Genomic DNA, 144,179 nt, shown 5'->3' on the forward strand with positions numbered 1-144,179 from the left:
AAGTAATGATCATATTTCTTACGTATTTCGAACGACCGAAGAACAGTAACGCGGCAAATACCATGGGCCCAATTTTCGCTGGCACGCAGGACGGAGTTTCGTCTCCTTCTCTCTGATATCCCGAGACCTTTGAAACATCATTGAGATAACCGTCTTGAAAATTCTTCGATGACGCAACTTCCGCAAGATTCTTTCGGCGATTCTTCGATCCGTACAAGCTCGTGGTTCGAACCAGTTACAAATTGGTCGAGTCACGCGTCTAGATAGACGGAAAATTCCATGCCTAAACGCTTGCATTCCAGTAAAAGTAGGATCCTGAGTCAATTGAACGTATTTTTGAGCGTACAAAACTCTCTCGTTCCTCTAATCCTACTTGTCAATTTTCGTGCCGGGTATTATTTTTCTTTCGACGGTTGTACGTTATACATCTAGTGTTATAATTCGTACAACACTCGGATCCAGCCCAGTTACCGGGCGAACAAAAGGAGGGGGGCTCGGTGCTTTTGTTTCGTCTCGAAGCTCACTTTTTAGCTCCGCTGCGGGACGCGCTGACAGGGGTGGTGGGGGGCATAAGTAACGCCCGCTTTGGGGGGGTGGGGCCCAGCCTCTGTAGGCGTCGCCAGAGCGGCCCGAACACGAGCGGAAACTTCCGAACGGTGGAAAGTGGGGAAGCTTACGAGCCGTGTTTTCTTTCGCCTTAGTTCCGCGCCGGATGCCACGATAGCCGCATCGACGAGTCGTGCGCGCGCGCGTTTCAAACTATATATATACGATATATCTCGATTCCGCTACGACCTGCGATATTATTCCACGTTAAAACGGCGGATTGAATCATATATATTATTTTATTCGATATCCCGCACGGGGAATACAGAGGGATTCAGTTTATAATATTGAAAATATATAAAAAAAAAAAAGGAAACGTCGCAACGAAATGTAAAAGGATGATCGCAAAAATTCTCATGTTACGTAAAGGTTGAGATTTAAAAATAATTGATAACAATTGAAGAAATATTTCGAACAAAAAAAAAAAAAAAAAAACACGGACTAGTAAATAAAATTATCACAGATCGTACATGTACATCGTCGATCAATCGCAGTGCGACGTTTTGATTATTAAAATGTAACGATCATCACGTTACCCACCCACATGTACGGCGTAAAAGATCATTACAAATCGCGGCCAAAGTGGTGGAACAATTTTACTGCCACGCGGTGCAACGCGTTGGACGTATAAAACAAGTTTAGGTGTGTGAAGTAAAAAAAAAGAAAGAAAAAAAAAAAAACAAAAACAAACCGTGCATAAAAAAAATCGTTTGCCGATAGATGACGCCTGCGATATAACGTACCCACGCATACGTACCATACGGGACTGTACAACAATAACAACAATAACAACAACAACAACAACAACAACAACAACAACAACAATAATAATAATAATAACAATAACTTATCGGACCAGGTACAACAACGATAATTAATGCGCGAATACGTGCCCACGTCACGATAAACGTACATCATATAAAAATGTGGTCGTGCATCGTCGGCGGGGAGAAAAGTGTGTGTAATAATAATATGTTGTGCAGGTGTGAAGTGTTTTGGTGCTAACGACAGTGATAACATTTGTACAAACTTGTTATCTCCCCCCCGACCCACCCACCCCCCCCGCCCCCTTAGACCGCCAATCTGTCTCTACTCCCCCTCCCCCATCGGCCGCCGAACTCTCTCCTCCCCCCTCCCCCCCCCCCCTGCCCCCCTAGCCGCGTTATCGCTGGATTGCTTCCTTCTTATTTCGAGATAAGGTAAGGAAGGGGTCGGATCAACCACTCATCCACTGTATTGTGCATCGCTCCGTATAGCCGTTTTATCTTCTTTTATACACGCACACACGCTCGCATATATTGGTTACAATATCGTTTATTATCGGGACGTATATGCCAATTTGTTTGTATATGAATACGTACGTGTGCAGCGTTATCTTTTTATTCACCCGATCAGATATATTATACATAATATAATAATGTTATATTGTTATATGGTTATCGAGATTTACGTACGAGGGCGGCAGCGTCGCGATTAATCGTATGTGTAGGTTTTAATTGTTTTAAACGTTACATAACGAGACTCGTTGTTCGGGGTGTAGTTTTACAGTGTATTAACTATTTCTAGGTCTGTATGAAATTCATTCGATATTCGTTCGGTTTAATCCTCACTTCGGCGTAGATTATTTCGCTACAGTCCAAGAGGTGAAATAATTGATTGCGATTTATATCGGATCAATTATTACACGCGGTGTAGGATTATATGTCGAAAAATTAAATAATCGATTCGCGCTTAGATCGTACGGTGTATAACAGACGATCGGGTGATAAAAAACTGTGCATACATGATAATATTGAGTTGTACCGCAGTCGGTTTGCACAGATCCGCGTGAAAGATCTTTTGGAATTATTACATCCGTTGTAAAATATTTATACATACGTATAATGCGTACATCGAGGGATGATGTAATTTCAACTTTGCAAGGGTACATTTTTAAAGCTCGTAGATTTTATAACGAACTGCGTTACAGAGAATCGAATCTTACAATTAGTCTCTTCGCATTGTATGAGAGAGAAAGAGAGAGAGAGGAATCGGCAGGTATATATTAAGCAACCTAGGCTTCGTAAGTTTACATGCCGACGGAACGTCGCTGCAGCGTGCAAATTGACCGGCCAAACTGGATAAGGTACCTTTCATACCCACACCCGTATACCTTGATATCGTAATTATACACCACTTATGTATACTTTGCGGAAAATCGTCTGTAAGGATATAGTTGATACTACGGGAATGTGCGATACGTTATGTATATACGTATAGAGGGAGAGAGATCGCGGTGGGTAATAATTGCAATTATTGAAAGTGCCTCCGAAGCGATTTACGAAATCAGTTTCAATTACCTGTTTCGCGATTATAATAATATATGTGTACAAACTAATTTTCCTGCAACGAGTTCCGTTACGCGCAGTGTCACGGCGCACCTGATATATCGGATGAAAAAGTATGAATTCGATCGAAGGAAGGATCTTCTTATTGCAATTTAAAATCTATCCGCCAATCGTGTCGTGTTCGGTATCGAATAGCGGAGATCGGGCGTTTGAAGATATGTATAAAAAAACAGGAATACAGATTATTGAATACAAGGCGATTCTTATCGCCGGTCGCGAAATGGAGCAAATAGAATCTACAACGTTACACGTTATTGCAATTAACAAACTTACGTACGTGTGTATATTACAGGCATAAAATTCACCGAACGACTTAATCGTGTAGGTATGGGAATGATACAAGAATGGTAGAAAAGAATACACGATACACAATATCGGTATTACGATGTAATAATTAAAGTCAGGTTCTCCCACCTCGACACGCATATTGCATTGGATTTCACGACACTGTATAACGTGTATAAAGTATAAATATACATGATGGAGTAAACAGCGATCCGTGAAACGTCTCGATCGAACAGGTGAAATAATTAGTTGCGATTTCGCGGATGCTGTAATACCTGATGTGTTACAAAATGATGAAAGAGACTGAACGCGATACGATAGATAAATAATTACCTATTCCGCATGTGCTTAAATATGTACAATATCTCATCAAACGAGCTGACGAAGTGCAGCGGTTATAAATATGCATCTGCGACACATATAATTGTAATAATCGAACGAAACTACGTTACAATCGTGTAACGAGATCTATAAGTTGGATAAGGTGATTTTTTTTTTTCACACGGAATCGTCGTAGAATCTCGAGACGGAATGTTGAATCATTAACAACCGGTTTTCACGCACATAGTAAAGATTTATATAATAATATATTTCAATATCGGTATAATCTGTCTTCACACTCTTATTGTCGTTACAAATTTTTATCTATAATACAATGAAAATACATTTTGTTGAATTATTCACAGTCATTAACTTCTTATTATTAGAATCGCAGTGTTCGTGTTATTGAAAAACTTTAATTTTTTTCTTTTTTTTTTTGTTCACTTCTTTCTAGTTTTCTTTTTATTTTTCTTCGTTTCACGGTGTTTGTCGTTTATTATACAGTTGGAACGAGTTTATTTCATTATATATATATATATATATATATATATATATGTATATGTAATTCCAAGTACTTCTTATCCTGTTCATACACGTCGTTTATGCTACTTGTATTATTTATCATTAGCTCGTTAAACGGCGATGTGTGACTACCGGGAATTAGATATATATATATATAACACATATGTATATTTAAAATCCGGAATCGCATATCTACAAGATTCCGCACAGCCGTAAATACGATGTGTGCATAAACTATTAATATCTGTATAAATTATTGTACTTGGCAATGATCAATCGATGATTTAGAGTTTTCCTGGACAGTTTTATACCCACGGGATATTACGTGCACACCGACACACACGCCTATGCATATATTCGTATAAATAGGCATTAACTAGTATAGTGCAGCTATAAATTATCAAGATCCAACATCGTTGCGTCAAGAGTTGCGTTAAATATCGCGTAGCAATGCCATCGCTCTTCGATGTTCTTGTTTTTTTTTTTTTTTTTTTTATAAATTCTTTTTTCATACCTCTCCTGCACATTTTATTATTCAATCTCGTTTCTCCCCCCCCCCCCCTTCCCTCACCGATATATCCCATACTACGCGTATTTACGGGGTTATTAATAGTCGAATGCGTGTGGTCGGCAACATTTCAAAATTTGTAATGTTCACGGTGATCGCCGGTTTTTTTTTTTTTTTTAAATTTTTTTCTCCTCTTTTCTTTCGTCAATTTTTTTTCTCACACATATTTTATCTATACTCAAGCTCCCGGATTCGCGATACGCGTACAGTAAGCTATTCTTTACACTCGGATTAAATTCTTTTATCAAATAACTGCAGTGTTATTGTACCAGCTGCAGATACGATAATGTAAAATATCAAATCAGCAATTTATCATGTATTTTACCGTTGAATTAACTTTTTTTTTTTATAACGTATCGACATACAACGATAAGCAAATGAAAAGTTTTTGTATATTTCTCATTCGTACAATTAATGATCTTGTTACATTTAAATCTGGTATTATGATCTTTTATCAAAATTGCGGTTCTTCTGTATATATGTGTATAAATTTTCGTTACTTTAATGTATTTATTATTATTGTTATTATTGACGATTGATAAAGAATCTTGCGTTGTATATCATACGTCGAATCTTAATTAATTTAATCACAATACATATAATAACTTTCACAGATATTTGTGCATTAATTAATTTCCATAGCTATTATGTATACGTCCGGTGATCGATCCTTTTTTTCTCCGTCTACCGGCGATTTTAGGTTATTCAACTTGCGCCTACATTCCGGGCCGAGTTTACGTTATGCAAGCTTTCGTCGCATGTCTATAATAAATTACATATCAGGTTATTACGTTACAATCATTGCCGTGACGCGGAATAAAAATGAGGAGGAGAGATTTGGTGTACATATCGGACTGTTCCCAGACGAAACAAGAAAAACTAAAAAAAAAAAAAAAACAAATATCATTTTGTCGAATTTTCAAGCTGCTCGTCAAATACGTTATCAGAGAAGGACACGAAATAATTGCTGTTTGAGATCGCTCGACTAAAAAAATGCCTATTTTTCAGAACGGTTCGCCTCGTTTTCGGACATTAAAATTTATCGCTTCGATGTATTGCTAAATGAATAAATACGTATGTGTATACGTTTGCAAGTGCAGCAATTAAGCAATAGGCGGTAATGAGTATTCAGACTGTCGGCGTCTTTACCAATGTAATTACGGTGTACGCCTAAACTAAAATCGCCGTCGGAACGAGGCGCCAAAGTTGTCTGGCCGCTCTTTCACGTGGGTATGGGTATAATTTAATGTGCCTACAACGTTTCGTCGTCCAATGCGCGATTTCACGGTGTCGCCTGCCGGAGAGGCGCCTCACGCCTGTAGCGACAATCGTACTTGGAAGTTATAAACTCGCCCGTGTAGCAGCTCTAAAGAACAATATCGGTAATACCTATTATCCTTGCTTATTTATACCTGACCGCTTAGTTAGTTACCTTGATTCTTCGTTTCGAGCGCCGCTCGTGATAGCCTCGAGGAAATTACCGACGGCCCTTCGGGGTGTCTGACAAGTTTGGATCCTGGCGCCTAACGGCGAATTCCGGCTACGATGTGTGGATGTATGGCAATGCCGAAAAGTTGATTGATCGTGCGTAAAGTTTACGGAAAAAGAATTGTCGAAGACGAGGGCGATGCAACTTTTTGCCAATCCCAAGTGCTTTTGTACCACTCGACTATTTTATCAGAGACTCTGGATAGTGAAAATTGTTAACGTTGAAAACGAAACGCATTATCATCGTTGAAGTGAAATTTTATAAACTAATTTCGATAGGGAGTCGGATTTTTAATATACGTAATTCAACGTTTTTTTTTTTTTTTTGTTTTCGGGGTTGTTAGTTTGATTTAATACTAATTATTTCGTATCTAATGTAAATTATTATCGTTGGAAGGAAATTGACTGAAAGAAATTGTGAAAATTGAAGATAAACGTGTTTTACATGAATTATAAATTTTTGGTGTAGCTGATTACGAATCTGATATCGGATTTAAAAAATTCAAAATGACGGGTTCAACACGACCGAGGAAAATTTCAAATTCTATCGAATCCGGAGAAAAAACTCTCTTTCGGAATCTGAAATCAGATTTTGAAAATTCGCTACCGCGAATCCAATCAGCGATACCGAAAATCCCCGCGCAGAGTTTTTTTTTACAGTATTCGATCAAATTTGAAATCTTGGTCCGCTATCTTTAATTTTTGAAATCTGCTTTCAGATTCGTAATCAGCTATCCCAAAAATCATAGAATACTACCTTGTTATAAAAGTTGACTCGGCACAATAATTGGTCAATGAGCTCAAGATTATAAACTGTCACTATTTATTTTATCGCGTTGTTGTCCAGTGTTTCAAAATTATGTGTATATATATATATATGTACACCTGTCAATTTTTGCGGTTTAACTGATACTGTTACGTTACAAAAAATGACAAAGCCTGTAATGTACGCGAGTAATTTGAAAATCGGGTCTAAATCGCAAACTGCAAAACATTCTCACTTGTAATATTACACGACGATCGTGTCCGCGATTTCCGATCGGCTACGAAATGAATCGACCGATTATAATTGAAGATAATCACGATCAGTGTGAACAAGTGTCTAAAAGAAATTAAAAGTTCATATAAATACCTGTAACGAAACCTTAGGGAAAAAATCATTGTTGCACAAATTAGGAATGTAACTTTCAACGAATTACGGTTGCAAGTTTCCCAGAATTTCAGAAAATATCTTGTTCACTGAGAGAAAATATTTAGTTCCGGTTACCGCTCACTCCTCAACTATTTTCATTCTTCTACCAGAATCGAGAAATATGGTTCAAAGTACAAAAGTTCTTACACTCTTCTGCCTTTTCCCCCTTTAAATATAACACAGTATACAAAAATCAGAATACGTATCTAATTGCGAAACGTGTTTCGAGCTGTCTATTTTCTTCCCGTAAAGTAACAAGACATCCAAAGTTTCGAAGATTTAGAAAAACGAAGCGAGCGTTTCGACTTTGATAAAAAAAAAAAGAAAAATCGCAGCACATCGTGCTTCATCATCGTCATTCTTCTTCTCTTCCTTCGACAACTGACGCGTATAATCGAACACCTTGGCGATGCGAAAGACGAACACGCGTGTGATGGGTAACCACACACACACACACGTAAATATACAGACGTATAAACGCTCCGCGGTTTGGGTAATCGATATCTTGAGATATGAGGTACTTGAAGGTAATTTTCCATCGCGATTGGGGATACTTACACATCGACGCATTGATCATTTTTACACGGTACAATAAACGGTTTATAGACGGGTTAATTTTTCCAAAACAGATCTCACGGAATTGTGTTGTAATTTTTTGGAAACGTATCAAAGTATGAAAATCACGCGTACACGATTCGTCAGTTTAATCTGTACACTTATTAATAATAATTAGTATATGTAACTGGTGGGCAATGACGTATGCGATAAATCGGGCCGTATAAGTGCCCGCGCGATATATTTACTCGGTCCGGCGGAGTTAATTTTTATCGCTAGGCGTAAGAATATTTTTTTATTTTTATTTTTTTTATTTTTTTTCTTCTTATTCACCCGTGCAGCGGGAGATTATAATACCCACATCGAATCTTGTATCGATAAGATAATGATTTATAAAACGAAATACGTGATCAAATCTATATCGTGGATACATGTAATATATATATATATATATATGCGTGTGTGTGCGTGCGTATGTATATAAAATATACACACACACGCACACACGCACATGTATATCGAAGGTTTGATGGAGGTGGAGTCGTAGGTTCGAAACTTAGATAAGAGGGTGCGTATAACGTCGAGCAGATCGGCTTCTACGTCAGGCCATTATTGATAAGGAGAAAAAGCCAAATGCTCGTTTCAAATCACTGATTTAATTTAGTTTTAATTCTCTTCCGGTATAAACTCGTCGGGTTATATACAGTTATTATACATAATCTAACATCGCGTGCCGATTATTTCACGTGAGTATTGTATATACGACACAACGCTATAATATATTACACATATGCGTGTACATACATACATACATATATACATACATAAATATATACATACATATATATATATATATGTATTTTCTCACATATGTTGTTACATACATCATCGTGTAATGTGCGTGATTTTGTACATGCACGTTCTGTCGATTCATCGATCCATCGATCCATCGATCCATCGATCATCCTCCTTCCCGTCGGAAGTTGAAAAGATTCGTGAAAATCTCAAAGTCGATTATATTCCTCTACGCGATATTTAGGTCGGCGGACATTGTGAAAATATATCATTATATTCAACTCGATGCAAATTTTTTTTTATACCACTTATACCAATTATTGATACATATATATATATGTATGTATATACGATTGTTATTTATGCGCTGTTTATATGGTAAAGTTGAAATTGCGGAAATCGCTTCGATTTTTCTGGTGACCCGATTTTTCATTTTATAAACACATACTTTCTCCTCTTTCCGTTTGAAATTTGGATATTTTTTATTCGAGTTTCTTTTCCTTTCTTTTTCTTTTTCTTTTTTGTTTCCAATACAGCCAACTTTGGAAAAGTTTTAACCGCTAGTCAGTGATAAGTGTGCGTGTGCGTGTGTGTGTGTATAAAATATGTAATAAAAGTGCAACATGACGCAGTTACGTTGTAATAGAATTAATGTAATATTTTACAAGCGTAAAATCCGTTCCGACAATTACCAACGTTTTTGATTTTACAATTCGTGTTATATCCGAGAGACGCAAAATTTTATCCGTCAAACACGACGAGACACTAGACTTTTTCCGTGACTTTTTTGATGTACAAAAAATTGACGAGAGAAAAAAAAAAAAAAAAAAGAAAGAAAAGTTTCGATCCTTTTTTTTTTTTTTTTGTTTTATTTTTTTATTTTTGCTCCGTTCCGTTTGCATTTACACGAAACAACGTGGTGTTTACGAATATCGGCTAATTGTAATCGAAAGCAGTGCTGCGGATAGATTCGTATCTTCCATGTCGGCGTAATTAGGCAAACCTAGGCACAGGTATATTACATATCTATTTTGATCGTTAGCGGTCTAGACCTAAGATTGTCATTCTGATTTCGCTAATTAGTTTTCTACCTAGGTACAAACCTAATACACCTTTTGCGGACTCGAGCCGTCGCCTCTGGTTCGCGATAATATCGTGGAAATAATAAATTTTGTCCCGCATCTTCCTAAACTTCGATATTTTGTAGTCGGTTGGAATACATCGGTTAAATATCCGCTTGAAAACGAACGGGGTTTTGCCAATTTTTTTTTTTTTTTCTAATTTTATTTTTCAATTCAAATTTACGCATTGGGGAAAGAATTGCAACAAAAAAAAAAAAGAAATAAAAAAAAAAGAAAATTCCGAGCAAAGACAGGGAGCGTATACGATTTGTTGGTAATTTTGCGAACAATAAAATTTGAGAGGCAAGTAAAACAAAAAAAAAAAAAAAAAAAAAGAAAAAAGAAAAAAACAAAGGCAATATTTTTTGCTTATCAAATTAATTAACTGCTGCTGGTTGTGTTTCGTGTTTCATAATCTTATCGCCGCTGAGCTGGTATATACACCGTTTCGTATATCTTATCTTTTATTGTTTTCAAGTATTTTATTTGCCCTAAACCGTGGCCCCGACGAGAGAGAGAGAGAGAGAGAGAGAGAGAGAGAGTCAAAACGAATTTTTGCAAGTCTCGATTACTCGGTGAACAATATTTAGTTAATTCTAGGCGGAAGATTAGTCGTCGCGTTTTATAGCAGCAAAACTGTGCTCCTATTTTATTTATTTTTTTTTTAAACTACACGTGTACACGTAATACAAATTTTCAGTGTTATAATAACGTGGTGAAATTTGACATTGTTAATTTTTTATTTTATTTTTTTCTTTTCAAATCATCCTTTTTTTGTGTTTTTCTATTTTTCTATTCATGGTATGTATACATGTGTAAGTATATACACATAAATATACTAAATCGAAGAAGATTTATAAGAATGAAATGAAAAGAATTAATTTCTATGTACAACTTATTTCAACGAAAAGAATAAATATCTAATATCGGATGATAGATTTAGAAAAAAAATTGCAGCTTATCGTGTATTTGACAGATATTCTATCAATTTTAGATATTATAGTTTACACGTTTTTCAAATCAAATATTCAAGCTACATGAAAATCGTTTAATTTTTATCTATCTCGTATAAGTATTATTAAATGCATATATATATATATTATATCTGGGCATGCATCTACGTTCAATATCGATTTAAGATTCGAAGCTTTGTCTTACTTATACTCTTTATCATCGTTACCGCGATGACCTTGCAAGCTGTATTATATATGCGTCCAAGTACGAAATTATATCGTCGATAAAGATATAATTTCAATCAGCCTTGTTGCTCCACCCGATTTCCACTCTTTTAAAACACTCTGATTTACCGTGAAAATATTTACTCGATTACAGGTATAATCACATAAATTCCGCAATTTCAGCTTATATTTATACAGAAATAAAAAAAAAACACGCACGAGTTTTTCTCTAACATAAGGTTAGCTTTTTTGGTGACGATAATAAAAATTAGCTGGAATCAAAAATGTTTCTATAATCGCAAGGCAGATGTAACATAGTTTTATAAATTTGAGGAAAATGAGTACACACGAACAGAAAAAAATTAAGCTTAGCCGAGTGAACAGAGAGAAAAACGAAACAAAATTGAAGAAAAAACAGAAAAAAAAACTACTTTCAATAAATAAACAAACAAGAGAAAATGTATCTATAAATCGATGTATGTAAGGATTAGTTTTCTCATTCTAAATATCGATTATAATATGCGTGCGTGTTTTTTTTTTCTTTTTTTTCCACCTACATTACATATACAGTGCAGGTGATGATGATGATTTAGATCTTGGGGGAGCAGAGTGATACGGACAATCATCGATCACTATAGAAGCTTATTTTCTCAGAGGAACCGATACTGGATCGGTAAATCTCGGTGCGGGCTAATATAGCTCTAGGTTGGCTTTGGTGCATGGCATGTGGGTTTATATCACGTGCATACACAGGTATGCACCCTGGGTTTCTTTCTTTCTTTCGTTTTTCTTTGTTTTCTTGTTTTTTTATTTTTGCTTTTTTTTTTTTTTATTTTTATTTACTCGGTAGCTACACAATCAATTAGGCCTCCAGCTTTCCCGTCGATACGATTGTGTGTTGGTTTTTACATCGTGAAACGTCGGACGGTTCTCGATAAAGAAGTCTCGCCTCCCTGTAACATTTCCGATTAATGGAACCGCATCCGTAATACGGTTATTCGATACATATATTATATACATATGTACGTATATACTTCGTTTGTAATCTAGCATTGGTAAATATTACAAGTAGAGAGAGAGAGAGAGAGAGAGAGAGAGAGAGAGAGAGATAGATAGATACGTATTAATAATATCAACCCTACGTGAATTATAGCGATAATAATCGTTATTCGTATTATTATACGAAGCGATGAATTTTATCGCCCGTATTTGTTTTGTTTTTTTTTTTTTTGTTTTTTAACAAACGCCTTTTCCATTTCATTGTTCACTGCACAGCTTGCGGACAATTTTCGAAAAAGACGCGAGACGTCGACCCTCGATTTTATTTTATTTTATTCATTCTTTCATCTATTCTCGCTTTATTTACTCATTTACAAATTGTCATTTTTTCCTTGTTGTTGTTGTTGTTATTATTGTTATTAAATCACAGTTTATACGCTATACATGTATGCATAAACTATCTATGAACAAAAAATTCGTCGAAAGAAACCAAATAACGCTGTATGCACATTTTTGTTTCAGATATAAAAAAAGTAAGGAAACTCGGGAGAGAAAATACGGATCGGATTAGATTCGCGTTTAACAAATACAGTCGGGTTCTATTTTTCGTTTCCTTTGTTTTCTTCCCCACACTCTGTCAGTGTGATATCCATATAATATCTTTCGTCTCGGTATACGGTAGAAAAAAAAAAAAAAAAAAGAAAAAAAAAATATTCTCTTCCCCGCATCTCCGTACTCCAGCCAAAGAATACAGAAAAAAAGTAAATAAAAAAATAAAATAAAAAAAAAAAAGAAAAAAAACAACAACAATCTTTCTCTCGTCTTCTATCACACTTCTGTATACGGACAAACGCACATATATATATATATATATATATAAATATATAAATATATACATACACACGTATATCTCTCTCTAATTTCACTTCAACTCGATCGGCGCAGTCGCGATCCAATATTCGCCGAGCTACTTGGAATACCGTCGTCCTGAGCAGCTCCAGTTCTCGATTCACCCCGAAAGTCGAGGGAGAAAAGCTACGAAAATTCTGGACATAATGGACATGAGCAGCGAGTCGAGCTCTACCCGATGGTACGAGCCGCCCAGGGGATCCCTCGAACCTCCGACCGGTTCCGGGTCGTTGGCTGCGGGTGGGGCCGGCGTCGCGACGCCCGACTACAGGGGATACTACCCCCATGCTGCACCGACGCCTCACCACTCGGCCGCCGCGCACGCCGCCGCCGCCCACTACGCCCACAGTGAGTACCCCGAGCAGAGTTGGCCATTTTTATTTATTTGTTTTTTCAAACATTTTTCACTGAGAGAAATTTTTTGTTCATACTAGAACAGTTTTTTTTCAACGATACCTGTTTTACGCAATTTCTATACTTAATGTAACAAACGAAATTTTTCTCGGTGTATATTTATGTGTTTTTTTTTTTTTTTTTTTTCTATAAATTTTAGCGTGAGCAAAAATTTTTAATTTCTTACTCTGCAACCTCATTTTGTAAATTGACAACTCTTTTGTACAACGGTAAACGTGTAGTGGATTCTTAACCGTTTTTAACAGTCTAGATCACGACGTTTCGAGGTCTAGATCGTCTTCCGACAGACTACTGTATGATCAATTTTTTGACAGGCGATATTCTTTGGAGAACGAATGAACGGATTTCGATTATTATTTTGGTCGCAATTGACGGATTTTTTTTTTTTTTTATTCAAACTTTGTCTCCAGAGTGATCGACGGAACGCGATGATTTTGGTCTGAATCGACGCAGTTTTTCTAAGCTTGGAAGCAAATCAATTTTGGATTTTATCTGTCAAGCGGTTTTTGACTTTTATTCGAATAAGACAATAGTGAAAAATCAAGAAATTTCTGTATTTGCTCATGTTTTTTTACGAGCTAGAAACACATCTTAGTTCTTAGGCTGAGTATATCAAAGTCACCAAAATTGACCCACAGTTATACATATATATATACGAATAACAAATGTGCACGGTTAGAAAAAAAATGTCCCGGCAAGTCCACTAAAATTTTTTGTGTTGGTTTAACCATTTTTCAATGTATTACTATGTGAAAAACAAAAAACAAAACGTACACTACAAATTAGATGTTGATATGAAAATTTACATGTCAAAATGAAAAAAAATGTGTTTCATATTCACTAACAGAAATGTAATAAATAACACAAACATAAAGCGGACCTGCTGGAACATATTATATATATATATATATTAAAATTTTTCCAACTGCGTTTTTTCTAAAAAGTGTAAGCCTAACGAACATTAAGGTGTATACCAACATGACATGTATATATATAGAGAAAAAAAATTGTATCGCGAACTATGCACGTCTTAATATCTGTAATATAACATCAGGCGTAAAGAGCAAACTGTAATAAGAAGGATGTAAGAGTTGATCGAAAGATATCATAACGAGAAGAATAAGAATGTATCAAGAATCACAAGAGAAGGAAGCTACGTGGAAAGAGAGAGAGATAGCGAGAGAGAGAGAGAGAGAAGGGGGGGGGGGGCGAAGGAATAAAAAAGGGCTTGAAGAGATAAAACAAGTCAACGGACGGTCAAAAAGCTGCGGTATATAAGGAGAACGAAACTTGATCCGGCCGGGCAGATCTTGGGGTCCCAGGAACGCGATATCCCTGATTCGTGCCGACGTGCGTGGATCATACTGCGGCCCTCTGTTGGCCCGAGATGCGTATTGGGGGGGGAAATAACATTCCTCTAATCGCACCACCACATCATTTCTTCCCCTGACTTACACTCGCGTTGGTTCGGTATAAATATTACAAACCGATATGTATATTTGGGTAAGCGTATAACTTGTAAGATAGATCCGGACTCGTGTAATCTACCGGCGAAAAAATTGTGTTACGGTTCCTCGTTCCAACAGCCGTGCGACTGCGTGACGATATTTTTAACTTGAGATTCGAAATTCATTATCGAAAACGCGGTGTGGACTTGACGAATTCATTTTCAAATCTGATAATGTTTTATACATGCGAAACTGTGGAGAATAGAGAATTTCATTCATGTTGTTTCCGACCTTCCTTCCTTCGGTTGGATCAGAAACAGTGTGGCAGTGATTCTAGAATCTTTAATGTTATACAGACTTTTCTCACTTGCATGAGTTTTATGACGAGGAGGATGTTCGAAGCTTTGGTGTAATACTTACAGATTCTATGGGAATATATGTATATGGACGTAGCTTTTTATACCCACTGTAGTCGCTTAGAGGTCGTTAATTCTTGAGGAACGTGTGACGCAGGATGGATTCTACAAGTTGTGGACCTGCCTGGATAACTTTTATCATAATGACCCTGTCGATACGTACTCAACATGCGGTTCATGATCGGCTACATTATATGCACGTAAAATATACACGCATTTAGGTATGAGGTATATTTGTAACTACTTATGTACTTGACCACATGATCGGTGACTTTCGACAAATACCGTAATAACCGTCTGTGGATCGATGATTAGAAATCTCTGTTAGACTCTCCGTCGTCCCGAGCATTATCGATATAGATTACTCTATGATAAAGACAACCTATTATACCTTTACCGATAGTTAGAAACTTGACGTGTATATACATACAAGGTACGAGCATACACACAGCGATAGAACTAAAAGTTAGAACTGAAAGTTAAACTTTAATGAATTTTCTTACTCGAGATATTATTACCGTCGTCATACTTTTGGAATTTTAAATTCTCCACCCTCGAATCAAACTCACTGATGATAATCTATCCCGCTGTTTCTAACGTAATATTATACCACTTTTATCAAACTAACTTTATCTGGTTTCGTAGTAGACATGTAATATAACGTAACATACAAAGTGTTTCTACAGCAATTCATTTTCGGAACTAACCAACCCAAGTGTCTACCAATGCGCGTGGATCCATTAATCCAACGAAACATCCATTCCAAGGATCACGACACAGACCCACGATAACAATGCCGCTTGCAGAAAAGCTTTGGGCTCTCCGTTGGTCTTCGATCTTGCCATGAGTTTGGCTTTCGCCTCGACCGAGGTGTCCGAAGAAGAAGCTGGTAGCTCTTTCAACGACCGGAACCCGGTTAGATCGGTTCTAGTCAAGCCAATGCCTATGGGTGGCATCCACGAGCCGATGGCAACACCTACCGAGATCCACCAGCTTGGGATACGTAGGCATCACGAGGAGGTTAGGTAGGAGCGAAGCGAACTGTATTACGTACCTTCCAGCCTACCTACCTACCTACCTACCTGGCTGCCGCGTGTCGCGTCTCTCGTCTCTCGGATCTCTCACGCACACAGGTATCAAACACCCGGAGGGATCCAGAAGAGACGCCATCTTGCGCGGAAACGCGGGCCAACGGAAGGCGGAGCCAAGTAAATGTTGCGACTGCTGCCGTCCCGGCATGCCTCGCTCTGCTGAACCCGTCCTGAGGCTCTACCTATCTGTCGCACGTCTTCTATGCCTCGGATCCGCGCTTCGCCTCGAACGATTTTCGTATCACGGGTTTCCAGGGATTGTCCGAGGTTCCTAACCGAGGCAACTTTTACAACTTCTTTCTCTGACTCTTATCCCTGGAATAGAAAAATGACCAGATTTTTAAGCCGCGATTGCGATGTTCGATGAAAATGTTCGGAGAAAATTCGTGGAAACGCTCTAAAAGAGTAGGAAAATAAAGATTCCCCTGGGCTTGAAGGTGAAATCGTGATTCTACATTTTATAACGTGCTGTCGAAGTTTGTTGATCGGGATTTGTCCGGGCTTCCACAACAAGGTTTCCTCCCCACCGGTTTCTGACTAGGGCCTGATCGGGTGTTGGTCGGATTTCCCCAAACACTCGTTACAAGACCATTGGAGCGTTCGGAATGCAGGGTTTCCTAATACAACTATTACGGTATTTCAAGAAGGTGGGGAAATTGTCAGCTCTCGTTGCACGCTAATTCGTTTTTTTTTTTTCTTTTCTTTTTCCATCGTGCCAGAAGTTGCCGCGTATACCAGACACGGGTTCAAGGCAGTTCACTCGGTCGAGACGAAGTGTATATAAAGTAAATGTAAACGTTGTCTATATAGGGCTATCTGAACACCTCGAACTGGTCGACGGACAGGCGCCAAACTGGGTAAATCATCGCGGAAGGAAAGGAGAGAAAAAGAAGGAAAAGAAACGAAAGCTGCAACTCGTAAATTGCCTTTTTTATTGTCGTCATAAATTACAGGTTAGACATTGTAATTCAACAGGATTCTTTATCGGGTGTCGTACGATAGTTGATTCCAATCTATTCATTCCTCTTCGCTGTATACTTTGAATTACACTTTAATTCTCTTCGCGGAAAAACGACGCTTACACACTCTTACTTATTTATTTATTCATTTACTCTTCTCTCTGCGTGAAGTTGATGCGTGCGTCGGGCATCACGCATAGATTCGCCATTCGGTTTAATTCAATTCAGACAACGTCAAAATTCGGTATTAAAATCGATTTCACACAGCTATTGTCGCGTTGCGTATATATCGCCACAAAAATCTCTCGCACGTGCTGCAATGATTGATGCAACGGATAAGAGACACAGGTATTAGTTGGAAGCGAATTTCTACACGAGAGAAGTATTTTATATATACCTACACGCGTATCGTCTATTATTCAGGATGAAACGAGCCACACAGTCTATTCAGTACGAGGTGCGAGAGCAATTATTTAAAGTAGCTCCTGGTCCTTTGATCTCTGCACTCCTGGTCAATACGCTTTCCGTGCGATCGCAAAGTGCGAGTAACCGATTATCGAAGACCCGTTGCAACGTTGATGCAGCAACAGTAACCGAAACACGGTCGAACGCGCATTTCTATTCACACAAACCGTGCAAAACCATCTGCTATAGAAGGGGGTGGGGAAGGATTGCCGGTACCTCTAGAAATCGCCATGTTATAGCTTTATTATACGATCTCGTTAAACTGAAAGGAAAAATCCCATGCATTCCCGGTGATCAGTAGCACCGCGATACAATTTGTAAATTCGATTTGTAAGATTTGTCAAAATAGTTGCGAAATTGATGGTAATCTCGTAAAGAAGCCTCAACGCCGCCATTTTGCCGCGTGATTTTCATGCGTTTCCAGGTACGATCCGTCGGTAAAGATAAGCCACGTGGCAAAAATATAGTACAGATAACGATAGCCGGGAGTTGGCCTATACATATGTATGTAACAACATATGTCTGCAAACAAAAACGTTGGGAATATTTTACTTATACATATATACTGTGTATACATGCTAGAAAAGAGGTGAAAAAGTAAAACATCAGTTTGTGCAAGTCGTTGGAATCAAATATAAGTAATTTCGAATACCGTTCGTTGAACGATGTATAAAAAAGTATAACGATTATCAGACTTTTTTCTGCGAAACGCGTACGGTGTATATTGTAACTTGATGTACAATGTAACCCATAGATTAACTCCGTTTACCATTTGAGCGAAACAAAACGACGAAAAAGTTTTGAAAATAATGGTCTGAAATGGCGGGTGAGGGGGGAACAACCGCTGCAGAGGCGTGTAAAACTGGACTGGTTTTCAAAAGAAATATTATTCACATTAAACGGTGCGGTGACCGGAGATAACGGATATGATGAATCGGGGTTGGTGCCTTATTTAGCAAATCCATGCGAAATTTCATGGTGGAATACGGCGCGAATGCGCATAATATGCGTATAACGCCCAAACTGTCCTCTCCGTAGGACACGTGTGTGTATTATAGAAGGGTGCGGTTTGAGCCTAAATTAATGTCCGTAATTCAGCGCCGTTGGTAAAACAGTCTTGTTATCAGCGTATGTCCTGAAGGTGGCCGCGTGCTGTACCAGCACAGACTGCTGTCGAGGAAGGAGGCAAGAAACGCAGTCGATATATCGATACGATGCTCAGCCAACTTCACCGCGTCCCAGCTAATACGAGCCGTGTGGATAACCTAATAATAATATGTTGCATTAACTACAAGCTAACGATTATTATATTCCATAGGTTGGGTTAATCCGACACAGCGATCTGCGCAGCGTCTGAAACTCGCTTGTATGCAGAGTGTCCGAAGATATATTTTAGCCGAGCTTGGTGCGAATCTGCAGGGTCAATATTTGTCTCGGCATGAAAGTTAAGAGCTTTTGGAAACTCCGCGGGGTGTTCCATGTACGCGGGGAGCACTGAAATTAAATCGCCAACGTTCGCATTGAAATTTAATGCGATTTTAACGACGCCATTGAAGGTGATCCTCTACTCCGCATCGAGTTCGCAATCAAACTAAGATTAACGGAAAAACTGTTCCACCCTTCCAAACGATCCCGGTTTCTGGTTCACTTCTATCTCCTTCTTTCTCTTTAGCAACGTGCTTCTCGTTCGAACCCAGTTTTCACCTACCGCTATTTAAAACTATTGCACCAGTTGTTTTGAGCTGACGAAATGATTTTGTCTCTTTGAAACCTTTGGTGTCTGTACGGTGTTTTCTTTCTTTTTTTTTTTTTGCAGAGATTGGAACGAAGATTAGAAATGACGATTTTCTCATCACATCGTTAAAATCCTGCAGGATGTTAGTGTGGGATCCCAATACGCCAGCATTGAATTGAAACGTAATAAGCCTCTGTGCAATTACTCTGTGTAGTTTACATATTTTTACGATTATCGGTACAACACATGCAGATCCGAGTCGAAATTTAACGCCTTCGTTAAGCTCTACGTAGGGTTTAAAGATGGTAAAGTAGGTTCTGTTTCAATGCAATATCAAACCCTAGTTTGACGCTAAAAATGTCCGAAATTTTCCGATTAACCAAGCTTATGCTGAAAGTAGGGTCTGTTTAGAACCTCCGTTAAACCTTGAGAGGTAAGGTTAAACCTGCTTGCCCGAAACCCTCCTTTAACGCTCGAAATCCTAACCCGATGATAAAGGTCCATGGATTCTGAGTGATTACCATTGAAATACAAAAAATACGATTAAAACGTACGAAATCAAATTAAAATCCCAACAAATAGGAATTGGCTTACACTGTATGAGTTCAATCGCATTTCCTCTATATTCAACCACTTGAAAGGGTTTTCGTATTCGTAATAACGTCGAATAAATACAGTTGAAATGCGATACTTCATTTTCGGGTGATATTGAAAAATAGGGTCTGGTATTTTAATTTTTAGGAGTTGAAGGTTCAACTTAGAATTTCTAGGGTCAGTTTCCTTCAAAGTAGGCTTATATAAACCTTGGTGGGGTGAAATGTAGGCGCTAAATTTCGACTCGGTTAGTCAAAGACGTCGAGACACGGTTTCCGTTGCGTCGCAGCTACGTGAAACTTTGACGAGGCATATATTCCACGATGATAATAATACGGAAAAAGTAAGGAATGACGAGGGGAAAAATAGACGATACCGTTATTAGTTCACCGTATACCTGCAGCAATACGTATACGCCGATAATAATCAGCTGCAGGTTATATTATCGTCGTCACTGCACGGTGTTGTAGCTAACTTTTCGGAGAGCCTTGGGCCCGGCTCTTGACTCGCGGTAGTTACGGTAACAGACCATTAGAGCTGGACGTAGGTACCAGCGTATATATTATTACATATTCCACGGGATGTGGGGACAGTTATGGCGTAGGTTATACAGTACGATGATTTGTGGCAGTGTATTATAGTTGTGATGGTACGCGACTGGCGACGTATTTGATTCTCGAAGAAGAAGAAGAAGAGGAAGAGACGGAAGACCAAAGTCTGCAGGAAGTCACTTCGAATTCTTCTCACGTACTTTTTAACTGCCTATAAGTACGCTGTTATCGATGAAATTCTCGGCAGAAAACTCGTAATCTGAATCTCGACTCGCCGAGCATCGTTGCACGATTAAATGACAACTTAAATAAAGATCGCTATCCATCGTATTCCCGTCGGTTTATTGCGGAAGATGTACTCGGATGTACACTCGATGAGTTATACACTCCAACTTCCAACTCTGATGTAGGTACCGACGTCCGGCACGCTTTCTCATGGGTACCTGCTCACGTGCTCTTTGAACCTGAAAAAGATCCCCCCGAAATTTCCCGTCATGGGGTTCTGAAATGTCCAGGATTTGGTAGGGAGTTGGAGTGGCGTCCTATGTCAACGCGTCCCTATTAATTCCCGATCGGGGCCAAGACGGCTATTAAACGGACTTCCGAAAAAATAGATTTTCAGACTTGGGTGAACTAAAGCGATAAAAGCAACGGTCGTTCGGCGCACAAGTGAGACCAAAGTCTCTCATTAGGTGCGTGAAATAGCTCGTGCGTGCAGAGTTCAACTAACCGAATGTAGCCTACGATGTATATCGCACTGTGGCGTTAAGAAGGTGGAAAATTGTTGTAAAGTTTCAATCCGTAACAAAAATATGGACTCGGAAAAAATGTAAATTGATGTCCTAATTCTTGAAACGTATTTTCGTATCTGAAAAGACCGAAAATCGAATTGAGGTTAGATGGAAGCATCGGTGGTTAGACGTAATACATGAATGTTGTTCCACATTACAGTGTTTGACGTTTCGTCAAAGTTTGATTACCTTCCTTAAAATTTCGGAATTGTAATTCCACCCCATCGAATTCATGTCCACATGGTGACATCCTCGCTGATGATCGTGTATTCCAGGTATAATAGATTTTTCTTGATTGCAGGCAGAATGTCGAGCGGCGGAGTGACGAACGGAGGTGGTAGCCAAGTGTGCAGACCGCACTTCCACAGTTCGGTACTTCACCCTTGGTTGTCGGGTTCGAGTGCGGACAGTAAACCATGGGGTTTTCCATCTACGACGGCGTCGACCGGAGCGACGTCGGGTTCGGGCGAAGACAAGCCCCAGAGTCCGTTGGGCTCGTCGCTACCGCCGACGTCGAGCAGCCTGACGAGTCACGGCGGAGCGGCTTCCGGTCACCACCTCTTCTCGTTCCCGCCAACGCCGCCGAAGGACGCGACGCCGGACAGCATAACGACGAGTACGACCTCGAGCTCCAACAACAACAACAACAACAACACCAGCAACAACAACAACAACAACAACTCGAGCTCCCTCGGACTCGGGGGCGGAAGCAGCGAGTACCAGGCGGCTGTTGCCCACGCCGCCGTTATGGGGGCGTTCATACACCACCAGGACGCCCTCGGCTCGACTTCCGGAAGTTCCTGCGACGTGAAGCCATCGGTGATGCTGGGTCACCACCACGGCGCCTCATCGCCACCCCATCAGCACAACGGATCGGGGAACTCCGGGCAGGTCCAGAAGCAGCGGGAAGGTAATAACCAATCTGCATCCGGGTCTGTCAATCAGGCTAACCAGCAGCAGACTGGTGCGGCCGGTGGTGTCAACCACCAGCAGCAGCAGCAACAGCAGCAGCAGCAACAGGATTACCAAAACCAGGGCGCTACCTCACCCCGGGACTCCTATTCCACATCCCATCATCCATCCGCACCGTCCCAGTACGATCCATCCGCTGCTTACAACATGTATCAACACCTTCAGTACTCCGGTCATCACTCCCACAATCCCCACAACGGGCCGACTATATTCTCGGGGAGTCATCATCCCACTACCGGCGTACCCGGAATTAGTCCCGATGCTAAACTTCTCGGTTCGCACGGGAACACGCCTAATTCACCCGGGTCGCAACAGCAACAGCAGCAAAAGCCAAGGAACAAATCCAGAACGTCCGCCGGTAAGCGGGACTCTATCAGAGATTTTTTATTTTTTACTTCTTCGTTGTTTATTATTATTATTATTATTTTTGTTATTGTTATTATTACCATCATCATGGGCTTTCATTCTTTTCTTCTTTCTTTCGTTTATTCCTTTTCATTTTCTATACGTAATACTCGTTTCTTCTTCCTTTTCGGGATTTACTTATACTGCCATATTGGTTTTTCTCTATTTCGTTTCTGGATATAATCGTGTTTGTCAGTTTTTGGTTTTATTTCTCTCTTCCTACCACTGTAGGACAAACATTTTTCACCTTCTCATAATAGTTTTGGGTATCGGTTTTATTATTTTCCTGTGTTGTATCGATTCTTTTTACTTCACTTTCATTGTTTTCCATTTTCATAAGCTTTCGGTGGCGGTCGATTTTTAACGCTTGCTGTCAATGGGTTTTTTTTTTTTTTTATCACAATTTATTCCGTATATTCTCAATTTTGAGTCCCATTACGATGTATTACATACATTTTGAAAAATAGTCAGAAAAACGATATTTTTTAGCTCACCCACAAGCGTACCGTCAATTTTATTATTATACTGTTATCATTACGATTATATTATTATTATTATTTATTTATTTATTTCAAGAGAAACATTATTTCATTCTCCGTTTATTCTCTTGCGTTACATTTCTTATTATCTTTGTTATTACATACATATTAATATATATATATATATATATACATACATATATATATATATGTATATGTATATATATATATTTATATGGAGGGCACACGACTTTGTATTTTGGCTCACTGGTTTTTTGAGTGGCACCCACGAACGCGCACGACACGATGAAGCACTTTTTTTGATGTGGTGTTGCTACAGTTTTTTCACAACGCAAATTTCAAACCGTATATTTATATACGTATTTGTATGTGTTTTTGTTTCACTTTTTTCGTTCTTCTAGTGGAAACGCAAAATTTTCTTCATCGTTAGAAATCGAATTTTTTCCGCGGCCGCGTTTATACACGAATAATACAGAATTTTACGCGACATAATAATTATAAAATTTTCTTACAAAGAATCTGCGAACCGTTAATTATAATCAAAAAATGAGATTTGAGGTATACAATTAGTAGAATCTTGATTTTTCTTCGTTTCGTATTAACTTTCTTTGAGTTACTCGGATTTCCGGAAGTATTAAAAGAGGGAAAAAAAAAAAAAAAAAAAAAAAAATAGTAATTGAAAAAAATGTGAAACGCGCGTGTATTGTGCGGTGTAGTAAAATGGGATACTAAGGAAGAGAAGAATAATAAGAAGATTACAAGACGAAGAAAAAATAACGCGTTAAAAATGCCGGATACCGCACAATTGCGGTAATCGTTCTATAGGTATATGTATACCTACACGTATACATCTCATACATATATATAAAAAAAAAATATATATATATATATTTTATACCTATGTATGAGATGTATACGTATATATATATATATAATATATATTGTAACTAGGCTGGCATTATACCTGACGCGGTAAAAATCGTATATTTCTAGGAACAATGGGATTGACTTCACGCCATGTAGAAGACCGCTAATTAAGTGACTTACAACACAAGTATATTGTAACTGCTTGAAGACCGCGCCACGTATCTAAGAAAGATCGAGGTAGTGCTGAAAAAGAAGGAAAACGAGAGATTAAAAAAAGTCAAAAAATGGGAACACAAAAAAAAATAAATAAATAAAATGAGAAAGAAATTTAACAATGCCGACGATTGTCACACTTCGAATATATATATATATATATATATATATATATATATATATATATATATATATATATATATATATATATATATATATATATATATATATATATATATATATATATACCTACCGTTTGAAAATCTACTTCTCAGAGGAAAGGATGTAGAATTGAAGATTTAGATCTTTAGCAAGATCGATTTCGAGGTATTCAGCGTTTGGCGATACATCGTAGGGGGTTAAAAATTGAATTTATAAATGAAAACGCGTAATCTCGGTATTAATTGTTTCTAATCGAGTATCGATTGTATAAAGGACAGGATGTGCACATAATCCAGACACTGAGACGCGTATAGTGGAAAATTGATATTAATTTTAAGGGGTTTACAGCATTCGGTGTTCCTCGTGAGTGAAGAATTCATGCAAAGATCGGGAAGTTACGCCAATTTCGGTTCACTCGCCGGTCGTCAGTGCGGGGAAAAAACGGCGTGGCAAATATTTTGCAATTTTATTATACTCATCTCGAGGAGAGAATTATTACATACATATTACGGCGAGGAACCCGTGCAGAAGTGTGTAAATTACACACGGCAGGAGCGGCGAGCAGCTCAGGGCGTTTTGAGAATTCCATAACGTCGTTCACGCGTACCTGTTACTTCTTCCTCTTCTTCTTCTTCTTCTTCTTCTTGTTCTTCTTCTTCTTCTTCTTCTTCTTCTTCTTCCTCTTCTTCTTCTTCCTCTTATTATTCATATTTTTTTTCTCTTCCTCTGTGGGAATTATTTTGACGCATTCGAGTTGTTAATGACTGGTAGGATAACTGTTATTTTTCACGCGTTACTATTTTAACGCCCTGCAGCTAGGTTGTACGATATATCAATGCGGCTCTTGTAGGGGTTCCTCCAACTGTCCGCCCATCTCATAAACGAAGAAGGTATACTCAATTATTCGAATCAACGATCGATAGTATGCTTTATACCCCTCCGTTGTACAACAGCCTCGCCTCCGTAATACCTCGCTCCGAAATACATAACTCGGTCAAAATTATAAGAACGATATTACGGCGCGGGTTAAAAACAATTAAAAAAAAAAAAAAGAAACCGTATAATATATGTAGGTATATACCTACAACGCGGAGTATAATATTAATCAAGATATCGATAGGAGGAGCTTTCAGACCCATTTTTCTTGCGCGTATGTTCGTTCGATATATTTCAAGCTACACTCGAAAATAGCTAGAATCGAATTGTTTAGCAGATAAATTTGATTGGATAGGGAATTGAGCCAAACTTGTGAAAAAAACGAAACGTGTTTATTTTTTATTTTTTCAATACACATGGATAGATTCGTGAAAAGATGATAATCTTGTCATCTTTAAAAAACCTTCCCGAGTTCCTTTCCGTTCCAGACCTTGACAATTTTTATACATATATATATATATACACACACACACACACACTTTACCTCATGTATAGTTTGAACGAGTCCGTTGATTCGCCCACAGGGTTATGACGGTATTTTGTCACGTAACCCTGCGACTACTAGCGCCTGTATAAATAAACATCACACCCATGTACTCCGAAATTTGAATCGCGGTGTTTGAGTACCTGCGCTAATCGTCAAATGATCCACCTACGCACCTCACCTGTCCCGCCATTTGTCTACGCCTAAGATGCCGCTTTGCTCTGGTGATCGCTTTTGGTATGTCTGTCTGCATGCTACTGGGACTGCTTTTTAACAATATTATAAAACAAGTAAGCTAGAGTGAAGAAAAAAAAAAAATAAAACAAGGGAGGTAGTCAGAGAGAGAGGGGAGAAAAAACACAGAATAACAATAAAATAACTGAGGCTTATACTGTAGAACACTTTGTCGTTTGATCGCAAATATTATAATATACGTATGTATAACAATTATACACCGATAAGTCAGAACACCGCTCTTGTAAAAAACAGTGAAGTTTGTTGGAAAATGTGCAAAAAAAAAAAAAAAAAGAATTCTGTTTTGTACAAAGCGTTTATATTCACTGCTCTCAGCACTTTCGTATAATCATCGTTGAGGACACTTGATTGGGCCTCTCTTGAAAGTTTGCGGGCAGCGAATGCTGGCGGGTGATATATAAAAAAAAAAAAAAGAAAAAACAAACGTAATAAATAAATAAAACAAAAGAAAGACCCCCATGACGATTAACCAGATCTTTTCTTTTCCCCGGCGTCGTTTCGACCAGAGGGTCGCGAGTGCGTCAACTGCGGGGCGACCTCAACTCCTCTTTGGCGACGGGACGGGACGGGACACTACCTGTGCAATGCCTGCGGTCTCTACTACAAGATGAACGGACAAAACCGGCCACTCATCAAGCCGAAACGCCGCCTGGTAAGTACCTAAGCCTAGATCCTTAGTCGGTAAGACTTTCTTGTCGGAAATTTGAGGGAAAAGTTAGCAAAAGGTTCGGTAAAAGCTTCAAGGATCGATAGTCACGCGCCAAGATCAGAGCTTTGGGAAACTTGGGTAAATTGAAACACTGGCTTTCGGTTGTACGAGAACTTTCCGAACCGCAGATATTATTAAGCCGTGCAGGATAACGTTCGGCACGTATACTTACTTGCGGGGATTCGAATGGAATTCGCTAACTGTGCACAAGGAACCCGATTCGCTCGATAGGTGCTGCGCCAAAGCGGGTAGAATTGCACCACGCGATGTTCGACCCTCCTTCTTATCCTCCCCCACTTCCTTCCTTTAAAACACAATCGGGAAAGTCGATATCACAGTTTTGGTAGCTGTTGAAAGGTGGTTACCAGAATTCAACTGGTACCGCAAACGCGCCCGACTTCACGTTTGCATTGACGGTGTGATCCACGAACTGTATCCCCTTCTGTGAAATGAGTTCCTTCTTCGTTGTAATTTCACGACTACTTCTACTGTACTGGTAAAGTCTGAAAAGCGATTAATAAACGCGACCGAAGAAGAGACGAATGGGACATGACATGCATTTCGCGTAACAGGGGTAAAGAACCGATTCGCGACCGGTTTATGCAACCATCAGTCAAGCTTGTATATCGACAATGTGTACCTTGTTGGTTTTTTTTTTATTCTTCTTCCATCAATTCTCGCTCGTACATCTGTAAACTTGAATTTAAAGTTATTCAGAATCACTCGGGTCACGAGTGTCTCATAAGAAAACATTGGCAATTCATCACTGTGCAAAAATTCCTTGGTACATGTACTCGTGATAGTGGCGTAAAGCGAGTTCGTTGCACCTTCGAGTGTCTGAATGGATAAGAGATGCTTTGACCGATCTTCAACGACATTATCACGTCTTCGCAAGAACGGTTCTTTTTTTTTTTTTTTTTTGATTCCACGAAGCTATGTAAGCTGGGAATGGAAACTCGCTCAATCGATTACCTCGATGGGAATATCAATCTATCGAGTCGTCGGTTTTCAAGGGCTGAAACTCACACTTTGCCAGCTGACTGGAGAACGGGGAACGAATATGTAGCACAAATATTTCGACGTGGTGGTGACGAACTGACCCGCCCACCCGTCACTCATCCGCTCACACGCGGTTCGACTAATACGCGAAGATTGACCATCGGCCCATCCATTTTAGACGAGCACTGCGGAGGATCGATGAAATATGTATATCGATTTAAAATAGCGGGTGCTGCAACTTCCGTCAACGCAGCCTATAATTTCGACCACCCTCATTTCGGGGATGCCATTGTCCGAGTTAATTTTCTCTTTTCCGGTCTTTTTCTCTCTCTCTCTCCCGCAACATCGGTTCGCGTGTATAATATCTTCTTCTCTTCCTTCTCGATGCCAGGCTGGATTGGTTTATCAAAAATTTACCACCTTGAGCAGTGATTTTCACCCCCTTTCAAAGCCTTCGTACAAACATTCCAAATCTCGTCATAACTGTAATCCATGCACGCGTCACTGCAACAGCAATGATTGATGCGCATCCTCGTTCAAATGCTCTTCCGTGTAATCGTGACGCGAAAATCGATCTAGACCCACAGTATGTAATCAGGGGAAAAGTCTAGCTTACTAGATTGGCTTTCGTACTCGTATGTAGGCACGATGTTCATCCATTTGGAAAGCGTTCCATGCGCTGGATGAAATGGATATTCTCTCTGTCTCCGAAAGAACACTGAACAGAAGATGAGGAATCTTTGGCAGTTCGTGATTTGTAACACAGTGGTTTGATCATTTTCAATCCATGCTCCGATGTCGCTGACACCCTGCACGTAATGACGGATCCGATAATATTCCGCAGACCCGGAAATTCTCTATGATGTGAAACCCTCGAGGAAGCAATTTAAGCACAAGCCACGAGCTGCATCGAGGAATCGTGCACGCGCCGAGTGGTCGGTGAACTGTAGTAGGAGAAAGGGTCTCGGTATAAATCGATAGTGAAATGAGCTTAAAATCGTTGTATGTACCAGTGTTTGAATGGCCCTTGAAACGAGACGTTGCGTGTATGAGTTTAAGCAAGCTACGTAGGTAGATGTACGTAGACGCGATGTCCGGATGCATGTGCAGTCCGAAAGCTGCACCGCACGAGTTCCTGCAGCGGTGCCTCTGTCGATGTAATAATACCGCGACTGGCAACAGAGATGACAAACAATAGCTGCACACAACGTGGAAAAGGAGAGTTATGGAGAAACGGCGACATGAGAAATAGGGAGGGACCGACGTCCATGTGCCTTTCGCACAATATGTATCATTTTTATACCAACCATGGGAGCCGGGACGGCGGGTCACAGATGTGTCGCCCCGAAAAATAGAGCCTGATAGCGATCTGGAAAACAAAGCGGACACCAGGTATACATACCCTCCAATACGTGCCTTGAAGCTCCCCAACCATACCCTCCACCTTCGCATGTAGGTACCTACCTATCCTCGATTCGTATGCCCGTGTGCAGTGTGATGATGGGGTAGATAGCAAGGGTTGAAACCCCGCGCCGTACCCGGCCATTGCCGCCATTTTTGATGCCGGTCAAGATACCGAATGAACAGCTGGGAAATTTTCACTTTTTTTACACCCGTTTGCACTGAGCTCCCGCCGGTTCCTCTTACACGCACGAATATTCTTTTCTCTCCTTTATTCCATCCCGCATTAATACTGCAGTACTATACGTCGATGCAGAGAGTTTTTGAGAACTATGATCAACTCTCATCACCTTCAACCAGCTTCTCAAAATGGCGCCCACTCTTTCTTCTCCAGCACTCAGCTCTCACCACTTTTACCTACTGTGTGTTACCGAACTTGCTCTTGTTGTAAAAAGATTGATGTGTACTAATTTGTAAATTAATTTAATTTCTAATCCGTTATCTGTTTTCTAACGTCGAAAAATAAACCTGACGTGTACTTTGATCGGTTTCAAACGTTTATGTGGCTCCTTGAGATTTGCGGAAAATTGAAATCACCTTGAATTAACGAACTTCATTTGCCAAGGAATCACAGGTGCGAACGCGAGTGCATGCGAGTCGCGGGTGTTGCATATGAAACGGGTAAAACACCCAGGCATACCTCCCTGTATAAGTGAAAATGTTTTGAGGTGAGAAGAGAGGGCATAAATAGTGGTTTTAACATTTGTAACACGGATCGACAGAGCGTGCTTGAAATATTTAAATCCGAAAGCACGTACGTTCGACTGGGTGCATGGAGAGAGAGAGAGACAGAGAGAGAGAGACGCGTATCGAGCATGTAAAGAACCACCGAGATGTCAGGTAGGCGCAGAGAAGAGAAAGAGAGAGGGCATGGAGTGAAGAAGATGATAAAGAAAAGGAGGAGGAGGAGAGAGTCAAAGATCGGCTCGGAGACCGCGCCCCAGAGATGACACGGCGTCTTGTCATTTTTAAACGGCAGATGCTGGACGGCGCGAGTATATTTCGCGACAACTCCTAAGATGTTTATCTTGGCTCAGGTAGCCGGGAGGGTTCTCAAGGTTATCTACCTTGCATCTCGGTATATATACGGAAAATTGATAGTTACTGCCTGGTTCAGGCTGCATTGTTTGCGACGCGACGGGACCGACGCGCCTTCCTTCCACTTCCACTTCCACTTCAGAGGTGTTAAAGGCTTTGTGGAATAAGATGACGGCCGCTCCCGATCCGGAATAAATCTCGCCTCTCGCCCCCGGCCTAAGCCGGTCAGGGTGTTCGGTACTGTTCCACCTCCTCGAGGTATAACTCTTCCGAATACACCGGCATCGACGACGAAGCTGCCACGCGGAATCTAATCGAACCTGTTCGTTCCGAGGCTCGATGTCACGAGTCAAGGCCGTGTGCGTGATCGTCGATGATCGTCGCGGATCAAGTTGAACCGAGAGAACGAGTGTCTTGGTCGACTTCCAGTACGACTCCACTGCACAGCGTCCTCGAGGCTGATAGTTAATTACGAACACCGATTGAAGTTTGATCGAAGTAAAAGGGACCCATTGTCTGGTTGTTCTTACACGATGCTGCTCAGACGTGGTTTGATAACATACCTGATACAACGATCCTTCGGCAACTTTGGCGACTGATATAATAACGCCACGAGCTTGGACGACCACGTAATGTGTGTAATGTACTAGTCAGCTCAAACTCAACCAACTGCTCGTGCTTGCGAAGGAGTAAATAACGCCGCCTGAATAATGTACCAGATGCAAATACAGATCGTATAATCATTCACGGTCGTCTCTCTCCGTCTTTTTGATTTCTTCAAAATTCAACTCACGAGCACCGGATTTACATCCTTTGACACTTATATGCGGATCACCGTACATAACAGATCGACCTATCTTTATACTATCTTATAATCCTTGTACCGTGGGTACTCGGACTTGGACGATAACTCCTTGGTAGGTAAATTTATGCGCGTTAGAAATTTATTCGCCCACCTTTCAGCTTACATCACGCGAAGAGCTGGTGTGGATATCACGCGTTTTGACGAATACCGGCCATTCAGTCGTTCCGAAGTTGACACATCCTCCAGTTTCGATATCGCCAAGTACTCTGCACTGAAATCTGCTGCTTCAGCTTTGTTTTTCGTCAGTCGATAATCACGGCCGTTTGAAAAGAACACAGTGTTCTACAGCTTGGATTCGAGTCGCAGATGGTGCAGGTTGCTGGATGCGTGCATCGGAGCCGAGAATTCCGGAGCCCTCGAAGATACGCAGCCCCAGCGTACTGCATAGAATGTTTAATGATACAAAGTGATTAGCTTGTCAGCTACCAGAATCCTTACCTGGGGGCGAATTATTTCTCATATTTATGCGTTCCATTCGAGTTCGCTGGTGCAGTTGAAAAGCAATTTACAAGTTAATAGCTCGCGTGGTTCGGTTCCACCTCGGAACCTGCCGCTCGCCTCCTGTGTCGAGGCTTTCTTCACAGACGGACCAACTAGCTTCGGTGCTTCTCGCCTGCGCTTTCATCGTGGACGTGAGCGTAACTACTACACGTGTGGCTGATGCTGCAACCATCTCACTCAACCTTCGGGGCGCATATATCTCGTCTACCTACCCAGATTGCTGCCCATCCAATTGTCTCTCGCTATATTTCTTATTTCCGTTAATTCTGGGGGAAAACAACTCGGCCGCTATGGCCAGCCGTTTCATTTCCAACCGATGGGATCTTCACCTTTCCTTCTTTTACAGTAGCTTCGCACCGAAGGTGTGAAAAATGTCTGAATCATCCGAAGTCGAATGGGTGCAATGGACTTGGGACCATGAAGTGAAACAATGCCGAGAGAAGGAAGTCACGAGTCTTAAGTTTCGTTTCCAACTGGTGACTTGCCGTGTAAATCATGGAAGTTGAATTCGAAAAAATGAAAGGCTTCTCCCCCCCCCCCCCCCCCCATGCAATTGTTTTTCAAACCGATTACGCGAACAACTTGGAAAAGTGGCGGTGAACCTATGTACGGACCCTTGGATTGATTCTGAGACATTCAAGGCCCATCACAGCGATAGCCAGTCTCGCCATTGGACAACTGGTATTCGGGCTTAATTACCGTTCAGTTTCGTTTCGTTTCTGTTATTGTAATTGCGACACGAGTCCCCCGCGTTGGAATAATACATTGATACCTCTGACCGGCGGTGCTGTTGGTACACAGTGTGGCTATTTGCGTGGCGGCATTAAAAATTTCGGAAAATCGCCCGGAGGGCCGAATGCATGGCGGCGACGCGGCGGTAATCTGGTGAAATAATAACCGGCGAGAATTCCAGCCGCCCCCTTTCCTTCTCCGGTTGTAATCGTTTTCCCAGGGCTGCGAGAGGGGGAAAACCCCTTCCGAAATCTCCTATCGTCGGCCGAAGGCATTAGCTTTTTCGAGGCTTTTAGGGGTGCAGTTTTGGGACCGGATCCCAGCTTCTCCCAGCTGCGTTCTATCATTGGTCGCGATCTGGCTTGGCAACCCTCCCGTCTCCGGGTAGCAACCCCTGGCAATCAAGGACCAATCCCATCTCCCTCGAAACTGCGAGGGGAGAGACTGCCGGGTTGGGATCGGATAGGAAGACGGGCACACCTCCCTCCCTGCCTCCCTGCCTACCCCGTCTGGTTCAGTCTCGTTTAACACCAGACCAGCCTCGCCGAGAAATTAAATTACTGCCGTCGTCGCAGTGCCGCGGATTGCCGTGCTGCTTATTGTCCGCACCGTCGCCCCGAGCTGGGCCGCAAACTCGTCGTTGACCGACACAACCCGTTACCCCAACGGGATAATCATGCATTCGATAATTACTCTGATCATGCGATTAGTCACCAGTCCACGGATTAGCCGTCAATGATTCAATCCTATCAATTTCAAAAATCGTTCACATGTAGGTGATACCTACGAATCATCTGATTTCACGTTGACGCGTAGGTACCTACCTACCCACTCGTTTCATTGCGGTTTCAAACGGTTATTACCGAACGACGACTTGGCCTGTTTTTGTTCTCGTTTTTCCACATCGCACATGTCCTTGTAACCAAAGTCTTGGTTTTATTGGAGAGTTGATTAAACGTTTCTAGTGTCGATTGTCTATCTTGTCTGGATATGAGTATCGGTACATAATAGGTTGTACGGTGTAACGATGACGGTTGAGAGCTGATATACCTCGAGTGTATTATAGTGAGCTCGTTACAAATGGTGGAAGGTCAGGGTCGAGTGAGCGCGTGTTCGAAACTGGTTTTCAAATTACTGTGTCAATACACCCGAGTTTGCGCTAAAATTACATCGAACACCGATAGTCGGTTGCATGGTGTATCAGGGTTTTGTAACGGTTTCTCTCGCCGTGGCATCGCAGTCTAGCTATGCACATGCGGTTTCTTGGGAACTGCAGCGCAGTAGGTACCCATGCGTTTATCTTGCATTCGGAGATATTTACATGAACGGTAGTGGATAGCGTTGGAATGACTCAGTGTGAGTAGTTGTATCCAGCAAGACCAAGATCCAAGAGTCAAAAAAACCATACCAGACTGGAGCTGTATATAACAAGAATTGTAAGAATTGATCGAATATAGGACCAGAGTTTGCGCAGTGATTCAGAGTGGCTCTGAGACAGTGAAAAAGAAAGAGGTTATAAGAAGTAAAAAGAAGACGAAGAAGAAGAAGAAGAGGGAAAAAAAGCGAGAAAGTCGATGAGAAAAAGAAACGGGAATGGTGAGCGACGCTGCCGTGGAGAAATAAATCAGTTCGCTACTGGCGTGAAAATCAATTGCGAGACACCCTCTGCAGGGGTTCGAGGGTTGCGGGACTTCCACCACTCCATTTTTCCTCCCATCCCACCACCGTTGGACGATTCCGCGTAGTCTGTTCCGTTATACCTACATCCTCGTATAATATGAGGTTTTTCCTTATGCCTGAGCGTGTCGCCGTCGCATTTTCGCTTGTAGGTACAAGGGCTCGGTGCACACATCCACGTAACGCCGATTTTCATGGGATCAAAACTGCCCCCGGTGCTGAGCGCTACCATCGCACAAAGTCAATACCCACCTTCAACCAGAGCGCAAACTCCCAGACCCGGCCAATCTCCGGCTTCCTACCTTCGCGCATGACCACCGCCACACCGTACCGACTGTGATGTCCCTTGCATAAGGGCGCAACTCTTTCCGTCCTTCCTTCGACCGTAATTGCACTCCAACATGTACTCCAAATCTGCTGGGACGATGTGCGCAGCGTAACGAACAGCACTTCTTAACAGGCCTTCAAAGCACAAGACTCAAATACTGAAGACGAAAAAAGTCATGGATCTGTTCAAAGGTTCAGTGAACGGTACGAACACTTTTGGATTCGGTTATCCAATTCGGCATACATGATGAACCAAAATTGTTGATCACCACAAGGTTGGGTTTGGTAGACCTGTACATACAATTGGTCATTTTCGATTACTCCAGCTGATTTATACGTCGCGATTTGATTCCAAATCGAGTTGCAATCCTGGTACTGGTTCAGGTGGACGTTTTCGCGCCGTTCTGATTCCGAGGGCGCGGTTCTGGGTGTAGTATAGCTTATATCTCAGGGCCGTGGAGGGTGAGTGACAAGTAATGGCTGCCGTGGATTTATTTATCGCCACGGATCCCCGTCCGCGGGAATATCGCTTTGTTGAGGAAATAGTGCAACACGCATATAGTCTTACGGTGGTCGTGGTTTCGCCTATTCACGCTTCTGCCGCTGCAGCCAGAGCCCGATTACCAGTAAAACGGAATTGCACCGTTAAATCAAATTGAACAAATATCTTCGCCGCACGCCTTGCTGCAATGCTCGCACAAGAAACGATTTATTGTTCACCCACACACGTGTACACAGACCGTAGGTGTTCGGATGGGTATGTAAATCGCAGGACGCGCAAGATTGATGGCGGTGCGCCGGAATGACGGGCCGTTGTACGATTTAACCATATCGCAAATTCGTTCGATTCATTCTCGCAGCCGAGACTTTACCGACAAGTGTAACATTAATTACACTTAAAAGGAAAAGTGTGCATAAGCTGCGCAAAAGATTGCACGTGACTTACTGTACGTACATAAATTGGCTAACGAGATGGAAAACCGTGACTGCAGAAATGACGGGGATACGAACAACTGATTGAAAGTTGAAGCCAGTTACATTATTATCCTGTGGTTTGCGGAGTTGGTCTAGAAAATCTACAACAATAGAGACAACATAATGACCCTATAAATAATTGATAATATGCCGTATCGTGTGGTCTGTTGCCCGTAACGGATACCCGATCAGCGCATGTCTTGCGTTCCAACTTGAAGCTTGTACGTACGTTCATTTATTTATATCTGGGTATGCAGGTGATATCTGCATCAAATGATGCAATAATACGCCCGTCTGGTTACCTGATTTATACTTGCTCGGGCAATTCGACCGATCATTGATGTATACACAATTTGTTAAACGAATTGAGGAAAGATTGGGTTGGATTGGGTTTCGAAGATCAATTGCCTTCAATCGAGAGGTTTAAGAAGAAGTTGTTCAGAAACAACAGAAAGCGACAGAGAAACAAGCTTCTCCATCGCACTGTTGTTTTCACAAAATTATTATTCATACACACGACGAGAATCAGAGAAGGGGAAATTACTTTGATATAAAGAAAGTGCGGGGTTATTATACGGATACGAGGATAAATTTCGCAAGCGTCAGTATATTTGATCGGTATAACTGTTTCAATCACATATAATTGGAGAGAAAAAGAGAGAGAAAGATAGAAAAGGAAATAAATTAAAAAAATCGACAACATGAAAACAAGATAAAAATTCCCGACAACTTTCGCGAATGATTCAGAATTTCGAAACTGGTTCCGTTTGCTGGCGATTCAAAAGAATTCCGACTAGACTCGGATATAAAACTAGTATATCGATACAGATAAAGACAGTTATTGTGCTCAATATTATACATTTTGTCGCGTCCTAGATTTCGCGTAGGTTGGGCAAAATTCTTCGCGCGTTATAACCGATTCGAAAACTTGTTTTTAAATCTCGATAGCAGAGGTGCAAGAGTAATTGACCAGAATAGTAGCGATTAGTCGGAGGAGAATCACAATTCGGGTGACTAATAACGGGTATCAGATACGGCGTGTGTATTGTACATTATCTCGAACCAGATCAGCTGTGCACAAGAATCGTACGGTGCCTGTTCTGGCCAGGCGATTGAAAATCTTGGCCAAAACATAAGTATGATCGCAACAATAGCGCCGGCTGGGACAATGAGAACGATAACAAGAATAATAACAGCGACGGTAACCATAATCATCCAAGTACGAACCAACGTTGCTGCAGGTAGGTATCATTGATACCGCTCGGCAGCATCAAAGTGGCAAGGCTGGCCACCTTGCCCTAATAAGCCGAACAGGATATCCATCGATAGGTATCCCCGCGTACCGGTATTGTCTCGGTCTCTTGTGCCTGCGATCGTGAAACACACACACATACACACACACACACTTACAGGCGTCGAAAGACACGCGGACGTGGAGCGTTGCAGCGTGTGAATGCACCTCCACACTTGCAAGTCCAATGGATAGATAGAAAAGTTGCACAAGACTCCCACGTATCCTACACCGGCCTGAAGGATACGTTGGACACCGTAGCACGGTGCAGTGTATACACCGTAAAATTATTCAGGTGCTCGCTCAGCGTTCGTGTTGCGGTCGCATATTCGCATCAGCTGGTTACGGGTTATCGGCTCGTTGGAAAATAAATGCGCCATTCCGAGTGTTGGTTATGCCTGCGCGTGCATGCTGCAGACTTATGACTTGATACACGGTTTTGTTGCTCCGTATAGCCTTGTAGACACTTCTGAACGAGAGTGTCTCAATTAATATAAGGCAACCAATTGTAAGCAGAGTTATCTCGTTTCTAAGTTCACGCCTGTACTCGTTTTCGAAAATTTTGCGATGCTTTGGATGGAACTTTTTCAGCCAATTAGTGGCTGGACAGTGAATTTGGGACGACCGGCTGTGGTCATTGAATGGTTAATCGACTCGACGATGGAATTGCATGTAACTGGTCATTTCGTAGAAAGGACGTTGTCCCACTACTCCAATTGACCGAGCAAATTTCAACGAAATGAGAATAGAAATTTTTACCGTATATCGATTCATGGTCAGTTTGGTTTCGAAACGGTACGGTTTACAACGACGGCGAGAATTTGTTTAACTTAATAACGTGTATGTCGTATCGTATCCGAGTGTCCGACTGTCCGAGTAGTAGCTGTATAATGAAATGTCGAAACACACGGTAGCCCTGAGATACCAGGTTTGGAATGCGGTTCGTGGATTCATTTGAATGATTGGAAACCGATTTGTCACGCTACATTCGTACGAACGATCTGTATTTTACCGAAATAACGTTAATGATAGAAGTAGCTAGTGTAGCAGGAAAAATGAATAAAAAACTGTGTTGATTTACCGCGGTAACAAATCTAGAGCGTTGCGTACATTATAATTAAAACGCGATTGGGATCAGGAACTTGTGAACTCCCTATACGTATTGCCGTAGATTGTGAGGCTGTGTGTAAACTGCCTTGTTGACCACTAAACGGTCAACTTACCTATAATCAATAGTCTCATGAGTAACGAGTTCCGATTAAACCATGCCTCCAAGATCTCCAAGACTCCATGATGCAGAATGTCGTTTCAAAATGATTCGGAAGTACCGGCACAGTTTGATATAATAATCACCTCGAATCACTAGATCATACACAACACTTCTGAACACAGCAATTAATTGTGCTGTACCATTGTGAGTAAAATAGACAATCGACTTACTACTGGCGATTGGTACTTTGGAACTCTAAGCTTTTTGCAATTGGTGCAAGAAGATTACATAGTGATGCAACCATTCGTCACCGTCACGTCAGTTTTTCCTTGGAAGGATTCTTCGAGGTTGTCCCGGCGGCCGCGGGGTGAAGTTGGCCTCGTTCGGTGAAGTGCGTTATCAGTGTCATTGGCGAGCCGAAACCGAAATGGAGCGTAATATGTTCGGAACACCCGTTGCGTGGATAGTGGAATATCAGCCTTCCTTTCTTTCTCTTTTTATCCCCCCTTCTATCTCTCTCTCTCTGCCGGGTGTGGGTGCGTGCGAGTGGTCCAGCCTCACGGACGGAGGCTGGGTGTGGCCGTGACGAAAAGTTCACTGGAGCAAACAGACGGAGCAGGCTCCGGTCGCGTCCCTGGTTGCTGGAGTGAGCTAGTCGTGCCTTGCCGGCGTTCCTACACAGGTATTACAGGCGCCCGATAGCGAGACACGAAGGTATTCGTTGTTTAGGTTCAGGTTCCTATCGGCGAGATGATAGCTTGGCGAAAGAGAGAAAGAGAGCAGAGAGAAGAGAGAGAGACGAGTGGTTGTTCAGGCGTACACAAACACAGGGACGTAGGAGAGCTCGCTCACGTGTGATACGATTTAGTTGTGCGACGGGCGTGCAGAAACGAGCCGGCAGGAGAGAATTGAAAAGTAAAACTTGGTCGACTTAAATAGGCCTGGCCAAGGTGAAAGTAGCTGTGTGTGTTTTTTCAGTGTAAGTATATATCATGGGCTGCGTGTTCACCGTACACCGCAAGGTGAATACCGACAACGAAACGGGACGCGATTACGTTTCGTTAATTTTCGTCATCCAGCCCACGCGCCAAACTGATACCAGACGTTGGATCTGATCTTCGATTTGTAGCGATGTAGGAACTGATGCGGGAAATGCTACTGGGTCCCTTTGGTTGAGGTTTCTTCCGGTTATCAAAGCGATGGTCAGAACCTGTCGCTTCACCGAGTCTGATCCTTTCAATCTTTCGTGTCATCTAAATTTCTTAGAAGTCATGGTACGGTTAATTGCGGAATCCTGAATATCGTAATTAGCGGTTGTCCAACACTTGAAAGATCATTCTGTCGAATCGTTGGTATTTCTGCAAATGATAATGTAAGAGCTGGTTATTATGTCGTTACACAGGTTTAGGGTTGTCGATTTGCATGCCTATGCGGCAATGCGCGTTGATTTAACTGTGATGACGGTGCCGTGCTCGCGGCTATACGCGTACAGGGAAAATCATCAGTGAGGTAACTATATGGTAATGAGAACGTGTATGCAGTGTTCGAATGACAGTCGGCTTATTACACCCAGAGTCCAGGCACACCGTCGCAACTGGTATAACGGTGGCCATTATCTAATCCGCACGGTGATTGCGGTCTTTGTAGAATAATGGGTACACATTGCAATTATATGCCCATGATGGAGAGCCAACGCATCGCGGGGCTTGTTGTTTAACGCTTTTCAATAATCCAGCGATTTTATATACGATCATTACCATCTTTATTACTGCTCAATGTTCACTAAATCACTCCTCGACGGTTATCGCTCTCTTTTTCTCTCTCGCTCTCGTGGTTGCAGCCGCGTTTATTGCCGGCCACGTAACGTCTTGGTATCAACAACTCATTTGTTAGGAATAAACTGTATACCATGTCGAAGTGCCAGACTGCCTTGAGTTACTGGCTGCTAGCCGCTGGTGCGAGAAAATCCATATCCTTTTGCATTCCATGTCGCGTTCTGCCGTCAATTTCTGAAAACTGAAACTGAAACCGAAACTGAACATCATGGCAGCAGGCCGCTTCCACTTCTGGAAAGTGTTTTCTCTTTCCAGAACTTATCTTTCCGTAGCTCCACGTGGAGTACGGTTTTGAGTGTTAAATTAATCTGCTTGTCCCCGAAACGTTGATGGGTATAGGGCGTATAGCTAGACGCGCGATCCGATACATCCATCGACTCTGGGAAATCGAACGGTAGCCTCTCCTCTCCTCTCCTTTGCTCTCCTCTCGAGGACAGTGATCCATGGTCATTTCACTTTATAATCGCTCCACACGCGGCGCGACGCGGACCGTTGCCAGAGAGTGGAAGGCCTAATCTCAATATTCTAATCTCATTCCGTACGAAAACGGCTTTTATTCAAATACGATACCTCCGAGAGTTGACTCAGAAAGCTGCCTCCTCCGCACCCGCAAGCAACTTACCGTGGGCCTCGAAGACCCCGCTATGCCAATTCGCATGGCTGTGTTGGCTCGCTCAGCGCAATGTGCAGCATCGGGATTATCGCAACGCTGTGCCGGCGCTCTTTCTTGCCTTGGATATAGGAAGGCCCCCCTACGCTCTGCCTCGCTACCCGGCTATTGAAAGATCTCACCAATAGATTTATATGCACGCGTTGGCTAGGCGATACGAGATCCTAGTCCCTGTGTACCCAACCAAGTGAATTATAGATACATACTCACCGGTGCATATCCAACCGCACGTCGTATTGTGGAAAATCAGCTCTTCTCGGTCGTTGCGTTATACCTCGTGCAGTATTTGCGAAAATAGTAAATCTTAAACCACTGTCACGATATGAGTTATTGTACTTCGTATCGTGGCTTCTACCTCCGCCCACCCTCGATGTCTCAAATTTGGTCTACAGTCACGGATTGCTAATCTTCAATTCCGAAGTTTATATCTTCAACCGAGGTCAAGGGACTTGAAGTTACACGCGAAAATGGAATCAATTCTCGATGCTAGTACGTGCCACTTGTTCTTATTACACCAATTTTCAGGGTTCCTCACCAGATGCGTGGGTTAATTCTTGACGTTGGGTAGTCAGATAACAGTCGGCTGATCAAAAGGCCCTACCGAAGATGATATTTAAAATACTATATGTGTACATGTACCAGCTACGGTATCGGGACTGTGTTGAGCACACAGTGGCCCCCGTAGGTGCACCCAAGTTAGCCAAAGTCATAAATATAGCTTCGGAACACGTCCGAAACTTTTACACACGCGTGTGGAACTCACACAAAGATCGTCATGGAGAGGTGGATATGTACGGGCGGTCGATCGGTTGGTCGATTCTCCACCATGCAGAGCTCTTCATGGCCCCCGCTCGCTACCTGACCATCTGAATTATACAAGCCCTGCATCGCCTCGGGGGTTACGATCTATATTTACGTAATCGTATAATGTATATCTAATGTAATCTCGACGGTGAACCTTGCCTCTCGGGCGCTTAGTCTATCACCGGCACACCTCGTGTCATATCTTTTATCGTACGGGATTCACTGTTCGGGATCAAGCTTAACCGTTTAACGACAAGTAAATCAACCATTCCTCTATTTCGCGAAACATCTATGAAAAATCTATTTTACTGAATTTAGCGACACTAAGAATGATTTCCAAAGTCAAAAAAGAGAAGAAGAAAACGATGATGAAGATGAACAACCGGATTCCGGACGGTGACGACTCGGTGCTTGATACAGCTTGATAACTCGATGGGAATTTCAACGGTACATCGAACGTTTAACACCGGCAAGTAGAAGATCCTTTACGATGGCGGCGCGGATTACACGTCAAGTTTGCTGACTTGTTTAAGCAATATGAGCCCGATGTATACCTATATATATTTCTTCGCGAACGGCATCGGCAGAACCATTGCGTTCCGCTTTTGCAAAGCCACGATTCGACGTCATAATGACCGTCGTCATCCGCGAATGCACCGATGTAGATATTTGCCCGGTGATATGTATGTAATGGTATTCCACCCAGTTCCACGGTTGTGTACCTTATACACCTAGATCAGAGTATATAACCACCTCCTCGACCGTATATCTATCCGAACGAAATCGTTTCATGGACCATAAAATCGAACGGTTCCCCAACTCGAGGGACAGCAGCAACGGCGCTACTTCCTTGTTCAAATGCGATGGACGAGTTTGATCTGCAGAATTTAATGCCGGGAGTTCTTGTTGTGTAATATCTGGGCGGATGGACGTTAAATTACACGTCTGCAGGCCTTTTATTCGCCTAGCGGTGTGTAATGTGTGCTTATTTACTTTGGGATAAACAGGTATCCCTTCTCCATCAAGAACGGAATCATGATCCTTTAAACCCAGGCGTACCGAAAGAGCGTGAAAAAAGGAAATATGAATAGAGAAGGAAAATTCGTAAATTCGCTTGGCGGTGTTAAACCGAGCGTAGTTTTAACAATAATACGTATCGTGTGATGGTACAGTAACTACAAGTTACTCGTGTTCTACGCAAACCTTGCGACATGCGTGCGTGTTAAATTTGTATTACGCGTAAACGCCCTGTGATGGCGATGCTGCGCGCGCTGCGTATTTCCAACCAGAAGAAGAAGAAGAAGAAGAGGCCAACGTATTTACGACACGATGTGCATAGTGGGACGGGTTGCATTGCACCGCCATTGCTGTGTAATGTACAGTGTGAAGCATGATGAATGTATAAACTGTTTTGCTACTTTTCACAGCTCGTTAGCAGGGGAGCAGGTGTGAAATGGGAAGTAAAAAAGATAAAAATGAAAATAATTGAGGTGAGGAAAGCGAAAGATTGCGAGTGAAATGACCGAAGAAAGTTATTTTAATAGAGCTGACGCGCGTATCAAGAGAAATAGAGAATGAATTCGTGTACTTATACGTAGGCATGATGTTATTTTTTGCACGCTAGTGAAATTATATGCACTCATTATGTTTAATTAATTTAATTCACTTATTCGCACAGAGTACTCGTATAATCATCACATTAATTAAGCCAAGGGTACATTATTTCCATGCGTCGACGATCATCAGGGATTACAGTAAATGCATGATACGAGGATAGAAATTCAGATATATATATATATATATATTGAATGCAGTTCAGTACGATAATAAATTAATTACCAGTGTTGCTAGATGTCTGTAATACTCTTCTTCGTCTTCCTTCTTCTCCATTTTTTTGCCCACCGTTTTGGTGGCAAGTTCGAGTTCTCTTCGTCGTAGAAGAGAGATGAAATAGAGGCGTTATTCGAAAAAGAAAAAAGAGACACTGCAGCGGTGCAGCATTGGATAAAAAGAAAGAAGGAAAGAAAAGAATAGTAAAAAAAAAAAAAAAAATGAGGCGAAGATGAAAAAAACCTGGCTTATGTAAGAAGAAGAAGAATAATAAGAGTGAAAGAAAAAAAAGGATTAAAATGAAATACCTGGTCCAGCGAACACCGATCTTCTCCTGCGAAGGCCTCCAACTCCACCACGGGAGTTGGTGGACCTCAAGTCCCACGCGACGCGGGCCAAGTGGTCCAACAGGGAATAAGAAGAAGAAGAAGAAGAAGAAAGGATGAAGAAGAGGGAGGAGGGAGCGCAAAGGATGAAAGTTTACCGAAGTCCTGCTATATATATATATATATATATATATATATATATATATATATATATATATATATATCGCGTAAACTGTGCCAGCGTATCTCTGTCTCTCTCTCTCTCTGTATATATCCTTCTCTTTCCTCAGTTTGTGCGATTTTTCGTACGGCAAAGAAGCTGCTGAACACGAGGGAACATTGCTCGCAATTTAAATAAATTCACGAAAGGGAAAAAATAAAAAAATAAAATAAAAATAATACAAGCGTCAGGGAAAGAAGAGTGAATCGAGAATGGGAGGGGGGGGTGGGCAAAAGAGAGACAACGATGCGGCTTTCGATATGTATGCACTGGCGGGCAGGCAGGCGAGAGAAACAAGAAGAAACTTCCGTCCTCCTTTACCGCGCAACCTGTACACCAGGCGCGTGCGTACGTGTGTGTATATGTGAATCTGTAACACACAGAAACACACCATGTGGTGCAACCACCATGCATGAATATATATGGATATCGAGCGTACAACTCGAGTCCTACGGAGTTTTGCTACGGGTGTCCCTGCTGCATCGCCGGTTTATCGAAATCAAGATCCAAGGCACGATTTCGAGCTAATAAAACTAAACGTATTGTGTCGCCGGAGATCCTAAATTGGTTTCTCTTTACAGAATTTCAATTCCCTCGATTCTCCGTACACATATATACATACGCGTATGCGTTCTGTGTATAGAACCACATACGTATATCTGTGAATTGAATCCGAGTTTCGTTTTTACATATACGTATACGCATCCCAATGATCAAAATTTACCTTACCATTTGTACAGCGAGTCTCGCGTGCTGATGTCACGCTAACAACGATCACCGATCGGATGAGACGGAACAAACGAGATGTCGGATTTGTAGGCAATTATCATCGAATCACCTCTTGATAACAAAAAAAAAAAAAAATTGAAGTCATCTTTTCGTGTTCTTGTAACGTTCGTCGTCACAATTTTCGTCGAATTCTTTTATTCTTGACGTTTTTCGAAGATGGGTAGGGCTATACGGGTATCACGTGACGCGGTCTGGCTGACGCTCGTTTCGGCCAAGCTGAGCTTAGCCGAGTCCATGTGAATCAAACCGGCCTGACCTAACTCAATCTAGCCAACTTAGTAAACGCGTACCTACACCATGTATAGCATATATTATACAGCAGTTGGTCTATAGATAACTAGACTGTTTATCATATAGATTGGCTGCTGGATCACTCTGCTCTCCTAGCGTGGTAATGGCCACTACAACCTCTTGCTCTACAGTATCTCGCCTTTATTGTACTCCTCCCTGCCAAACGACAGTCACCTTCTACAAATGATGTACGTTAAATCTTTACCTCAATTACCACACTTTCGGACCGTGAGCTGTATAAAAGTCTCCCTGATGATGTCATTGACGCTATCGAACCTTACTCGCATGGGTGCAACATCAACTCCATCGGCAAGTCAGGAAAAAGAGACTACGACTTCGAACGGTCTAGGACAAAGTACCGTCGAACACTTTGATGACTTGGCCAAACCCCATGAACGCCGAGGTATTGCGCAAACTTACTCTAGGTGCAGGATATTCGCCCTGACTCGACTTCTGGGGTCCGGATGGACTCGGCGGGACTCCAAGCAAACACACTGGCACTGTACAAAGCGAACAACGACAGGCGCACCGAGCGGCGAAGTCGAGCGTTAGTGTTAGGAATGTGGTACCACGACTTGTCACAGTTGCACACCACGCCGTTCGGAGCCTGGAAGCAGTAGGTCCCAGAACCACGATGATGGCGTTGGTTGGTTCTAGTCTCGGCCAAGTGTTCCGCACGATTCGACCATCCGCGTGTCCTGAGGGAATAAACGAAATTCATGAGACGGTGTACATGTCGTTAGCGTTCGTTCATCCAGCTCCAGCAACGGCGTCGGCTTATCGGCACGTCGGTGTGTACAACAGGAGCGTTTAGTCGCCGGTTCGCTTTCAAATTATACCCAACAATCGACTCTCTTTCTCTCTCTCTCTCTTTCTTTATCTTCCGCATCCCTCTTCACTCTCCGTTGCACCGGTATACCTTATACTCCTCCTGATGCCGCGATCTCCTTCGACCAATTTGTATCTCGATTCACGAACAATGTACTCCCGACTCTACGGTGAATTTAATCCACCTCCTCAGCGTCACCGTGAGGAGTTTCCAAGAGGTTGGGTTAGGTGTGCATTGTGTTTGCGCTCTTTCTCTTGTGTGTTCATGGCGAACAATTATTGCAGGTGATTCGGTACCCTTTCCGAAATCGCCAAGTTTTGAAGACTGGGAGAAATACTCGATTGACTAATTTTTTACTCGTTCGGGAATAACTGTTACTACAGATTAATTATTGCCAAGGTTTGAAAATATCCGGTGCACCTTTCGAACGGTACGAGAAACCGGTGCTGGGCGTATGTAAGCGTTAGATCCTATTTGTACGATAAGATACGGACCCTCTGATACACAAAGTGCGATTTAACGATCTGTATCCGCAAGTTATCGCGGGTACCTATAATACAACCACCTGTACACCGTCACGTACCTTATACCTGTATATGCATGCTCAGAATAACGTGCGGCTCCGCGCATTGTACACCACATATCTTCGTATCTACGAATATGCCGTACACACACAGGCAGAGTAATGTTATACACGTACTTACGTGCCACCAATCTTTATTTTAGTTGCCTCATTGGTTACCGGCAAGTTGCACAATCGGATCGATTTAATTCCCTTTGTCCATAGTCATTGCTGGTAATTAACAATCGTCATCATCAGCCGCATAACTTCGAATCAGCCTCGTTCGCCGATTGTTCAGCGTTAAAAAGAAGCACACGAGTAAACAAAAACAAAAAGCAGCATTGAAACAAACTGATAATAGTAGTCAAACAAATAGAAATAAAAAAATAAACGATAAAATTTATCTACCGGTATTTGGTGTCGCTTGGTCCAACGGCTCTCATCTGGCGCAACGAAAATGGGAATAAATTCGACAGAGAAATTCGAGAGAGAATTACAACCCGAAAAATCGATGAAGCAGTTAAATTCCCGATGGTGTAGATACTTGGATAGGTAATATACAGCTGAGGCGTGGGATGCTGTTGTGAGAAAATTTCAAACATGTGGGAAGATCGCGGCGAATGAATCTGACCAGGATGAAATCGAAGTTGGATAAAAACTATAAAAACTAGTTCCAATCAGCAGGTACTGTGTTTATTTATACAAGTACATGGGTACGCGACAGTGATTATTACATACCAACACATTGCGAGCTTCATAGTTCATTGATAATTTTTCACCGTTAATTAAACCTAATTAATGACTTACCAATGCCGAGTCGAGAAGAGCGAACGCTGGAGCTGAAGCATCTCTCGGTATCTATTATTTTGTAGTATCAAAGATACATGTATGTGTACGTATATATACACTTGTAGCAGGGTACATAGACATGGTTCTAGTTACTATCGTCAGGATGTATTTTATTTTGTTTTAGACTCTCCTTTATCATTTTTTTATTTCGTAGTGTTGATTATTTACAGTTTTTTTCTTCATTTTTTCTTACCTTCCACTCCGTATTTCGCTTTGCTACAGTTCGGTAGCGAAAGCCATGTAGGTGGTCACCAACACGAAGTCGGAAAACTCGCACGTACATGCCGGAACTTTGGCTATTAATCACCACATCGGACTAATTAATAATGGTTAATAGTCCAGCCTCGACGCACGTCCGCATACCTACCGATATACCCAAGGTATTGGTTATACGTACCTTGTACAACACACGTGGGGTACAGGATACCTCGATATCCATCGGTAGCTCTCGATGCTCTCCTTATCTTACCCTTTTCCTTTCTCTCCCCTCCCACGTGACCAGATGAAGATCGTAAGAAAAATCGGTACAATAGTGATAAATAAGTTAGGTTTACTTTCAGTGTTGATGTGTAATTGTTGTTGGAGTAGCGCAACAACCATGATTAAACGAACACCATAGCAAGAAGAAAGAGTTTGGTAAAAAAGGAATAGAGAAGAGGAAGAAAAGGAGCAAGAGTATATGAGGAATTAAAAAGGTGATGGCGGTTGCGGTGGCGGCATCGGCGTTCTTCTTCTTGTTCGTCTTGTACTACTTCTTCTTCTTCTTCTTCTTCTTCTTCTTCTTTTGCTCGTCGGCATCGCGCCAAGGGTCAGGCGTGGCAGGAACGCACTCGGTATACGAATATACACTGACTTTTGAGGTATGTCATATCCGTCAGTGTCCGGAGTTGGAGGTATAAGGTGGGTTTCTACCGTGCGTGGTAGGCATGGTGGCAGTGGTCAAGTCAACCGGTTCGGAAACTTTCTGTCGGAAAACAATTGACCGTTATGGTTGTAATTAAAACGGCCTTTGATCGCTCTCTATCCGTCAATAAATGGGACGACGGTTTGCGTCTTAAACGGTAGCCGGTTCTTCGTCTTCTGGAACTTTGAACCACCGCGAATCAGCCAAGCGCCAATTACATGTCACAGGTCGTTCATCCTCTCTTCGAATCCTATCGCCGGACAGAAATTTCTTCGCCTACCAATTTGTGTCGGAGATGAAGAGGGAAAGAGAGAGAGAAAGAGAGAGAGAGAGAGACAGGCTTTAATCGCCCAGCTATGCGTACACAATGCCCTCGTTGGTCACTCGCTTGCGTAGAAAAATTTGTGACGGGTAACATATTGTTGGCGAGTTGGTTTTCTCCTCCTTCCCTTTTTCTCCGTCCTGCCTCGTGCTCGATTTCTTCATTTACTATTATCATTATCCAAGACTTTTTTTATTCTACAAATCTCCAACATCCAGCTCTCTCTCTCTCTCTTTCTCTCTCTCTCTCTGTCTCTCGCGCCTTGTTGATCCCTTCAGGCTCGTCTCATGAACCGTTACTCTAAAACGCTTGTAGTTACATTGCACTGGTCTGTTATAATTATTAGTACAAGATCCCACCGCGCTGTCACCAATCATCGCAGTCCTAGATGTCCGGCCAATCAAGATCATTGAGACATAGTCGTTTTGCAAATAACTTCAAGCGTCTGCCGGCAACAGGAACGGTAGAACATAAAAAAACATGAAGATGGCGATTATAACGACGATGATGATGATGATGATGATGATGAGACGACGGCAGAGGGGAGGGTAACGTACATATATGTATACCTTCCTACCTACCTTCGGGGCATCAGAGATCTAGAGCAGATAGGCTCTCCTCCCCTTTTTTCCCATCCATTCCCCCCCGCGTGGTATATTGATGAGGTGGCTGGCTACTGTATTGATTCGCGGTATGTTTAGGGGTTGGTCCGTTGTTCGTTGGTGCCTAAGTCCCAGAGCCTCCGGGGTGCCGCGTTCACCCTTCGAGAGTTCTGTACAGTGTCTGAATACACGAGAAGCACGGATACACTAATACAGTGGACGGTGAACGCCGAGGAACGATAAGATCCTCGTGATAAGACATGATTACACACCGACGTTCGAAACGGCGCAGTGTGGCGCCGACAACGCCACCCTTCGACACGGGCCAACTTTCACACAATCACTCGCCTAATGACACCCTTCGTCTTCTCCGTTCTATCGAAGGACAGTACCAGGTTTAAATCCGAGGTAACGAACGCGTAGGATTTTTCATAAAAGCGTGAAAATTTTTGCAGAGAGGAAAAAATCCCGCGGATTGTAAAAGGAATATCCGCGCCGACTGCAGAGTTTGTTGGGAACGAATGTACGCTGGTTGAACAAAGAGATTAATTTCGTCGCGTAGAAAAGCATCGGAACGTGGCGTTCGCCTCACAAAAGAAAATTTCAATAACTTTACCATTATAGTTATACTATGTATACATGTATATTCCATGGTCGGTGTTACAACTGGCTACAAAGCGTCTCTACAATGGACTCACTCGTATGCGGGGCCGCCGTTCGACAATAGCGGGCAAAGTTTTGTGTTGCCGAGCTGTTTCAGGGCACGGCGAATAAATACCGTGTCATCTTAGGGGTTAAGTGGCCCATAAGGAGCGGGTAAAGCGAACGACGGCACACGCACACTCTCCTCAAACTCCTCGTTCAACGTTCATCCACACAGATCCGACTCGCTATAGTTGCCCCTGAGGGATAATAGACCTTTTTAGTTAAGTGTTTGGCACTTCGTGACGAAGGCACAGGTGCGAGGACCATTCCCGGTCCCGGAGGAGGACTCGGGGCTGCGATGGGCCCCGCAGGACCCCGGACCGAAGGATTAAATGGGCCCGGAGCCAGGCGCTTTACTCTTCGAGTGAAACTGTCAGCTTGGCTTTTTGATCCTTGAAGCTTTTGACGGATTTTTATATAACATTCGCCCCGTTCTTCGCCCTCGAAATGCGTTTCTTGAACCACAGTGAATCGCATCTTTCTCGCCCCTCCCGATACCTTCTGCGTTTCTCTCGTACATATTCGTCGGCTTCCTTTTATACCTTTCTTTAAACTTATTTTGGTTGGTGCGCCCTTTTTCTCTCAAGTTCTTCTAGTCTTTCAGTTTTTTCGTTTTTTTTTTTGAGAGAGAATACTCTAATTTAACTCATGTCGGAGAATAACATTTTCTTTCTATGAGGGATCACATGGTAGCATAACTTAGGTAGCATAACTCGACTTACAATTAGTTTATCACCGCTTTGTGTCTTTACGTGTAATGTACATTAAGCGACCGTTTTACGTATACAGGTGTGATATCTTTTTCTTTCTTTTCCAAAACTGTCCCTGCAGAGTGCTGCACGTAGGGCGGGCACGAGTTGCGCCAACTGTAAAACGGCCACGACGACATTATGGCGGAGGAACCAGGCTGGTGAGCCAGTTTGCAACGCGTGCGGACTGTACTACAAACTTCACAACGTGAGTAAAACATGACTTTTAACAATATTAAACCCATGAATTATCAAAACTTATCCCATTGATAAACCGAGTCGAAAGCGAAGCTCCAATTTTCCAAACGAGTCCATCGGTTTTCCGTAATGCCAGCAAAACGGAACAGCACAGAATTAGCTATCGTTGTTTAAACAGCCAAGGTTATTCGTAAATCGTTGGTTCGATGATCTCACGGTGAAGCACAAGCGACAAGTATTCCTTTATCAGAATCGCAGCGAGGGGGTGAAAGCCTTGCGAAAATAATTGACTGTCCCTCCGCGGCGACAATGGATCAGGATCTGTACAAGGAGAGAGACACACTCGAGGTGCTGTTGTGTCAACAATGATGGGGCGTAGAGTTCCTCGAGGATGGAGCCGTGCTCAACGGCGTGTGACACAGGAAGCGTCGCCACTAGCGGCATCGGCGGTACTCTAGAACCAAGGATGGTGCAACGCTGCAGGCGGCGTCATTTTAGCCACTCGAGGCGTCCCTGCACCTCCGTGCCGCAGTTCAGGATCCGGTAAACGATGAAGCTTTCAGTTTTTGCCGACGATCGGCAAACAAGGGAGGCTATTTCACGATCGTTTGTTCGACTTGCGAACGGAAAACGGAAGTATTTTACGACGAGCTATTGACTGCATTCTGTCTGTTGCAACGCCGCCGCTCCCCTGGTTGATCGCTTCTCTTGGAACAGTTTTTTTCCCCCCTCTCTTCTTTTTTTTCCTTCTTTCTTGTGCTTCTGTCCTACAGCTCGTCGAGGAGACTGCAGTTGCAGCGACAATTTAGGCTAGGACAATTCGAATTTCGGACGGAAAGACCCACCCGGGGTAAAAGGTTGCTTACAATAACGATTCTCCGCGGCATTATAATGGTAACGCGATACTTTCTAAACGATCCTTAAACGATCCCCCATGCCGCCTTTCATAAACGTCGCAGTTCACTTTTTCGTAATGACACACCGGCTTCTGCGACAACCTTTTAAAATCAAACGACGCTACGATGTACGGGGGTATATCGTTTACGCAGGGCGGGTGCAAAACTAACAATGCGGAAAGAAAAATGTAACCGTTTGACCGAATGTTCCGAGTCGCAGCCGAAGAAGCAAACAAAAAAGAAATAAAAAGAAAAGAAGAAGAATGAAACAACGACGAACTATTCCAAGTTCATTTTTTCTTTCATCGTTTCGGAGTTCATTTTCAACGATCTCAGCTAAAAGATTATAACATTATTAATATACAAAGATGACAAATAACTGTTATTATAACGAGAATATCGCCGAGTGATTTCATCTGTGACGGTATAAAGGAAGAGAGAAAAAAACCATCAACAAAAATGGAACAGATGAAGAAAAAAACTTGGTGGACAAAGCAGAGAGAAAAAGGAAAAAAAGAAAGAAAAACAAAACAACCAATTGAAAGAACAGATTACAGCGTATAGATAGTTGCGGTCGTTTGGTGGAGGTAGAGCCGAACGGACATGAGGTAGAGGGTTAATTTCTCGATGACGCTAATTGGGCTGCGCGTTTCCTCTCCGGTAGCAAGACATCCGTCACGCATTTAGACGTTGTCAGTGAGCGTTTGTCTCCCGATGCAGCATCGAGAACAACGAACGGGTCTGTTTACCGGGGAAAGATTTCGAGTGCGGAGAGACGAGGTTTAGGTTTAGGTACACATTTAAGCGGGCCGCAGCCTCCCGTCGTTTACCCGCGCATTTAATCGTCCGTCAAAAATTTACGTCGGCTTTTTCCTGCAGCGCGTACATACGTCATATTGTATATATTCGTGTGTATATATGTATGTATATATTCGTGTATACCTATATCAAGCCACGATCTTATCCATCGGGGAAGATCGAATCTCATTCCAACCGCAACCGTTTTCACTTTATTATTAACCTATTTTTTCCCTTCCACCTTCGCCCTTCAACCCAACTTTTAATACGGTTGCTTTTTTTGTTCAATTCTATAAACAGTCGCTCATTTCCTCTTCTTTATTCTCTTCGGGATTAATTATCGCAGGTGGATGGGTTAACGAAAATGGATAGAATTGCGGGTACGCGGCATAATTATCTTAATCAACATTCTCGGTGTCTTTATCTGATATGTGCAATACATCGGTTTCTCGACAAACGACGAGATTCTTCGATCTCGACGATTCGTAGGTCAAAGTTTCGATTGTCTGATTAATTCTAAATCGGACGAACAATGTTTTTTCAAGTCACATGTAAGTATAAATATCACACGAGTACCTGATAGACTTTTTTTTACTTAGAGTCCTCGATAGTCGCGTACATGCGAATTTCATCATGTGGTATCAAAAACAAAAACCAAAAAAGGGTTCGAAACGGCGCGTGCGAACCAGAAGCTTTGGAGAGGGTTTAAGGACGAGTAAGGACGAAGGATAGGAATAAGGGGTGAGGATCGTCCGAGTATCGCCATCGCGTCGGTGGTTGGTTAGGGACGGCGAATAAAGCCCTGTGCAGGCCAGACACATTTCCTAGTAATCATTAATTAAGCAGAAGGCCTGCTCGGCCCTTCGCTGTACGGCTAAATGCTGATCCCCGCGCTTTCGCGCCGCGGAGTTTCTGCACACGGAGGCACGACGCACGGAAGAATGATAAATCACCCCTTTGGGATCTTCACCCTTCACCGTTTCGCCATTAGAATCTGGCCGATGACCCGAATAATTTTCAACCAACAGTCCGGGCATTCCACGGTGCCGTGAGAATATACGATAAAAAATTCACGCCGATCGGAGACAAGGTCTTCGGACTAGGAGATGATGTGGTAGTAGCTGGAATTGTGAACGTAGCAGCTGACATATTTTATCTCTGCTCTGTGAAGCGTTGGATCTAGGTATATCAACGTGTACGCTTACCTATGGAGGTGGTGGTAATGCCTGTCCGTAAGGAGATACAATATAATATAATATAATATAATATAATATAATATAAGTACACTTATAATGCGGGTATATACCAAATACGAAAGTCAAGCGCGACTCTATGAATCGTGAACAGGCTGGTCGCCGTTGACATTAAGCCGACATATTACAGTCTTGGGCTCAAAGCCTATCTATCTCCGAGAGTAGCAGGATATACGGACACGCACACAGTCCGCCGTATATACTACCTGAGATCTTGTCCCGCAGGTAGATGTACGCGTTTCCTTCACGCTCTTTTACGTCAACGTTTCTACGCATATACATATATATACACAGCTCAGTATCCGCGTAGGTACGTCTAGCGTCTCGTCGACTAGCCTCCAGGGCCCGCAATGCTGGCACCACCAGTCTCTGGGCTCTTTGAAATACCCCGCGATTGATTGTGACCCTGCACTTCGAAGGCTGCTGCTGGTACGTTCGGTTCCCACCGCTGGTCTCGGGATGGACATGGGATTGCGGAGGAAAGAAATCTCCTCGTAGCCTTCCAGCTGGACCATTTTTTTTTCACTCCTAGATCCACCGCACGTGCCACTCTTCGTATCCAAAGTGAGCGCGAGCTTGCGGATGAAATTCCATAACTCGGGCCTCGACGATCTCGAAAAGGTCTTCAGTCCAAAGAGGACGACGAGGTTCGTGCACGGAACGCAACAGCTTCGTCGAATTTCTCGACACGAGAGGAATAATTGTGCGAGTTGCGAAGATTGGTAGCTATACACACATAGCGGTTACACTCGAGGATGGAGAAGAATGAGAAGACGGAACTGAGAAGTCGAGGGACCGGAGAGCAGCTCGACAGATCTGGCGTCGTTAAGATAGAACCTCCGATAACATCCATTCCTATGCTCGTGCAAGTCGCGCCGAAATACAACAGACGCGCGCGATGCTAACGGGTGTCGAAAACGCAGTACAGAGACACTTGGACTCGCGGCTAAAGCTCCTCCTCGAATCGAGACCTTCGTCTTCGACGTCGATTCAACATCCACGAAGTCCAATTCCGTCCTTCGGTTGATGCACTCCTGCAAGCACCTAAACTTGACTCGAGATACCTTCTCAAGAACTGATTGAGAGTAGGAAAAATCGTACACCGTATTTTCTGACCACCTTCTCGATGTTCACCTCATCAATCAGGCAATTCGTGACTAAAGTCCGACATTGAGAATATTGGGAAAGAAGTTCCCAGTGCTCGGTGCACTTTCCAGTTGTTATTGAAAATCAGTGTTCAGGTAAATCAGAGGACCTTATAGCCGTACCATCAGTAGCCATAGCCTCGGATTCTACGCAACGAATATGGCCGCCAGTGGTACGTTTATCCTACGCGATGAAAGGCAGGATCGATTAAGGCCATTTGGATCGAAGATGGTGAGCCGGAGTGCGTTTGGCGAGAACCGGACGATCGAAAGACCGAGAATTCGGTTCGAACTTCGTTTTTGTCCGACTCCTACGCAGGGGATTATCCTGTTGCAGGCGGAACGAGGCGACAAGTTGCGCAGCGAAGCATGTCGGATGTGGAGAAACGGTGACTGGACCGCTATGAAGAAGACGCGACCCGGTACACGAGGAGAGGCATGCACGCCAAGGAAACGGCCGAGCAGTATAATCCTAACGATCTTGCGATCCTTACCGCTGATTAGAGCGGCCGGCGACAGAAGCGTTTATATTTTTAGCGCAGTATATTTCGAGACTTGTGTTATACATATGTACGACTATATGTTATACGCACGGTCCGGCTGTTGTGACAGTTTTGACGGGTTCATTTTAAATTCCCCGCTCTCTCGATTATCTTCACAGCTATATACCCCTTTATACATTCACGCTTATTATGCCACCCCGACATATCCGTGCTACCTAACTAATTTGCAAACTTTTTATACAACCGTTCGGACACTCCCGGAGATTTGGAGATGGTAGATGTTTTCTCGTGTAAATATCCGATCAGTTTCGCTTCGCAGATAGAACTCCGTTGGGGTTACGATGTTCCGAGTGAAATTGGAATCATTTCACGTTGTCTTCGGGACTAGCATAGTCGTATTTGTCCTTAATTGCAGTTTATATGCCTAGACACTGAATTCTCTTCGTTCTACGAGCGTTTTGGTTGATGTGAAAATTCGACTCAAGTATATGGTCGTCGTTGAGACCAGTTTCCAGAACAAGGTTACACTGTAATTATGGAAAAATTGATCAACGCGTCGGCTCAACATTCCGAAAGTCTCCTAAAACGTTGGTACATAATTACTGAACTCCGTGACGAATCTACGCAATAAAACCCGATGAAAGGTGATTAAAAAATTTTAAACTCTTGTACAGTGTCCTAACAACTTTCTTCAATTATTGAAATTGGTTAGTTTTTTTTTTAAAGGATTGGACTCGAACAAAGTTGGAAGTAATTATTTTCATTGATCAAACCTTCAATGTCCGTCTGAACAAGCGTTTCGCAATTTCAATGATCAAACTCAAAGATTCGAGATCACTTAGGCTGATCTAACCTCGAAAAGGTTTTTGTGTAGAGCGGATAAGCATAAATGAAAATTTCTCGTTTTTATTACGTTTGATTGCTTTCATAGAATTGTCTGTAGTGACGGAATTTAATAATGGTTTTGAAAAACTGTTAATACACACGAGACGAAAGTTTGGATACTTCTACGATATTGATTCCCAGTTTTCAGGGCCACTCTAATTAACGTTTGGAAAATTTAGAGGTGCCTCTTTTACCGCAGGTCTCTCTCTCTTTCTCTTTCTCTCTCTCTCTCTCTCTATATATATATATATATACATGTACAACATCACTTTTGTAAATATAATATGCGAGGAATGCAGACTAATTAATTGCCGTCGTCTGTGACGTGCCGCATATTAGCTATGTACATAATTAGTGATCATATTTTTCAAAGCGATGGAAATTTTTCCGAAACTTTCTTTCCCTCGTCTTCATTCGCTGCAACATCCTCCTGCAGGGTTCAATTTCCCGAAATTAATAATTTCCCATAACGCCGCTCCGTTCGGAGATTGCTACTAGCGATAATAATTTATCGCGAGTTTCTGACGGAAGACGTCATCGCGGTTAAAAGATCCGGTGTTTCCCATGGTAAATCTCGTCTTGTCTAAAGTCCTCCTGTCCTCGGTCTCTTGCCGATATGATCTGAATTCGTCGGTCTAATGCTCGTTCCTCGATAAATATAGAAATACCAGAGGCGTGTTGGTCGCCATGCATCATGCGATGCTTCCATGAACGTACCTGCCATACGCGTCCAGAGCCATCGTTCGTTCGTTTTCGATCGGGACGAGATAAGCGCATGTAATTTTAGGACTTTCCTCACCCGCTGTTGCACACAACGAATCCTTGGGTGCCTATCGCTACTGCTTGACTGACTCGTCGAAGCTTTTATCAACGCCCGAATCGCGGCTCGTGCCAAAACGTCTGCCGACTTCCTCGGGACGCAACCGGATGCGAAACGACCTCTTAAATCGTAATTTACTGATCCGAGATGGCACGTCGCGTGACTTCCGGTATTGAGACGGAATTTCTGCGCTCGGCTAATCGGCTCCGGTGTTACGGCTCACAAATATCCTCGACTATGCAGGGCTAAACGTCCCGGTGATGCGGAGGCCAATTCACGATCGGACGGATGCGCGAGGGCCGCCAAGGCGGCTTAATCGCTTCGTCGGCTTCTCTCTAATGTGCTAATTTCTCTTATCTACTCAGTTTTATAATCGCTCGTTGTCTCGTTGTGTACGTATAGCTATAAGTTTTCTTACGTTTTACACTTCACCATTCGCCGTAGCTTAGAGCTGGCACTTTTCTCGATACGATACCATTTAATCATTCAAGATGACGAGCCGACGCTTCCGGTACCTGAATCAAAATTCACAACGGCACCATGACGCGCAATTATATTACCGCCAACTACACATACCAGCTATGCATACTCGTTCAACCGCTGATGTGTGCGCTTTGTCTGTGCACCAACTCTGATTGCTTCTAATTCATACTCCGACTCCTTATTGATGAAATCGTTTGTCGAATGAAGAGATCAGAGAAGATGTATCGAACCATGTTATATCAAATCATCAAAAGATAACCACGATTTTCTGTGTGAGAAAGAGAGAGAGCTGTTGGTAATCCGACGGGGATGAGCTACACCCCATTAGCATGATCGGAATATGATTTAATCGCGTCTATGGAGGAAGTTGTAAAATGTTTTACGAAGAAACAGCGTAAAATTTGTGCCCCGAAGATCGTCGTCGTCTTGCAGAACAGTAATTGATATTCGTTTCACAGAGTATTATATAGGCATATACACATTCATCGATGTCTCTGCTCATTCAACTGCGGATGGACAAGCCGCCTCACCCGTGACGTAGACAACAAATACATTAAAGCGGCGTCAATGATCGACAGAAGGATCTACGGATCCCGACATACGCACGAGTGATGAATTCATCGAGGAATCGACTATAAGTCGAATTACGGGTTCGAAAAAGCGTTGACCGTTGCAACTGATCGATTCCATTCATCTTCTTTGGTCTGATATGAATCGAGTTTTCGCGAAATGAAAAAACCTCCGGTAAATCGCATCGGGAAACTTTCGGTTTCAATTTTGTTGCACACTTTTTCCTTTGCCAATAAAAAACGAAAATGCCGAGCCTTGTAATCCTGCATGCAGAGAACGTTGATCTCCAGGTTCTTGCGTCGTGTGTGACCACATCCATCTACTGGTCGTCAACCGACGGCATTGGCAGGTCCTTTTGTTTACCAAGCCTTCTGCCTTGCATTTATCTTCTCTGTTTTTTCAACGCACATCGCACTTTCGGACTTACGTACACTCGAGATCGATCCATTCCCTATTAACGATATAACCCATCTTATTGTATTCAAATTTCGCCTCGCCATCCCGCGTGTTCTGCAAAACGTTATCGAAACCTTTGAGCTTGGGTATACATGCTGAAGGGTTCTGTCTTACATCTCTCGAATTTGCGGCTGGACATCGATATTTTCATTTTGATCGACGTTAAGAAGTTCAACTGTATAAGTGCTGGTCAAGATTGCCGATTTGAGTAATCTCAATAATTCTTGTTACGTAGTGAACTGTCAGGATATGATTTACTTATCGACTCGATGGAGTTTTGATCATAATTTTCAATAGCGGTGACTCATGACGAAACAACGTGGAAATTGAACACTTCGTCGGTCGCCGAAGCTGCGTGTAAGAAGGATGGTCTCCGACGTTAAGCGAGATGTGCAGTCAGCGGTGGAGCTGAAGTTTAATTCGTGAAATTTGGTCAATTGCATAATTCCGAAAAGTGTCATTGACCGTCTGGCACTCGGGTGGTTCAGGGTTGGGTGAAACGGAGTTGGAAAAAAACCGAAAAAACGATGAGAGGAGTGGGAAAGGGAGGAGAGAAGAGGAGGAAGAGAACGGAACCCGATGTTCAGTACCAGGAACCTCTTTTCCTACGTTGTCAGTTGCCTCACGTCTCGCCTCGCCGACTACAAAGCAGAAAGCCCGCCCGCAACGCGTTTACCCTCAACGACACACGCGTGTCCCTCTCTCTCTCTCTCCATCTCTCTCCCGATTCTCCCCCACTGTCGCGTCGTATGTAGGTACATACCTTCTTATTTCGCGGTTGAAATATCATCATCGTTGAGCATGTGCGTACATCGCCACACCGCACGAACACATCCGTCGTATAAATTGCTCGAAATCTTCCTACGGTCGCTTCGACGATGACGTTTAATGTAACCCACTCTCGGCGTTTTACCGCCGCTGCGAAGCGGGGAATTCGCCTCGTGCATGTCGATTTGCTAATTGTAACCGACTATGATACCAGGAATCTGAGAGATTTCTTAATTGCGTCGGACGTCGTTGTCTGCAGTCTCCGTGTCAACTGGCTACAGTTCATTCTGTCAGTTGTACCCGGTCTTCTTCATTCCCTTGCTATCATCGACTGCGTTTTCTCGAATTTACACTCTGACGTGAGGATAAATTCACAAATTAGGTAATTTAAACTGTTTATAAATCATTGGATTTGAAAGTTCACTGCTTTGTTTCGTTAGCATCGGACTCCAAACCTCAGCACCTCTTAGTACCAATAGAAAAATTGTCGAAACACGGCAATTCTGCGGAAAAAATATCGCGGTTAAGCCATAGGACGTACAATAACCGTGATTGATGTATAAAATGAATCCATTCGTCGCCGCGTCTGCAGACGTTGTAATAACGAGAAACGAAAGGCGGAGTAGGTAGATCGTTGTTGCAGGTAGGTAAGCATATCGACCTATTAAGTATCGGATATTCCTCGTCGCGTTGTAGGTACCCAAGATTATTCTCTATGAGGTACATTGAAACGGCGTGGTGTGTTGGGTATAAAGTCGAAGCGTGACTAGAGAACCTCTCTCGAGATGCAGGCGCATTGCGTCAGCGTCTCATTGTTTCAGCACTGTCTGTAATATATCCTTGGGTAATATCTCTCACCCCGGCTTAGCTCACTCATGGATCGTATACACCTAATGCCCGACACAAATATACCCACAGTGACACGTCAATCCCGTTTCTTCTACTCCGACGTCCTCGAACATGACGCAGAAGATTCACTCCGGGACTTCCCAAGGCGAGATGAGAAGATTTTCGAACTTCAAGGCCAATCCCAAGCCGAGGCTTTGCAGGAATCTTGCCAACTGCGCCAGTCCATGACAAAATTACTTTCATGTTTTCTCGAATCCAATAGCAGTGCGAATACTTTATCTAATTGGCGGTGTTGGGCTTCATAAATATCCACCGATCCTAGTCGAGCGGAATTTGGAAAAAAGTACGGGGTTGAAAGGTCGTTCACCTCGGGGTGCAGGCCAGATTGTCGGATAATTTTTTCCGCGTCTGCAGCGTTTTCTTTCTCGTTAGGTAGTCTTGGAGCGTATTTTCCACACGTCAAGACGGGGTGCTGCGGGGGTGTTTTTTCCTCCGCTGGTTAGTTCGGGTGCGTTTCGCTGTCTTCTATTTTTCCAGGTTTTTGCCCTTGGGAGACCTACGTTTTTGCGCCACCGTCACCGGCGTCAGTAGACACGCGTTTTCTCTGTCTAGTCCCGATAGTCCCCGTCCCTGTCTGGAGCTCGTCTAGCCTTTGGAACACCCTGCATCTTCAGACTTTAGTCTTCGACTAGCGGCCGGTCTATTTTTACCCAAGTGACACTTCGTGTAGAGAGCTGGTGGATTCGACTCGCAGAATTCTGATGGATATCCGCGGAAAGCCCTGCTTAGGTATAGTCAAACCAACCTCAAAGAGTATTTTCCTTTATTATTTCAGGTGAACCGACCACTGACGATGAAGAAAGAGGGAATACAGACGCGGAATCGAAAGCTGTCGTCGAAGAGTAAAAAGAAGAAGGCTGGCGGGTGTCTCGGCCTCGGTGGCGTCATGGGGGACATGATCAAGGCCGGGGGCCACCTCGACCTCGATAACAAGCCGTTCCACTCCGGGTTCGGATCGCCGATGGGTGAGTATCACCGCTCCAGAGTTTTCAAATTCCTTCTTGTCTCCTAGGTACACTTCGCACGCCGAGTTTGACCGTCCTTTCGAACGCTCTATATTTGCAGGCACGTCACAGCATCATCACTCGATGCATCCCGCGATGCAGCACTACATGTATCACACGGGGGTTGGAGTCACGGGGGGACTTCACCAGGGCTTTGCTCCACCTCCGGCACCACCGCCGATTCATCCTCATTCCCATTCGCATTCCCACTCACACCACATGGCCAGTCTTCAGGGTCTCCAGTTGGCCGCTACCACGAATGCCATGGTGAGTCGATTTCAGGGTTCTTCTTTGTCCTTCGAATCATCCGGGCCTTTATTCTTTACGAACGGAGTTTACTGTCACGCGGCGAAGTCATTCGTGTGGATAGAATCAAAAACTTACATCCGCACAATAGATCGATCCGTCGTTTTGAATGTCGACGTATTTGGTTCAGAGACCAATTTCACAAAAATCTGGACAACAGTCTTCAAAGTCGGAGAGTTCATTCCTCGCCGAGTCAAATGGAGGCAGTCGACATTTTATTTTCCTATTCTCTATTTCAGACCGGGTGGAGAACAGAGTACACATGAATCGCGAATGGCGATTGATGCAGGACGCAGCCCACCACTCTGACACAAGCTTTCTAAAACTACGTATGACGATTGAAAGATAATGTTGTTTTTCGTTTGTTTCTTTTTTCATCCTTAAAAAAAAATCTTTTTCACAATCCCAGCAGAAGGAATATTATTTACGTAAACTATAGCCAAACAGTGGATAAAGTAAATGAATGAATAAGTAATTTTATCGAGTTAAAAAAAAAAGAAATTGTGACACGCAGGTGTGGAAACTGCGGAATTATTTTGTACATATGTATAGTATAAATATAGGGCCTAGCGCCCCGGCCCCAAGTACAAACGAAGTCAGCTATTGTATCGAGTCTTATATTTGTAAATAGTGAGATATAACGTTAATATGGTATGAAGTATATGATAAGTATGAATATTCGCATCGTTGAAAGCTTCGTCAAGTGTCGAGGTGAGTATGTACAGTACGTGCAGATCCTGTACTGAACACCGTCGCCTCGAAAGGCGCGCACCTTATCGCGACTTTGAGGGCATGAAGCCCGAAGGTTGTGCGTAATTACAGGAATTTCACGATGCGACGTTGCACTTTAGAAGTGAACTATTTGTATGAACTAGTTTATAAATTTTAAGTATTGTGCAATTTTAAGTTATAATGCAATTGTTACGTACGGTCGGCCGTTCGTCGAACTAAAGTCAACGGCCATCTTGGCTCCGCGTTATCGACTGGATTCGGCAAAATTTGCCTCGTAACGAGAGACGAAAATTCCTGACTCCGTCGTGGAATATCCCAGGTGGATATTCAGGGTGTTGAAAACAGAACACCGACACAGATTTTGCTCTGCAAGCAGCATATGGCGATTGGTTTCAGTTCCAGGAGAATCCCTCCGCACCCGCAGCGGTCGTACGTATTCGTGTGTTGTACCGTCTAGTGATAAAAATGCTCTTGGCGGTTACGATTAATTGCAACAAATCGCGAAGGCTGATGATGTATGACTCAAGGTACATAATTATCATGCGTATATAATATAATGAAATGAATAGTTACCGCCAAGTAGCGTATACATATATGTATATGTATACATACATATACATATATATATATATATGTGTATGTATGTATATATATATATATATATATATATATATAGTTTATAGTCAACGGAGAATTGTAAATTTTGTATCTTCAAGATTCTGTATCGTTATACATACATACATATATTATATATGTATATGTATATATACACAATATTTACAAAAAGTAAGTAATCATAATATTGGTAACAATAAAATCCGTAGCAGTAACAAGAACATCAACAAGAACAACAATAACAGTAACAACCATAATGTTAATATATTGATTAAATTATCGTGCGATAATTATTATTATTATACATGCGTATAGATATAACTTTAATACATATACACATATATGTGTGAATGAAGGGAAGTAATTGTGCATAAATAGAATTTAATTGAAATAATAACTAGGTAGTCAGAGTATTAAATATATTATTATAATATGATATAACTCTCTTTTGAGTTGAGACCACATTGTGATTTTCGATTTTAGAGTTTACTTACTCTATTATAGTGTAATTAAATTACTGATTGAAATTCTATGTCAATAAAAAAAAAAAAAAAAAAAAAAATGAAGGGAAATATATACATACATATATATACATATATATACATATGTATATAAATATATATATGATTGTGTCGTTGTTGAAGGAAAATTATGACGAACTCACTGGGTGAAAATTGAAAAGTAAAACAAAATATCCACGAACGATTCTTTAACGTATAGACAATTGAAGCCGTTGCGATTTTCCAAAGGACTGAAGTGTTGTAGAATTTTTGAAAATCGTAACACCGGAATTTGATACGAATCTATACACATGCGCATACATATGCATACACGTGTGTGTGTGCGTGTATATATATATATATATATATATATATATCTGTTGAGGGAAAAAAATATAGTGAAATGGAAACAGATTGAAAAAGAGGGAAAAAAAAGAAACCAACAATATGCATACATATATATAAATATATATGTGTGGGTCTGTGTGTGTATGTATGTGCGTGCGTGTCTGTGGTGTGTGTGTGTCTACATAGTATTACTAGAAATTAGACTGTAGACTGTATAAAAATACGATTTTTAAATGAAAATAAAAGATTCACCGTATATACCATACATATATATTAAATATATATACATATATTACATATATATATACATATACATATATATATGTATACATCAAGAAAGAAAAAAAGAAGAAATTGAATAAGAAATTAAATCAAATTTTAAAAAACTCGAGATTGCGAGTGTGTAACGAAAGGCGACACGGTGTAAATGTATGTAAAATATTATTGTAAAAAAGTTTTAACTTAAAATAAATTAAATGATAAATCATACCACTTCAATTAAAAATTTTTTACATTACTATGACAACGATAATCTTCTCTTTTTCAACTCAATATCAATTCCGCAGAACGCTGAATCGGCTAATCCGCGCTCGCTGGCCATGATTTAACAGATCCTGTATATGTTATTCACTCATCCAGAACAAGCCATGTAAAGTTAAACGATTAATTGACCGCATGCTGTGCAGTTCGTTCGTACCCGACTTTCCTTGCCATTCGCTGAATGGATGGTTTGTAAAAAAAGATGACTGACAGCTGGAACAGCGCGTGTAAGTTTATAAAGAATGTATTAATGCACCGCAACCGATCGTGTGACGGCAAATAACGAATAGAATTTATGCAACGTTAATTATTCGCCTGTATTGTTTGCGAGGTAATTTTTTTTATTTTCTTTCTTTTTTTTTTTTGTTCATCTCGTAACATCTACGAATAACCTCATCCTGCGTGTGAACAATAACCGTCATGCATCATCATAAGTATAATAACTTTTCAGTGGTATTACTACAAGTCTTTTTTCACATGTGTATAAATATATATATATGTATATATATACATATTTTTTTTTTCATTTTGATTTAGAGTCATCGAGTGAAGATCGATCATTTATTACATTATTATATCCTTGATCGAATAACTAAACATATTCAATTTTGCTAGCTGTCAGTCTCGAATTACCTAATCTTCCGCCCAAGGTACGGGATTTGGTTTTTTCGAATCTACAAATAGAGCTGCGAAATCAGGAAGAAGACAAAAAATAATTATACGCTACGGTGTATTGATTTTTACCTTTTCATCTACGAGTAAAGCGTGACTGAATAGTGTGAGACCGGAAGGGACCAATATTCAAAGTAAAATCGGATTGATTTTAGCGTTACGTAAAGACGTTTGTCTTGTCTTTTTTTTCATCTTCTCTCTCCGCAACCACATCGACGCAACAGGATGTAGCTATCCAAGCCATCCGCTGTTACACTGACATTTAATACGCGACCGATCACGCGAGAGTCTGCATCGTTACTTTCGAATATTTCGTTAACTATTTCTAATTACTTCTGCGCAGTCGAGGTAGCCAGATATCAATTTATCTAGATCAGCATCGATCTCTCATCGAATTAAAATATACCGCAGAGCGTGGAAGCTGATCTCTTCGTACCGAAAACATATGCTTCAGGGTGATAATGAATGGGCTTTATGGTTCTCGTTAAATTTATGTGCAATTTGCGTTCAGACACGGTTGAAATTGCGTGAAGAATGGCGCGAAAAGTTGTCAAATCAAGTTCGATTCTTACTGCTAGGTAACCCGGAGTATTTATCCAATTTACTGTGACCAGTGGATGTATACATAGATCGAAAAAAAAAAACCTGCGGTTGGATACGTAAAAGTTTATTGTATTTTGAACTGCAGAACTGGAGGTACGATGACCGATGGAATTTGGTTGCATATTCCGGTTGATCGTAGAAGCAGATAGTCGGTTCAACTGGGCCACAACATCCAGCCGTATCCAGAGTAACGATTGCAGAGTGTATTACATACACAAGTATTACAGACACGCGGTTAGTATTTACACATACGCTGGGTATTCACGTGATGTTTATTTACTCCGTATGGATGGGATATTGACGAGGGTAGATCACGATAAAACACGAAGCTCGTCCTCTCTCCGCGTGTTCGTGACGCGGTCGCTGCTGAAGTGAAATAAAAAAAAATCTATCGCGAAGCAGAAAAGTTAATCCGAATCCTGAGGGGTCTCCTGCAGTTAGGGATCGTCGAATACTGCGTTCGCCACCGAGTTGTTCCTCTCATTTCACGGTGAATTTAATTTCGAGGCAAACCTAAGTCCGGACAGCTGTCGGTCAGAGGGCGACCCGCGAACTCGGGAGAAAGAAGACCGAAATCCAAATGGTGACCGGGATTTGTCTAATCCCGCTGGGATCGGTCACCAAGGACCTCGACTTTCCGACTAACGCAACGGAAGAAACGGAGAAGATCTCGTCCCTGCACCATCTGAGAAGCACACGGCGAACCTGCAGAAGGCAATGTTTCGATTGCTTGGATCTATCTAAGAATAAGCTCGACGAGCGCAATATGGATCACTTGACTTCGGAGAATTGCCGACTTTTTAAAGGTCCTCCTTTTTTTTTATCGCACAACGAAGACAGTGCGGGAGGCACTCAGAGTTGACGATAAGCTGGGCGTCAAGCCGTCGAATGAGAGTCCGGTGATAAATACGACGACTACAGGGGGTGGAGGTTCACCGAGTGGAAGACCCGCCGGATGGCACTCGATCACTGCCTAGAAGCGAGTCACTTCTACCGGACAAATCCCTCACGTATCGGGCAGGGGTCAAGGATGGGGTCAGCGTCACGTGGAGTGTGAAACTGGGGATTAAGGTGCCCGCGCCTTGTAGCGGGGCCAATAAATGTGTATGCCTGTACATGCGTCGAATCAATCGCGGGGCTCAGGGACCGATAGAAATGCTCGGCTCCTTTTCATCCCCCGGTGTATGAGGCGAGAAGAAAGCGAGCGAACAGAAGAAAACAACAGACCGAGAATCGTTCTGGTTCAAAGCAGCTGACGACTTTGGTTTCTACGTACATAGATATAACCTTTCATTGGCGACGCGACTCGGCTGGACGCAACAGCATCCTTACAATCGAGATCCAGCCGAGGCCTGAAGTCGATTCTCGGTTTCTGGTGCCTGGGATGACGGATACGGGAATCTAGGCGAGGTCGTTATTGAGTCAAGTGCCTGTCGCGTGATACTGTCAATTTTAAATCACGAATCACGTCCCGGCGTTAGACGTGCCAAACGAAAGTGCCGTAACGAGATATGCGTGATTCGATGTTTTCTGCTTCCTTATCTCTCGTCAGGTCTGAATCATTGCAGTAGTTTACGACCTCATCATCTGCAGTGATGTTCTTGCAGCAACGCAGCCGTCACTTACGATTAGTTTTCTCAGTTCTTCGAACCGACCACCTCCTACAGATACTAGCGAATAAGAAATCCAGTAAGTGAAAACGATTTGCTGAATCCTCAAGAAAGTAACTGATCGTCAAGTTTATTTTCACCTCGTTTCAGGGACTAGAGCAATGAAAACGTCTCTCTTCTTTTCACGACTGACAAACATTCTCACGGGTTTTCTCCGCGTTAGAAGTGACGGCGTCGTCCGCGGATTGCGTTCTGAATTCGATCGATATATCAGAGAAACTATTTCCACCGCATCCTAATACACCGTAGAGAATCGGTGTTAGGTACCTAACCCGTGTTTTCTCATTGGCAAAGCCACTCGTGTCACAGAATTTGAATTCCGTACCATTCGCGTCCGAGTACGCGATGTGACCAAAGCCCATCGCTGATTGTGTCGGAACATTTACCGACCCACACAACGGCTGAACGTTAGTTCTCGATACCGTGCTGTGATCCAGATTTCTAATAACCAGATTGGACCTGACGCGATGTTAATGCGCTGACATATGCGCCGGGAGCTTTTTTCACGCGAAGGAAAACTCCCCGAGGTTCGAATCGGCTGTAGTAAGTGATCAGGCGTCGTCGTGACGTCGAATCAACGTCGTCGATATTCCGTGTGGTTCACCATACTTGTAGAACTCGCCATTAGTGAGTCTCATGCGGAATGGGCTTCGTGGGCGTTGGAAACGAGCCACCTGCTGACGCCGCGCTTCGCTGGATTTGAATTCACATAACGTAAGCCTTATAAGTTCGAAGCGTGTCCCACGGACATCAGAAGAGCCGCGCTTCTTCGAAACGCAAACCTAGCCACTCGCCGCAAGGCTGCTTGGTCGTCAGGCTTGCCATTAGCAGTACAAGCCACCATTAATTCGCCCATCGATTTGACGAAAGCATCACGCGTCGCTCGATTCAGTTCCTCTACTACCAGATGACTGAAGACTTTCATGCCAAGACCAAACTTTCCCAACGCGTGCTATGCGCGTCCTCCGAGCTGATCAAGCCCATCGATGATCAAGGTGAAACAGCACTTGCCATGGCCGATGCTCGCATACCGATGGAATCGATCAGGCCCCGATCAGACCTCCTAGATCCAATCCTAGCGCCGGTGCCATCGGCCGTTACTGGGCCCAAGGACTTGGCCGAGCTGACCAGGCGCTAGAGGTGCTCGGCAGGGGGTGGCCTCAGGTGTTAAAATTTTAATACGTGGACACGAGACTCGCGAGTCAGCCACGTCCGGAGTGGGAGGAGGTCGAGGATTGAGGGTTAGGTGTTACGGCGGACTCATCGACGTGAGAACCAACCTGTCACCCACCCAATCGACGCGACCAAGAGAACAGTGGTCTTCAATCGGTCCCACCGCCACTTCATTGGCCGGAATAAGTACTGAGCGAGGAGGAATCGGCCAGAAATCAGCAAAGATGCAGTACCGATTAATCGCGAAATGAGGAGCAAGCACGAGCAAGTCGAAGACTAGCTCCAAGGTGTTCGAAGTCGATCAGGAAACTACAAGAACGTTTTGTACCAGTCCAAAGTTGCGTCCAAAGCAATTTGGAGACCAGCTCCAAGGTGTTCGATGAATTTGAGTGGTGGTTCTGGATGGGGTACCTGGCGGTAGTGTTTGGGGATCACTGGTTCGGGTTGGAGGAGCTTATTTCGCTGGTTAATCACCGCGAGGTTCGGCGCGAAGAAGGGAGGCCTGGACCGGTGAAGTGCAGCGCTGTGAAGAGAGGTGAAACCAATCCTGACCGTGGTCCGGCTAGTCATACGGGTCCGGCTGTTGGCTTGGCGCTTGGGCAAACGCATATCCAGGACGTGGTGTTGTGTCAAGTCATTGTTGCCTCATAACGTTCGGACGCCCCACTCAAGGAGAACCCATCTCTCAGCTCGAAACACCCCCATCTCGCCCCCCAGAGATACGATAGACCTAATCATTCGACAATTATAATTTGTTTCCTCAATGGCCATTGTCCGGCCTTTTGATGCTCCTCTTTCGCGTCGTTTTTTTTCCAACGTTTTCGTTTCTGATTTCTTTTTGCCTCTCTTGACGCCGTGCGGCACAGGCGGACACTCTCTCCGGGGAACCTCTTCTGTGGTCGCCTTCGCCCAAAAACAGGTATGTGGAAACGGTGATCATGGTGGTTGGAGTCAATTGAATGGTAGAAATAAACACACTCGCGATATTTTCTATCGGTAGTTACTAAAACTATCTCTCTAGCCTGTCAAACATTCGATTCAACGTCGATACAGTGAGGGTCACGAAAGTGGCGCGTCCTCAGCACTTACAATTTTTCATTTCGTCGCAGCCTGCCAAGGCAGAGGGTTTTGAGGTATAGTAGCGAAGAATTAACCTGGGGTGAAAATGCTTCCCCTCCTATAACTCCCGGGCTGGTTGACAAAGGGAAGATTACTGGCCAAGATGAAACCACTTGAATCGGCATTGGCCTATTCACGTAACAGGATCAAATTGGAGTGTAGGTTTGTCGGAGGTAAAAGAAAAAATAAAATAGCTGCGAAATTATAGGTGGTGGAAATCTGAAGAGCAAACAGGAAGAGGAGGTAGGGATGGGGATCAATTCAGACGCAGGAAATCGCTTTAGAACCATTTTCAAATCGGTTTTTCCGTACACGTTTTTGTCCCGGTCGGTTATACGAGCGGTCCATGCGGCTGAAGTGGTACGATCCATTCATGCGGTATTACGAACTTGTGTGCATAGGATTACCGGTTTCATTCGCAACAGTTAATCCTGGAGAATGCCAGGGAGGAGGTTGAGGAGGAGAGAGTCGCTGCTTCGTCTGCAGGGTTACAGTTGTGTTTGCAAATAAGATTTTGCGGTTGGTCAAATTCGTCGCAAAGTTACACAATACACACTCTCCGGTGATCTCAGATTACCTGCAGCAGATCATGCGCTCGCTGTCGTATGGATTTCTCAAACTTCTTACGCGGTACAAAACTCCAAATGATACACTTCTCGACCTGAGTTGTAATCAATGAGGATTTGCAAACAGCTGAGGACGAAGCGAGCCGAATGACCCTGAGTTCCGAGCATTGTAAGAAACGGTGGTCCCGAAATTGTCTGATGTGGACATTTTCGTAATTCAACATAACAGATGGTGTCAGATAGTAGTAGTTTCGCTGCTGAGTAAAATTCCATTTAAAATGTAAAATGGAAAATAGGTATTTAAAATGGTTTATAAAATGCAAAATTGTTTACATAATGAAATCGTTTTTATATCTCATGTGTAATTTTTGTTTCTCATTTTTATTTCACTCAATGTATGCGGTATTCGCTTTCAGGGGCAACTGCTTCTCGAACGTGTCATGCTTCTCATTCCGGGTCGCATGATCATAGAACCATAGGAAAACAATCGTGTCACCGGTTGAGATGACGGCAAAGGCGTATTCTTCTTGACACTGCTGGGTGAAATGCTTCAACGGATCTATTTAAAGCGGAAAATGGTTACTTTGAGAAAATTTAAAATGTTCACTGCAAAATGCAATTTACATTTCAAATGAAACCATTTCGAATATTTCCCAGCAGTGGTTAGTTTGACACGAGATAGTAAGGTACGGAAGTCCACGCGGCATCCGTCTTACACCAAGGTCGAAAATCTTGGTCCGTTTTCAGGTCCGAGGTCGTTGAATTCGGTGCATCTCGAGATGAAGTTCGCGCCTATAAAGACATCGCGGGATGTTCAAGTCCCGCGTAGGCGTTCGAGGTGGCTGACTGGGTAAGAGTCGAGGCAGAAATGAACTGGCAAGAAGTGATCCTGCAGCAGGACAACCCGCTAGTTAGGATCTCGTAAAGTCGCGACGTAAATTACCCGTAGCCGTTCGAAACGGGGAGTGTTTGCGATGACCCTCCTCCCGTCGACGCCCTCGCGTTCATCTCCCTCTTTTTCATCCTCAGCAGCTTGCGCCGAGAGGCTCGCCTCGCAGCAACTCCTGCAAGTTGAGAAAGAAACCGCTAAACGAACCGCTTAACCTTCTGCCTGCGCGACTGGAACCTGCTGCAGCCGAAAAGGGGGAACTTCGGGATGTGCTTACCTGTGTACCTCGGTAAATATTGTTTATTGAGACGCTAGGGGAAAAGGCATTAATGTCCGATTTGAGCGGTGTGGGTACACGCCCTCTGCTCGAAACGCGCCTGCTTCAGCGTTGCGAAATTCGCTCCACAGTTTCGAGCTACGGCGAAAATTTTCTGACAAGAAAGGATAGGTGAAGATTCTTGCCAGAACTGTTAGTCACGATTCTCTCAAAAAAGATTTCCCAAGTCGGGAATGTTCCGAGCAAATCTAAACCAAATTGACCACCTTCACTTGGTATCAGGACCAAATAACTGATACAAAAATAAATTGTAAAAGATAATTCAGACGAGATTAGCTCATGACAAAAACAACTTAATCGAATAATATGAAGACAAAAAATGATACGAATAACTAATTATATATACCAATCATTGCTTTTATTAACTATAGTATTTTGATCATTAAATGTAATATCCGAATTATGAACTGTTTATTTTTGTGACAGGTTATTTTTAAATGAGTTATCTTTTACACGTTATTGTTGCGTGAGTTATTAAGGTCGGACCCCGTCCCCTGCTTTTTTCCAAACTTTTTTCCTTGACAAATCTTGAGCACTTGGTAACGATTGAATAATAACCCGAGAGTTACATAATCATAATATAGGAAATGAAATGGGCATATAAAATAATTTATTACACCAGCCTCTTTGGTGTATTTTTTGGCTCCTATTGGCCGATGTTCTTACCTTTTCTAGCACTTTGTTATTATCATAATAATAATCCTAATTTTGGTCTTTTATTCTTGACGTTGTCCCCCTCCCTCATTTTATTTTTTTTTCTTTACTTTTCATTCTGCTGTTTTGCTCGGGTTTTTTTTCGCCCATCATGGAATAATCGAATAAGATTGATGAGGACGAGATGACTGGCGATCCTTGACCGACTATACACCACGATTCCTTCCTCTTTTGTACGTTAAAGACGGCACGGGTACAGTCACGATGGACTTTAGCATCGGAACGTCGATGCGCCCGGTCATCCGCAGGTACGCACCGATTCCTCCTGCGGTATAGAGACCGTCATGTCTCACATGACGCGCGGAACATCGCCATTTTACGCTTTGTTATTCCTTACCCCTAAATCTAAATCTCCGCTATTTTCCCGCCCAAGCCTAGAGAGGATGCGGTAGGCAGAATAGTTTGAGGAAACTCGCAAGAACAGATAGAATAATCCGCAGGAATGGAGTAAAATTTTGATTTTCACGAAGATAACTCGCTGGTTATAAAAAATCGTGAATCCTTGTATAAGTATTTACTTGGTCGGAAGGGTGGGAGAAATTTATCGACGTTCGCGTTTATAACCTCGGTTAATGTTCTTTCGAGGAGTAGCTACATACCAACCTGGTTAAGCTTAGCTGAGATGGATCCGTCAGAGTAAAGGGGCCCCGAATTTAATGTGTGCTCTGTTGTTTTAACTACCGGTACAGGCGGAGATAACCTGAACGACATTTTGAGCGGCCGGGGCTCCGATCAGTTCACACGAGGCGAGTCGAGATGAAAAGGGGCCCGGGCCCCGGATTGAAGAAGCTACGAGCAGAACCCCTAGCGGGCAACAACAAGCAGCCAGAAAAATGGATGGGCTGCTAACCGTGCCACCCATGGAGCCACCCATGGAGATGCCAGTCCCGGCGTCATTTCATCTTTTATTTATCAAACCGGAGCCCAGCTCGAGAATCCCCGGCCGCGCCGTCAATGTTTTTAATCACCGACTCTTAACTAGGTGTTAAATTCTATTACACTACTTATTATACGAGTTTCGGGTCTGAAAACTTGCGGGCTTGGATAACTCGCTGCGAAATAGCTACGAAATGTGCGAATAATTCCATTTTTCCAAATATTTCGAGACTTCCACCAGTTAAGGCGAGGCTCCAGTCAGTTTTTACCGACTGAGTAGAATGTTACCTATTTTCATTATTATATCGAAGTCCATGCGGTACTTGTGCAAAAATACCGCAGTCAACGCTATTTTACACACAACGCTGATCGAAACGAGCCAAATACTTTTTGGCTTCAAAATAATTTCATGAAATGTGTTACTGCAATAAGCGGATTATAATACGAATACGTTTCTTTGCATTATTTTTGAGTGAAAGAAAATATTTTTTTGTGGACAATTGTATTCGTCATTGCATGTAGAATTACGCGAACTGCGGTATTTTGACATCAGTGACGCGTAAGGTTTGATGACGGTAAAAATAAGTTACATTTAACTCTGTCGGTAAAGATACTGACCTTAGTATCCTCTTACTTAAAATTATCCAAACAATTCAAGTCTTCGATTCATTCGAATTATTCAAAAATTGGAACTGCTCGGTTAAATTCGATTCGACGCTATTCGCGCACCCCTATTTTTATCCCTTCTCGCCCCGTCAGCGTAATGCGATTATTAAATAGATTATAGATTCAAAATCAATATGGGCAGATAAGCGATCCCATTACACGCATCGCCGCCTTTCAGCCCCGGATTGGCTGCGGAGGATTCTCGCGCAATTTTCCACCGACTGACCACAGCCTCCCCCCCTCTCTTAACCGGGTGGGATCACTGGATCATCGCGCTGATCTTCACCGAAATCTATCTCGCGGGGTCAAGCGCTCGCTAAGAAGTGCCGGTGCCGTGGCTTCGCCGTCGAACGAACCCCCATAAAGCTCTACGGGATTTTCTCGTGAACGTGTAAGTGGTACAGATATACGTATAACCGGCGGTCAGTGAAAGCTCCCCCCTGCCCTTTGGCTACCACTATTCCAGAGAACGACTTACTTTTCTTGAAGTCTTCTCTTTTTCACATTCGTTTTTCACCCAACAACTTCCTAGCCGGCGCCCCATGCTGCGGCAGTTAAAGTCGATCCAACAATTACACGATTCCCGATAAAGGTGTTAAACTCGTTGAATTTCCTGGGGGACATTGATGAATTGAAAAATATTTTACACTTTGTTACTCGGAAGGTTCCGTAAAAAATTTCGACCCTCACTGTACGATACATCATTAACTGTAAATTTTGAAGATTTCGTAGCATCGAGAGTACCTAAAAACGGACCAAAGGAACAAAATCCAAAAGCACGCGTCCGGTGTTTTTTTATCGCGAAAACACAAGAGGCGAACATTAACGAGCGTCAATTCCGCAGGGAGGCTATGCAGGGTGCAGCATGGCAATTTCAGCTCCGCTACGGGGTAATTCGTTTGATCGGGGGACGCGGATTTACTAGCAAATAAAATCGTCGGATAGGGCGTCGTCGTTCTGACCGGTTGCCGTAAATCCCGGCGGCCGGTTCACTTCGTCAGACTTTGAGCGTATACCGGAGAAGCTGGCGCGGGTCAACGAGGGGCGACGTGTCGTGGCGGACAAATGTCCGGATACCGGGACTGGAAGCAATGCGTCTTCCGGGGACGAACGGCGAGCACCTCGAGCTGCAGGACGCGTGCAGCCGTGCCTTCCTCGAGGCCTTCACACCCCGGCGATGTCCGAGGGCGCAAAAACTGCCCGCGGAAGAGAAGAGGATAAAAGTGCCTAGGAGAGGAGAGGAGAGGAGGGAGAAAATTAACTACGGAAACCGGGGTTCGTTCGATTACGCGCCGAGATTTGAACCTACGTGAGAAAAATTTCGAGCAGCGCTTACGAGGCGGTCGTCTTGACTATTTTCGTTTTTTACCACATCCGAAATATGTGCTTCTAGGTACTAAATGGAAATTGGTTTTGTGTAGAATGTAATTAAAAGGTCTGGGATATGTCGGTGTTTGAATTTCACGAAGCTTGGAAGGACCGGACTCTGCATGGAGGGAAAAAAAAAGAGCGGGCTTTATTGAAATTTGCAGAAAAAGAGAGACACGTCAAAGTTTTTGACAAAAAATACCAATGTTAACTATATTTTTTACTAGAAATGTAGCAGACTTTATTCATACAGTGGTTTTTTCACTGACTTTAAAGTAAATTCTGCATATTATGAAATATATTTTACCAAAAAAATGTGATGTTTACCTTTTTTCCTGCAGTTTTCAGTAAAATCTGCTCTTTTATTTCTTCCGCGTATGCTTCGAACCGAACGTAATCGAAATATTTTTAGACTGACGCGAGTCGGAGAAAAAATGTCTATACATACGTAACTAATAAGTAAGAAAATTATGTATAATTCGTAAGAGTGAACAGCCTAAACATGCTTTTTGATTTCGGAATCGTTCGTCTTTCATAGCTTCTTGATTTTTCGAATTTGTTCTTTTGCTTGTTCTTTAATTGTATGACTACCTCTTGGAATGAAATTATAAAATGGCTCGAGCAAGGACAAATGTGTAAGTTTCGTTAGGTTTTCCGACATATTGATTCTGATCACTTTGGTAATGTTGCACTAACCATAAAATACAATATCGACAGCAATAATCCCACTGAATGATAACTTGTATTATACGTCAAATATTCAACTAGCGTAAACAATATTTGCAACGAGTATATAATACATCCATTTAACTAGGATTTTCTAATAACAGTTACAACAACGAATGAAATTTTCCTCGATGCGGTAGCGCTCTGGTGGTTAAAACTCGGGCGGAGCAGCTAAGAGCAATAAACTTCGGTGGTTCTAGTCCTATTCGTAACCCGCTGGCAGTCGGCCACCCCTTTATATGGGGGTTTGTAAAACAATGGCCGGTTTATGGCGTCCAGAGTCCGGCAGAATGAGAAAGAGAGACAGTATCGAGCTGAGGGAAAAGAAATCGTCGGGGCTGACACACAGGTGGACTCGACGCCGTCGCGGCCAGGCGACTGTGAATATTTACTACCCAATAATCGTTAAAGGCGAGGCACGAACTCGACCGAACTCTCAACCGCAAATGTCGGACTCAAGTGAATCTTATATCGCTCTCTGGGACACTCCGTTTTCTCCGACAAATGCAGCTTCCATTCGGGAACCAGTTATTTAAAAGCCACTATGCATTGCAGGTCGAGACCGTCGCCTCGCCTCAATGCAGTTCCAATCCTTTGTCGAGTGAATTCGATCTTCGAATTGAATTTCGGCGAGCTCAACCTCGCGGATCAAAGGATATTTTCTACAACTCGGATGGTACAAGTTCCGTAATTTAGAACTGAGAAGTCAAGCTTCGAAAGTTCACTTATTTTAATATTCCAAGAGGAGTACCGATGTTGCAATTCCAGAAATGCACCAAGGAACATGGCAGTTGTTGTATTATAGTTGCTTAAAAATTTTAGTAACATTGGTATCGTTAGTGGATTAGGGTTAAATATGATTTGAATTGCATCAAAATATAATTACTATACTTTTCACGGTTGTGGTAGAAAATAAAAATAGTTCAGGACTGTGTAGTAACCACAAATTATGGAATCTCATGATTGCGAGCACATTGGTACAGGTAAAAACTGAAGCATGGCTGGGCTTTACTCATAATTCCATTCTTTCACGTTTCATTGGAGGTTTTTATCGTGTATCATCCCTCGGATGTCGGGAATTCTTGACGAGGCAAAAGGAGTCGGGTTTCGTGATTTGAGGTGAGCTCGCAAAGTCGAGTCGAACTTGAGAATTCTTTAATTATTAGTATTAGCCGGTCACGTGACTGGCGGTGCTTAAGCTCAAGTTAAGCTGGGACATTATTTCACCAAGTTCCGGCGTTAGAGACACGCGTTGCGTCGCCCAGTGGCCGAGGGTCAGCGAGTTCATTGCGGCGGAATAAATCCCCCGGAAATAATAAAAAGAGGAAGAAGAAAGAGCCGGAGAAATAAATTTTTGACGCTGCTTTCTTACGGCTCGAGGTATTAAAATTTACCTCGAAGACTGCGGAGGTTCGATCCCTCTTTTGCAGAGCCTGCATCTAGCCGTTGGTCAGCCGTTGTTGGTTGTCTGACCAATGTGTTAATCAAGAGGAACAACACTCGGATATGAATTCAATCTACATTTTACACAGCCGGAATAAGAACCAGGTGAGTTTTGAGGCATTGGCGTTAGGAGGATCGCTGGTATACCAACCGCAGAGGACACCTTTCACTCGTAATTGGACTGCCCAGGCATCCGAACGTTTAGATATTTAGATAGCGGTAGGTTTATAGCTTCATTGGTCGGTGTAAAAAACCGCGCGGGAGCATCTCGGCCTGCAGCACCTGTCCGAAAAAACCGCCGGCTATGAGATTACACGGGAATTAAGCGATCGCTTCAAATACCGATCACGCAATGTCAACCATTCGACGAACCTGTGACCAATCGTCTTCACTATGGAGGGTAGAGGTACGGAAGTATCCGCAGAATAGCGGAAACATAAGACAGCGCTACTGCAGCAAAAGTTTCACAAAGCACCAATCAAATTGTGACCTTTATCGCTTATAAGCGCCATTATGTTGACTTGTTGAACCAGTATTCGCTACTTCCTGGCTAACACTTTTTCGGTTGAAACCCATACGAGATACTTCTCCTTACCTTCACCTTTCATAGTCTTCAGACAAACCCTGAATTTGCATGCTACGCCGAAGGGAGCTACCGAGGTCGGTAGGTCAGGAATCAAGGTTTTTTAGCAATTTTATAACTAGATCTCGTAATAAAAGTAGGTACCAAAAGGTATCGCCTTTCGACTCATTCAACCTCCTCAAACGTTCCTCGACCCCTTGAATTCACCCCCGAGAAAAGGGTTGGGAGGTCAACAGAGTGGCTGAAAAATTGTCGAGGAGCTGCTTGTTTCTCAAGGACAAGACGCGATCGCCGGTCGGTAATTAGCTCTGCACAATCAGCTGCGGCATGGCGAAGCCCATAGAGGCAATAAGAGAGGACGCGTGCCGGGAGCAAATGCACCTGTCCATCGGCTCGTACTGGTGTTGGTGAGTTGTAAATACATTTGTAAGCGTTCCCGGCAACACAAGAGTGCGGTTGTGAGTGACAGAGTGATAAAAAGGTGGTATTACATCGAACGAGGCCCGGTGCAAGCCGCTCTCAACCCAACTCGAGTCCATGCAGCCATGGAGAGTAGGTACGAGTAGGTATTAAGTATACGATATTCGCCGTTCTTGGTATGATGTAAACGGTCATTATTTCAGCCTCCGCAGTCTTTACAATTTTACACCATTCAATTTTTACAGCTTCTACTCCTTCACACTTCAATCGCGCTGTTCCGATGTACGATATTCAGTGTATGGACAGTATGGAGTAAACCATACCTACTCGATGTGTGCTGAGTATGGAGTTTCCATGCCCGAGAAAAGTAGCGAGACACGTCTAGAGATTGGAAATTATTGGTAGGCCAAGACTTGAACGGAATGAAATTAAAAACTTTCGAAGATTATTATTGAGGCAGTAGGTTCATTGACTCGAACCTTCTGCGTATTTATGTCTATAAAATACTTTACCCATTTGCAGTGCTTCCAAAATAAATTTCTTTTTTTTTTAAGAAATACTCTATTCAGTCCGACGTCGTCTTGGACTGCGGTATGGACATTTTTTCATTTTACACAAGTCGAAAACTCGTCTTAGAGCAATAATGGTATCCAGATTGATTCACACAGCGATCCCTTACATTTGGTCACAAATGGTATCACAAATCAATCGAGTCTTTGTCATCAATAAGTGAAACGTTGAACTTCAAGCTACTTTTGGTTCCACTGGAAAATTATGCATAAATGAGGTTAGTATGTCCCAAAAGTGCATAGACATTACTTCATCGAAATGCCATGTAACTGCGATGTTCCCTCCATTCCCTCTTTTATAATGAACTCCATACCTGAAAAAATTACAAGTCGCTGGACTCGAATCTGGATCTCATAACTGCTCGTTTATGCTTCCAACTCGAGGGCTATTATCTGTCCGTATCACCTGAATTACAGCCCACGCTCTTGGTCAACAAGGAAGCGGAGTTTCTGCACTTTATGACCACTGCTCAATATCCAGCTGTGAGGTGAGGGGACCGATTCACTTCGAAAGCTTCGATTTTGCTCATCGATGCTGCGTCCAGTCATGGATGTGAATTTGTAGACGGTGTTAGGTGGTCCAGTTTCTTTTAACAAATTAAATTCAGGCGCGGACTCTGTCATTGCAAGTTGACCAGACACTGCGGTCATCCGAGGCTTCGGCAGTCGTCCAATTAATAACAGTTGCAATTCGCGTTCAATCAACGGACGTATATATATAGGTACAATTTATAAGTATGATCGGGAAATTTTTCACGTAATTATATACTCTACAGGAGTGGAAGGAACAGACATTTATTCGCACTTGGTTAACAGAGAATATTCTGGTATACATGAATTGCAATTTCAAGGGGCGTTTAATTGCCGGTTGATCAAAATTTATTATCGTCAATTAAGCGGATCGCGGCGTGCAGATTGTATAATAAGGAGTGAGTGAGAGAGAGAGAGAGAGAGAGAAAAAGGAAGAGAGAAAGATAGACGATTGGGTCGCGTTAAAAGTGATATCGAGGAGAGTCCAGCTGCTCAGTAATAATCCGAGACATTGTGTAACAAGAATCGAGGAAATTCTTCATTAACGTCAAGAGCGTTTGGATGCTCTTTGGAATTTAGTGTCACCCGAGTTGAATTTATCCCCTAATCCTCCCTGCGACCAGTCCACCATTATTAACACGTCAACCGGGGAACGACGCGCAGCCCAGAAACCCCCGAGTCTTCGAACCTTTGACCATAACCGGGGAAGCCGAGTTATCAATGACCATTAAAGACGTGAGTCACCTGCTCCCAGCCGTTTCTTCTCCCTGGATCAACCTCGCATTTACTTCCTAATCAGTCTCGAGTTCTCGACCCGTGCTCGACTGGCACCTGCGCACCAAACACCATCGCCGACGGGGACGACTATCGCCGTCTATCAGCGGGGCCAGCGTTCTTTCCAACGGACAATTTTCACCCCCGTTCGCGTCCTCTTCGGAGAACGGAACTTCCGGAGTCGCTCGCTTGAGAAGTGATACGTCCTAATCCATTTCAGGAACAGAGATTCAATTCCAATCTGTGAACCAATCGCGGTGTTGAGCCTCACCAAGATTGGTCCGTTTGGTCTACTTAAACAAATTATCAATCCTCATGGTGGTCAACTAGGTGATTAAACATCTGTAGATAGTCTTGGACTGACATCAAATTATTGTCTATTATACGTAGAACTCCAATAAAAAGCTTAACGATGTTTTTCGACACCGATTGGTCAGCAGGATTTAAGCGACGTCAGGTGTCCGTTGACCACCATGTGACATTTCAATTCTCGCCTAGGGGAGATTTTGTATTCTAAGTCTCTAATCAGGACGTGACCGGTTTGATAGGGTATGAAATTGCAATGTAGCGGGTTTCTTTATGCCCTAATAATACTCGATTCTAACCGAAACCTCGGGGACTCCGTTGCACCTGTCCTGGAACCAACGCATTATGCCTAGCATTGGGTGGCCTCGCCTCTAAAGCTGATGATCGCGGTGCAGTCGGAATGAAAAGATCCGTGGTGAACGTTGTCAATCACTCTCGCTCGATACTACAAAGCTAGAGATAAATTTTTATTCAGAAATCGATTTCGGAGTGAACACAAAGTAGGTTTATGCGGATGGAAAGAAATCGTTCAAACTTCCTCGACTTTTTTCTTCTTCCTTGCGGTTCCTACAGGCGATCGGTGAATGTTGGACTAGTCTTAAGATGTCATACCTGGTCAAGAGGCTGAAAAAAAGCGATCTTCGAGGATTTTTCATAAGGAGCCACTTCAATTTATTAATATAAAACTTTACGTACCTATTAGGGTAACATTGAACTTCATTCTGACATTTTTTATTTATAAAAAAACCCTGAATAGATACAATCCCTTAATGGTACGCGGCGAATGAGGATGTATATTTTTTTGTTCGATTTGCATAGCTTGCAATTAAATTAGATCAATCTAAATCCAGCAGCCATTGGAGCCGTTGTAACGCGCAGAAGGCTGGTGGGTACCTTGTACCTGCACAACCGCACCTCGTAGGTATAATCGAATGTGCATGCGGCTTGTGCACCACGTACTGCAGCGTTACAAAAGTGCAAGAGTGCCTGTGCAAGGCGTAAGTCGGAGAAGCCGTTGTGACAGCTTCCTGTACGGTATAGCCAAGAAGAAGGATCGTCCCGCGTCATGCCATGCGTTGCGTTTTATTATGAATCACGTCGCCTCTGACTTTACGTACATCTATGATGCAGGTTGAATTTTTCCCTCCGTGAAACGGAGACCGTGGATCTCCGGCCGATTGTTTCCCGTCTTATTATAATATCTTTATTCATCAGTTTTTATGCCCGCGGTTAATTACCACCCTGTGACTCGCTGCTGATCGCGATTCACGCGGCGGCCAGAGTCCATTGCCGAGTTTCAACAATTGCTCGTTAGCCAATAATCCCGTAGCAAGGCCGCTCCTTCTCGTTTTTCGCAAATATTATTCCTTCGCAGGTGATTATTGTTAGAACGCGTGACTTTTTTTCAGGAATTTTACCAGAATGTTAAACGATTTCACCGAGTGACCGGCACGTCTTACACTCTTGACACAATTAATGACTCGCTTCGGTCATATCTTGTTCTCTGCGAGTGTAATTACACCGTTCGTTTCAAACGAGCTGCAGATCGGTCTACGAATTGAACGTTAGACAAACCGTATTATAAGCTCGAGACCAGATCGTTACCTCGAACTGTATAACGCTTTAACACACCGGCGAATATTTTCACCAAACCTTGACAAGATGAGGGTACCTCGACCAGGACCTCGGTCAAGATAGTATAACGGAACGTGAACATGTAACACTTAATTGCTTTACGTATGTTGTTACATCTGCGTTATTAACTTGCGCTCTCGTTATGCTGTAGAACAACAGCAACGCAATTCTAATACTTGTTGTGAAATAAGGTTGAACATTTCTTTTCCCGCCTTGCTTTTTCTTATTTGTCCATAAATTTAGATTGCCTACGAGCATGACATTGGATACGGTTTGTTAATATTTAATTGTCGGACAAACAAGGCTGAATAAAACTCTTTGATTCATGTAAGAAAAAATGAATACATAAAAACAAAAAAATTGATATCGTTATCGACGATATCTCGTCGAAAAACGAAAACACTGCCTGTCCCATTACCAGCAACTTTGCAAGTCTTGTCAATTTTTTTTTACACGTTATACAACTTCACTACCTTTTTTGCAAACATTTTTTCCCTCTTACCGGTCAGCAGATCTTCCATCTTCGAATGATTGCCTCGATTCAATCTGCGACACGTAATCACGCAAGTATAAATGCCCGTTTGACGTGCGAATAATTACCGACAAATCAGTTAGCGAGAGAAAAACACAGGGGATAGGCAACAAGTTTCGATACAGTTTTAAAATCAGAAACGAATCGGCTTTATTTACACACGGTGCAGGAAACGGAATATAATAAAATGAGGACGATCGTTACAGGTGCAGCTGAAATATCTGTACTGTGAGCATAAAAATATCGCGAGAAAACTTTCTCGAGTGCGCGTGTAGGTAATAAGTCAGAGTACGAAATTAAGCAGTGCATTAAATGCGACCGTACCGCAACCATCGAGCGTAATGAAAACCTTTCCATCACTGGCCAAGTATATATATATTACACACGCACGTACAATATACGTGTTATATCTGGTCTGCATAAGCATGGCAGCTGCAGAACCGAATGCAGAGGAATTTCTGTCGCAAGTATCTCAGACATTCGTGAGAATCTGTGTGAAAAATTCCACCCACATAATAGTTTGAAGTCCGGAAGTATATGAATTGGATATTGGAAAACTTAACAAACACATCCACAGAAATGCAAATGTTTCGATACGGAAATGTAACGGAGCTTGCGATCTTTGTTGTTATGGTGTTTAGTGGTGTTCTGGAAGTAGTTGAGGTCCTGAAAATGTCGTTGAATTTTACTTGTCCTTCAAAAGTCCTGGAAACATTCTATTTCTAATATCCTTGACTGACCTGAACATGTCGTGGAAATGACCTTGAATTTGTTGCGGGTTTTTTACTGGACACCGTGGTTATTGTAGCAGCGATTTGCGATCGGATAAAATAGCCAGCCTCGATATTGCGCTGGTCATGATCGTCCGCTCACCGTACGGCAGTAAGATGTATCCACCGCTAACGCGTCCGTTATTATAAAGATCCACAACACCGAGTGGATATATAATATCGATGGTTATACGAGGCTGCATTGCGATCGTGCCATCTAATGGGACGCGAGGCGGGGCGGCTGGCTGATCTGTAATTATAAAGATTGGTCCAGCGCGCCAAACTAAGTGGAATACAGCCGTGTACTAACCGGGATGAAGATACTTGCGGATCTTTGACGATCACGTGTTTTCACTAATTTACATCGATTTGGTTCAAAGTCGAAAAGAGGTTTTGATAAGGACGGTATTTATGGTTATTGGCACAGGCTTCGGGTTCGTCTAACAGGTTTGATGTTGAATTTAGGTGTAGAATGCGGAAATGCTTTAGTGCGTCGTTGACAAGTAATCGGTTTCTGATTGGAGTACAAATCATTGAAAGTCGTCAGTAGTTGATGTTAGGATTGTTGCTCATCCAAGACACTCGATTCATTCAATGTGACTCAAAGCTAAGCGGAAGTTTCAGACCATGAAACGAACACGCGAATTAGTTGAAATGTGGAAGAGTAAAGGTCGAATAGTTGAAGAAGCAAACTGAAAACATTCGGTTATAATTATTACTATTACCATGATTGAATGGTATGTTAGAATTAGTTTTCCATCAAGTCCGTGATATTCGAATCGAATCGGACGCCAGCAAATACCAATTTCTACCGTCTGACTTGAGGTTTTCAACTGGATGAGATATTTGTTTTGAGGCTAATTTCACAAAATACAATACACATGACTACGTTCCAGTAGGTATATTTAACAACGTCGTTCTGCGCTTTCTCATCCGGAATTCCGGGTCGGTAATCATTCGATCTTCGAAGTCATTGATATCATTAATAGCTCAATTTGTAAGGAATCTTGATGAAATCCAGTGGCTACTGTAATCAATGCAGAGATTCACGACGAATTGGGTACTCGGCCAAACGTCTGCAGAAGTTTGAGGCCGGTTTGGATGAGAATCAAAATTGAAATTTTCGAACCACGCGAGACAATCGTTCTCGACGTAAGAAAGCTCGGCATCCCATTTTTCCCGAGAAGCACGTTTCGGTTCCAAGCTATATCGGGCACCGCTCATTATTCAGTCCGGTGCCCGGAGCTCAATCACCGGTAATTTCATCGCAGTTCATATCACCTGCCGAATGGCACACGCCGGCTAGTACGAGCTAAGTGTTCGTCGGTAGGTAGGTGCGCGATTCGTGAAGCAAACCGAACGCGAGGGTTTCCGAGGAAGATATCAAGCGAAAGGCTGCAGCACCGGCGAAGACACTTTTCCTTCTGCATCGTACGGTGAGACGGTGTCCTCCTTAGCCGCGGCGAGTGTGAGTGCGAACCTACGGATCACCTGAGCCAAAGATTCACCTGCCGTCAAGAGTGCAGCTGCGCAGGTGTAATTCACCCGGGGTTTTGTAGAGCTGCACGCGCGCGCACCACCTTCCACCTTATTCGTCTCTCCTTCTCACTTCGACGAGCTTCCTCTGATCGTCGTCCGTGAGACAGTTATACATACACGTCCCCGAAAACATTATCCCTGAATCACGAACACCATGGAATAATAGTTACAGGTGGGCGCCTGTGGACGAATCAGCGAACTGCCGGACGCTATCCTCTGTGTCTGTGGCTGTGTTAACTCTAAACTGTCTGCGGTGAAGGTAGGATACGGATTCAGGCACCCTCGACTTAAATCTAACGGAAATCTCGAATCACCATCGGCTAGTGCAACTCAATTCACTTCACTGGCTTTATCGAACATCCCCTTGTCTCTTCGTCAACTGCTAGGGACACAGTTCGTCCAGGTTCATCCAGTTTAGACCGATTTTACTGGTATCAGTTCTTTCCTTAGGTGTCTGGATCAGTAGTCTTTGGATACGTTAATCAGTCAATTCCTTTCAATTGTTTTCAATGGTCGATTCTCTAGTCTGCAATTGTTACAAAAGTTTTCCAGTACAGTTTTTGCTCAAGTTGTTCCTGAGACTCTTTACAGTCCAGAACCATCGAAAGAAAGTTTTAAGCGCGGGAGTTTTTCTGATGACGCATATGTCACAGTTCATGTTGTTTTTTCGAATCTCGTCGAAGCATCACCAGTATCAATACTTTCCTTCTGTGTCTGAATCACTGATTTCAATGATCAACTGTCACGATCCGAATCTTTCAATTCAGTTCTTGCTCAAGTTCCTGGGACACTTGATGGTTTAGAACCAGCGAAAGGGAACTTGAAGCTCGCAGTAACGGAATCAGGGTTTTCCGGTTCGGTTATGACTGCGTGGCAGGAGTCGAGCTGGTTGGATTCGCACGCAGTGAGAGTGACTACGACCAGGCCGAAAAGTGTCACAGAGCAAGAGAGTGCGGGTTGCGTAACCGGATCGAAATCCTTGCTGGTTGCCGGGGTCAATGTCGGTCCCGGATAATGTCAGGTCGAGGCGAACGCGTAGGCCTAGAAATAAAAGAGGAGAACCCGACAGCCTTCGGCGTCTTACAGGGTATACTGTATGCCTACGGCGCAAGAATCGAATGTCCGCGAGTCCCGACGCCGACGGCATTCGAAGCCGCTGCGGCGAGGCAGCTGGATCCATATCCACGGGAGACAACGGCACCTGAGCTTTTTGACACGCTGGAAAGGAAGTGCCTGATGGATGGCCAGGGGCCGTTCTTTCACTCGACCCAAGGGTCTTTTAATGAGGATCTAATTTATCAGAAGCCACTGTGGAAGGAAAAGGAAAACAACCGTCAAGGAGAACATGAATATAAGAAACCCTCGGACTATGTCAGTCGAGGTTTTCCTGCTATACATGTTCATCTGGATTTATACACAGTGACGGTATCACGAAACTGAACACCCAGATCCGCATGCGCCAAATCGTCTCACTCCATTGGTACGATACAAACGATTGGCGCTGAGGTTTTCGTCTGCTTGTAAGGCTGACAACAACTCAGTTGGAGCCAGATGCTAATAACCATTAAAATTCGCTAACGTCTGGAGGTTATATCGGGTTGAGAATATAACGTAGCAAAAATGTGACCGCACTGCATTCAATTCATTGAATATAGCCCCGAAAAGTTGGCGTGTATTAATAATTTGTATCGGGCAAAAACCAGACAGAGTTGGCTAGCCTGCCTAAACGGACGAAAAACTTGGCGCATGCGCGGTTGAGTGTTCAGTTTGCTAATACCGTCGCGGTATGAACAACAACATATTTTGCTCCTCTGCATATGACGAATTAATCTTTGTAACCTTCCGTGCAGTGGGAAAAGTAGCCGGCGTTGACTCTATTACTGAATAAATAGTTGCACTTTTTTAACTGGTAATAACGGTAATCTTGATGCGACAACAGGATGAAATTACATGTCATAAAGGAAGTCAGCTAGATTGGTTTAAGGAAAGAAAACGCTGGGGTCCTCAGTGCACTAAAATGCGGCATTGAGAGCATTTCACGGCCTTTTGTGCAACCGCAACAAAAACGGAGTATAACGAATCGTACTTGAAAAATGGTAACAATTTCCTCGACGCAATTGGTGCAAAGGGGCGCGTGGACAAAACCCTCGTACAGTGGAGCCACTCGAGTTCTGTTCGCGTGTTTAAGAGTGCGGAGCAACGGGTTGGTAACTCCGTCCCTTCGTCGGCGATTCGATTTGTGTGCGCCTTTTTGTTTCTAGTTCTCTTTTGTTTTATCGAGATCGTTTTGTTTCGGGGAACCTCGCAGCATTTGTTAGTCGCCAGTTTAACAAGCTGCTCTCCGACACTCGCCTCGATCCTCGATCCTCGATCCTCGATCCTCGGTCACTGGCCTTAACGCTGTCGCCCCGTGGTTCCGTCGATTCATTAAGACGATTCTAATAGGCAAGAGATCGCTCGAAACGATAATATGCCATTGGTTTGGTTGGCCAGAAGCCAGAACTCCGTTCATATAAGTAGATTTATTGCAATATGCACAACGCGACGCTTTGACCACCTTAACTTTGGCATAATTGAATACCAAACACGGAAACGGTTGGACTGAATTTTATTCGTACGTACCACCGGGACTTTACAATTTGTAAACTGATCGTGTGTGCCGAATTGTGGGAAGTTAGAATGGGAGTCTTTTTCATATACCTTTGTTCTTTGTTCACGTTCGAATCGATTAATCGACCACCGTATATCCCTATCTCTAGTTTAACCATATTGAAAACCGGTGTGACTTGTATACTCTTCTCGCGAAGCGTTTCTTTCTCAACCTGCGACCAAAGATAACTGACAAATGAGTAAGTAGCAAGTGATTAGAGAATTGAAGACCGCTTGAACAACTTTCACTTAGCGTTCGGTAGGCAAAACGTGTTGTATAATGGACGTACGGACGTATGCATGATACGACACGTATACCGTGTATAAGTTCACTTGCGCAAGTAGCACATTAACGCTCTTGTGATGTTCAAACTATGATCAAAGACCACTGAATGTCATCGGCACTTTTATCGCCGAACTACAATTAGCCAATAAGTATTCCAACTTCACCGTACAAACAATTCCAGGGAAAGAGCCGCGCTACGGAAGAAAGAAAATATGTGTACAACGGAATATAAAGGGAAACTTGAAGCTCGAGATAAGAGGATAAGAATAAGAAAGAAGTAAGAAAAAAACGATCATGCATGCACGCCGCAGTTGAGGGTAAAGGAATAAAACGGTGAAGAGGGGCGAGGGTGGAGGTATAAAGGAAGACAAAAGGAAGAGGTGAAAGATAGAAATAAGGCAAGGGGGCCGTAAAAATGTTTCCTCGAAAGTGGGACCGGTGTGAAACACTCGTTTCCACCCACGTGGAATTTCACCAAAGAGGTACCCGCCGCGCGACATCTCAATAAATAAGGTGTTAATTAAATGAGCATTTTTCTTTTTTATCCTCTTTCTTTCTGTCCTTCCTTCTTTCTGGAGTTATAATACCAGCGCGCGAAGAAGAGGTAGAAGATCGAGGGGAAGGGGGAGGTGGACAAGGAGGAAAAGGTGGGGGAGGGAGGGAGGGTCGCGTGGGTCTCTGCCCTTGGTTAAAACAGGGAGAATATTTATAGCTTGGTCAATCGCAGTCTCCGCGTTATACATACCTCTATATAGCATATATAATATACATATATACATAATATGTACATGTACACTTGGGGACAATGAATCTGAGACGGCTAATTTTTTTACACTAGACAGTTACGTTGGCAACACAGAGAGACCTACAGCGCCACAGTCGGCCGCGCGTGAAACAAACTCAAATTCAACAAACGTAACGTAACCCGTGACCGTCGAATCCGACCTTAGAATTCCGCCGGGATAATGACTTGTTAGATTGACACGTATTTTAAGGTTAGTTTCGACGGTCACAGGTTGCGTTACGTTTATTGAGATTGAGTTAATTTCGCGCTCGGCCGACTGTGGCGCTGTAGGTTTCTCTGTGTTGCCAACGTAACTGTCTAGTGTAAAAAAATTAGCCGTCTCAGATTCATTGTACCCAAGTGTACGTACATGTAATATACATAGCGATTTTATACCCTATCTTGTACACCGCGGACATCTCGGCACAACACTTATATGTATGTATATACATAGGTATTATTTTGTGATTGTTTTTTAATTTTATTTCATACACCGTATAATACATGTGTGCAGCTTCGAGTTTAGCGACGTCCGTGCAGTGGTGCTGCTGCATGGTTGCTGATGCCACGGTCGGGCGACGCGACGGGTCGCTTTAGGGTCGCTGAGTTGCTCGGTTCCCGGACGGCTGCGATGCCGCCGCCGCTGCTGTTGCTGCTGCTGCTGCACCGTAACTTTCGGTTACTATAAATCCATGAAGAGTTATGCCGGCACCGGCTTTTGTCCTAATGGTCACCCGTGTAAATCCTCCGTGTCGAGAGCCGAAACGGGCAAAGTACACTGTCGGAATACCGAACACGTACCTACCACCGAAGGACGTCAGAACGACTCCGTGAACGACACTCAAGTATCCGAAATTCAACACCATCGGACAATCCCAAAGTGTCGTGCTCTGATTTTTCAAATAAACCGACTGCTGTTTTACGGCGAAAATTTGCGTCGTATCATCGAACAGGTCAAAATATGTTCGGAGCATGGTTGAAATTGAACATTTCACTTCGACGACTTCGATGCTTGTATGCGTATAATTTTGAGTGTTCGATAGAGTAGCGGTTGTGGTCAAGAGCGAGGAAATTACTGAAAACATGACGAGTATTTAATGTTCTTTTTTATAACATGCAAAGTTCATTTTTGAGTCAATTTTTCAAAGTAACTTTTGAACATAGGTGAACAGTTTGAGTTTTATTTCGATATCTTCAATCGAATCCTGACAAGCAAAAACATGCCGAGAATATATCCCAAATTTTATATCGTTCAAGAATCGTCAAACAATGTTGATTCTGCTCTCTTTACAGTAGTTTTCCTCCACATGGTACGTATCGGTTGTTTGACAATTTAGATCATGAAAAACTGCATCGGGGAAGTGAAATTAAAGTCATGTTTTTGCGCAAAAACGTGTTTCATCGAATGTTTTTTATCACCAATGAATCTAGATTCGAATTTACATGAAAAATTATGCGGCAAATGCTCCTTAAAATTATTCACTATGTTTCCTATGAGAATGAACAACTTGTTGTATACTGCCGTAATTATCTTCACCTTTTTTCACAGGACACCTGCGAATCACCTCTTTCCGAAAGAAAAAAACAACTTTCCTACCCATCGTTGACGTGCATCTCATTGTCGCAGCACGGGTGGGCAATCGGAGGTGAGAATCAGTGCGAGGGTTGGAAGTTCACGCTTACCTAACCAGGTTGTGAGTGCAGTGCAGTCGGGGTAGGAACGAACGCAGCGTGCCTTTCGCATTCCGTGGGTCCGAGGAGGGGTCCGGATAACATAAGGAACGAACACCAACTTGTAGATGAACGAGGCGGCGCCGAAAGGTATATATAAAAGCGGCGAAAGCGGTATGCGAGAAATAAATTCATGCTGATTAATGTCCGATAGAGGCTCAGCCCCCGTTGAAGGAAAAATTCGATCCATTCGTTGTTCCTTTTTTTCTTACTTAAACATCTGATTCTGATTTTTCCTCGTTTTAACGAAATCGCTACTTTTCATTGTTTTTTTAAAACCCATTCGTTACAAGGTCACTCACGCCACGGCGGCTATATATCGAGAGTGTTGAGGACTTGCATGCAATTTAATTAATATCCGTGAATGTGGCGTGGAGTTGGAAAATTTTCTCTCTTTGTGCTTTCGATTATTTTTTTTTTTCCACCTCTTCAGTTATACTTCTCTTTTCATCAGGTGCCAATAAGCTTTCGTTACGCTTCCATGGCCATCGCCTCGTAGAGTTTATAGAGGCTCGTTAAAAAGTCCTTTAGATCAATTTGTTATCGGAGATTATCTGCTCGCGAGCCGGTGAACGAGGGCACGAGGCTTGTTGGTTGTAACCTAGTTACTTTTTTCCTTATTACCTAATTTCACATTTCGTTGAATATCTCGCGTTTGGAACTAGATTATTACGTGATATGTGTATATATATATATATATATATACACACAGGCACGTAATCGAAATACTTGAGCGAAAAATTTTGAACCGTAGTTCATGTCGCTTATCGTAACATTTAGTTGACTTTACAACTTCCTTCATGCCCATTCTCAAGGAACAAAAACAAACGCCCTGAATTTCATCGCGTTAACCACACCGGCTTTCAGCGTATTCCCGTATCTCGTGCCTTATAGGTCACCGATTAAAACCCTTTCCTTTTTTTTTTTTTTCTTTTTTCTTCTCCTTTGTTATACTTTTGTACAAAGCATAAAATATAGCTAGGTAAGTTTTGCGGTGATTTAATCAGAAAATATTGCGTTTCCTGCCCAATTAATTCGCCGTTGCATTGTATTTAATTGTAAGACATGGAGATACTTGTTAAAAGTGCAGAAAAATAAGCCGATTTGAAGAAGCGAGAGATAAAGAACGAAATGCGATTCGTGCAGCCTGTATAATTTCTCATTATCGCGTTATTACTCTTAATTTGAGTGACGGAACTGCGTCGAGACGGGGAGGTTGAAATCTTGTTAAAGGAGGCGGAATCCATCGACGATTCCTCTCTTGAGGCGGAGGCTCCAGCCCGGCAGAATGCAGCCGACCTTTCGATCGAGCATCAATCTTGCAGAAAAATTAATCTCATGGCTTGGTTACTTGGTTTTTATATTTGGCAATAATTACATACTATCCGCCGATCCATCCAACGAGAGAGAGAAAGAGAGAAAGAGAGTGAGAGAGAGGTGGAAAGGGGCCTTATATCCTTCCTCCTTTGGCTCGGCATCCTTTCGCCCGACTCGCCGAGCTTTTTAATACACTTTCGCACGAATCTAATATTTCCCAATATATAAATTACCGGCAATTAAAAGAGCAAAAACTGAATCGCCTATATACCTACCAAGATCAAAGATTACGAAAAAGAAAGGCATGAGAAGAGTCGAGTAAGGGAGGATTTAAAAAATAACCGATTTCCGAGATCTAATAATCCGGGATGTGAGGTAAAAAAATCGTATATAACCTCTACTCGCCAATTTAACGGTAATTATAAGCATTTCCTGAATACGCTTTATAGAAAACTGCAGCATGAATTAACAACAATGTTGCCTGAAGTACGGAATCGTCAATGATTCTTCCACTGACAATGAGAAAAACTTGTAATTGTAATTACAATAGGCAGACCTTAACTATATTTACTTTTTCAATCTAACCGAAAATATAGCTCTAGGAAAAAAGTGAAAATTAGTTTTGTATCTGTGAGAAGAAAATATGGCATACGTTATTATTCTTTCCCATCATGGTAATTTGTTCTATATTTTCTAATTAATATCGCGATATTACAGAACAATGAATTACTGTTTGTGTCTTGTGTGAGCTGAAAAAATGCAGCGATCAAATAGAACTAGCGTTGTAATAGACAGAAAAAGCATTATTGATAAATACAATCACGCTAAATAATTACTTGTGCCACACTTTGTATCTTGTTATTTCAACAATATCAAAACCACTATAACTATAGCGAATCAAACTTTGTATTTCGTTTTAAAAGAAAAGCCGATTTCGTAAAATAAGATTCCAAAAATCAGACAGTCCACATCAATCAAATCCGTGATGCAAAATGTTAGCTAGATTGGAAAGTCAGGCAGCTGACGAAACGTTTTTTGGTTTTCCGTTGCTCCCGAAGGAAAGTCCGCGCGGTTCACCCTGAGTGAGTATAAAGATTTCGAGCGTAGCGTAATACATATTGGCGTCTGGTTGGAACAATATCTCAGTGGTGCAGACATAAATCTTGGCACCACGCACTCACTTGCCCGCCCACGCAACACGCCCCCCCATTAACTTTTTAATCTCTCCCGAGTCCCCGGGTCCTCCGGAGTGTTCCGAATCACGGTTATACCGCTTCTTCCCAGGGGGAAGGAAGGAAGGCCGGGATGCTGGAGGAGAGAAAGACGGTGCGGCGCAGGTTTCGCCCGCGAAATCCCCGAGCCTAGTTAGCGCATTGCCCAACCAGACACGCTGTCTGCGTGCGCATCTTGGGACCCCAATTTTCGATTCCCAGGAACCTGGGGGGAGATTTCATCAACCGCATGGCTTTCCGGTGATTTTTATTCTTCGCCCCTCGAAAGAATAAGCGGTATGAATAATAGGATTCAAAAGCTTAACTGAAGCAAGAAAAGAAAAGTTTGTCTTACAGGACACTAGGTACTGTTTATTGGGTGGTGTGAAGGTTCTTTAAAATAAAACAAGGGAACCTTATATATATGTGTGTACATGCAGAGAAAATAGTCAAAACCTTATTCAAGATAGTGCAGAGAATGCGAGAAAAATTTCTAGTTGCGGGTACTGTGTACAGTGATAAATTATTTTCATTCTTAGTTACAATTGAGAAATATCATGGCTCTGGTTACGAAGTAGAAAATTGCATTTTGAAGACTGAGAAAAATTTAATGTGTCCTCAGTTGTTAGAAAATTGTAGTTAAATGATTCAAGCTCTTTCATGAATACATTTTTTTTTAGATGCGATTCACTTGAAATTTTGTGCGTGCGGGCTTTTGGGGTCGTGGATTGCGAGTCTGAACTCAAAATTCGGAAAATTCAAAATGGTGGATCCAACATGGCGGACGTAAATTCGTCAAGTCGTTTGATTTTGATAAAACTTCATATTGCATGATTTTTGGGGTCACTGATTACGAATCTGTACTCGAAACTCGAAAATTGAAATTGGTTGATCCAATATGGCGGACAGACAAAAACAACAAGAAGAAGAATTGAGAAAAAATTCTGTAAAATATTTTGGTGTGTATTGAATTTGTGTGAAAATTGTTATTCGGATTTTCGTGGTAGATTAGCAGATAATGCTTTTTTTTGCGTCGAAAAGTACGAATTTTGAATTGAAGGGTTAATTTACCCGATTCGTTGTTGTGCCAACATCAAATTGTTGCAATACTAACAAAAAATATAGTAAGATTGACCATAACTAAATGAAATAGCATAATATCCTCGATTTCCTGGCTCCAGCTGTAAATCAATTCCCATTTTCTACCCAGAACCCTGTTTCCTTGGCTAGGGTAAAGAATTAAAACTTTGTCGAGTACTTTGCACCGTAATCATGTACCCAACTAGATATTTCTCTCCGCGTGCTCACAGAGAATTGGCGCCATAATGGTCATCAGAGGCACGATTACCCGGCTAATGAAATTCGCAATTTTATTAAAATATTGACAAATGAAGATTCATCGGTCCTTCGGAGGTAAGGATCCCCGGGGGCAGTGCTGGTCCTTCGTCACGGCAAAGTGGGCATCGAGGCGAGGCGAGGCGGGATATAAAACGCTGGTTTTAACCCCGACGCAACGCAAGCCGAGGTTTCGTGTATTAGCATAAGTGTGCCCGGGCCCAGTCGACCGGAGTGAAGTATGGCCGAGGAGGAGGGGGAGGAGGATGAGGAGGGACGGGCCCGACTTCCCTCGAATTAGAGAAAATTATTGAACACCTCGTAAATAGCTCGACGTCACTCGTCGTTCATCGTTATGCGGCTAAGTGGTTGATTGGAGATCGAGTCGCTCAAGTCGTGAACTCGAGATCAGGACGACCCGCTAAACCTGCCTCATTACACCTGCGCATCCTCGAATCAAACCAGTGCTATTATGGCCGTGTCCCAATCTGAGCTGTGTTGTTTCACAGTCAGGGAAAGCTGCAGGTGAAACAGGAATCCAAGAGCATATTTTTCCGTTTCGGAAACGAGGAGAAACTTGGCCCAAGAAAACGAGACGAGTCTAATGGTGTTCAATTTACCATAAGCAAGCGTGTTTCTCAACGTTGGAAAGTGGTATTCAAGGCAAAGCAAGGATAACCGAAATAAAAATCCAAGTGCGTAATAATTTCGCAATATTGTTGCGTTGTTTGGTATTATCTTTGTTTTTTAATTTTTGGTTTTTTCATTCTCGATATTTCAGAATTTTACATATCGTGAACTGTGTGTTTGTTTTATCGTAGGCACCTAGTTTTAATTTAAGAGCTCGGTAGCGCAGGTATACATGTAAAAACCGACACTCGTCATCGTTCATAAATTATTTCGACAACAGACCTACTTGCTTGTGTATAATAATGCAGAATGCCTCCGCGTGTTCTGATTCGCTGTGCCGCAGAATCGTCCACCGGAAGTGTACGTCGCTAACCCGCGTTTCCGCTTCTCAATTCAACGCTCAACCGACACGGACTGATGCAGCGACGTCGAAACGATGCAGCCTGCAACTTGTGTGTGTCTGTGTGTGTGGAATACGTACCTCGGATATGTGGAGGTACTCGTTCAAGAACAAAGAACAAAATCAACGGGTGAGTAGCTCGAATATTATCATCATTTTTCCATTTCTCTTACTGCGAGAAACTAGTTGATGAAGTGATGTTGACTATGAGAAGTCAGAAAATGTTGGACAATGGATATACACTATCACTTTATTGAAGCCATGACTTTTTCTCGAAATGAACAACGAAAAGAAATGGATTGATACGTTTCTGACGAACTGCTGCCAACTTTTGACAAATCCATGATGGTGACAGTGTACAGTTGTTAACGATTCTCATGTAATGGTGTAATGGTGTGATGACAAAAAACAGATCTGATGTTACACTCGGCAGAAAACGTAGTGTCGACATCTACAATGACATCGAATAGTCGTTTCCCATGACTACTAAAAGTTACCACACCGTGCTCGTTTCGCCATAACTTCGTAGCTACTTCTAACAAATCGATATTTTTCTCCGTGAAGGCGGATGATCAGGTACTCGAGATAGAATTGGTTTTATCTTCGAGCACCTAGCCATCCCAAGAGCGGATGGTATATAAGATTTTAACGAGAATCTGGTATACGGCAAGCGGGTGAGGAGCTGTTGGCGAGGCGAGAAGGAGGCTCTTTGGTTCTTGAGCTGGGGGCCCCTGGCGGGTTAAGGTCCCTAAGTTCTGGATCTTCCGCCCTCCTCCCACTCGGGGCAAACCCCATCATTATCGACAATTTATCAATAGCCAATAATATTATATTAAAAGAGTTGGGCTCGGTTCGTGGGTCTGGCTGCACTGCAGGCCTCACTCCTCGGCGTGGAAGATCCCCTTTTCGGGTAGCCGAACTCGGCCGTGCTCCGCATCTCATGATAGAACGTAGGTGTGCAACGCATGCATGGATCGCCATTACACCAATACCATGCTTGGCTTCAAGTTCCTCCAGCGGAGTGAGAAACCCTTTCTTTCTCTCCCTCTCTCTCTCTCGGTAGGAACGAACGGCACCTCGTATAAACACTCCAGTGCTATATTTATGTCGTCGTGATCATAATGTTTATGCTCAACTGAGATTCTTCTAATACGATTAAAAGTGGGAGGACGGCGAGAGAACTTGGACGTATTGGTCGTTGTTGTTATGCGGTGCTGCGCTGTTGGATGCGAAGAAGTTTATCACGGCTCCCAACCAAAGGCCAACGGGGTTACGTATCCCACTTTTATCCACTGCACGCGTTCATCCTTATCCCAACACTACGCTTTCTCACCTCTCACATGCGTGCCGGCTGCAGTCCAATCAGCTCTCTTCAGAGGTCACGGTCCATCGTCGCCTCCGGATTTCCGGATCCTCTCTCAAGACCGACTATTTCTCGTCTTGATCCAGCCCAGACTCGAGGGATCCGTCATCCTGTAATTCGGTGCTCCGAGACTTCCAAGGATTTAAAGTACTCCAATCAGTGACTTCTGGTCTCAACAGCCGTCGAGGTTTGTTACAATTTTCTTTTTTCCACGAGAGCAAGAGCTGGTCATTTGAAAAGACGTCCAAGTCCCTGAAACGAATGCCGTCTCAAAAAACCGCTGGATAAGGTTCATGAGCATTGAGCATATTCCCCGACAATTCGAGTTTCGACCGTTCCTCCATTTCAGCGGTATAATTTATGGGTTCATCAGCAGCGGCGAATGAGCGGGTATTACAGCATTAGCGTGATTCCGCGCGTTTATTACGCTGCAGGAGGAATAATACATCAAGCCTACTTACCACAGGCAGTCGTTTGGTGTTAGTGTGGCTGGGTGGGTGGGTGCAGGCTACCGTAGACCCAATGCGAAGAGCAGAGAGTGGATGCGGTCACGGCGATGTGGCCACAGTTTGCACCGCTGTAGGAGGTCATCGGCAACATGGCGTCGGATAATAGACGGAAGCTTCTTTCGCCGCGGCGACGACCGGACGTGAAGAACGGGGGAGAGAAAATGGGCGGGAAGCTTTTCCGTTTTCACATCAACTGTTGATCCTCAATCGCGTTACGGATTCCGAACCGATCGTTGATCGTGAATTCCTGATTCCTGAACGCGGTGTGCACGGCGAGAATTGACTTCCAACAAATTCCGCTCTGCTCTCGAGCACCGCTTAGCACAATGCTACTTCGCGTTGTACAAAACTCCTATGCTAATCACCGACACGGCGTCTGGTCCCGCGATTTACCGACTTTCACAAACCTCTTCTGCATACACGCGGGTACAGGTAGATCCCAAACAATAATTTATTATTGAATGAACGACGACGTGCAGGAGAAACTTCGAGTACTGTCGGCATTCGACACGCCGGGATAACGTGCCGTTTTATCCCGATTGCAGAAATGCTCCATCCAAGCATGTCATCTTTAATCTAGGTCGTTGGTCCTCGTGTATATCAGACAACTCTAACGCATTTCGAGGATTCTGTCTGTAGCAGCCCGTGTATTTTTCATCATCGGTACAAGCACTGGCTTCTGGTAAAAAATATGGTTCACATTGTCGTCAACCTTCTGCGTGTAAGGTCTTGATAAACCATTAAAGATGTCATCGAGTCCATGAGATGGGTGAACAGTACCATGCTTTGGGTAAGTCGAACTACTAGTGAGGGTTTTTCAAACATCGATTTTTTTTTCATTCTCGTTGTTTACATAGATTCAAGTATATACACAGAAAATTTCATGTCGATCCGACAAATATCTTCATTGCAAAGACGCCTCGTAGCGTTTCGAAGTGCTTATGAAACCTTGAAAACATTTTTCTCAAAATAATGTTTTTGAAGTCGGTGAGTAAGATTGTTCGGAAACGGCTAAACCGATCAGTCTCAAATTTTTACTCAAGCTTTATGAATATATTTTTCAGTCCTTGATCGAAGGGCTTTTCTCACCGATAAATATTTTCCATTTTATAAATAAATTGAGGTGAAAATTTGTGTGGAAAATTGATTTTTTTTCAGCCACCAGCGTTGTGTTAACAATTAACATTTTGCTTATTCCTTCGATTAATGACCAAATAATACCACATATTAACTAAATCTTTTTTTTTTTTTATTTTGGATGATCCAATTCAGTCATATCTTGTTCGCCACAAGACGCATTTTTTTAGAGATGCTCATCATTATTTTTACAAATAAAGAATATCAGAACGAAGTTCAATGTTACCGCAACATGTATATAAATTTTAATATTAATAAATTGAAATGTCTCTTCGTGAGAAATCCATGAAAAATTGCTGTTTTCGGCCTCCAGTCTGGTTATAACCCCTCAAACAATCGCGCAGACACCAAACCTGGTATTCTTCCGCCAATAGATCTGCGGTAAAGATTTGAAGCATTGAGAGAATTGTTCGTTGTTTCTCGTCCATTTGCGACGTTCCTCGAAAATCTGAGAGGCGATTTTCAAGCTTACAATCACATCTACGAAGGAATGACACGTACTCTGTAAGTGTACAACACGGGTTAAATCGAAAGAGAGAGGTGAAGAGCTGATTACGAGGTAGGCAAGGTGGTGATCGGTAGGTTACACCGTTTGCCGGTTGAAGAGGAGCCAGCTCGATATAAAAATGAGTCAGTTAACTCTCAGCGGCACGCCTCGACAGTATTCGAGTCATTACTACGATATTTACCGATGCCTTAAACCGTTCCTGAACTCCCTCTAAGCGAGCCAGTTTATGCAAAGATGGCTTCTCGCGGCTTTTAATCTCGGGGATAAAGTGTTTGCTCAACCGAAGATTTTCATACGCTCCTCGCGACGTGCAATTCTCATCCTCGCTTCGCGTTCACCTTTTACGATCCAAACCCCATCGCGGGGTTGACTGTCGATTTGCGTTACACCGTCGACTGCCTTCGTTTTCCATAACTCGATGGGGGTATAAGAAGAGGGCGTTGACGTTTACGCAGGAAAAAATTACGAGGCTCTTTTAGCATTCCTTCTTCTTTCGTGTACGGTTTTTTGCGTTCGCTTTGCGTTCGTCCTTCTCCTCGTCCCTGCATGCGGATCTTCTTCGGAGAGTGTGAGGAAATAATTTTTATCACCTCTTCGCGAAACCTTCCGGAGCGTGGATATTTCAATTCAACGATTGCTTTGCGCACCCCGGCTGGAATGAAGCGTTTAAGAAAATTACTGTAATTGGTCGGGTAGTCCATACCTATACCGACGGTGAATTTATTACCCCATGAAGAATCTCTAGTATGAGCTTGGTTAAATTATCCTATGGACAGATTTTAGCGCCGCCGCCGTCGTTACTAGCAACGCGTGAAGGAAGATGTAAATAACGATTATTAACCACTAGCTGAAAGACTTGCGTAAGAATATAATGAAAGCTGAACAATGCGTCGGCAATTACCTTCTACCAGCGAATACACACCTACCTATCCGCAATATAAATAAATCATTATGCACCAGTAGTTAAATTCCAGGAATACATAATGATGCACTTGAAGAAGCCGGCGCGTTGCGTGCGTAACGTAGGATGCAATATCACGCTGTTGGTGGAAATAAAAATTTAAGAATACGAATTTTTTAACACCGCAAACGTTTGTCTTAAAGTCAACAGTCGATGTCACGCTTCTTACTCATGTCGCAAATTCACCGAAATTTTATGAAAAGCGAATTAAATTGTAGAGATTCTTAAATTTGAGATCCTCACACCCAGAGAAGTGAGTTTATTTATTGTTAAAAAACCTACATTTGGATATGGCAAAGTAAATCTTAGTTGAGCCAAATAATGATCGATATAGAAATATGATGACAGTTAACAAATCATATTTGCTCGAAGTAAAATTTGATAATAATAACGAAAAATTTATTCTACCATATTCGAATGAAATGAAAAATAAATAATGTCATTGAGAAAAATTTCATTTGTTACAGTGACTAGAAAAATTGAGTAAAACAAGTATCGTTGAAAAAACTGTTTGAATATTGTTGGAATTACGAAAAACGAGGTACGCCTAACCATTTTGCGCTATCGTCGATCCTTTTTTGGTTATTGCAACGCAAAATCAGTTTGTTCGGTTTACTCTACTTTTTTAGTTAAACGTCAGTTTATCGTTGCACAAGCATTAAATTTTCGCAACAGTTACAAGAAAATGCAGCAACAGTGATCGTAATGAGAAAGAATAGTAACGGATACCAGACTTTCCGGTAACAGCTATAAAACTAATTTTCATATTGTACCTAGAACCGTATTTTTCGATTCTGGTAAAAAATGAAAATAGTTGAAGACCGAGCGGTAATCGGAACTAAAAATTTCTCTCAGTGAACATCGAAGCGGCTTACAACTTGCGAAATAAATTTGACACAAACCTAGTCGAAGACGACGAAGTTTTTGCAACCGTTTTCCCGATTCTCGTCACACCGCAGACCCCGATTATTTTTCATTTTGCAAGATGTGAAACATGAAAAATAAAAAATAAAAATAAAAAAAATGAATAAAATAAAGCGTTTAATTAACTCGAGCAGCTAAGTAGCAGGTTATAAATAAGGCGGATAGGAAAATCCGGGGGCCGTAATCCCGGGCAGAAACGTGAGCCTGCGTTGCATTGGGGTGAGGAAAGAGTAGCGAACGGGGTGAATTACGGCTTAACGAGAAGTTTGCGTGAGCCGGAGGAATCGCCCTGGCAATGCTGTGCTCCGGTGGAACTTGCCAAGTCGAGGGATGATGCTCACTGGGTCGGTCAGCTCGTGCGTGTTACCAACACGTTGCAGTAAAGTGGGACGTTTTGATTGGTAAGTTGTCATTTTATCCCGGATGGATCCATCATTCATCGTCGCTCGTCACGACGAATTCGTTCGGCAATTATGTTACTAGATGCATAAATTCGGGGCGAATTAAATCGCACTTATATACAATATATATGTGCAATGTAAAAAGAAATTCGCTAAGGCTGATTGCCTGAAAGGGAGAATCAATCCTAAGGGTGAACGATGGTTAACGCGAACAAAGCGACACCTTTTATTTGTTCATGCGATCTCTGGAAAGGATTGTTCGGAAGAAAATAAACTGGAAATCATTGTAACCGGATAAATGTTGTTACAAAGGGTGAAATCACCCGTCTTACCCCCTTTTTAAAGATCCCGTAGTCATCATAGAAGAAAGAAGTTTATGTACGTCTTATGTCTTAAAACGAATAAGTTTGCTGCGTCAACCAGCATTATTGTAAAAACAGTCCTGTTTCAGACTTTAAACCGAAAACACGTACTCCGCTATTGAAGCTTTTCCTCAACATTTTATTTTCGCCTTTGATTGATTCTCTGAATAAGCTTGCGAACTCATTAATTTGTTCTTAACTCGAAACGTTACAATATATTGCAGAATTCAATAACGTCGAAGGTTCGAATTACAAAATCTCTTCTAAAATCGACATCATTGTACAAAGAGGCGAGTAAAGTTGTCGGAAATTTTCCAGTTTTCTGGAACAGTGTTCGTCTAACTTATGAGTTAGACGCTCCGACCGATTCGTCCTTTAACCCGGTTTCGAGGCGCCGCGTCGGTTATTCGGAAAAGAATAAAATTTCTTTCCGCATGAAGCAAATAATACCTGCGGAGTCGTAAAGCGTCTCGGTATTGGAAGGGGCGGTTTTTACGGTCGAAGAATGGTCGCGGGAGCGTGAAAATGTTAGGGGGTGTGGAATGGGTGAAAAGCGGAACGAGGTGACATAAAAAGCGCTGAGCGCAAGCCAACGCGCCTTGCAGCCTTTTAAACGCAGTGCAGCATTGTTTTTCGGTGTTTCCACTGATAGAAAAAGGTGTCTCATGGTTTCTCTACGGGTTATAAAACGGCGGGGAACTCCGAGAAGGCAAAGTGTAACTTGGCGCTCGCGGTTATTCGGACAACGATGCCGCACCCCTTAAATCACCCTTACCTGGTTCAGCCCTTTGTCGTCTACTACGGGACGAGGGAAAAAATGTCGCAAGAAGAGAAGAAAAAAAAAAGAGGAGAATAAGAGCGGGGGAAAATGGAAAAGGCGAGTTTTTACGAGCCTGGGAGGTTCTTCAAAGAGGAAGAGGGAAGTTTTACCGAAAGAGACAATGCGGGTCTAATTGAAAAGGATGCTACACGTGCATCAAGTCGAGTGCAATTTTTCTTTCGACTCGTATTTTTCTTCACCGTTACTCGCGCTGCTTTAAGCTATTTTCATTTTTAATCCCGTTTATACGCCACTTTCTTCGAAATTTTTTTTTTGCAGTACCTCGAAATCTGCGGTGAATTCCGCAAGTCAACCGTTTCGAAAACCCGCCGCCGTGGATTCGCACGGTTTTTTACCCTCCTTGATCCTTTTGTCTTGAACCGAAAGAAAAATATATCGTTCTACGGAAAATCGCTTATCTCTTCGAGTCATCGCGGTGAATTGCAGAGGAGCGAGAAGAAAAGTATTTGCAACGCTTTGTGCAATTCTTAACGACAGTATAATCAGCTGCTAGAATCTTTTTCTAGTTTCTTCTTCTTCTTTTTTTCTTTCTAATGTATTCTGTGTAATTTTTGCTATCCTTTTGGAAGCAGATTCATTAATGATTTCTACGTTTCTTCTTCCGAATAAAACGAACTATCGTTTATCCAAAATTATACGTTTAAAAAATTTTGAAACGATTTTAAACGCAGCTTTTGTTTTCAATTCCAGTTCATCCAAATTTTGTATTCTCAAACAGATCTTCACTGATTGTGAGAGAAATTTTTAGTTCCGGTTACCGCTCGGTCATTGACTATTTTCATTTTTTACCACAATCGAAAAATATAGTTCTAGATAGAAAAATGAAAATTAGTTGTCTGGCTGTTACCGGAAAATCCGGTATGTATCCGTTACTATTCCTTCTCATTACGATCACTGTTGCTATACCTTCTTGCAACTGTTGCAAAAATTTAATGCTCGTGCAACAATAAATTGACGTTAAAGCTTTGTTTAGCTAAAAAAAGTAGAGTAAATCTCAAAAACTGATTTTGCGTTGCAATTAACAAAAAAGGATCGACGATAGCGCAAAATCGTTACGCGTACCTCGTTTTTCGTAATTCGAACAATATTCAAACAGTTTTCTCAACGATACCTGTTTTACTCAATTTTTCTAGTTACTTCAACGAATGAAATTTTTCTCAGTGTCGGTAACTTACGATTATTATGGCTAGATAAATTCGACCCAATGCGCGATTTTTGTTGAATTGAAAAATAGCCAAGGTAAGATGTACGGAATATTTTCTCGGCTGTGCGACCGGTTTATTTTATCGTCTATAGAAGGCTTTGACAACGCGGCTCGTGGCGCATGTCGTAGGTAGGTGTAGCCCATTGGCGGTAACACCGCGTCTTCATGGAAACACCGAATGTTTCATATATAATGAATAATTTAGGAACGCGAAGGTTGTCGGAGCCGCAGGCCGGGGCTGCACGCCATCGCGTCGAGCAAAAACTAATGCTTGCCCAGATAAATTACCGATAAACCACCGAGATAATCATCTAGATAACTAGCCACGCCGCTCACGGATATCACGCGATCCGAACCAGCAGCGGCATAAACCGCGATAGATATACCGAATGCATACGACTCGGCGTGTCTCAACATTTTCTCGAACAACCGATGATACGCGACGCGCATTGCATTTCATCCTCATGATCGTAGTCAATTTTGGCAAACAATTGAACCGTCGCCTTTGATCCAAACCGTTCGAATGAATTATTTGGACGTTTTTTGCAAGCCGGGGTAGGGTTGAAATTCTAAATTTCAAAAGTTCCGAATTTTTTACTGGCGAAACTTAAAGTAGAGAAATCAAACTTTGACCAAATTTCAAAGTTTCGAATGGTCCGAAACCTGACCCGAAAGGACAAAGTTACATAATTCCGGCAAAGCAAAGTTCCGAATGTACGAAGATGAGAAAATTTTCGAATCCGAAACACGGAAATTCCGCATGATCGAGGATTTTCAGTTCTGTGAATTTCTGGCTTGGTGAAATTTCACCACTTTCGTCTTTCTTTGTTTCGGATGTTTGATGTAATTACCTTCGGAAACTGGTCATTCCGATTTTCGGAATTTTATTCCACAGAAACTTTATTTTTTAGTATTTTGTTTTATCGAAACTTGAAATTTTCGGAATCTTGGAATTTCGGAATTTTTGCCGTCGGGTTTTCGACCATTCGAAACTTTGTTGCGTCTTCAAAGTTTGATTTCTTTATTTCAAGTTCCGCCAGTAAATAATTCGGAATTAGGCGCGTTCGAAACTTTTCAAATTCGCAACTTCAACCCCACCCCTGCAAGACATCGAAAATACGAGTTATTTCAGCTCAAAATCTTCAGTATTTCTCAAAAATCTACCATCACTTCTGACACTTCTGTGCGAAAATTTTCGTGTCATTCCGATAATGTTTCAGAGTTATTGAGCGAAAAAAATCGTATCGATTTTTTTGGGGTGAAGAATTCGTATCCTTTACTCGATTGCTTGTTTTTAATTTTCTACACTTCGACCATCGCTGCATTTTGAGATGCTTTCTGATCTTTCCTGATCCCGTTATATTTTTACCACGATCCAATATTTTTGCGAGATAGTTCTAAAAATAATTCCTTTTGCCAGGATAGGTGAAGGAATCAAGTCGAAGTGGAAAAAAAATTTACGAGACTGAGATTTTATCGATGATAAAGCGGGTGCGTTTTTTGGCGCGAAGCCGGCCGTCGGCCATCTTTTACGCTTTTCCCGGGCATTCGGCCTTGCTTTCGACTGATCTGGATTTTCTAGCAGTTCCTTTGATCCTCGAAGGATCGTGCGACCCGAAAGCAAACTCTGACAGTCGCACGAAACTCTCGCAAAGCTCGCTGAAGCGGAAATATGAAAATTGATTAAGCAGGTACCTTCAAACTTAGGCCGACACTCGAACCCGCGTACCGATAACGTCAAACACAGCCTGCCAAGCTCGACTTTGCGAGCTTCGACACAAGCTCCACGCGAGCCTTTCTCCTTCGCCATTTTTAGAATTTTATAAAAAAATTCACACCGAGAAAGAATTTCATTTAACTCGCATGATGCAATTAAACGACCAAATTCCATAACTACATTTTGTTCCGACGAAAGAAAAGTTTGTTCGGCTGATTGTGAAATGATTTTACTGTTGGTTGCGAATTAAGTATTATTAGTTGATTTTTTCCTGTTCCACGATCAATTATTTTTCTTCTTTTTCGTGAAATATTTCCTCGGCAGCGGACAGTGACAAAGACATTTTTTTTCAATAAACCGTCATTCAATTCGTGCAGGATACAAAAAACAAAAAAAAAATGTTTCACGAGATCAAATTCAGAGTTTAAGGTTGAAATTGTTAAACCTTAGTTAACGGAGAATAAATAAATTTTTTCCGAAGTTAATCGAAAACGATTTGAATTCGTAATATTTCTAAGAAAAATTGCAGTTGTAGGTATGTTAAATTCCATCAAGAGACTCGAATTTTAACGCATCCTAACATTCATCGTTAATTCAATGACTTGGATCGTTGTACATTTTCCGCTTAGAGTAAAATTATAGAATATTCAATAAATCAAAGGGCCAAAATATCGAATTTTTAAAGAAGCAAAAAGTCAATTTATAGAATTTAAAAATATTGAAAGTCGAAGTACGAAGAGGTAAAAGATTAGAAAGGTCAGAACATAGAATGCTGAACTGTAGAATCGTCAGAATTTCCCTCGATAATATAGAATCAATCGTATAATAATTCTCGATTTTGCTATCGATCCATGTTTTGATCTTTCTATATTCTGTCATTCTGTACTTCGACTTTCTAAATTTTCAATTTTCTGCGCTCGAATTTCCCAAATTTTTAAATTCTACGAACAAGATTCTGGCGTCTATCAATATTCGGTATTCCGGTCTTTTTATCGATCGTCAATTCCAGTTTTTTACCCCTACCCTATATTTTCCCGAGAGACTAATAACGCAATCAACAAATTCGACAAGAATTCTAAAACTGGATAAATAATCCGCAGTGAATACTCGAAGCACGTCAGAGGATATCGGTAAGGAACACAAAGGAGCGTAGCGAGATGGAATAAAGTTGGAGAGATAAATAGCCGGAGAATCGTTCCGCCCGGTTTCATCCGCTTTTCGCTTATTGTTATAGTTCTTGTTCGCGAATAATGGATACTCGAAAGATTACCCGTCGCCGCGACGTTTAATTGACAAGTCTGTCTCGAGTGACGCGCCTCGACGCGAAGAGCTGGAAATTCTGAAAAGTATATCTCAGATCTGTCTCTAAGAGCGACTCGAAGAGCGAAATTCGGGACGAGCCAATAATTCCTCGTCGCTGCTTCGCAAAATTCAATTTGTCAGCTTCCACTCGTTCGCTTTGTCCCCCGACTCCATCAGATGGGGGTCAGAGATTGGAATTTTTCTTTCCGTTTCACCGCTGTTTCGGTTTTTTTTTTTATTTTTTTTTTTTTCTCTCCCTCTTCTCTCCATTCTTATACGTACCTGTATATATACCTATACATGCCTAAATTGAGAAGAATCGGTTCCTCGAGACTTGAAGTGGATGATTACTTATTGTGACATGTTCGATCGCGTTTTCACAACCGAAAACATTCGCTCGACAAAAGGACAATGTCTCTAGAGCTGAAAACCTCCTACGCCACTTATCTTCACTTCAAGAATTTCTTTGGTCTTCCGTTTTTTTATTTTTTTTTTTTTTTGTTTTTTTTGTTAAATTACACTCGATTCTTCCGATGGTTGGATAAAAAAAAAAAAAAACCAGAACTTAATCGTGTTCAATATTCTGCTGATAAAACCTCTTCTCCATAAATTGCTTTATTCACGTTCATTATTATATTCGTGCGAATGTCGATTTTTTGAAATTTTTTTTTTTTTATCTTATATTCACTTTTGATTCATTCTCATTCGCTAGTAACTTCGATTCTGACAAAAATCGCAAAACTAGAACGTAAATTGTGTACAATAGTAAGAGAATTAAAAACTTTAATCGTTTTCAACATTCCGCTAATATAAAACCACTTTCCTGTATAAATTGCCTTATTCGTCTTCAGTATTATATTCGTGCGAATGTTGATTTTTTGAAACAGGTATTTTTTATCTCTTATTCACTTTTGATTGATTCTCATTCGCTACTAGCTTCGATTCTGAAAAAAAAAAATCGAAAAACTAGAACGTAAATTATGCACAATAGTAACAACAACAGCAAATCTTGTACCGTTTGCAAATTCTCGAGTAATTTCGCAATTTATCTAAAAAAAATTTGTATAACTCACAAGGCACGGATTTATTAGCTAATTTGCACCGACGTTGCCGGCTTGTTAATCAGCTACCGCTTTCTCAGTTGAGCCGTTCTTTCATATTCCGTCCCGCCGTTATAAAGGTATGCTCAAAACAATTTTATGCCCGACGTGTCGACTCGATAGTCAACATTCGTCAGATTCCACCCTTGGCGTGGGTAAATTTAACGATCGCCTTCTCCATTCTTCCCATTGTTTTTTTTTTTTTTTTCTAATTTCCTTCATTCTTGATGTAACAAAGAATTCCGAATTAATGAAAATATCTGAGAAAACATATTAACGCAAGTTTTTTTTTTTTTTTTTTTTACGTTTTATAACGGAGCGTAGAATAAATTCGCACGTTGCACGTATCGACTATTCTTCCACTTTATCCGCTTACGGATATTGTGCAAGTGTGTAATTTACTCTGTATTTGTATACGAAACGCGTGCAGACGGCAGGTGCGGATTATAAAATACTGTCAGTTTGTTCGTCGGACACGAGCAACGCGAAAAGAAATTGATTATTGCCGATAAAGATCTGCGGCTTCTTGCCGCCGCAATTAACCACCATATAATCAGATATTTCAAAAGTGACACGCATAAATTCACGAGACGTTGAATTCCGGTGTTTATATTTACAAGCCGTGCCAAATAATTTAGTATAATGGTGGTGAAAATTGACCGGATCGTTGCTTTTTCACGCTCCTTGTGGAAAAAAGAAATTTACGATACGCAGCCGGCTCGCCAAATTCGCAAAACTTGTACTCGTCAGCTGAGTCGCGCGAAATATTAACGATGTTACAATAAAAAGCGATACCGTCAATTTCAAGGATACGTAAAAATCAGGATTTGTGGCAATAGTCAGATACGAATCGAATAATTCGATCGTAAACGCGAATCTATAGAATCCTATTTTACACACAGCTGTGACAAAATATCCAAATAATTCTGTCGAAATTTGAAATACAAGACGCGATTTTTTTTTTTTTTTTATTTATTTTCCTAGTTTACTTCGATTTCGCAGTTTCTCTTGTTCCTGAAATTCGGCAACCGTTAGAATTTATTCATCCCTCAACTGAAAATCGACTTGCTAATTTCTAGAAATGACAGTGACGTTTCATTTTTTGTCGAATAGAATTTAGACAATCACATCTTTCATTCAACTAATTGTAAGAATAATCCAAGTGTCAACGTATTTTGAACTGAGTGTCGAACTATATTTGAGCAACTAAAATCTAAATTAATTCGGTATACTTTTCGATTCGATTCGATCCGACGATTATTCGCGTATCACTGGAATAAAAATGTTTCACGATTACAGTGCTATTGCATATTATACGCAAAGTACATTCAATGCAAACTGACTGTTTCAATTCCTCGTCAAACTTGTAAGACTTTGTTACATTCAAACATGCTTCTGCATAATTTCGTGGTCAAAAAAAGGGAAGAAAGATATCGAAGAGGATTGAAAAGGGAGTCGAAACGAACGCGTATATCAGCATGGCCAGCAAGCGTGATTGTGAAGTAGACTCGCCGGAAGAGGGGGGTGAGTGAAGGGGGGCTTACTAGAGCGTTGAAAATTGAAAATTCAAAATGGCGCTGCTGATATTTCCGCTCGACGGAATTAAAACAAAAAGTCGTCTGCCTGATGCCGGCGTTTGTTGGTTCGTTCGTTCGTTCGTTATGACATGCACGCATCCCAATGTTACCTCATATCATGTACATACATGCATGCACGTGCATATATATATGTGTGTAATTTACAAAGCGAAATCTGCCGCAGATGTATCGGCCGGTTCGCGATTTGCAGTTTTTTGTCATCGCAGCTACGCGAGAGTTCCAATCCAAGGAACGTTCGATTTTTAACTTTTCTTTCACTTTATTTTCTTCTATCCATACCTGGATGAATATCGTTTCCTTCGATTCCGTTCTTTTACACGCGTCATGCATCGGAACAAGCGGCTTTAGACTGGCCACGAACTTCCCGTTCTCACACTGCAGGTTTCCGGTTTGTAGAGGAAAAAAAGAATGACATGTAATTCGAATTTGGAACTGCAAATTCAGATTCGGGATTAACGCTTTTAAGGCCATTGGATATTGTATTGCACGAGAATATGACTATTTTTGTTATTTTGAACAACTGTGGTGGATCTCTCGGTTAGAAATTTTGAAAGTCTGATCCTGGGTTCGTTATCGGTGATCCAAAAAATCTACGCCTACCGATTTCTTGCCAAATCGGAATATTTTTAGATTTTTTTCCACTATCCGGTATCGCTGTTTTGGATTTCGCAATCCGACTTCAGATTCGTGATCAGTGACCCGAAAAACCTCTCGGTACCAATTGTCATTTGAATCCATTCATCCATTCTCCAGGTATCGTCATATTTATTCGATATTTCAGAATCTTGTTTTTTAAATAATTGAAAATGTTCGGAACCGTTCAAAGTCAAAGTCTAATCAGTTATAAATTTGGAAAAGCCCCGTCGATTGAGACCAAAATCATTGAAATCCGGTAACTCGAACTCGTGATTCTCCAGACCATGAAACGTCGACATCTAGTGAAAATTCAACTTTTCATTTCTAGGGCGGTAACAATAATTCCTTTTTTCTCTGAAAACAGAGAAACGGAAAGTTAATAAGGCGTGCTTCGATTTCGACCCATGTGGTGATATATCTTGTCTACTTTCTAAACTACGATCGGAAAATTTAATACCTACGGAGAAAAGAAAAATACTGGTTTTCGTACGTATTTTTAAATTTTCTATGATTCGCTTAATTGCAGTTAGGAAAAATCCTCCCGAGTTTAATTACGACCCTGAAAAAATCGTAGATGAATTCTGAACTGCTTCAAGCTTAGATGCAGCTGTGTAAAGTAGAACAATTCACCCTGTAGAATGGCATTATACTGGGAAATTATCGTCCACCTGACGGATCGTATTCTTTTCATTTTTCCCAAGAAACGTACGTGTAATATAAAACCAAGTACTTGAAATCGCCAATTTTATTTAATTTTTTTCATACAAATCCAAGACAAAATTACATCACAAGTTAAACATCTCGACTCGTCAATTTTCCAGCAATTCTTCAAATCGAATCAGATTGGTCGCAATTAACGAAATAGGTGGTTAGTTTAAGTGATCTAGTCCAGCTCGCGTTTTGCCGTGATCTAGAATCGACAGCTGCCACATGCATTCGAGGGTCTGCAGAGAGCGGCGACATGGGAGAATATACATATAAACAAGCAACAGCGGCATCAGGGCGCTGTAGTCGGCTGATTTTTAAACAATGACGTCCGTGCCTTTTGTTTTAAAATTATCAACACGTGACACAATCAGGTCTGGCTCGTCCTGCAGTCACAAAGAATATATTCCCCGTCCCATCGCATCGCGGCTCTGCATCCGTCGACAATGTGCCTGCATTTCACCGCATGCATGCACTGCGCGAGAGTAAAACGAGCAGCAACAACAGCAACGCCAGGAATGAAGCAGCCAGATCCATGGCGGTGAAGTGCAACGAGATCGTCGAGCAGGTCGTTGCACGTACATTACGTTATACATACACTTTATGGTAACCGCCGGTTATCTCCGCAGTCAATAATAGTCTGCTTGCAGTTTTCCACCATGCAGGATGAAATTGAAAAGCTTTGAACAAAGCGAAACGCACCGATGACAGCTGCCGTCGTAGATTTTGTTTTCACGTCGGCACGCCAACGCGCTCGATGAAATTCCTCTTCCGAAATTAACGGAGAACTTTTTTTTACGCCTCCTTTTTTTTGTATCTGACTGAATGTAAAGATCGTTCCAAATGTTTTTTCCAACTTCTGATTGGATAGTTCGATTTTTAAAGCCTGTCGAGTGGGCGGAAAGTGGTCGATTTTCAAACGGTACGGTAAAACGATGTTGACGCATGCGCACAATGGAAACGCCCGATTTTACATACTAGGGCTTTCTTTCGCGCATGCGCATTCCGAATGACTCAATTTTACACACTATCGGCGGCACCTTCTCGTTGCTTCTGAACCCTAGTCGGTCACACTGGATGAAATTCACGCCAAACGTCATATTTTGCTTCAAAAATGAGTTCTAAAAATCTAAGAAACAGTATCTAGGTATTATTTAAGGATCGCTGAAAAAACTCTCTGTTTTACTGACTAAAACTGATTGTTTAACTGTCGTAAAACATCGGCAAAGTTAAACAACGTGCTAAAAATGTCCAAAAAGAGGTCTTTATTTCGCATGAAGAATATCCCATTTCCACGACTAAGCGACTCTACGAGGAGTTTGAAAATTGTTTGGGGTTAAATTCACCCGAAATGACCGATTAGGGTAAAATCAAAGGTTCCAACACGTACGAAAAAAATTGGGGGTCAGGTAACTTACGTTAAATGACAGAACGCGTAAAATTGAATGATGCAAAACTGCGCATGCGCCAAGGAGAGCTCCTGTGTGTAAAATAGTGCCTTTTCATTGCGCGCATGCGCCAACATCGTTTCAGGAAACTTCACGCGTGCTCCGCAGGCTTTGAAAATCCAGCTTTCCAAACGTATGCTGGAAAATATACTATTTCAAGATTTCCCGTTCTAAAATCTCTGCACTCCTAGCGGAGCGGCTCGGTTTTAAGTGAAAAAAATTTAGAGAGCGCAGGTTATTCTCATTTAAATTCGGTTCCGGTGATCAGCTGCCGCTGCCGCCGATATTCGACGGGCTCGGGTTCGGTGATCACTCGTATGAATATACATGTGTGCCGCATAACGCACCCGTAATAAACCTCCAGACAGTTCCTCGCTCGTGGTCGCCAGAGGCTACCACGCGATCTCACTGATTGCCACCGTCGATCCTCCGGCGGCTGCGATCCTCCGGCCCCTCAAAACGAGCTGCAAACTGTTACTTCCACGCTCGGGAAAAATCGGATACCGATCAATCTAATTAACGGTTGCCGCCCTGCGCGAGCCAAGATATCAGGTGTTGACACTGCCTCGTCAATTCCGCCGCCCCGAATCCACCGCATCACGTGCATCTGCAGCTAACCTCAAATTAAAAAGATTGCGCAACGTTTAGGCGGGAATTGGATTAGTTGTACACTATTTGTTGCACAGCATGTTGTACAATTAGCGATTACTAATTGCCGTTCCGTCCTTAACGATTTTCATTCTTTATCCTAACCTAAGCGTAATATTTTTCGGACTTACAAAATGAAAATCGGTATTATCATACCTGTAAAAAGAAAGTCTGTGACTGGTGCGATAATTTTATGCATGCGCATCGGTGCGACGATAAATTAACGTTATATGATCTTGTTGATCTGAAAAACATGTATAGCAAACTCAACGAGCACATTTAACGTTGATTTTATCGAAAAATGTAGTTTAATAGGTAAATAGCGAATGAAATTTTTCTGAATCGTATAAAAATTTCAAGAAACATAAAAATGAATGAAAGTCAGTTCGCGATATCATTACCTTCAAATCTTCAACTGCATTCATGCTTCAACGATCCGCTTGTGTAATGACATTCTAAAAGCTCTCTCCGAGATTTCTAATTATCCTGTTTCGGATTACACGGAAGATTATTTAGCGGTCGATCCCGCGCGTGTCGATTTGTCCTGATCCTGGGTCTATTGCAGATGGCAAGGAGGACAGGTGAAGACGCCGTAATATGCAAATTATACGAAAACGAAGGATTCTGCGGTTTCGGTGATCGTAAAACTCATCGCCGTAAAAGGTTCTGATGCTCTTGTGGCTGGTTTTCGTTTATTGCTCCGCTTTGTAACTTATTTGCTCTTTGCGGTAGCAGCTTTTGCCCGGGGATTATAATGGGGCCCAATTGCCTTCGAGTGGACCCTAAATGTAGTCCCTGAAATCCGAGTTCAAATTCTCGGTGGTCTCTGTTGTGGAATGAGCCAGACAATGAGAGCAATTCTTATTTACCGTATCTCGAGTCGAGTGGACCATAAAATTAATTGACGACTGATGAAGATCTCTGACCAAAAACTATCACAATTCATTGAGCAATGTTATAAACAGTCATCGGTTGTTTCGAGATTGTTATAGAAATTTTCTCAATAATTTTTTCGCAAATCGCCAACCGGACATTGTCATTGATCACAAGCAATTAAAAAGCTCGTATAAATTACCGAGTGTATTAAGCCGGTGTCCGAAGGTTGAAGATAATACTTAATGATATTACCAAAGTGGCTCTCATAAATACTCGGATCAGATAATAAATATACACTGCTGCTGGGCACATTGTGCGAAGCGCGATGGAACGCGGAAGGTGGATGTATAAAAATTTCTTGCCCGATAGGCAAGCGAGTGATAAGATTATCGGATAATCAAGCATACTTTTACACGCAGTCAAAAACCTTGATCAAGTTTATTTCACGGGTGAATTTCGGTTCGCCGATTTTTTTTCTATTCAGAGTGATTTGCAAATAATTAAATGACAGAGATGTTCGAACCTTTGGGGTACAACTTGGACGGTCTAAATTCATACCTATTTTTAGGAGTTTTTTGTAAAGAAATCTAAAATACTTGGAGTAACTTGAGTTTGAAGGCTTTATTGTTTATAGTTTTAACAATATTTTCGAATTTTTTCATTGAAATTAATAACAAAATGGTGGCATGGCGCGTATGAGTAGTGACCGACTCGGAACTCGAAGGCTTTTTCGGTGGCGCATATCCTACCATCACTGTTCAAATTGTGACAGATAGAAGAAATTCTGTAAGCTAAAAACGCCTTTTCAAGTTCGAGCTCGTGGTCCAAATGTAAAAAACGATTTTTATTTCAAACACAGACCATTATGAACAAAAAATTTCATTTATCGACCATAAAAAAGTTGGGTAAATTTTATAAAAAAATTGTGGGATCGGAATTCCAGGATCTAGCAAAGAGCTTGAATCGATAAACAAGTTTTAAAGATTTTGTCAAAATTTGAAGGCTGTCGGATAAAAATTGACCGACGAATCTGCGCCACCGGTTTGAAAACGTAGTCTTTCGCTACTTGTATTCACCATCCCGCCATTTTATTATTAATTTCAATGAAAAAATCCGAAAATGTTCTTGAAACTATAAATAATAAAGCCCTCAAATTCAAATTGCTCCAACTCTTTTCATTCAAAGAAAAAAAAAACTCCTAATAACTGTAACCCTCCCTTAAGGGGCAATACTTTTGCTCTGTAGGTAAAAATACTTTCCCAACTGGTACGTATCTGCAATATGCGTAGCAACGAATTGCGTGAGTAAGTCTCGATTGGTTATAGCTGGACACAATTTCACCGTAGCAAAAGATACGTCGTATAATTGGAGGTGTGAATATCTAAAGCGACATTAATCATCGGATTTACACACCTTTGCGCAGCGCGGCAGTCAGTGTAAAACGTGTAAATTTCACGACTCGATAAGAGGTCAATGGACAATTTCGCGAACTATTAGCGCATTTTTTTTTTCACCATTCTCCCGTTTTCGTTTCGCTTACTTTATATTCTGTAATTAAGATGAATTTACATACGCATATGTGAAATTTATCACGAAGTGCGATCAAAAAAGCAGCTGTTATCGATTCCGGTTTAATTTATTCAGTTTACTGACGGCATACACGAGGCATTAAAAATTGCTAACATTGATTTAATCGAGCGGCTTCTGGCGTATTAAAAAAATGCAGAAAAAAATCAATCCCAAGACCAAAAATATTCGTGATTGATTTTCATTCGTCCCCCCGACGATCCTCGGCAATTTTCATCCCCTGCAAATACGCGTTACACCTACCAAACAAATCGCCTGGTCTCAAGCCAGGCTTTACGTACGTATAATCCGTTAACGGTCGGCGAAGTCAGAAGCGTCGAAACGACGTCGATGACGTAGACGACGTCAAGCTGGTCTAGATCGAACTGGTGTAAGGTTATGTTATAGGCACAAGAAGCACACCGTGCGGCACAAACGCAAACGCACAAACATCATCGCGCAGACAGTGTTCTGTGTATAGTTTTGCAAACACGCGATCTGATAAATCCCCAGCTGTAGGTACTGTTAGCACATAGACATGTGCCTGTGTCTCTTCATATGTATATACATACACATAAACTGCGGCACCCATACAACGAAACGTGAAACGAAACGGCGAAGTAAACCGTCTTCTCGCCTTGAGTTAAGGGTCCCTTCCTACCGCCAAACATATATCAGCCGTTCTCCAACCTTTGATACCCAAAAGAGTTGGAATGATGCAAAAAAGAAATGAACCGAAAACAGCAGACAGGCGCCTCTAAATCGTGAATTTTAACTCCTCTTCAACCACGCCGCACGTATACATGCCAGTTGCGTATAATAGAAACAGGGGAGATCGAATATTTTTGTTTGCACTAAATTAACATCCATTTTATACCTTACTTTTTTCCACGTCGTTCACGTTGACAGAGTCAATCGTGTTGAATCATACCTGCAGCGATTTTACACGTAGAAGTTCAAAGTAATTCGTTCTCGTTGCTTCATCCGCCATATTTAATCGGTGGCTGATTGGTTTTGCTCACCGATCATTACACTAACCGAATGACTGATCGGCGACTTCAGTCTGAGCCGATTTGAAGCAGACGAAATCGACACCAGCGCTTCAATAACTCAAATAGAACTAGCGAATCACGTTGCTCACTCTGTGTGTCATGGCGTTCAAGTGGCAGAACCATGTGACTAAATCTGTTTCTGATAGACCATCACCCACGTGACCGGTTAGTTTAACTTCAGGTATTGGAGCGCCAGTGTCGGTTTTTCGGCATAAGCCGCCATGTGCTGGAAGCATCGGAGTCAGCCATGGATTCAGTGCATAGATCAGTGGATTTACTGGTATGTCCGTACTTACAACGATGCATACATGTGGGTAATATTATATATGTATACAGTATAACGCGTCGGGCGTAATATAATAACCGAGGCGTATGAAGATAGCAAGATAGTAGGGTTAGGTTAGGTACCTATACATGTAGCTTTCGATCCTACGATGGCACAGAGGTGTAGGTACCTACATGTCGGCGAGGGCGCCGAGGAGTCAGGATGGCGAGGCGGAGCTAGCCGACCAGGACGGATGGTCACGCGACCATATCCTTGACGCAACAAGCAACCAACCTGGGCTCTGCAGGCTGATCGTGAAACACCGTCGTACGCAGACTGCCGACGCAGAACAACTGCCTGGCTCTTCGGTATGTATTATCATAATTTCATAATTAGCTCGTTCTCGGGCCTCTCTATCCTAACCCCAGCTCAACGCGTTTCGAACGGCATAAACGAGACTGACACGCCACAACGCACAGTGTTTGAATTTTAGACGAGGCTCGCCGTGTCCTTTCCCCATGAATGTAACGGATTGATACTGCTTTCATCGTTTTTAAATGACGAATCATCGCTAACTGGTTGAACATCAGACCACGGGACGTTCACATGATCATTCAAAGGGACTTCGTGTACTCGGATAAGCTTCTAACGACTTTGCGTGAGTTGCATTGGATCGATGAATTCAGTTAAATCAACGGAATCCAGTAATTGCATGCCTGCAAGACAGTTCCAATGACTTTACTATGACTTTACGCAAAGGGAGTTCATGAACTCAAATAAGCTTCTAGTGACTTTGCGTGAGTTCCATTGCTGCGATGACTTGAGTTAAGTCAAAGGAATCCCGTAACCCCATGCCTGCAATTCCAATGGCTTCACTATGACTTCAACTGACCTGGACAACAAATTCAAAGTCTGATTTCTTGCTCTTATTACGAAGTCTATTAATTGTCATTTTAGTATGATTTGACGACCCGAACTTGACAAAGATAACGATGGTCGATTGAAGGAGCAGGAGGAAACAAAGACTAGGAAAATGAATGAGCGACGATCAAGTAGAAGATCACAAAGGACTGTAATGAAGATAGACAATAAGAGGCGAGCAGCTAGGAAGGGAATCCTTGAAATCGTTTTGAGATGACGAATTCTTATTATGCCCTGGTTTAAGGACCTCCGGGCGAGTGGTCATTAAATTTTAAGGTCCCAGGAGCCACTGTACGAGGCTGAAGAGGTCTATTTGGGGCGGAGGATTGTCTGAAACTTAAGGACACGTCCACGGTACCGTTTGTGAGGGAGCGTTTGCTGCAGCAGAGACAAGAAGGCCAAACGCTGAGAAAAATAACTGAACCCCTCGCACGATTCATCTCTCTGAGCTATCAGTTTTCTATCTGGTTCTTCTAGGCGGGCATCAGTTATCCCCGACGCCGGAGAGCTGAGAGAAGAAGAATCCTTATACCAGTCCTGCTAGATATACGACGGCAGATACACTGCGCCCCGTATGCTTTATACCTGTATAGTTCTCCCGAAACTAACTTCACGGTGTTTCGTTTCCACTCTCCGTCCACGCTACGTAGTTCAAGCTTTACGGTAACTTTGAATTTGGAATCGAATATCCCCAAAGTCATATAGGATATCAAATTTTGGACTCGATAACTTGCTTGTTATTGAAATTCAAAACTTGATTCTTTTGATCTTGTGGGATTCTGTACAGTTGATTGGAAACCAACGTGTAACTTCGAATGTTGTGCAAAGATATTTATTTACAATAAGCAGATACAATTCTTTACCGCAAGTCGATTGTAACGTCGCAACATTTCGTCAGGGAAGCATGAATTTTGCTGAAAAAAAAAAAAATAAATGTTCCAATTCCTTTCCTCATGAAGTAAATCATCGATGTGATAAAAATAAATTACGGTTATACGTATCTAAAACTGCCGCAATAATTTAACCATACGACAGTTTGAAACGATCGAGAAAACGAGGGGAAGTAAAAAAAACGAATTGAATAAATAAATTCGAGTGAAAAAAACACGCAAAGTCGCATGATTCGTTGGGTGCACGCACAATGCTGTTCCAATAGTTGGACAGAGGCATTTTTGTATTGGCTCGTATACACCGAATACTGCAAGCTGGATATATGTTATACATATACCTACCTTCAGACACGATGTTATACGTATAAAAGTATCGAACTATTGGCCGGTATTTCCATTAGTTTTATCTCACAGCTCGCATCTAAAGTATTTGTTGGACACCGTGTCCCACGCCACGTAGCCACACGCAGGCTAATAAGTACCAACTCGACAATAGTCAGTGTCGTTGTTATTATTATTCTTACTTCCATTTTAACCGACGTTATTGTCAGGCATATTCAATTCCGGCTTTGTTCAAACGCGCTGAAACGAATGGATTACGTGTACTTTTTTTTTTAGGTAAAACTATGGTTAATTTTGATTTGTATTATCACGAACTTAACTGAAAAACCCTTTCTTCATCCCTGTTACAGGTAAAAGAGCACTCGGTTGAACTCCAGCTTCACCCTGATCTCTGCGGCGCTACGAGGGAGGAAGAGACGGAGAACGGAGGAGGATATCTTTGCCTCTCTGGAGCGAGTGGAGCCGGCTTATTTAAATAATAACGCCGGTGACTATTCAGGTTAAAAGTCTCAGGTAGCTACCGCGATGGGCCGTACATGGCAGAGACAAGATTAGATAAAGAACCCTCTGCCCGAGCTGCCGACCGGAGGCTACTTCTATTCGTGTCACTTTTAAATGGTACTTCACTGCTTATTCAAATTAGAGCCATGCATGTAACGTAGATTATGCACACGTATACATGTGAATAAAAATGTATATACCGTGTTTCGAATCGAACCTGCAGATGCGCCGCGTATACAATTGTAGAAAAGCATTTATATACTCACTCATCCCAGATATATATATATATATATAAATAAATAAATAAATAAATACATCGGATACTCCGCGAATTACAATACAATAAGGAGTCCAGGATTCGGTACCATCGATCCTCACAACAAACTCCACTTGGATTCGAAAAATTTCTACCAAATAAGACGCGTCGGGAACAAAATTTATGTGGATCGAAAGTCCGAAAAAATCGAGAAACAAAACTTTTGAAAAAATTGCCAATAGTGTCGTCTTTGCCAACGATTATAAATATGAATGAAACAATTTCACGTCATACTATGTAATAGAAATGAATCTGAGAAAATTGTTCGAATAATACAAGAAATTAGATTTAGATAGATGTGGCGTGTTAATCGAGGTTTCGTTCAAAGATGTACTAACCGTGTAATCCAGTCAGTACTTGAAACGATATTCTCTTGAAACTGATTTTTTTTTTTGATCCATCAATTTCAGTCACAATATCATAATTATTGATGCAGCGATTGATTGATTAGGTCCAAAATGAGTCCTAGTTCATTAAAATCGGTCAAACCATGTGACTTTTTTGTTGTAGAAATGATTCGGTACTGGGATCTCTTCAAAGTCATCAATAATTGTTCTATAGTAGCTGAAATTTGTCGTTTTTCAGTTTGTTTCCGTTTCAACGACATTCAATCCAATTAACTTGAGTCCGCAGGTCTCACTTTCATTATACCATATTCTATCTTTACAGGTCTTCATCTGTACCTACTACATTTCTTGCAGCATCCTCAACAATGTGGATCGATTGTTAAATTTAATTTAAAAAAAAAAAATGGCAATTTCGCCCGACTTCAATCATCTTTTCTTCGGAATATCAATAAAGACAGGAGAATTTCGTATCGTGTAGCTAACTTTGGTTCGTTTCAATCGTAATAAAGCAATTATAAATTAACATAGACAACACTCGTAAGCTTTCCGACGGCCTTAGGCACGCACATCGGTCGGTATCAGATACGAATGCATGCAACTCTTGCTCTGCCCGAGCTTTCCTCGAGCTCTTAGGCAACGCAAGAAGGAACTCTGCGGCCCGACAAGTGTATAAAGTTTCACCCCGTATCGTTGGAGACGTTGTACGTACTCATACGTGGGTTGGGAAACGCGAAATATTAGGCCCAAGGTTTTTTTTTTTTTTTTTTTTTTCTCTCTTTTTACACCGTACTTTATGTTATTGTACCAACGAGAGTTACGAAGTTTAATATAATCGTGAGTGCGCAGCGGCTGCGGATTGTGATTCTAAGACGTGGCCGTGGTGGCGAAATCATTTCGTAAATACGCCTCGCGATTTCACGGATCGGGATTTTCGGCACGCGTTTTACACGTCTTACGTACGTATATTGTATACATTCTTCTCTCATTGCCCCAGAAATTCGAGGTAACGAGAATTTAATTGTGATATACGATTGTAACGTTTCGCGATGAGTGTATGAATTGCGCATTTTCTGCATACCTACCGTGGGCCACGCAATCGTAAGAAAACTACAAAAGAAGCCTCTGTTTATTCCTCGACACGATGGTCAGATTTAAGAATAAACTTTGGTAAACTTAGTTGAATGGGAATTTTATCCTTTCTTGGTACATTATTCGGCTTTATAGAATTTATAAATCTGCAGGACATCCTAAAGCCTTTTTATCGTAAAATTTTTGCTTCCGATTCATGCATATTTCTTATGAAAATTTGAACGAATATATGTTCACTCGTTGCAATACCTTGAATCATCACAATCTACAGGGCGTAGACTCCTTCCTTCTTTTTCTCGTCTTTTACCAAATATTTTCCCAAGTCGTCCGTACAAGTGTTTATTTTTTCAATTATCGACAAATTTTTCATCTCCCATCAGATCGACGATCTGGTCCGAAGGTTGACGACCTTAAAAAAAAAGAAACATTCCTCTTCTCGTAATCGGATTCGTGACCGAACCACCTCTCAACACCTCGTAAACTCGTAAAAGACAATCGGAAATCGTTTTCAAGGTCGACGTTGTCGTCGGTTCGATTGACTCGTAAAAGTCTCGATTTCGCAGCTGCGGCTACGAGAGGATCGTTTGGTCAAAGCCGCGAGATCCCTGAATGGCGAGTAAGGAACTCTCGGTGCTAAAGAGCCAATCGACGCCCAGGCCGCATGCGTATATACGAGGACGAGAACCGACCGGATTGCTTGAATTATGGATGCTCAGCTCCCTTTGTCGGCGAGGCTTTACGTCGATGCGTAAGCTGTGGGCGTGTGCGTGCTCACGCTGCCTGAAACTCGCGATCACACGCGACTGATAATTCGTGCGGCGTTGAGGTCTCGTCCCGTGTATACAAAAAAATCACGGGGTCCCCTCCCCCTCATCCTTCCTGCGACGTCCTCATCTTGTTTCACACTCTCCGCGTGGTTGCGGTTGCGGTCCTCGTGTCACCCCCTCGACGTCGGTGATCAGGGTTAACCAAGGTGCGACTTGGAGGTTCCATTATAATTTTGTGGAGAAGCCGTTTTGCGGTGAAGCTTGAGCAAACCTTCGAGAAAATGGACTGTTTAGAAAGCGATCGTTAGCAGGTTTCCGAACAATTTTTAAAAGACGATTCGAATCTTGATAAGTATCGATCTGTCACGATAAACACGTTTTTGGCATTGTTTTACCGCTTGTTTTTTTGCTAAAGAAAGTGATGAAAGTCTCAAACAAAGCTCGAAATTTAACTTAAGATTCAAGCTTCGTTTTGTGTTGTTTTTTTTTTTTTTTTTTTTTCAATACTCTAGCACGTACCGTTCACGAGTTACAGCCTTTCAAAATCACGGAAACATTCACGAAAGCATTTAGTAACGTGACATATGTTTTTTTTTTCTTTTTTTTTAAGAAACACATGCCGATTTTTCACGCGATATAATTTGGCAACGGGACATGATAGAGAGTTCAGACAAGGTTTAAAATTCAATTCAGAATTTAGGCTACATTCTCAGCTTCATTTAAAAATTTTCGACTACTGATATGCTGGGACAATCTCTTGAAACTTGAAAATCAACCGAGCATGCGCCAAATAATTAAATCTCATTGGTCGGCGAAATCTTCCAGCAGCGATATTTTTGTCCGCGATGCAGGCGGGCCAACCTACGCAAAATGTCTACGTTTCAATTTTCAAAGAGCAAAAGCAGTAAATTCCGACCGTTCTTTGAAGAATCAACTTTCTGAGCCGATAACAAATGCTTTCCTAATCTTTCCGAGTCGCCACCTCAATTAGTTGAGATTCTAACCTCGAAAATTCGTATGAACCACATCGCAGGCGGAAAAAGTTTGACAGCTGAAACTCGGATTGCCCAGCCTGCGCGAACAGCCGATAAAACTCGCGCATGCGCGGTTGATTTTCAAATTTCAAGAGATTGTCCCGGTATGATAAATACATGTTTTTATTAATTAAGACTGTCAATTTACCAATAGCCAAAAAGTGGCAGACTTCTCACATCTAATATGAATTCTGAGTAAAAAATATAGGTACAAGAAAAATAACGTTGAAGATATGACGTAAGAATTTGACAAAATGTTTTTAACACTGCTGTTGCAGGCGATGAAGCGATCGGGCAAGAGAAAAAAAAATTTGCACATTATAATATAATCAGCTGGTATCGTAATTGAGACGTCTGAGGGAGTAATAGAGTTTGACAGTTAATCGTTTCAGACGTAATAAATCCGGTGGTGTAAATACGTGTGTGTATAATTCATTGGCGAATGAATATTATTAATGGTGAACAATGGTTAAAATGGTGGCTGCATCGCTACGGCATGGAAAACAGTAATGAAAAGATTTAAACAAAGAGACGCGGAGCGGCGAGTGAGGCGAGGTAGTTAAGAATTGATTACGTTCCTAATTACCAAATAGATTAGCATACATTTCCATAAAATATAAGCACAATAAAACCGAGCGTAAACAGTCGAATTAGAAATTGAAAATAACAATGCAGCGTTGCTGTGTTCTCCATGCTCTCGACTCTGTAAAGGTACGATGGTTATAACGAACCGTTTCCTCGTCCGTTTATGCACGTTCACTGATTTCTTAAGGCCTGAACAACCGCACGGCTCACGGCTAATTACAGTTCCTACGGAAAAACCAAGCGACACGTGAAAACGAACGAACAAACATTTTCACTCAACAATTCATTCCGTCGATTTTATCGCGCTTTGTACGTTTATTATTTACCAACATATCGTAATTTCTTACGATCGATCAAATTAATCCACCTCTCCTCGCTGTCGGCTTGCTTGATACCGATCGGTATTATAATCGTTTGAAATTAAGTTCGGCATGCAAGCTGCCAGCGAGAGCGACACTCTTCTCTTTTCCTCTCAGACTTCGTTGTTTATTTCCTATAAACGAAGAGGAATTAAATCGAATTAGTACAAACTTTCGGCAATGATTTACCGCGTTGCGTTTTACGGTTCCTCACCTCCTGCCGACGGCATCCCGTCCCAGGGTTAATAAATCAACGAGTGTGGCGCCTTGACGCACCCTTGCATCAAGAATTCCCAGAATCACGTCCTGCCGGATGTCCTCTCACCTTCGAAGGCCAATCAAGGAACGAAATCTCGCTTCCATCGTCAGCGTGCACAGTCGTCGGTATAAGATATGGTAGCGACACAGCCACCCATTAACCTCGCTCAAGACGAAGAATCATGCGCTGAATATTTCTGCTCCGAAGTTAGCGCAGCATCGCTTGCAGGATAGCTTCTGTCGATTCCTGAGCATAGTTTTTGGAAATAATGTGATCGGGGATCAGGGACAAAATCTACATCGATTCGTTAGCCACTGAGATAAACGGTGAAATTAAGCGAATGCGCATGCGCAAAATAGTTGAACTCTATTGGTCGACCAGACCGTGCAAGTCAGGAGAGCCAACTTATTCAACACAAGGCATGAAACATTAAGCGAATTGAATTACGCTGGTATCACGACTAGCAACAGTCGTCAACCATTAGTCGGATAGCAATAAAAGTGTGCCAAGTCTTCGCAAAACACAGATTTTTTCGACTATTTGATCACTGCTTAACCCAAAGAACTTCGCATCGTTTACATAACCTCCATAGGCCGAGTTTGAGGTGGCCAGCCTGCACGAAAATTCGACAAAACTCGCGCATGCGCATTCGAAGTGTCAATCCGTCAAGTTGAGTTTCAGCGTTTCCTACCGATACAATAATGCACAGACGGTTAAAGGAACGTGACGCGATAAACGATGGCGTAAAAAGCGAAAAACGTAGCTCAGCAAAATTTCACAGCGTTGACAAATCGTCGAACGGGATTCCTGTCGGAAAGCCGGAGGATCCTACGAGCCTATGGTCTGGAAAGATCGTCGTTAAGACGTGGATTTCGCGGTCTTTACAAAGCGCGGGTATAATTATTTTCGCACTCTGGCCAACTGCGCGGTTTTAATTCTCCTCTCCCCGGCTATTTTCACCTACCTCTCTTCCCGCAGGTTCGCGAGCGATGAAGGAGAGGAGAATTCCCAGGGACACCTACGCGGTCCCGGAATCCTGGATCCCGGAGGGTCGCGCGTTCGTTCTCCATGATCGAGTCCCGGCGAAGAAGCGGAGGACGAATAGCCGCTACCTCGCTGACTAAGTGCCTTTTGTTTATCCTGGAACGAGTATCCCGGTGTATTTGTCGCTAAGGAATTCCTGGCGTTTCGCGCGCGAATCGCGGACCCTCGACCTTCCGCCAAAATTTCTCCGGATCGCTAAATCGACGCACAAAACACAAACGGAATGTTGTCCTTCTCCGCAACGATTCCCCCGTTAACCCGTTGCGGGATCCGCCCGGATCCTCAAGAACCAAGGAATAAGCATCGCGCGTCGGCGTTCTCGCGATGAAGACGAAGCGTTGAGCAAGAATTTTTCAACCGGTTAAAGGCAGGAGGGTAAGAGAAAAAAAAAAAATGTTTAAAAGAAAAAAAAAAAACAACACAGACAACCAGCGAAAAGTTCGCTCGAGGTGACAAAGCCTTCCGGCGACTTATACGATCCGATCCTACACCTATCGCCCTACTCATCGCTGGATATCCACAGATGTAACACTTGACGCAACGATTAGATTGTGTGAGATGTCGGACCGCCTGAAACGCTACGTGTCAATCCTGAAGGTATGAATCAGCTATTTCTTCACATATTAGGTACGTGATATTTTTTTGGCGATTTAGATTACAGAGGCCTGCGATGGTTTTTCAACCCCACAAAACTGAGGAGTCATTTCGATGGGTAAATTGGGTACGAATCTGAAAAAAAAAAAAAAAAATACATTAAAAAAATTCTATCACGTAAATTTTGAGAGAATTTTTTTATTTTTAATTCCCGTTGTCTGAGTCAACTTCCAATTTCTGTGTTAATTACATGTATTAATGGTAGTGTTGGTATTTCAATATTCATCTACATTCACTAGTTGTTATTTATGGTGATTTTAAGCGTATTTAGAGCTACGTAAATAGGTACTAGAGAAAAATATTGAACAGGAGTTTTGAAGAAAGTAAAAAAAGATAACATCGCCCGTTTTGACTTATCCAGTCTCCTAAATCTTGTTTATTACTAATGCTGTTCGTTTTATATTCGAGCATTCGATTTTATATTCACTATATCTTTATTTTTTTTTTTTCATAAAAATTGCTAAAAAATCCGTAGATATGCGTATCTTGAATTAAAATGAATCTCGATCTACTGTAAAATAAACTAGCTCTACATTTTACCCAACAAACTTAAGTACCTTAAAAAAGCATAATTACAAAGGAAATTAAAAGTTATATTTCTCAGGCGTACGTTGTACATATTTAATTTGAAAAGATCCTACGAACATCCTTTTGCAAACTGTAACGACTGTATATCTATCGATAAAAATTTTTCGTATGCCAAACGTGGGAAATGCAGATTTCAATAACTCGTACCCACAAAGTAATTTTTAACGTCAATATTCGAATACTCGAAATGATTCTAATAAGAAAGTAAAGGATTAACGTAACAATTTATTTGTGATAACTCGAATAACTCACTGCAAACAAGAACTAAATTGCGAAAGTGTTCAATTCGAAAATGTTAAATCCAAAATGGAGGACCAAAATTCAAAAGAACGAACTGCGATTTCTGCAGGAATCAAAATTTCCTCCAATATATTTACTTAGCGGTAATCTGGTTCTGTAATTTTGAATCTGGATGTTAAAATCAAAAGTAAGGACCTAAAAAAAACACTTTGGCAGTAGCAAGCAATTTATTTCACGTGAATAGACAGAATATCCGTTAATCAGTCACAGATCCGTTTTTCATCTCAATCAACATTTTTTTGTCTTTGACTTGAAAGGGCATAAAAACCATCAGATCAAACACGGTTCAAATAATTACACAAATTTTGTTTTGACATTATATTTGCATGAATAAATTTTGATTCTACACATCGAATAATCACCAAAATCTTCATTTATCGGTTATAAAGTTTGCCTTTATCTTGTTTACATTGACAAATAAGTTCTGACGTGTTTCGTTGACAGTATAAGCAGCAGATACAGCATTAGGTAGAAATAAAAATCAATCCTCAACTAATGGAACCGTTTTTTATTTTCTTAACTACGTAAAAGAAACCAAAATTCGCCATTTAGAACCAAGGCTCAAAAATTCGTGCCTCATAATTCCCATCTACGTTCTCTCTCGTTCCTTATCGTAGAAAATATCGATTAGCATCGGAAGATTCCTCGTTTTTACAGTTACCGGTTGATTTTACGCGACGATCTTTTTTTCTCTTCATAGCCGAATGAAAGTCGAGGCCCGTTTACAGCCAACCGAGCAATTCAACGGTCTCGGGATCCGAATAAGTGGCGAGTGGTTTGCAGGAGCGGTTTGGGGCCCGGTAACGGGGCACCGGGAGTTCAACCGAAGCTAGCATCTGCTCTTTGGGACCCGGTAATATGCGTGCGCGATATCACGGCCCGGATCTCAGATGTGTCTCCCAGATATCGGGCGCTGCACTCATACTCGGAAAGCGGGAGCAGCAACCACAGCAACAGCAACAGCAACAGCAACAGCAACAGCAACAGCAGCTTGTTCGAAACGGGTGGCATGAGGAGCGGTGCTCTTCACCCATCGTTATTATTGCCTAGTGTTTTAGTTGTTGTTAGGTACCCACTTCCAGTCGTCGGTGTATCGCTACCGAAAGACAACCGACTCTGTCTAATTCCTCGGCTTTGGTGAATGAAACTCCGTCTAGTGACGAAAATAAAGCCGGTGTAATATCCGAGTCGTCGTTGTTAATACTCCTTTATATCGATTCATCGACACTTGATATGCTCCGAAAATTGTGCGATCGTATCGTTCATTACATCTGTTGGATCCTCGAAATCTTTCCACGGAATACGTTCGTTCGACAGGATTTGTACTAACCTTGGGCGTAATTTTTGTTTAGCGTTGTATTGTTTAAACCGACTCGTTAATTGTACAAAAACTTTCATAGAACTTGAATATGTTATAAAAACACTTTAGAATAGGTAATAATCCGTCATAACTTTCATATTTTTGTACAGTCAAGTACGATGAATTTATACTTCGGCTCGCTACAATTTGATAAGATCCCTTAAATAAATTTCGTTTTGTCAGTTGTTTTTTTCGAACTCCACATAAGGTCGTAAGGAGAAAACAGCGACTTTATACACAGAACGGATAAAAAAAAAAAAAAAGAGATTTTTAAATTCTGGTTCAAATAAACGTCGTCCGAGTATTTTTTGCAAAAAGCTGCTCGGTACAAGAATTAGTGTCATCGAGTGAAACCAAATTTATTTAAATCGACAAAAATGTTTCTTCACATTTATTTCGCTGTACTTGGAATAAAATTATTATTAAAACTTTTTTTCATCTCTTTAATGGTGTGATACTTGATTTTGTGTGAAGATGAGAAGTGACGATAGGAGATTCCGCGATAGCGAATATTACGTGTGCTAAAATTCTTTTCGAAATCTGTAAAAATTTACTCTGCAGCGCGATTAGAAATATAAGAATCGATGTCACGTATAATAGTTACAAAAAGACGGACACGCTAAGAAGACACGCAAGGCTTTTTGTAAAAAAATACTTTGCCCGCAGTGATTTTCACTGTTCCTGCAGAGTAAATTCTGCGTTTTGCAAAAAAAAAAAAAAAAAACAGAAAAAAAAACCTGACGTGTCCCTCTTTACCTCCAGTTTTGAGTAAAATCCACTTTTTTATTCTCACCGTCCAATAAGACTGACAGAGTCACCGTATTCAGGATATTTGTAACGACGTGAGCGTATGGTGGCAGATTATTATACGGGGTTACACGAACTCGGTATGGGCGGTGTACGTGTTAATTAGTAACGTACCCATACGAATCGTTGGGGCATTGAGTTTCTCCCTAACCAACATCCGCCGCGAATACATTATCGCGGGGTGAGTTATAACTTTTTCTGTACAGCGTGTACACCCAAATACACACGCGCATGTATAATATACGTATGTTCAATTGCGTATGGATGGGTAGATGAGAAGAAGTTGGCAACCGTCATTTCCTCATGTATTATATCTACACGTATATTACATGTATGTATGTATAATAATGTAAATACCTTTCTCACTGACCTCGGAGCAGCCGCCCCATCATGAGAATAAAACTGCACTTCGTTACGAGTCGAAGTTTAGCGCTTAGATTTGACGCTACTGAAGTTCGTATAAACCTACTTCGAAGTAAACTAAACCTGGAATTCCTACATTTACATTCTAACTCGTAAAAATTTAACATCAAATCCTACGTCGAACCTCTAACTTCTAAAAATTAAAATACCAAATTCTTCTTTGACGCTCTCGGTAGAAGATTGGACCTATTTTGACGATATTCGATCTACCGCTTCTCCATTGGATCTGTAACTCCTCATCTATAGATATATTATCACAGCGACAATCAAATGTTCACAATGAATATTCCGATGGGTATTTGGACATAATTTTAATAAGCTTTGATAACATTTGAAAATCAAGTATCGCATTTCAACTGTATTTATTCAACGTTTTTACGAATACAAAAACCCTTTCAAGCGATTGAATGTAAAGAAAATACGATCAAACTCATGTGTAAACCAATTCCTATTTGTTAGGATTTTAATTTGATTTTATACGATTTAATCCTATTTTTTTGTATTACAATCATAAATAATCAATCAGAATTGATGGGTACCTTAATCATCGGGTTAGGATTTCGAGCGTTAAAGGAGGGATTCGAGCAAGCGGGCTTAACCCTACATCTGGAGGGTTGAAGGAGGTTCTAAACAGACCCTACTTTCAGCCTGAACTCGGTTTATCGGAAAATTTCGGACATTTTTAAGGTCAAAGTAGGTTCTGATGTTGGATTGGAATAGAACTTACGTTACGATCTTGAAACCCTACCTAGAAGATCCTATCTTCGGACTCGAAACCAGTTATGCCTGGCTGTCCGTTCTTTACGTAGGTATGCAAAATTTTTATTACCATATTTTCACGATAGAAAAATCGTATTTATTAGAAAGGGGTTTTACGCACCGATTCAATCTCAGCGGCGAGTTAATGAACAATCGTATATCGAAAATACTAAACAAGGAGTTGTTGGAAACGTTTCAACGATTACGACGTCGAGATTCACTCAGCGATTCGGATCGTAAAACTTATTTTAAAACGTGATTTTGTACACAAAACAAAATCCAAACAATGAAACATCGATCACGTTATTATTTATAATTTATATATATACACTACAATTATTAAAATAATCCATTAAACGGCTTCATAAGATTTTACAACATTTCACGGTGTTTCAAAAGATATCGTACGATTTTTCAAGGATTTCATCCGATTTCTAAAAATCATACAGATGAATTCACAAAATTTCACAATATGTCGCAACGTGTTGTCGTATGATTTCTCGTCATTCTATAATACGTCACGGAATCTTGACTTTTCAAGGGACTTCTGGTTTCCAATGATTTCATAAGATTTCAAGAATGGTATGCACCAGATTTTACGAACGATTGATCCGGAACGCTTCTTTTAACGAGTCACACTGCATCATAAAAACTGGGAGAAAACAATCAGGGAGATGAAAATTATAAAATGATGTATTAAAGACGACGTTTTTACGATTTTCCACCGTGACATGCCCTGAAGAGTTTGCGTGGGTTAAAAGAAAGATTATGTGAAAATATGAGCCTTTTACGCTACGTGGAAAATCGGGCTCATTTCATTTATCACTTTTTTTGCATGTTTTTGGATTTGTGAAGAAATCACTTCTTTCCTGACATTTATATTCAACCCAAAGATGACGATCCAAAACACCACGATATATTACACGGGAATGTTATTCTCCTACATTAAAGGTTCATATCGAATTATAACTGTTTTATGAGATTGAATTAACAATGAAAAAGTTGTCAGATAAATTTCTCAAACATGAACTGAAGACTTGATATTACCAAGTGTCGGTCTTTGTAACGTAAATTAATATTACGATTGATGTGAGCGATCAAAAGAAATTTTTATTCACGAAACTTCATAAATTTAAGAAAAATGTATAAAAGTAAAAAATCAACCGAGCATGATTTTCCACATAACTTAGAACGCTCATATTTTGACGAAACGTTTTTTTTAACCTGATCAAACTCTTTAGGAATTGCCGCGCTAGAAAATCACAGATTACTTTATTCCGAAACACCCGAATTCGTGTTTATTATTTCAAATCCCCAAAACCCTCGTTCATTCATTTAATCAAACATTTATTTAAATACGTTTGATAAAAAACTTTCTCTCCGCTATATAATCTAAACTGCTTTGAATAGATAGTCGACGTGTGTTTCTCTGCAGGATGTTTTTTTTTTTACCACTTCGAATTGTTTTTTAGAAAATAATTGCTATTAGCCTTTCACAAATTTGAATATATTTCAAAATGCGTGTCGAAATGTGCCCCACGTATATCATCCGAATGTGGCACATTCTGTCGGTGTATATACGAAAGTCTCAAAAACAGAAGTGTCAAACGATGTGCACTGTTAAAAATTTCGAGTACTTCTTGTGAAAAACTTTAGATTACGTTTTAGTGCGGAAACGGCAATTTCCTCGATTCGATTCGAGTTCGTTAGTGGAAAATTTTAAGGTTCCGACTAATTTTCTGATTCAGAGTAAAATTCGTGTACATTTCTATGCGCTCAAGTTCAATTTCCACGAATTCAAGTAAAAATTCGCAGCGAAATATTTAATGCCAGCCGTCGAATCAAAAAAGTCCTCAAGTGAAGTTCCAATGAAACAAACTCGTTAGTCGAACTTGCAAATTTCTATCTATTGCAATAATTCTTCCCTCCGTGACAATATCAGCACTAAAATTTGCCAGACCAGCAATTAATTTTTTCCACCTTCAAACCGCGCGAAATCTTCACGAAATTTATTCATACACGAAAAAAGCTGTAATACAGATTTTACATCTCCCGTTGTGAATATATGAACAGCACGTTTTTGGAGTCAAATCTCCATAAATTGTGGTAGATCTTCTTTATTAACTGTTATTATCGGATTTGTAAATCCTGCCACAATTGCTGTAGACCTGACTCGAAAAATGTGATTCTTCTTTCCGTGAACTGCAGAGTCTGTAAAGTTTCGGCAAATTATAACGATCGATCTTAACCTTGTCTCTTTTGCTCCAAATTTCCCCCGTTTCATGATTTTGTAACTAGAAAAATTGAGTAAATCGGTTATCGTTAAAAAAAAACTGTTTGAATATTGTTGGAATTAGGAAAAACGAGGCACGCGAAACCATTTTGCGCTGTTGTCGATCCTTTTTTGGTAATTGCAACGCGAAATCAGTTTCTTCGGTTTACTCTACTTTTTTAGTTAAACAAGGCTTTAACGTCAATTTATCGTTGCAAAAGCGTTAAATTTTCGTAACGGTTGCAAGAAAATATAGCAACAATGATCGTAATGAGAAAGAATAGTAAGAAATACCAGACTTTCCGGTAAAAAGCTAGAAAACTAATTTTCATTTCGTACCTGAAACTACATTTTTCGATCCTGGTAAAAAATGAAAATAGATAAGAACTGAGCGGTAACCGGAAATAAAAATTTCTCTCAGTGTAGCACCAGATCGCAACTTTATATCCTAGACCCGCGCCTTGGAAGTCCTGATTTATTATTACTGCGCAACTTTACGCAGTCTGTGCATATAAGTTGGTGGTAATTCGCCGAAGGGTGACGTCGCCTCTCAGAAAACTGCGAATATGCAAGAAGAAGAAGAAGAAGAAGAAGAAGAAGTCGAAGAAGACGATGAAGAGGCCGCTTCATCCCCGGAGGATCGTAGGAGTGACCTGGGCCCCTGCACCCCAGGTGGGCCCCCTGTTATTAGGGACAATTTCCAAGGGCCCGGGGGTATCGGGGCCCGCGATTCGCGTCCGCGGAGGACGTCGCCTCGGCGTTTGAGGCATGCAGGAAGCGGATAATGCCGTAGCTGTACCCGAGTATGCACCCGGGGGTGCGTGCGAGGCCGCGTAGCGGGCATATTTTATGATAAGCAGCCTTCGCATTTTTCCCCGCGTATTCCCGAGGGACCCGCGGGCTGCGAGAGGGAATCAAGAGGTGGGACGGGGGGGAAAAAAATTGACGAAGATAGAAAGGGGGGAAAAATCTGTACCGCGAGTAAGATGGGGGGGAGGGGCGTAATCATTGTGATTATCTTATATTAGATATTGACTACGAATTTGCATAATGTTGCCTACCTACCTCGTACATCGAACGGATCGCCCGTTTATCATCGCTATTTTTCCTCCTTCATTCTTGTCCACGTTCTCGGTTTCCCTCGTTCTCTTTTTATATCGTTTCTTCTACAATATATACCTTTGGGTGAAGGTTGCTTTTTTTTTTTTTTTTTTTTGTTTTTTTAAGAGTCCTTGGTCTTCCTTTGCTGCTGCCTTCGGATTATATTTTTTAACTATCTTTACTCGATTATTTACTTCTTGTGTTTTTTTTTTAAAAACACGCAACGATTACGATCTAATTCAGCCTGAGATCGATATATCCTTGGCTGTGTTTTGATCGCCACGTAAAAGTAGATTGAATAATTATAGGTGCCCTCATTGCACCCACGCTCCGGAAAATATTTATAACAACGCAATTCGATCGAATATAATAACCTCGATGGTTAGGTTTCACTTATTTTCTCGAATTAATTTATTTTCGGTTCAAACATATTTCTCTACTTTTTATCTCAACATTCGGTGATGAATTGTGCAAAGCAAATAAAATCAAAAGAAGAAAAAATAATGCACACATTTATTTGAAGCTTATGTAATCCACCGTAATTTTTTTATTTTTGTTGAACAAAAAATTTATTCCGATCGTCAAATAGAAAATAAGTAGGTCAAACGGTAAAAATTTGCAATTGAATTAAAATTTTTCTCTGTAGCTGCATTCAGGCAACAATTTTATACATTTGTGCAGAAGGGAGGATGATTATCTGAGAATCAAATTTGCCAATGGGTCCTGAAAAAAATTAAAACTTCCGACATGTATCAACGAATTCTTAGAATTCAAATAATCTCCGTTGTACATTGCAAGTATACTTATGTATACTTACAACGACGAGGATTTAGAAATCAATTTTACAGGTCATCGAACTAGTTTCAATAACCCATTTACGCGATTAAAAATGACCTTGAAAAAACTGAACTCCAATTTACAGGCGCCGTTGTAATTTGGTCGTTGAGCAAAGTAAACGCCGTTGATTGGTCAGGCCACTGGTCCAATGTACCCGGTGTTCAATTTTGGTCAGCAAGATTCAATATTGTGAGCTATAAGTGTTTGACAGCGTTCAATGTCGGCTGTGGATAAAAAAAAGAAGAAGAAAAATTGCGATAACGGTAAAGATAAAGGAGTACAAAGTTTCAATCACATACAATGAGAAGAATTTAATTTGTCATAATAACTAGAAAAATTCGGTAAAACAGGTATCGTTAAAAAAACTGTTCGAACATTGTTGGAATTACGAAAAACGAGGTACGCGTAACCATTTTGCGCAATTCTCGATCCATTTTGGTAATTGCAACGCAAAATCAGATCGGTTTGCGAGGTTTACTCTACTTTTTTAGTTAAATAAATACAAAACTAATTTTCATTTTATACCTAGAACTATATTTTTGGATCGTGGTAAAAAATGAAAATAGTCACGGACTGGGCGGTAACCGGAAATAAAAATTTCTCTCGGCGTATCAACGAATCCCATAATCTTTAAGAAAATCAAGTCCAATTTTTTCGCCGAACTTCGCGCGGCCCGTCGCATAAAAAATCGTTTAAATCGACCGATCGAGTCACCCAATACGTGGATTATACGTATCATGGATCGGGTTATAATGTATACCCCACGTTATATAGACGCGTGCAGGTAGGTGTATACATAAGTGGGTGCCTATACTCACGTAATACCCATCTACCCGCAAGGTGTTCACACTATGTTCCCGGAGCGAAGGGATTTAAGGCTGCGGGACGAGATCGGAGCAGCGGGCCGAGAAAACGCGTCCTATATAAAGATATGGGCCTCGTACCGATCGTCTCCGGAGCGCTAAATACAGGTTTGGTAGAGCCATCAGATTTCTAATAAATTTAAATAATAACAGGATGGATGGTTAGGTACGTACATACAATATATACGTATATGTTTATATAGAAATAAATATATGTATATGTATGCATATAATGTAACCTCGCGAGCAAATACCGATACCCGATTATTGTAATCGAACGTAATGATTAGCCGAGTAAATAAATATATGCTGTGAAGAGGGAGAGAGAGAGAGAGAGAGAGAGAGAGAGAGAGAGAGAGAGAGTGAGAGTGAAAGAGAAATAAATAAAAAGGATGATAGAAGAGAAGTAAAAAATTAAAAGATAAAAGAGTCGAAGGAGAGCGAAGAGCGCGGTTAAAATACGACGATCTTTATCGAATATCCCACGGTCGTGTGCCGATGCTAATTTTGTTATATAAATATATATAATATATATATATACATATATATAGTAAAGTATAGGTTATAAAAATCTGAAGAGTTCCATCATTCACTGACCGCGTGAATCTCTGCAGCTTCTTATCGATCGATCGATCGCCGGCTGGCTTCTTATTTCTCGATCGATGATAATCGCGCGGTTTCGTTTTCTAATGAAATGGTCATTTCACGGTGAAATTCAACGTTTATATATGTATATTTGTCGGAAAGTTTACTGATGTGCGGGCAGCTCCTCTCTAGTAGTATATTTTATGTCGGTGCTTTTATACCTCATAAAAGTGATATATCTTTTTACCGATCTTCGACCGTATCCGTAATCGGTATAAGCTATTAATGGAACTGATCAAAATGCCACGCGCGTGCGATATTATGGCGTCGATACGGTTTAGCGTTTGGCAGCGCCACGCGTCTGTCGAGTTAATTTATCCGTCACATAAAGAACTTTCGCAAAATAGTGCTTTGGTAAAATTGTACCGATTTCTGTATGATATAAAAATGGAAAAAGAATCGATGAGCGTATCGGCAAGTTTCTGATTTTTTGATAGATAATTTTACACGCAACTTTCATTCCAGTTGGATTAAGTAAATATCAAAGTTTGGGAGATTTGTAGATAGCCAAAGACATGAAGTATGATTTCGGTGAAATTGAATGCGCAGATTGTCTTTTTTCATTTAGAAAATGTAAAACAGTTGAACATTGAAAAAGTTGTTAATGTGGAATGGTGATGAGTTTTTTTTTGTTTTGTTTCATATTTAGGCGAAATCGTTCTTATCTGTTATATATTCAACCTAATTGACTCAACTTGTAATCGTCCAGTCTTCGTTCCTGATCATTTAGTTGAAACCATCCGATACATCCTTAAAATTACTTTGAGGTGGTACCATCACAAAATCATTAAAAGTGGAACTCGTTAAAATTCAAGTGACTTCACTAAAACTGACATTTCTGCCTTTACGTGTGCAAAACTTTACACCAAGTCACCGACTAAATACGACATCGAAAAAATATTCAACTCGTAATTTCAACACAGTATCTAACTAAAGAAGTACTCTCGGTATACTAATTATTTTAAACAATGAACATACTTTGTGTGTTTCATAAGGATTCTAAGTTTGATTGTAAAACATTGGAACATCGAACGGAATGAACAGATATTTAATTTCGAAGCTATAAAGTGAGGTTATGTTATTTATGCACGGAGGGAAAGAAATACTTGAACCGAAAAAACAGATTATGTCAGAGTCCATTCACTTCAATCTAGTATCCCTTATTTCTTTTAAATACGATGACTTCAATACAACTGTTTCGATTTAGTTAGTTTGGAAAAATGATTTAGTCAAGCGAATTCCTTGATTCAACAAAAGCCTTTCTTGTTGCTATCTGATGAAGTATTTATTCGAGTAAACCTTTCGATGCGTTTCCGAAATTGAATCAGCTGAATATCGTTTCACGCGAAGTGCATGTATTGATCCTACAAGTCGCATGTTCGTTTACAGAAACGATTAGGTACTTCAAATAAAATAAGTATATGAATCTGGCTAACCAAAAGTTAACATCGATCGAACGCCGAACTTTGCTGATCTAACGGAGCTTGTTTGGCGTGACTAGTTGAATCAGTGGCACTAAGTTGTTCACAAGATGCTTTGATACAAGTAGAGACTGTATTCACCGTAAGCATCGATATAATAGTACTAGAAATGGCCACCAGGCGGTGAACTCTCTCGCTGCGGAAGTAGCTTCAGGGATATTTATAAAACAGGGTTATCGGTTGAGATGATAGATACGGATAACGTAAGACACATTTGTCATCAGACATGTTACAAGTGATGAAGACAATAGGTACCAAGTTTCGAAGCATAGAAATTGATATTAGCGACAAATAAACAAAAGTAGGTTGACTCAGTTTAATATATACTTCTACTTAAGTAAATAACAATAAGTTGTCGTGTTGTATCGATTCAACATCGGGTAAATTCGCCCAAATTTTCAGTCAGAATAATTATAAATGATATCATTCGTAGAACACTGATCGTGCGCTGGAATAACACTAATGTTCAGTCAATGCAATATTTTTGCAATAACAAATTTCAATACGTGAATCAACCATTGAAATTTTGACTCTACTAAATACGTATATTAAAACAAGATCAATATGTTTTGTCCGAATTAAGTGAGTGTTGTGTTCGCCGCATTTGACTAGAGCATTTAGTTGAATAAAACGAATGTCACTTGACTCGAATAATCCCTTTCCTCCGCGTGCGTGATTTTCATGAAATTGTTAGAAATTGTAGGATTTGAGGTAGTAAAATAATTTTTAAACGAGTATTCTGAGACAAATAATTATAACAATGAGGGTCATCATCCTCGTTTTAGTATTTAAAAATGCATCAATTCAAACGATATCCGGGCTTCTGCTTTGGCGTCCACAAAATTCGCACCTCCGTGATCGTGCCACCTTAAATCCATGATATAAATCCGAATCAAAGAAGCCAATGCGGCTGCTGATCGTGTCTAGAGCAGCAGGGTCGTGGACGCAACGCGTCGATGTACGCCAGACGGAATTGTTTTCGCAGGTGAAACATGAAGCGGAAAGTATTTCGAGGCGACATAATAAGTAATAAGGTCTTGACGACCGGTGGGGACGCCTCGCGACGGTTTCGCGGGGATCGAGGCATGACCGGATGGCTTCTGCCGGAGGAGATATGGATCTTGTCGATCCGGATGACGACGCGTCGTACCACCGGGAACCGGGTGGAAGTGCGTCGGGAAGCCGCCGACGGTGTCCGCGATGCCGAACCTCGCGTGAGGAACCCCGGGGAACCCGGGTGAGGAGCCCCTGAGATCTTATCGGGAGCATATGGGCCCGTTTTGCTTCGTGGGACCCGGATCACCGACATTTGGCTCAAAGTTTACCGTACTAATTACAGCGCTGCGCGACCGCGACTCCGCAGCGACGGTACGCCTGATTCCTTCCTCCTCATCCTCCTCAAAAGCGGGCGACACAACCTGCCGGATATTAATACCTACATCCTTGTACTTTCTTGTCCCGTATCGGCCGTCCGGTTGTCTAGCTTAGAAATATGGATCAGGATCAGACTACGAGAAGTGCTCGGAAATTATCGTGCACGAAGCTCAAGCCAAACACCGTGTCGATGTTACTGTTCCTTCTTGATGGGCACAGGAAAAAGCAGGAGAAGATAAGCATACCGTACATATGCGCTAATTTGAGGGGGTATTCACTCATAGATAGGGTGACAAGCGATTGCAATGATTTCCATACTTTCTTGCGATTTCAACTGTGATTTCTTGCGAGTTTGAAGTGTTTGAATGAATATCCTCTGGATTGCAGCTTTGAACTATTTACTCGTAAAAACTGCTGTACACCCTGAGTCGAAATCGGTTGAAATCAGAAGGAAATCGTAGAGATAAAATGCTTTTAAATCGTATGAAATCACTTTGATATCACTGAAGATTATCTCAAATCATACCAAATCATTAGAAAACAACAGAAATCACACACGATGTCATCTGAAATCACATATGTAGGTAATCACATCGAAAACCAGCTGAAATCAGACGAATCATACATGAATTAACTTGATTTTACGAAATCACGAGATCACTTATATGCTAAAAGCTTGAATGAATAGCCCCTCCAACGCAGCTTTGAAACGCATTTCACGGTTTGTTAATAGTGTTGTAGGGACTTCACGTACAGGACCTACGGTAGGTTGTTCGATTTCGATTGACATTCGACCCAATTTGTAAACAAAGTTGTCGAAAGCAGCGCGTAATTCATGATAAATCCAAAAGATAATATGGAAATCAAGGTGTCAATTGAATGGTCAGTAAAAGCTGCTATATACACTCCGGGGTTTTGAAATTGAAACAAGCACGAGCTGTGTTTGGTTAGTTCAACTTACTGATATCACGATTCGTCACCAGTTTCTGATTACTTAGTTGATTTTGTAACGAAATTGATGTAGGTATGCATAACTAATTGATTCATGCAACCCTTGAAATGTCTTGGGGTGACATTAGCGTACCTTTGGTGGAATGTATAATTCCAACAATGTTGTGGTCTGGATGATTTTAACAATTGAAGAGAAATCATGATACATTTTCTGAATTTGAATATATTTCCATGGTAAGCTATGCCACCAGATTCAAAGTGGATTGATGATGAGACTGAAGTTGGGACTGATATGATTATTATGATTATCGAATTGGTCTGATGTACCCATTTTCGAATTCAAGATCTGTGGACTTAGATATTTATAAATATGCCAGTCTTCGTCGAAGTCGAGTATAACAGCCCTCTAAACCTAACAATTAACTATCGGAACCTATGGATATACTTCTTCTGTGTACATTGTTGGATATTTGAAGAGGTTGAGGCCACCTTGAACCAAAATGAACACCTAAGTGAACCAAAAAAATAGTCCTTAACTAAACTATTACAATTATTAATTGTTATTGGTTTTTTCAGGGCTGTGAAATTACTGCCCATAAGCAATTGACTTCGATGAGAAATCTGCTTTTTGTAAACACGTTGAGTTAGGTTATTTTTATACCTTCCGCGAAATTTTCAGAAATGATTCTTAGGATCCTATAGCTTCTCGTTTATCAATTGATTTTATAAATAATTTGAATTTTTAACCATTTAAAAAAATTACCTTGGGAATAATTTGACCTCGGAGATCATAACAAGAATATCGCAGATGTTTAGAATCTGTCGTACTTGTTGGTTCTTGATAAACTTGGTTCTTAATAAAAGTATTTGAAGTTTCTACGGAAACAAGAAACGATAAAAACGAAAATTGCGAGTATAAATTTACATTGATATTATATCTGTTGATAAAAGACAGTGCGACATAGTTGTCTATAAAGATACTATAAAAATATCAATGGTCACAAAAAGGTCCGGCGTATTACTGTTGAAAAACCTTTAACAAGGTCCTCGAATTTTGAACCCATATTCTTCGACTCTACTGTCAATGGTCACGCTGTATTCAAATTGATCAATGCGACAATTGCAAAACATCAGTAGCAGTAAACTCGTTAGAACTGGAATAATTGAATTAACCATTGATACGAGTATTATACCTCTTCGTACAAAGAGAGAGACTATTTCACAGATATTCAATTAATTCCACCATCATGTGCAGGAATTCCTTTCGATTCGCCAGGACACGGATATAGGAGCCAAGAGTGGTTCCCGATACGTGGAGGAGACTGCACGTTGCCGTGCTTCGTTCGGGAGCGAGAGGAAAACGTCGGGATAGTTTTGTTGTCTGTCGCGCATCTATATACATCCCGAGTGCTGCAAATGCAGCCTGGGATCAGCGACCATTACCTGAAGCCGAGTTCGAGCCAATGGAGAACCAATGAAGAATCGGAGAGAACCAATGGAGCAGATCTCCACGCCCCCTGCACTTTACTCCAAAGTCCGAAGCAAACAGCATGCAAATACGCCGCGGCTTTTATCTCCGATACTCAGAGCGGGAGATTCTGCTGGTCCAGAGACCGGCGTGCAGCACGCTTCTATCGTTAACTTTTTCTTCCTCTTTCTCACTCTCCTTCCCTGCCATTCCCCTCGCTCGTTCTTCCGGCGAGACTCACCTACCCATTCGACGATGTTCCTCTCTCCTCTTATCATTATCATTATTCCGTCGCTTGAAGCCACGGCTTTCAACCACCGCGTGGGCCGAAGACCGTACCTTCGTGCTGCAGGGTGCCGGGGTGTTGTCTTTTCCTAAAATTCCTCCTGCACTGGTCAGCCATCTTCTTTTCGATTCACAGACTCGACAGGCCCAAGACTCGCGGAGGAAATGTCCGTTTGCACGGTGTTCGCAAAGTCCATTCCAGCTTCCCGCCCTTGAAGATCACCATCCGCATGTCATTCACCATGTTCCATCCCTTGAGGATCAATTTTGATGTTTAAGTATGCCGATCAAGGCTCTCAGAGGAAATATCTGTTCTCATAGTGCACACCAAGTCGATCTTGGCTTTCCATTCGTTGGAGATCAATTTTAGCAGTTCAGGATGTCCACGAAGTCGCCAAGACATGTCCGTTTGTATTGTGTTCACCAAGTTCATTCCAAACTTGCTATTCCTTAAAGGTCAATTTTGGCAATGAAGAATGTTCTCGTGGTGTTTGCCAATTAAGTCTATTTCAGCTTTCCTCCCTCGACGAAGAATTTCTGCAACTATAAGAATGCCCAGCGTCATCGATCCTGTTTGTGAACGATAATCCATCAGCGAAGACGATTTCCGAATTCGTCATCGCCGTTCCCATTTCAAACATGAACAACAAAAGGAAAAAGAAAGAGAAGAAGGAATAACGAGAGTCAGACCAGATGATAAATGTGTGGTACTTTCGAGCCCATTATAATCTTATATCCTTGGTCGACTGATCGTTTTGTTTCTCATATAGGCACCGTGCGCAGGTGGCGGGCTGCTCGCGGTTACACACTGGGTTACAAAACGAGTACAGGGATCCGTAAGCTCACCGGGCTCACCGTCGAAACCTCGCCGAGAAGAGTATAAGATGCCACCAACGAGATACCCATTATACATATAAACTCGATTCCATTTGTAACGAACCCCGTTTCTTTTCGCGTCCAAAACCGAAACTCACCCTCGTCGCAGAACATTTTCTTCGTGGCGAATACGATAATGGTCTCTGAAATCATTCCATTATCTCCAATTGTAAGCGTGACTCCCTGAGAATAGCTGAAAAATTAACCGAACGAAATTTGGTCACTGGCGCTAAGGGGTTATTGGTTCACAAACACAGATTACAGTAGATGTGCTTGGACCTTGACTTTGAAGTGCTTGACAGATGAGCGATGAACTCGCGAACAGTGCGATGAATATGCGGAAAATGTCGACGTTCATGGAACCTGCACGATTGTTAATGCAGAAATACGGAGGTGGAGGAGGAGGTTTCTGTCCAGGTGAGGTGAAACTGAATATTCATGTAAATTCAGACGGAGGTGAAGGCTGGCTGGTATTATTACCTGGGCGAGAGTGACGGTTCCTTTTATTTCAAACCATGGTCTAGCCTCCAGGACATTTTCGAAGCGATATTTTTCAATTCGGCCTCGCACAAATCACGCGTCGAAACCGCGTAGCAACCCTAAATGTTCCCGAGCACCGCATCCATAGCCTGGGGGTCGTGAGAAACTGAGACGCTTGTGCGACCCCCGCTCGTTCCTCAGGCTGTCCCCCGAGGTTCGTTAGGTTCCATGGGGGCGCACAGGTGGAGGAGAGATGTCAACTCGAATTGTTTTACGCATACCTAACGGGAGATATACCGATTTTTCTGCCTCCATCGTTCTTTTTTAACACTATTCCTTCGTCAGACCAGGTAGAAAGACCGTTTCCACGATCCCATCTTCAGAATTTTTTATCACCCTTGTTCTGAATTTTTCTCGCTCTTAATTGGAAGGTGGAAAAGTTCGCAAGCTTATGTCGAAGCTTTTGATGTTTGGCAGATTCAAAATCGACTTCGAGATTATTTTCATCGATGTAGGGTGTATATTAAGGTGGTACATTTTCTGCTTTTTCTTTCTTCGTAGTTTCACTTGAAAAATTTGTGACCAGTACTTGAAAAGAAAAATTGTCGTAAAACCTGTAGGAGGTAGAAAAATATTGGACGCTACCAATTATTGTAATATTTTTTATCTACTTTTATGAATATACCTTATGAACTTGTATATATATTAGTTTATTTTCTTCGTATCGAATTAAACATTGTTCGTAAAAATCAGTACTGAAAACTAAATAGGGATATTAAGGTGATGCGATACTCCTATTTCGGTACCAAAAATTGTTATTCAAGTTTCTCCGAGACGATTAAGCTTTCTGGTAAAAGACGAGAACAGCCAACTGCGAAATTGTTAGGCGCAGTTTGACGTTGATTGGTGAACGAATAATTAGACCACGATACGAAAACAATAAACTAATACATATGTACAAGTCCGCAAGGTTTACACATAAAAATAAATCTTTCAGTATTTGTCACAAATTTCTGGACTGGCACCTTGAGAAAAAAAAATGTTAAAAAATGAAATAACCTAGCATTAAATACACATAAGTCTTAGTCAGTTTTGGTTTGTCTGAAATGGTTTCGCTTCGACAATAACGCGTTATACAGCTACAGACAACAAACCGTTGATATTTATTCATCTGGAAAAATTCACCAATTAACCCCAACCGGGGAGAAGGACGGAGAGAAACAAGTTACTAGGACTCGAGCCGAAGAACTGTGTAAGCGTCAAAAAGTCCCGGAGCTGGGTCGTCAATGCCGTGCAGGTTAAATCTTTCGGACGTTTTGTGTCGGACAAGTTCCGAAACTTCGCCCTGTCCCGTTTCAGGTATGCGAACGGAATGCATTCCCGTGTAGCTCCGGTTAAGACGGAAGACTTATTTCTCATCGGACGGATAGAAAAGCGAGCTAGCTGGCTGCTGGGATCCTGAGGTCGTACGTGAAAATAAAAACATTAGTTTATTTCCCCGACGTAACGTCCGCAGACTGGTATTCAGGTAGGTATACGTATAAGTTTCCGGCCAGGATGACAGATCCTTAATTAGCCGTAATGGCGCAGTTAATTATGGTAAATATTAATTTTTATTCATCGAGTGCGCGCTGCTACCGTGCGTGGCTTTGACCCCCGTAAAAGGGTGGGTATAAAGTTGAAGTTCAGAAAAAGGACGAAGAGAAGGGTCGGTGAGAGGACGGAGGACGAGACGGAGATGAAAAAAGAATCCGAGCTGGATGTGGGACGGATATATCTTACCCCCGAAGCCTGCTGGGTTTACGGCCAACCTGTAGCTTCTTGTTAACGTCTGTTTAAGACAAAAAGAATCTTCCGAGAATCTAGGAGAGAGGCGTCTTTTCAACCTCTCTCGAGGAATTCTTTTCAACAATTAACCAACTCCGGAGAAATAACTTTCGTCTCAAATACGGCGGTGTGCATGGTACCTAACCAGCTAAGAATTTTTATTCTTCCCGATCTCTCCTCCTCCGCCCTTTATCGTTTTTTACTTTACTCCCGCAGCCCCTTCTCGGTCCCCTTATACAAATCATTTCGGTACGCCTGATATATCTGTCGATAAATTGAATTTACACGTGATAAAACCGCCGTAAAATATCCTCTATAGCCGACTATTGAGTACCGTCCCTTATATACATCCTGCACCGCAGGGTTTACGACTGCGGTATCAAGCTTGCGCATGACGGTGTAACCGTAAATTTTTAATTAACCAATTTGTTGCCTCCTCTAA

General features: G+C 41.8%; 2 protein-coding genes across 6 annotated transcripts; both read left to right on the top strand.

Moving 5' to 3' along the window:
• Positions 1 to 707: 707 nt before the first annotated feature.
• On the top strand, positions 708 to 63,934 carry LOC124302320 (GATA-binding factor C-like). Of its 5 annotated transcripts, none has more exons than XM_046758363.1 (8): positions 708 to 1,805; positions 12,540 to 13,274; positions 21,692 to 22,720; positions 26,658 to 26,836; positions 50,330 to 50,464; positions 60,716 to 60,905; positions 61,006 to 61,211; positions 61,490 to 63,934. In XM_046758363.1, the coding sequence occupies exons 2-8, from the start codon at positions 13,073 to 13,075 to the stop codon at positions 61,514 to 61,516; spliced, it is 1,968 nt and encodes a 655-aa protein (XP_046614319.1). In that variant the 5' UTR covers positions 708 to 1,805; positions 12,540 to 13,072; the 3' UTR covers positions 61,517 to 63,934. The 5 variants fall into 5 exon arrangements, with proteins under 5 accessions (XP_046614319.1, XP_046614322.1, XP_046614323.1 ...); XM_046758366.1 differs by having other exon boundaries at positions 26,691 to 26,836; XM_046758367.1 differs by having other exon boundaries at positions 21,692 to 22,300.
• Positions 63,935 to 124,817: 60,883 nt separating this feature from the next.
• LOC124302107 (uncharacterized) lies at positions 124,818 to 127,367 on the top strand. The gene is made up of 2 exons (XM_046757896.1): positions 124,818 to 124,983; positions 126,629 to 127,367. The coding sequence occupies exons 1-2, from the start codon at positions 124,945 to 124,947 to the stop codon at positions 127,067 to 127,069; spliced, it is 480 nt and encodes a 159-aa protein (XP_046613852.1). The 5' UTR covers positions 124,818 to 124,944; the 3' UTR covers positions 127,070 to 127,367.
• The last annotated feature ends 16,812 nt before the right edge of the window (positions 127,368 to 144,179 follow it).

The sequence above is a fragment of the Neodiprion virginianus genome, chromosome 4 (assembly GCF_021901495.1).
Source record: "Neodiprion virginianus isolate iyNeoVirg1 chromosome 4, iyNeoVirg1.1, whole genome shotgun sequence".
NCBI classification, from domain to species: Eukaryota; Metazoa; Arthropoda; class Insecta; order Hymenoptera; family Diprionidae; genus Neodiprion; species Neodiprion virginianus.

Coding starts and splice junctions, on each gene's coding strand:
- LOC124302320 (XM_046758363.1), top strand. CDS start 13,073: ATGGACATGAGCAGCGAGTCGAGCTCTACCCGATGGTACGAGCCGCCC. Junction 26,837..50,329: donor TCAAGCCGAAACGCCGCCTG/GTAAGTACCTAA, acceptor TTTCCAAAACTG/TCCCTGCAGAGTGCTGCACG. Junction 50,465..60,715: donor TGTACTACAAACTTCACAAC/GTGAGTAAAACA, acceptor TTATTATTTCAG/GTGAACCGACCACTGACGAT.
- LOC124302107 (XM_046757896.1), top strand. CDS start 124,945: ATGTCGGACCGCCTGAAACGCTACGTGTCAATCCTGAAG. Junction 124,984..126,628: donor GCTACGTGTCAATCCTGAAG/GTATGAATCAGC, acceptor TTCTCTTCATAG/CCGAATGAAAGTCGAGGCCC.